The 120,002-nt window shown below is 30.7% G+C and overlaps 2 protein-coding genes across 4 annotated transcripts; both read right to left on the reverse strand.

Moving 5' to 3' along the window:
- Window positions 1-8,728: 8,728 nt before the first annotated feature.
- LOC107445439 (actin nucleation-promoting factor WASL) lies at window positions 8,729-42,064 on the reverse strand. 3 transcript variants are annotated; one of them, XM_016059826.4, is made up of 14 exons: window positions 41,944-42,064; window positions 38,584-38,703; window positions 31,427-31,567; window positions 31,167-31,253; window positions 29,328-29,427; window positions 20,529-20,591; window positions 20,301-20,412; window positions 19,620-19,662; window positions 19,300-19,453; window positions 15,999-16,381; window positions 14,343-14,438; window positions 13,825-13,930; window positions 11,427-11,490; window positions 8,729-8,991 (listed from the first exon to the last, which is right to left on the reverse strand). In XM_016059826.4, exons 2-13 carry the CDS (start codon window positions 38,692-38,694, stop codon window positions 11,444-11,446), a joined length of 1,443 nt encoding a protein of 480 aa, XP_015915312.1. In that variant the 5' UTR covers window positions 38,695-38,703; window positions 41,944-42,064; the 3' UTR covers window positions 8,729-8,991; window positions 11,427-11,443. The 3 variants fall into 3 exon arrangements, with proteins under 3 accessions (XP_015915312.1, XP_015915313.1, XP_015915314.1); XM_016059827.4 differs by having other exon boundaries at window positions 41,934-42,038; XM_016059828.4 differs by lacking the exon at window positions 41,944-42,064 and adding an exon at window positions 41,505-41,813.
- A 5,919-nt stretch (window positions 42,065-47,983) lies between these two features.
- On the reverse strand, window positions 47,984-117,865 carry LOC122270012 (1-phosphatidylinositol 4,5-bisphosphate phosphodiesterase). Its single transcript, XM_087159387.1, has 30 exons — window positions 117,686-117,865; window positions 108,886-108,972; window positions 107,645-107,704; window positions 106,096-106,233; window positions 104,581-104,660; window positions 102,285-102,338; window positions 101,794-101,875; window positions 101,590-101,690; window positions 99,298-99,355; window positions 97,733-97,841; window positions 94,968-95,178; window positions 91,122-91,215; window positions 89,739-89,818; window positions 84,268-84,352; window positions 83,108-83,198; window positions 82,130-82,234; window positions 80,175-80,179; window positions 78,538-78,670; window positions 75,615-75,699; window positions 74,939-75,011; window positions 74,732-74,835; window positions 72,043-72,310; window positions 70,406-70,505; window positions 67,229-67,333; window positions 63,773-63,934; window positions 59,485-59,662; window positions 56,835-57,035; window positions 55,552-55,653; window positions 53,882-54,026; window positions 47,984-48,214 (listed from the first exon to the last, which is right to left on the reverse strand). The coding sequence occupies exons 1-30, from the start codon at window positions 117,767-117,769 to the stop codon at window positions 48,146-48,148; spliced, it is 3,249 nt and encodes a 1,082-aa protein (XP_087015513.1). The 5' UTR covers window positions 117,770-117,865; the 3' UTR covers window positions 47,984-48,145.
- Window positions 117,866-120,002: the final 2,137 nt, after the last annotated feature.

Raw genomic sequence — 120,002 nt, forward strand, 5'->3', positions numbered from 1 at the left:
ATGTTTGATATTGTTCAATCTAAAATGAATTCCTGTTTTCAATATGAATAGTGGAAAATGTTCCACTTACCTTTAGACCGCCAATTTGATGATTCATAAACCTTTATTGGTTTTAATTACAAATAGATGAAGATGAATTTACATGAAATGGTAAATGATGATTATAAAGTGATGAAAACATTTAGTTAGGTATTAGCGCTGCATGGCGCGTCTCTAGTTACATTACATCTACTTCTACTGTTTTTAAGTTTTAGAAAAAATAAAAAGTTAATACTTCTGATGCGCCAGTGGCGCCATCTGGGGATAGTTTTCTGGTATGAGGGGGATGAGGGCTCGTTACATCCTCCCACCTTGAGTTTTGGACGACAAATGTCATGACGAAACTCAATTAGTCAATTCAAGTCTATAAAGTTTTCGACATGGTCGTAAGTATGATCCATGCCGAGTTTTTACGCGCACCACTCTTGTTTTTCCATCTTTGCCGGGGTAAAGAGCTTCTATTTTGCCCAAAAGCCAATTGATGCGTTTGTGGTTATCGTCTCCTACGAGAACGATTTCTCCTTCTTTAACTTGAGAGTCTTTCTTTTTACGGGCAAAATCCTTAAGTTGTCCTAAGTATTCAATTCGGAAACGTTTTCTTAAGTCCTCTCGAATTTTTTGACGATAGGCAAATCGTTTTTTCATCCTGGTGGCATCAATTAGATCAATATCTGGTACTCCAGATTCTTTAAGTTCGTGCAAAAACATGGCAGGTGTTAATGGTATCATGTCCTCTAGATCTTCTGAGATGTACGTAAGTGGTCTGGAATTTATGATGCTTTCAACATCACAAATTACTGTGTATAGCTCTTCATAGAGAAGGTTTGCTCTTCCAAGGACTTTCCGTAAAATTGATTTTAGCATTCCAATCATTCTTTCAAAAAATCCACCCCACCAGGGTGCAGAGGGAGGATTGAACTTCCAGTGAATCTTTTTCGAAGTAGCAAACTCTTTTAGTTTTTCGAAGTCTACTGATTTCAGATCTGCAGCCGCTCGAGCCAGATTTGTGCCGTTGTCAGAGAAAACCGTTGCGGGTCTTCCTCGTCGTGATATAAACCTTCTAAATGCCAACAGAAAGCTATCCGTGGAAAGTGAAGTTACTAACTCAACATGAATGGCTCGGAAAACCGCACAGGTGAACAGCACGATCCAACTCTTGCTTCCATCCTTCAAAAAGAGTGGTCCGCACAAATCCAGTCCAATGACCTCAAAAATCAATGCTTCTCGTACACGATCTTCAGGTAGAGGACCACTTAGCACTTCTGTAGGACGAGCACTGAATCTTTTGCAAGTGACACATTTTTTAATCACTCGTTGAACAGTTTTTCTGCATCTGAGGATCCAATACTGTTCTCTTAGAACTGACATTACAATTTGAGTTCCGGCATGTTTTAGTTCTTTGTGTTTATCACGTATAAGGCAGTGAGTGACATTATGGTCAGATGGTAGAACAATAGGATACTTAAATGTTCTCAAATCCTGCCTCATGGCTATTCTTGTTCTGACTCGTATAAGGCCTTCATCATCCGTTATAGTTTGTAAAGAAGTATAGCAAGGCTTGGTTTCTTCTGCTAGGCATCTGTTCTGCACGTACTTCATAATAACCATTTCAGCGTCTTTCATTTCTTCAATAGTCAGCTGTTTTTCGAGGTTTCGTTCATCCGCAGCACTCATGATGTTTCGATAGAATCTGTAAATCCAAGCAGTTACTCTTATCATTTTTCGATATGATGTTAAAGTATCATATAACAGAATTTGTCCTTTGAATAAATTTGTTGAAGTCACTATCGTTTTTCTTCTTTCAGCGTTGATAATGTCCAAATCTGGATCGATAATATCTTTTGGCCAGAGCTGTGGTGGATCTTTCAACCATATAGGGCCCTCCCACCATTTAGATTGCTTAAGATGCTCTGCAGAACATCCTCGTGAGGGAAGATCAGCTGGATTAAGAGTTCCGGGAACATAATTCCATTCTTCTGGCAAACTGAGAGATCTGATTTCTTGGACTCTGTTGTAAACAAAAGGGGCCCAATTTTCATTCCTTTTTATCCAAAAGAGGGCATTTACTGAATCTGACCAGAAAAATGTTGGAATAGTTTCAAGTCTTAAGTCTGACTTAACTCCATGTGCCAGTCTAGCTCCAATTGTACAGGATAAAAGTTCAAGTCTGGGTATTGTGACGGGTTTTAGAGGAGCTACTCGAGATCGAGCTTGAATGAGCTGACATGATGTCGAGTCTTCGTTTTGGCTTCTCAGGAATATGCATGTAGCATAAGCTACCTTGCTCGCATCACAAAAAATATGTAAACTTAATTTTCTCGAACCTTCAGGATTGTCCAAGAGACATCTCGGAATCGTTATATCCTTCAATTGACTTAGTTGTTTTTGCCATTTTTCAAACGTTTTTCTAATAGAAGATGGTAATTCTGCATCCCAAGTGCATTTTAGCTTCCAGCACTCCTGAAGCATGATCTTCGGTCTTAATGTTACTGGACACGTGTAACCAATTGGGTCGAATACTTTGTGAACTTCAGACAGAATTTTTCTTTTGGTTAAAGTCTCAGAGGCCTGCGATGTTTCCTTTAAGTCCAAAGTCAATGAATCAGTACTTAACTTCCAAATCAGTCCCAAAACTGGTACTTTTCTTTCTTCTTTAGGGATGGCTACTTCTTGTGAATTTAGGATACTATGCTCCCACCCTCTTAGATCGAATTGAGCTCTCTTCAATATATACTGCGATTCAGTCATAAATTTGTGCAAATGTTCTCTATCTTCAACACTGGTTAAGCAATTATCTACATAAAATGATTCTTCTAATTTAACTGCAGTATCCAGCATTGATTCTGGCGCTTTTTTCAAATGGTACCGTAGAGTGGCTCCTAATAAATATGGACTGCAAGTCAAGCCAAACACCACTCTTCTATGTTGGTAAATTTTGATCTTCGAAAGGTCTCCATTTTCACACCATAGAAATCTTAAGAAAGGTCTATCAGCTTCACTCAGTTGGATCTGTAAGAAAGCTTTTCGAATATCTGTAATGACTCCAATCTTATTTAATCTAAATCTGTTGATCACTGAAGGAATGAGCTCCACAAGATTAGGTCCTTTTTCAAGACAATTATTGATAGAGGGGAAATTTTTTATTTTGGTCGAACCATCAAAAACGGGTCTGATCTTGGTAGTAGAATTTTCTTTTATCACAGCTCGGTGTGGCAAAAAATGTTCATTGGTGGCTGTATCGTCTGGGCTAACCTCTTCGATAATTCCCTCTTGCAACCATTCTTTAAATACCGCTTCATAATCTTCTAATATTTCTGATTTCTTTAAGGACTCAACGCAGTTCTTCAATCTTCTTTCAGCAACACTTCTATAATTAGGCAAAGTAGGGTGATTTAAGATCCATGGAAGGCTCACTTCATATCTCCCATCTTCAAGTACCTTTATGTTGCGATTAAAATGGTCTTCGGTAGCTTTTGCAATTTCTTCTCTAGATTCTTTTTCACCTGGGTCTAATATCCCTAACGTATCTAGTTTCCAGAGATCCGAAATTTTAGCCTGAGCCACATGAAGGGACAAAACTATGTTGGTACTATTACTGTTTTCTGGCTGACGAGTTTTACCCATAAGTGTCCAACCTAATCGCGTTTCGAATGCAACTAAATTTTCTGAAACCGATTTAATAATACCTGTGAAAAGTTTACCGCAAACGTCGGCTCCGATAAGTAAATCTATTTCTTTAGTTTCCGAATTCACCCCTCCCATGTTTTTATAATCGCAAAATTTAATTCCTATCTTATTCGCTTCTTTTATCCACAAGCCGTCTCTTATTTTAGGAATTTCTGTACAAATTTTTTCCTGATCATAAACTTCAAAGTTACAAAAATAATCCCGATTTAAATCGCTCAAAAAAATTCTGTATTTATTATGCTGATTAGTTCTTTGTAATCCACCGAAAAGACTATGATTTAAGTTTTCTTGCCCTATTGGTTTGTAACCTACTTTATTTATTGTTTCTTTTAAAAGATACGACTTTTGGGACCCCGTGTCTATCAATCCGCGTATTACTATATCTTTTTTTCCGTTTATTAAGCGAATTGTTAACGTTTGCATTAATACTTCCGGATTACAAGTTTCATTTGATAAAACCGTACTTTCCACTTTACTATCTGTTTTCTTTTCCGGACACATAAATGTATAATGACGTCTAAAACAAATATCGCATTTTACAAAACTCCTGCATTTTTTAGCCGTATGGCCAAAGCGAAAACAAATAAAGCAACAACCGCTTCTCTTTAAAATATCCCTTTTCTCATTCATTTCTTTCATTTTAAATTCATTACAATCCCATAAATTATGTCTATCGTTACCGCAAGAAATACATTTTTCTTATTACTCGATTCATTCAATAAACCAGACGCCGTTGATATGAGATTCTTATTTTGTTTATTCGAATTCTCGTCTCCACTGCTACGCTTTGAGGAGGGGAAGGGGAAACATTCTGAAACTCGTGTTATAGACGAACTCAAGGCCGTGGCTTTTTCTCGGCTAATTACTTCTGTTTTTAAAATATCGAGGATCTCTGATACTTTCCACTCATCATCATTGCTATATTTTTTGGTTATTTCTAACACTATATCTGAGGGAAGTAATTTAATAAGTATAGGACAGAGTAAAGCCCCGTAATTTTCCTGATTAATTCCCAAAGATTCTAAATTTCTTATTTCAGTTTGACAAGAATCAAAAAGTTTTCTTAATGAAAAAATATCTGTTGATTTTTCTACTGGGGTTAAACTCAACAATTTATTCAAATGAGAGTTAATTATCAACGTTTTCTTGCCAAAGCGTTCTTTTAATGTTTCAATTGCTGATACATAATTATTATTTGTTAAACTGAATCCTTTAATCGCATCTGAAGCCGATCCCACTAAATATGTTTTCAAGTAATTAAACTTTTCAACATTCGACAAATCAGTGTTTTTATCTATGGCAGATTCGAACTGATCGTAAAATCTTTGCCAATCTGAAGGATCACCAGAAAATTTCTCTATAGTTAAAAGAGGCAGTTTCACAGAAGTTTCATTTATTCTTATATTGGTGTTTATCTTCGGTTCGGAAATGTTCGAATTTAACTCAGGTGACACTACCGAAGTCGACAGTTTTTCTATTTTTCTTTTTAATCTGCTTTTACTTCGTACAATATTTGTCAAATATTCATCACACTTTATAATTTCTGTATCGATTTCATTTACATCCGTAATACCCTGCTGAATTTCGAGATCAATTTCTTTCAATTGTTCTTGTTTTAACATTAATTCAGACATTAACTCATCCAATTCATCTATTGTAACCTTATCGTCTTGATAAATGTTTTCGATTTTAGTTAATAACTTAGTTGTTAATGACCTTATCGTAGTACGCTTTTGTTTGGATTTCTCCATCTTAATTTATAAGCGAACTATTTATACACTTAAAGTCACTATTCTATGAAACTAAATTTCTAATCGAAAATAAACAAGAAATCTCTTAATGGCGGTCCCTGTTCGGGCGCCAGAAAATGTTCAATCTAAAATGAATTCCTGTTTTCAATATGAATAGTGGAAAATGTTCCACTTACCTTTAGACCGCCAATTTGATGATTCATAAACCTTTATTGGTTTTAATTACAAATAGATGAAGATGAATTTACATGAAATGGTAAATGATGATTATAAAGTGATGAAAACATTTAGTTAGGTATTAGCGCTGCATGGCGCGTCTCTAGTTACATTACATCTACTTCTACTGTTTTTAAGTTTTAGAAAAAATAAAAAGTTAATGCTTCTGATGCGCCAGTGGCGCCATCTGGGGATAGTTTTCTGGTATGAGGGGGATGAGGGCTCGTTACAGATATTATAATCGCGTGAATAAGAATACGGATATTAGCAGAATCTGGCGCAGTTGCAAATATTCAAATTGGCGAAAATCCACGAAATCAAAATAATCTAATTGGTGGGAGAATCACATGTATGTTGTTATAGTAGTTCATTTACGTCAGACTAGAGCTGCACAATGGGTTATTGGTGACGGTCTGGGAAACATCCCTGAGGATGATCCGAAGACATGCCATTCCGAAGATGTTTTAATATGGCAACATTAGTAGCCCACAAAATATACATACCTTCATGAATATTTAAGCTAGATTTACAAAATTTTGTGCTGTTATTGCATATAATAACCAAATTGACAGAAGTTCCACGTTTATCGCTTTAATTTTTGGCATAGGGTGTTCAAAATCATAATTTTTCATTTGTAATTTATTGTTGGTCCCTCAAAACTCTTAAAGCTTTAAACTTTACTGATATGTATGAGCAAACGCACGACATTAACACTTATAAAGTTTTAAAATAATTCTCTAAACATTTCAGGAGAAATATAACAAAAATGAATTAGTATAGAAGTGTTTCCATAATTTGTCCAACCTTTGTATATTAAATCTATAATACAATTTCTTCTTAAAACAGGATGGGATGATATTGGTTACAATTTTTTAATTGGAGGTGATGGGAAAGTATATGTTGGGCGAGGATGGAACAGAGTAGGTGCCCATACCTATGGATACAACAGAAACGCAGTAGCTTTAAGTCTCATGGGTGATTTCTCTAACAAGGAACCATCAAGTGTGATGTTGAATACAACAAAAAGTCTAATCCACCATGCGATGTCTGAGGTAATTTAAAATCCTAACTAAGAGTGTTTTTTTTTATTGAATAAGTACATGCAAGATAATTTGCTAGTAAATAAGCAGAAGTATAGTTAGAAAAAGAGACTAATTGGGCAGCATTTTCACCTGAAATTATCAGAACAGAGTAAACAAGTATAATGAAAACATTTCACTATTCTTAAGAACAAACACTTTGGAAAAGGAAAAAAAGAAATAATAAACAAATAAATTAAGTAAAGCAGAAAAAAAGGAAATCCAAAGATGTTCTGTGCAAAAACACTTTTTAAATAATTGAAAAAATACCTGAAATTTGAGCAAGAATAAAGTGTATGTTGGAAGCATTTTTCCAAACAACGTTATCATAGTTTTAATAAGTAAAAAAAAATATGTGAGATTTAATTTATTTATTTGAATTATGTGAAAATGGAATCTCAAAGTGTGGTTCTTAAATCACACGAAAATGGATCGCGATATTTAATTTTAAAATAGTGTGAATAATAATATAGATGTTTTTAAAATCGCGTGTAAGCAGACAATTTTTTCAGTCCTGGGAGTGTCCGATTAACAAAGGTTTCACTTCACTGAACAAATATGCCTTTTAAATAAACATTTAGTTCCTACAAAATAAGTATTATTTTTATATTTTCTTTTCAGAATTACGTAATGGAAAACTTCAAACTTCATGGACATAGAGATGCTGGACCAACAGAATGTCCCGGTACTGCTCTTTACAACATTATTAAGCAGTGGCCTCACTTTCAAGGTGGACCTCTAGCTAACTACCGTAGAGTCTGACATAATGCTGGAATTCACTATTCTTTGGTTCCTAATATACCCTATTTTTATAAAATTAGCTGTTCTTTGCTACCTAATAAACCCCATTTTTGTAAAATACACTGTTAAATTTATTATTGTATAAACCATTTTTGTAAAATACTTTGTAAAACTTTGTTATTGAATAAACAATTTTTGTAAAATATACTGTTTAAACTATGTTATCCAATAAACCATGTTTGCAAAAATATGTTTATCATATTTACATTATGTCATGAGTGAAACTGGTTAACTGATGCCAGATCTGAAACGGTACTTAAGAAAAGTTTGTATGGATCTTTTTATTTCTTAACATGGAGAAAATTAACACAATTTCAAAATCTCATAAAATGCAAAACACTTAACATAAATAAAATTAATTAATTTTATTCGCTAAATGGCATAAATGAGTCAAGGCAAAAACAACTGACTTATGTGCTGCACTGGTTCGTATTGGTGAATAGGCTTTGCATAAGTTCGTTTTATTGCTCATACAAATGGTGAATCGGATTATCTTAATTTATTATATTAATTTAATCTTTTTTTCTTTAATATTAATTTTAAATTAATTTTATTCATAAAATTAATCTTAATTTAATAATTTTATTTGGGAGTTTTAAAATTATATTTGAATAACAAAGCATACTCATCGCCCCCCTACCGCCCAAAACATACCAACTGCCCCCCTACTACACAAAAACAGTTCACAGCCACCGTTGAAAAACAATAATTTAAAACAATGTAAAAAGTGATTTAAAAACATTTTTTAAAAATTATAGAGTCATGGTGAATTTAACATTAAAGGTACATAAGTTTTGACAGTCCTCCTGACAAAACAATAGACACTGTATTTTCTAGATTGTGGCTACTCAATATTTTGAAAGTATGTTTTGTTGGGTACCACATTTTGAGGGTCAGAAACTTAATTCATTCGCAGGAGGAAAAAATAAAATTAATCAGGAAAATTAATTTTTTGCACCTGATTTCTTAACTTTAAGTATCATCAGCACAAATTAAGGTTAGTCCTTTAATAAATAATACCTAAAAAAATTGCAACAAAGCTAAAAATTTAATTGAATTACCATAAGTCAAAAATCATATCTGAAAAGAAAACTAACTATTAAATCCTTCATAAAAGAAAACAATTGCTACTTACAAAAATAATAAATAAGAAAATGGTAATTATGTACAATTTATTATTTTTAAAAAATATACATATTATTCCCATTTCCTATTACATTGAACAAATCATTTACATAAAGTAATTAACACTAAAAGCAAACTTTATATGAAAAATACAAGATAGAATTTACAATAAATATATTTTTACAGATAACATAACAACTCATGTATTTTTAATACTGTATCTTCATTTATATATTTACGATCACAGGTTTGACTAAAAAGCTCTTCAAAATCTCGATGCATACAAGATAATCCTAAAACAAAATTAAACAGTATAAAAATCTTATATTCTTTATTAAAAATACATACTATTCGTTTTTATTAAGGATACATCATTGAAATTATTAGTTCTGAAAAAAATGTTCTTTTTTGTCCAATACCAACAAAACTTATGGAGCAAAACTGCCTTCCGGGGCATACATCGGTGGAGGTGGGTATGACTCATGGGCTCTGTTGTTTGCAGAGACAACTGTTAGGAGTATTGTGGAAACTAATACAATGAACAAGCTCACCCAAACAATCATGATCTGTGGTGAGATGGAACTGGGTACAGCTTCATAATATGGATCTTTTTGGATGTCTGAACTTTCTATTATCTTTTCAACTAACAAAGGTAACCAACTCATAACTAAAGATTTAACTTTCCAGTGCTTGACTTTTATTTTATTTGTAGCATTAATTTATGGCTTTTATTCATTAGTTGTTTGGAATGCAATTTTACAGAGTTGTAAGAGAGCACCTTAATTACAGCACTTTTAGGATCTTTCCTTTTTTTTTTTTGCAAAAAAATTAGATTGCTTGTTCCCTAATAAGTCACAACCACCAGGTTACTACCCTGAGTCTGATTAATTCATTGTTATAAAAATGCTGAAACGGAGGCTAACATTACAGATAAGGCAATCAAATATTATCCCTTTCCTTCAAGCTGTCTTTACCTTCCCAGGTATAAGTTTCAAGTGAAATATTGGTGCATGTTAAAAACAGCTTAATAGAAATTTTTTAAAGAAACTTGGGAGTCTGAAGATAAAAGTGAAATAGTAAAAATGAATAGCAAAGACAGTTATAAATAATGACTGCTATAAGTAATAATAATTAAAATTGAAATAAACTGATGTCAGTCATACATGTGACTGCCTTATTTGAATATTATATCAACTTCACTGATTAAAAATATAAATTCATCCTCATTTTCACATGCATGGAAGTTTTTCCAAGCTTGTTTTAAAGCAAGTACACTTCCAGCTCATTTTTGCTTCAAAACAAATCATACAAGATACAAAAAAAAAAAATCTTTAAATCTTAATGTTTTTTTTTTCAAAATAAACTGGGGGGGGGGGTAGAATACTATTGAGTAAAACCATCATATAATCCCTTTTTTAAACCAAGGTGATCACAAATACTCATGACCTTGGTTCACCTGATTTTATTGAATTTTCATTATTAATTTCTCAGCCATGCTTCATTTTTAAAAATAAAATATATTACAAAACACTTATAATTGCTATTCCAAGTTAAAAAGGTTTCTTTTTTTAGAAAAAAAGCAATTTTTTTTTTAAAAAAAAATTAGATTTTTGGTTCTAAAAAGTACTTTAAACTCAAATTAATTAACTCTTCCTGACGTTTTGGGTGTTTTAAATAAATTCCTTGACATTTCCCTGATTTTTCCAGATTGATAAAATTCCCTGACTTTTATCTGATTTCCCTGTTCTGCGTCCTCCTTGCAAACGCACCACAACCAAAATGTACAAAGCTATATAAGTTCAGAAAAAACATGCCTCTCTCATTGGACAGTAAAAAAAACATATAGTAAATGAGTACAGTTTAAAAAAAAAATGGGGAAATCATGGGGAAAGAAATTATGAATTGAACAAATAATTAAAAAATACCTATTTTTATTAGTAAGCAAGGAAAATAAATTAATATACAACAAAATTAATTAGGGGAACCCCAAACTGTTGTTAAGTCTTCAGAAGTGAGCTAACCATTGATGTTGGAGTTGATTAGATCCTATCTGACAGCTGAGGTTCTATTCAGCACCTTTCTAAATGGTATGAAGTGGGTGATAGTACAGGAAGGGTAATTATTAACACATTGGAACATCTTTCATTCTTTCGTGAGGTGCACTTCCAATGGATACCATCCCACATTGATATACATGGTAATGAGATGGCAGATATTTTGGTTAAAGAGGGTGCTGGTAAAGCGTTGGACACACCTGATTCACTAACTTATTTGGAGCAGTTCTTAAGATCTAATAAAGCTGAAAAGTCTTGGACCACCCCTTCTGTTCACCAATGGTACCAGGGGTGTTTCATCACTCAAGTTTCGTAGGCGGGACCAGACGGCCATCACCAGGCTTATCAGTGGACATTTGAGTTCTCTGTCTTACTCAAATGGAAAAAAGGTTGTTCAAACTTGTGTAAAGTGTGCTGACCACCAGGCCACCTCAGACCATATACTAGATTGTCTGAAGCAAGATCTTTTCCAAAACCCAATTCTAGTATTATACTTTCTTAGAGGGACAGATTTCACAAATTTATGCAACAATATGAACAACATGAGATATGCAACAACATGAAAATAAATTAAAATATAAATAATGAATACTTTATAATATAAATAAATGAGTCCGGAAGATTAAAAAAAATTAACAGTTCACTTAATATGTTAAGAGAAGGATAAAGTTTACCTTTAAAACCAGGATTTCTAATCCCACTCATCATCATCTTCATCACTACTACTGCCACTCTCATCTAAACAAATATTCATCAATACAAATGAATAATCATAAATCATCAAAGACAAATTAATAATCATAATAAAAATATTAATTTATTGCACAATAAGAGGAATAAAAATGGTCAATCATTTTATGCATTGCATTTAAAATGTATGTTTGACAAATATTATCCAGCCTCATTTATTTTTAACAATAAACATACCAACACTTTACAATACAACACACTATAACCGGTCTTTAGACCAGTTATGGTATGCTCAATGTCACTGAAACAAACACAAAAGCATCTAGTTCTAAGAACACTTTGTGGCCAGACATTTTTTTAAACTTTTAAAGTATGGGAGTTTTGTGAGTTGAAATTGAAAATTATTCAAATTTCGGCTAGGAATTGAAAATATTATTAGTATCATTACTTATACCAGCTTTGAGCTAAACTAGCTGCAGAAAGTATCTTCTCACAAATAACTCTGACAATAATAAACCTTTATAAAATACAATTCCAAAAATTATTTCAGCACAATTTTTGCAATTCTTTTTATTAGGGGTGCACTATTGTTTTCAGAAGAGGATTACAGAAAAGAAATTTTAATTTTTGGAGGCCACAATGATTTCAGTTTTCTATGCCAATTATTAACATCTTTAATATTTAAAAAAAAATCTTAAGTTATAATCATTTTAAGCATGCTTTAATCACAGAAAAAACCTCAAAATGTTAAACAATTTAAATCTTTTAACCCATTGAATAAGTATAGACCTTGTAGTGGGCAAGTAGAAAATATGAGAGAACAGTTTTCGAAAAAGAAAGACAAAAATCGCCACATTTTTTGGAACAATATACAAATAACATTTTACTTTTAAAGTTGCTCTATTTAAGTAAAAAACAGCAAATTTAATCACAAAAAGAATAATGAAATAATTTCAATTTTAGAATTATTTTATTTAGAAAAGAAAGTTTTAACAGCTTCTAAAATAGTTTTACTAATGGAGCACTTACCAACTAATAATAGTTTGAGACAATATGTAAAAAATATTTATAGAACCATTGTAGTAAAAAAAAAGTAGTATCAATTAGGTAGTTAATACTCTTTCAAACCAATATTTCATTAAAAATTTTAATTAAGTTAAAAAATTTCAGTAGTAACCAAGTTCAGTTGGGTTGTATTAATCTCAAAATGAAAATTAAGTGAATATGCCACTTTTATTGCACAAAAGTAATTTAGTCGATAATCCCTCAATTTAATATTTAAGGTTATAGTTCAAGAAACTGTGTCAGAACCTGCAGAAGTGCTAAGTAATACCCATGAAGATGGTGAAACAGAATCATTACCGGTGCAAACATTTGCAGAAGGCTTTGAAACAATAAACAACATTCTGTATACCCAGGAGTGTACAGAAAATGAACAGCAATCTGTTATAAATGTCAAAAAAACATTTCGTGCATTGAAAAAAAAAGAGCCTATTAAAACCATAATTTTCAAATATTTTAAATAAATAAAAATGTTCATTCTTTAGCACTATAAGAAGTTTTACAATATGAAGATAATCTTTTCAATCAGAATATTTTATACTTCAGCTTATTAATTTTCATGCCCATTACTTCTTTATTACTTATGCATTTTCAAGTCATTTTTTTATGTTGACCTGCATTAATTATTTTCTCTTATTTATCACTTCCAATGATAATCCCATGAGAAACAATCAATCAAGGTTTTACTGTATTTTAAAACTTGCCCTTGTATTAGTAGAAAATGGGATGTTCTGCTCATGAATACAAATTCATGTCAATGTAAAAAGCTGAAAATCAAGACAAATGAGGGCAAAATACTTTTTAATAGAAAAATCAAGAACATCAAGACAACTAGTTAATACCAGAAATTTTGATTTTATAATAAAAAAAAGCAATCCAGCAACAGCCTGTTGTGGAACAGGGGGGTCATGGAGGATAGAGCTCCACAATTTCATGATCAACGGCATGATTGTGGCAATGTGGTCAGCACTGTGCACAAGCCGCCTCTACTTCCCAGACAAGCTGATACCCATCGATCTGAAGCCGGGTGGACTTCTTGCCACCACTAGAGATTGAAGCCCAGTTCTGCACAATGACAGCCCAGTGACTTCACCACTGAACCATTGTGGCTTTTAATTTTATAATTTTGGTGCTTTTTAAAAAGTGTATTAAAATTAGTTTGAAAGGCTATTGTTAAATTTCCCATGCTAGTTTTGTAGTTTTTTTATGGCCATGATTTATTTAATTTTTGTTAGGAAGAGAAAATGCCACACATTTATCATTTGGAGGCTACATTTGGCCCCTGATTGCATACAGGTTAATCTATCTACTATTTATTACCTGTATGGTGAATGGCTCGATTTCTTTCCTGTAGAGCTCGAGCTAAAGCACCTGCCAAACCATCCATTGGTGCAGCACATGGAGCCGGACGAGAATCTTCAGAAACCTACAAAATGCATAAACTCTCAAATACCTCAAAAATTATTTACAGCTTTTTTTTAAGGAATAAAGAAAAGAAAAATTATACAGCAAAGTTTCAAATAAATCCTTGAAAAAAATAATAAAAGGAAACATTTAATTATATGAAAAGCACCAATAATGAAACAAGATAATAATAGAAAGCATGGATAAAATACTTTGATTGTCGAGTTTAATATTAAGAACATAAGATTTAAAAGGTTTTTTTGAATGAAAATCATGTTTGTTTGTTTTTTTTTGCAATAAAATATCTAAAACTCAGCTGAAGTGAAGCGAGACAACATTGGTTGCTGTTCATACCTAATTTAAGAGTGATTAGCGTAAAAATAAAAAAAAACTTTTTTAAAATAATGTACAAGTAAAGTTGTTCTTATACTTACGGCTTTTAAAACAACTCCTTGCCTAATTTGATTTAAAAGAGCTCCACGACCATCATTTACTTCTTTGGGAGCATCATTACCATTGATTTCAACATGCTGAAAAATAGCCACACAATATATTACTACTAAATTATTACACTATTAACCAGTAAACAAATTACAATAAAACTATTGTACAAAACAAACATTCCAATTTTTCCTGAGACGTAGTAGATAAGTATAAAAATAGTTTAGTGTCTAGCAGAGTAAACACATTTTATATTTCTGCACTCCTGCTTATATGTGCCTGAATATTTCCAATAAATCATGACTCTAATATGTTCCCTGATTAGTGAACTAATTATAATTTACAAAAAAGATAAATGTTTGTTCAAGAGAGTAAATAATTTTTTCAATCAACCACAATTCAAGAGTTTAACTAAATTACTATTATTTAGTACAGTTATTAAAATAAACTGCCTAGCTACATGTTATTTTATTCTTATAGTATTAGTACGTCTACATTCTTGTCTATGCTGCTCAGTATTAATAGAAAGAATAGTTTTGAATTTCCATCTTATTCATACAAAACTGAAAAATTAACTTGGAGTACAGAGAGCTTCAAAATTGTTTTTTTGTAACCGCATGCTTCAGGGAAAGGAGGGGTCAAAATGGGAGTAAATAAAAATTGATTTTACATAGAATGTATAACATGATTGCTGAGTGTTCTTCTTTTATTAAGCTGATTGTTTTTCGATTTTGATTTTCAATAATTTAACAAATTAATGGTTCAGATAAATTGCAAATTTTCTACACCAGAATTTAGGTTTTTGGTAGTAATTGTCAAAACATAAGTTTAACGTGACGTAACATAAATATGAGTTTAAAGTCAAAATAATTCAAAAACATAATTAATCAATCACTTGTAATTTTATATGCATGTTTATAAGTACTTCATATTTCTAATAGCTAATAATAATCCTTACACCAAAATTTTGAATTTTTGACACTTGTCGAAAAGGGTTTTTTGACATGACAGATAAAAACATGGTTAAAATTGTATAAAATTGTCAATTGTCAAAAACTTGCAAACCTTGGATGTAACATGAGGCAGCTCTTATAATTTTGAACATAGATATTTATAGCAGAACTTCAATAATCTGTAGCTCATTTATCCTAATACTCTTGGTTAATCAAAGTAAATTCCAGAGAGGTTTTTTTTCTTTTTTGTCTTTTTTTTAAATTTTAATACCGAAAGTGACAAATAAAAAAATTATTTTTTGAAGTGGTTTCACTTAGATTTGCAGCTATTTTCAATGTTTCATTCCCCTTTTCATTACAACTAGAATATTTCAGTTTCATCATTATGGCTACCAATTCTGCTTACAGAAAGTGTGTTATACTACATGTGCAAGAGAAAATAATATTGTAATGCAACTAAAATGTCAGGAGAAAGCCATGCAAAGTATCCAAAGGAATATAAATAAATGAACAGAAAGTGTGTTATACTGCATGTGCAAGAGAAAATAATATTGTAATGCAACTAAAAAGTCAGGAGAAAGCCATGCAAAGTATCCAAAGGAATATAAATAAATGAAGCCAACTTTGGAAGTCAATGAAGTCAGGTAATGATTCAGAATCTATGCTTGTAACAAATTATCAAAAACAAATACTTACGTGAAGTTCCTTGCCTTTTTTAATCTGATCTAACAAAGCTGATCTGTTGTCGATTGGTGGAGCCTGCTGCTTCGTAAAAGCAGGATTGGATGCAGGTTTGGCTTCTGGCATAACATTTGGCGGAGGGGGAGGGGGTGGAGGAGGTACACATCCACCTAATGGGGCAGGAGGAGGTGGCGGGGGTGGTGGTGGAGGAGGAGCAGGACTGGCTTCTGCTCCACCTCGGACAGATCGATGAGAAACGGGATTAGACGATTGCTGAAAAACAGGAGGCACAGAAGGTGGAGGAGGCGGGGGTGGAGGTGCAGCAGATCTTGTTTGTGTATTCCGTGGGGTACGAGGCGTATGAGGTACTTCTCTAGTGGGGACTGGTGGAGGAGTACCTGAAGGAAAAAAATTTGATACAAAAATAATAAATCATAAAAGACTATTAACTATTTCAGAATATTAAAATACAAACATTAATTCATGTATGGTATGCACAAATGTCTAACTTCAAGAACATACTTTCAACCCTCTTGTTATATCTTAAGATATTACACAAATATATATTACAGTAAAAAATACAGCACTTCATTATAGATCATTTCATATTTTTACTTTTTAACATTAGCTATGTGTTTTAATGACATTAGTCAGATGCATTAATTTGTTATTATTTTTCAACTTTTTAGCATTATTCAAATTTTATGAAAAAGATTCAAGTAATTTGTTTTTTGAAAGTGTAAATGTCTAATATTTCTTTTAAAATCTAAGCTTTTAAGTTGGACTTATTTCAAACAGCATCAATGTTTTTCAATTTAAGGGGTCACAGTACCTTTGCAACAATTTTTTAAAATAAAGGTATAATCATTCATTTTGAGGATGCTTTACATGCTCATTTAAGTTATAATCAATAATTTATCTTCAAAAAATGATTAAAGTGTTTAATTGTTTGTAAATTTTAAAAAAAGTTGAAAAAATTGTAAATTTTTAAATCCCTAAGGCTTTTTTATTTTAGCATATTTTCAAAAAAAGTTTTTTTCATAGTGCTTGCATTATATACTTAACAATTTTGTGCATTCATTTGTTGATATATCAATTAGAATATTTTTTATAGATTATTTTGTAAAAAAGTAGAAAAAAAAGAGTAAAAATTCCTGTTAGGTATATATAACAAGCCGTAAAAATTGTAATACTTCATAAAATGCTTATTCCATGCACAGTTTAAATAAGTGTATTATACTCAAGATAAAAAAGTTTACTTCAAAGCTTTATCTTAAATAGAAAAAAATCCTTAGGGATTTAATTAAGATTAAGACACAAAATTATCATCTATGCGAAAAAGCACTTTAAAGTCAGACTGCTGGGCAAGTTTCTGTATTAGAACAATTTAAAATCATTCATAACTTTTTAAGAAATGTAGATAGGGAGATGAATTTTTTTCTGTACATTTGAAATACTTTGAAGTTTTATTATAAGCAATAAAAAAAAATTTGGTATTTTTGTCATTTTTTGGGTACTGTGACCCCTTAAAATTAAACTAAAAAATTTGCAAAACAAAATCATCAATAGCAAACTGCATATTTAATTTTTTTAATTAAACATAAGAAGAAAAGATATAAAAATAAATAATATAAGAACATGTCAACTGCTTATTTTAAACGTTTTTATTTTAACAAAAATGAGTGATGTGAGTTCTTGTTCACAATTTCACGCTCCCCTTTAAATGTAACATCTATAGATTTTATGCTGTATGAATGTTAAAATGACATTAAATATTGCCCAATTAAACTGTACAAATATTGTCTTATTAAAAATCAACACTTTGAGAAATCAGTATCAAATGCATAAAACCATTGATGAGTGGTTTTTGGTTTCTTTTAGAAACAAAACTTGAGTAGGCTAGGCACATAATCATTAAGAATGTAATTTATAATATTGCTCTTAAAACCAATCTAAAATGACTGATTTTTATTAAAGGATTACAAAGAGCGGAGGTTTCCAAATGGTGTTTCGCAGAACCTTAGGATTTCATATATGAGTCTCAGGGGTTCCGAGAGATAGGACGTTTTAAATCAGTTATAATTTTCAAAACCTGTTATTAAATTTATACCTAAATAGTTATCTCTTATTTATTTAATATTTCTGGTATTTTTAAAAAATTATTATTTAAATAAAATACTTCTGCAAAAATAAAGTAAAATTTTAAAAAATCTATATTCTAGTAAGACTATATTGAATGAATAATGAATGCATAAATAAGAAATTGCAGTAGTATTTTGCAACAAATAAAAATTACAATGAAGTATGTTTTGCTGATAGCCATTTCCTGATAATTATTTTTGCTAATTTTCATTTTTATTTCAACAAAAACCATATTTCAGATAATTTATTTTCAGTTTATGCATGCAGTAAATTCAAATATATGCTAAATTAGATGTCGCTCCAGACCAGTAAATTCAAGTTTCAGACATAAAACTAAGTTCAAAGACTAGTATTGATAGAAAGAAAGAATGAAAAACTTTCATATTTCATCCATTCATTAAATATTCAAGTCCATCTTTGAATAATATATTTACAATTACTAATGAAATGTATTCATTAAGCTTGAAGTTTTTGTTCTAAGAAGGTTGATAATTTATAGTTCCATAGTAAAAAAAATATTTGGGAACCGCTGATGTAAAAAAATTTTGCCAGCAAATTAAATAAATAAATAAGAGAAAAAAATTGCACATTCAGGGAACATTTTATTAACATTTAATTAATACTTTTATTTATTTCTTATCCAATTCATTACCCCAGCAATTAATAAAATTATTTAATTTTAGACTAATATGAAAAGTTTATTTAGAGTGTCACTTTATGAGTAAAAAAATTTCATAATCCTGAAACATCTATAGCAAAAAATAAAGCAACATGATAACGGCATAAGAGTATTACTCTCTTTTCCATAACATAATTATTGAAAATATTCATCTTATTCGTCTCTAGTATCCAAATATAGCACTTTTTGTATCTAAATATACTAAAAATCTTTTAAACTAACAGCAACTACAATGATAAAACATCAATTAAAAAAAATGAAGATATAGAAAAATTTTAGACTTTTCTGAAAAATCACATCATATTCTTTTTGAAAAGGTGGGACATTTTTTCAAAAAACAAAACTAAAAAGAGAAAAGTATTCATATAAAAATTTAGCTACGAGGTGCATTCATTTTCTTATCCCTGCAATTTCAGTGTAACATTTTTACTGTAAAATTTTATAAACAGAGCTTCGAGTTGAATTTTTATATTTATTTATTTGAAAAAGACTTACATTTTTCAGCAATTTCCTGTTTAGCTTTCTCAACACCGCCATGATTTTCTAAAAAGTCATAGATAAAATTTCGAGTTTCAAGGTCATTTAATTCTTTATCTGACACTCCAGCTAGTGTGAAGAATACTTTTAAATCTTCATCCACATTTTCGATCTGTTTAAAAAAAAAATTTGTACATTATATTAATATTAAAAAAAACTACAGTATATTATAAAAACAATTTAGTGTAGAAGTTAACTGAGAAAATGACTTTATACATTTATATGAAATATACATTTGAAATATACATTTTATAAAAATAAAAAACTTATTGACTTACATCAAAGCCTTTTTTAGGATCCCATCCAACGTGTTGCACATGCCTAAAAAAAGTTTGAAAAAAGTTAATATATTTAGAGTAATAACAATTATCGCTTAATAACAAAAACTTTTCCATTTTAAATAACTAAGTTAATATTTTAATATCAATGGGAAAATGTAACATTACATGAAATGTTTAATACTATATATATATACAATGATTGAAAACTGTTGCTTATGGAAATTTCTCTATTTTAGAAAATGGGAATTAACTACATTTATTAAGTTAATAGCAACATCAATTATGAAATGAAGGAGAAAGGATAAACACCTTTTACTATTTAGTATATGTTTTTTACTGTGTGAAATGAATTTATTTATAAACCGTCTCATAAGTGATAGGGAGGAAAAAAGTTGTTTTTGAATAATTAGTGAAAAAAAGCTAATTTAAAAAATATTTTTATCAATTTAAAAAAAATCTTAAGTATGTCATCTGTGTCATAAATTCATTTATTCGAAATTTATATCCCTCAAAATATTTCGATTTTTTTTTCTTTTATAAAACAAAATATGAGTAATTGGTTATAATTAAATTAAAAAGGAAATAAACATTTGTTTTAGACAAACCATAAAGTGCAAGTTATATATCGTATTAAAGTTTTGTACTTTAAGATACTACTTTTACAAACAAAAAACTCACATAAAATTTGTTGGAGTACTTATATCATCCTTTGTTAACTTTTTCTTTTTCTTCTTGTCCTTTTTTGTATCTTTACCATTAGCAAGCGATTGAGTCGATTGTGATTTCGCTTCTGTAATTTCAGGAAATATTTAAGCAATCTTATTATAATATATAAAAGTAAGCTTTTTATGGTGCAGAAAAAAAAACAGTTTTTAAAATGTTCCAAAAACAACAATGCAAACTCACTAGCAGCGATATTAATCCCAGCATTTGAAGGTTGAAGACTGTTTTGTTGCACACGTTTTCTTTCTATAAGGAAATATGCAAATTAAATAGTAATGGTGAAAATCACATTAAATAAACATTTATGACATAATGTAACTGAATAGGTATTTGAGAAGTCTACATAAATTAAAACATTTATAAGAATAACATGTTCAGTAATTTTAAAACATACAAAACAATGTATAAGAATAAATTGTTATTTAAAAAAATCTTAGCACGTTGCATAATTTATGATTATAGGAAGAAAACAATAAGAGTACTTTAAAACATAATAAATAAATCCTCATTTAAAATTCACAATTAATTTACAGAAGCTAAGATGGCTTAACCCCTTTCAGTCGGTTAATTTTCAAGAAAACGGTCATAAAAGTGCCTTTTTTTTTACACACACACACATATATTATACACGTATTTGATTAGTGCTGACATCTAGTTTAAAATAAACTAACTATCTACAATTACCTTAAAAATATCCTGGTACTGCCATCTGGTGTGTAAAATGAGAAATAAAATGTTTTCCGGGCAAAAGAAATGAATTAGTTTTATTCTTATTGGCACGTTACTACTGAACACTCCAGTCCGGGAATATCACGGGAGTGAGAAATAGAGGACGAAACCTCACCTCGTCATTTTCACGGGAGCGAGAAGGAAGGGTGTGGCAACTCAAGCCACGAATAAGGTTAAATCCCCACAAAAGGGATTTCTACTAGGCGTCTTCCCTAACCGAGGGAGAATTCAATTAGAATGAAACTTGAACTGGCGAGATAAACATCTCGTGGAATCGGAAAAATCCGATTTGAATATATAATGCATAATCAGGAAAATTTTATGTTTATTTGTGTTTATGTTTAGTGTTCCTATTGTTATGTTTAAATAAATATATAAAAAAAGGAAAATTTGGAAAATTATTACGGAAATACGGACATGCTATCACGATTGAATGGCGCAACCTAAAGGCTTGATAAAATAAATATTACAATTTGGTGACCAACGGACGTTATCTAGTATGGAATTAGGAAATTGTGGTGATTTAGGAATTACGAATCTATGAAACTATTACGAGAAATCTATGAATCACGAACATTCATTAATTGGCACGGAATAAACATAGTCGATGAAAATATCTTCAGATAGTGAAACGCTGAGATTTGAGGTAGGTCCATTTTTCTTTGTTCCAATTTATTGATATATAAAATGGATTTAGAACGAATTAAGGAAGAACGAAAAAGGTTAAGAATTTCATTTAGTAAGCATTTAACTAAGATAGAAAATACGATAGGAATTGAAATTTCGAATGAATATACGAAAGAAAGGAAAGTGAATGAGCTTTTGAGCTTAAAATCTCAGCTCACAGAAAAATTAAATGATTTAATTAAAGCTGATGATGAAGTGCAGTTAAAAATTGAAATAGAGGATATGGCAGCTGAAATAGATTTAAGTGAAGAATATAAAGATAAGGGTATTGAAGCGAAATCGAAAATAGAAAGGAATTTAGAAAATTTAATTGTTAAACCACAAGGTGTAATTCAGATAAGCGAGACAAATGTCGCGGCAAATGTAAATAACTCTGTTCAGTTTGTACCACATAACGTGCAAAATACTTCTAACGTTCCAAACGAAACTAAAAATATTGTCAAACTCCTGAAACTAAATATTCAAACTTTTTACGGTGATTGTAGTTATTTTTTAGATTTTTGGAATTCTTTTGAAGTTGCAATACACAATAATGCTTCATTATCGAAAATAGAAAAGTTTACATATCTAAAATCCTATCTAGGAGGAGTTGCATTAAGTGCAGTATCGGGATTTTCACTTACGGATCAAAATTATGACGCGTCAATACAATTGCTGAAAGATAGATTTGGGCGAACTGATATTATAATGTCAACACATATGCATAAACTGTTATTAATAGATCCTGTTAAATCTTGTAATAATATTGTTGGATTAAGAAAAATGTATGACGCAATAGAAATCCAAATTAGATCTTTACAATCACTAGGAGTAGCTGCAGGAACTTATAGTAATCTCCTATGCCCAGTAATTCTACAAAAATTACCCGAGGAATTGAATTTAAATTTTAATCGGCAACGTAAAACAGGTGAATTATTCGATATTTCTTTGTTGCTTCAATTTATTAAAGATGAGGTAAATTGCAGAGAAGCAGCATTATTATTAGCGAATCCTAAAAATGCAACTGTTAGAGATTATTCACTTAAAAATAAAACAGATCAAAGTTACCCTAATAGGCCTCATTATTCGAACGCTAAAAGGAATGATTATTTGGGCAATAAATCTAGCGCCGCAGTTTTAGCTACACACGTTGAAGAACGATATTCACACCCTCATAAATTTGACTCTTACGCGAAAACAAATTACAATTCAAAGCGAAACTTTAATACTTCCTATTCTGATAGACATGTGAATAATTTAAAATGCATTTTCTGTTCTAAAAATCATATGAGTCACGATTGCTTGTTAAATGTGTTTGAGAAGAAAAAAGCTTTAATGTCTAAGGGCTTATGTTTTATATGTTTTCAAAATCATTTAAGTAAATTTTGTGATAGGAATTATCAAAAATGCAAACAGTGTAATTCTTCTTCTCATAACTCTCTAATTTGTAATGGGAACGAACATAATGAAAGAAAAAATGTTTCGGCGTCAGCGGTTGACGCCGTGCAAGGGGGGAAAGGGGGAATCCCTGAAACTCAAAATGCTATATCGTCTATGATTTCTCTTTCTTCTAAACAAAATAAAACAAAGAGGAGCGCTTGTAATTCGATCTTATTGCAAACTTTTTCGGCGGAAAGCAAAACAAAACAAGGAGTTAATATTCAATTGCGTTGCATGTTAGACGGAGGGGCGAATAAATCTTTCGTTTTAAGAGAAATAGCTGAGTCATTAAATTTAGAAGTGATTAATAAAGAATCACTAATTATTTATACATTTGGAAATGAAATCGCAGAAAAGCGCACATATGATGTGGTCGAATTAACATTACAAAGTATAAAAAATTCAAATCGAAAAATAAAAATACAAACGGTGGTAATCGACTCGATTACTTCGGCACAAATTAACATTCCGTCACAATGGGTTAGAAATATTGCTATAGAAATGGGGATTGAATTAGCTGATGTTAGTACCTCCAATAAAATACATGTTTTAATTGGTTCGGATTACATATCACAAATTTTAGGTGAAAGGAACATAAGAATTAGTAAAAGATTGATCGCAGTGGATAGTATTTTTGGAGCTTTACTACAAGGACAGGATAAGGAATCCAATTCACCGGAGGTGCCAGTCAATCATTTATTTGTTGAAAATGAAGAATTAAATTGTGATGGGATTAAGAATTTGTGGTCATTGGAAGCAATCGGGATAAATGCAGATAAAGAACTGTCTCCGTCAGATAAAGAAATTTTGGAATCGTTTGAACAAAATACGACATATTCAAATAAAAGATACGAAACTCGATTATTATGGAGGGCGGATAATAGAGAATTGAATAGTAATTATGAAATTGCAAAACGTCGTTTATTTAGTTTAAACAAAACATTCGAGAGGAATAAGGGATTATATTTAAAATACGATGAGATCATAAATGAGCACGTACGGGAAGGAATTGTTGAAAGGGTAGAAATGGATTTAGATAAAAGTATAAATACAGGTTATTTTCTCCCACATCACGCTGTAGTACGCGAACAAAAGGACAGTACAAAGGTTAGGGTAGTCTTCGATGGATCTTCAAAGGGTAAAGGGGAATTGTCATTAAACGATTGTTTAGATTGCGGTCCAAACTTAAACCCGGATTTACTAAAAATTATTTTGAGGTTCAGATTGCACAAAATTGCAATTTGCGCTGACATTCAGCGTGCATATTTGGAAGTAGGGATCGCAGAACAAGATAGAGAATTTTTAAAATTTTTGTGGATAAAAGAAAAGGGTCCTAATCTCGATCTCAGCAATCACAATATCCAAACACTTCGATACAAAAGGGTTACATTTGGAGTTAAGTGTAGTTCATTTTTGTTGTCAGCAACAATAAGATCACACATAGAAAAATATCGCAAAGACTATGGTGAAGCGTGTGAAATGCTCCATGAACTCTATGTAGATGATATGATCGACGGAACTTCTGAGGTGCAGGATGCCTTTCGTTTGAGTAAGGAGATGATATTTATTCTTGGACAAGCTAGCATGAATCTACGTAGATGGACAACAAATTCTCCGATTCTTAGCGAAGCATGGAAACAAGCTTTTATAGATTGCCGAGAAACATCTCAAGAACTAGGCGTACCTTTAAAGATTTTGGGACTTATCTGGAACAATGTTGAGGACAACATTAGATTCGACATTCAACAGTTTGAAAAGCTGAGATTGCGCAAAGCGATAACTAAACGAATTATCTTGGCAGCAGGCGGTATGCTTTTTGATCCCATTGGACTAATGAACCCCTTCAGCATCAGAATAAAGCTTTTGTTACAACAGATTTGGGAAAAAGGCATTTCATGGGATGAGTGTATTCCCACTGAAATAAAGGACACATTTATTGATTGGTATAACGAATTAAAGATAATTCGAAACTTGGAAATACCTAGGCGATATTTCGAAGAACTGGATTGGGAGTCATTAGAGATTCATATTTTTTCGGATGCAAGTCCTAAATGTTATGGAGCTGTAGCTTATTTCCGGATGAAGAATATTACGAGCTTTATAATGTCTAAATCTCGCCTAGCCCCTTTAAAGAAGCTTACTTTACCGAGGTTAGAGCTGATGGGAGCATTAATTTCCGCAAGAATTGGAAGTTATCTTAAAGACACTTTCTCTAAGTTAAATGAGAAAAGAATATTTTACTGGACAGATTCTACAATTTGCCTACACTGGATCAAGGGACAATCCGATGATTGGAAGCAGTTTGTTAGAAACAGAGTGATAGAAATAAAGGAAAAAACCAATCCGGATCATTGGCATCATTGTAGCGGAAAAGATAACCCTGCAGATAAACTTACACGAGGAATGAATGCACAAGCTCTTTTAAACAATACTGTTTGGTTATCGGGACCTCCATGGCTAAAAGAAAGGAATATCACATACGATGAAAGTGCCTCTTGTCCTGACTTGCATAACGTTGTAGGAGAGAGGCGAAAAGTTGTAACTTTACATTTAAAAACTGTATCTATTCAGCCGTTACTGAATCTTGATAATTATATTGACCTAAACAAAGTTTTCAGAATTACAGGGTACATATTTCGTTTCATTCATAACTGTAAGGCAGCGCACGAAAAGAGAATAGGAGCAATCACAGCGAGTGAACTAACCAACGCGGAAACTTACTGGATTAAAGTTGTGCAACGAATTGAATTTGAAAAGGAATACCTGGATTTGAAAAACAATAGTCCCATACATCCAAATTCGAAATTATACGATTTAAATCCAATTTTGTCAGCTGATGATTTAATAGCTTTAAAAGGAAGGTTACAAAATTCAGATTTCGATGTTCAATCAAAGCACCCAATTATCATCCCAAATAAGACAAAATTTACAGAACTCTTAATATTTAAAGAACATAAAAACTTGTGTCACTCTGGTGTTTCGGATACACTTACACAATTGAGAGAACGATTTTGGATAATCCGAGGCAGGCAAGCTGCAAAAACTTGTTTGAATAAGTGCTTTAAGTGTAGACGATTTAAAGTTAAACATGGAATTCAGGTAGTTGCTCCATTACCTGCAAATAGAACTTGTGAAGCCAACCCATTTGAAATTGTAGGCATCGACTTTGCTGGTCCTGTGTACTCAAAGGACCATGATAAAATTTACATCGCATTATTTACATGTGCTGTAACGCGAGCAGTACACCTAGAAGTTGTGTCGAGTTTAAGTACAGAACATTTTCTTTTGTCATTCAGACGATTTATCTCCAGAAGAGGCATTTGCCGGATTGTAAACTCTGATAATGCTTTAACTTTTAAAAGTGCTGACATTGAACTCAAGAGACTATACATGAACATTAATGAACTCGAAGTTCAGAACTATTTTAGCAAAAGGGGTATAGAGTGGCAGTACATCGTTGAACGTGCTGCATGGTGGGGAGGATACTGGGAGAGAATGGTTCGAATAACAAAATCGCATTAAAGAAAATTTTAGGGAAATCATTTGTTTCATTTGAAGAATTGCAAACTATTTTGGCAGAAATTGAAGCTATAATTAATTCGCGTCCATTAACGTATGTTTATAATGAACCTAATGAACCATTCCCTCTCACTCCTGCTAACTTTTTAACTGGAAGAAGATTAACAGCCTTACCTAATTGGTCAGGTAATGCAAATTTTGAATTATTTAAAGGTAAAAGGGATTTGATAAAAAGATTTTTGTATAGGGAAAAGATTCTAAATAATTTTTGGAAAAGATGGAAAAAGGAATATCTTCTTCTGTTAAAAGGTGCAAATTTCAACAAATATGTAAATGTAAACATTGAATTTAATGTAAATGATATAGTTTTAATAGGTGACGAGAAAATACCAAGACAACTTTGGAAGTTAGGAAGAATTCTTGAATGCCACAAGGGTCGAGATGGCATGGTAAGATCAGTCTCTGTGAAAACGTCTTCAGGGGTCATAAAACGCCCAGTACAGTTATTGTATAATTTAGAAATTGCATCAAATGAGTGAGTAACAAATAACAAGTTGATTATGAATAAGTGACTGTTTTTATTCTAATTCGAATTTATGTTTTTTTTGCTGATATTGTTTTCATAAATTTTTGTATGATTCATTATTTATGTCGTGAAGTAATGTAGAATTTTGTTTGGTAGTAATGTAGAATTAGTATTAGTATAATTTTAAATTCTTTTTGTAAATTGTTTTTGAACTCTCTTTCGGGGCGGGAGGATGTGGCAACTCAAGCCACGAATAAGGTTAAATCCCCACAAAAGGGATTTCTACTAGGCGTCTTCCCTAACCGAGGGAGAATTCAATTAGAATGAAACTTGAACTGGCGAGATAAACATCTCGTGGAATCGGAAAAATCCGATTTGAATATATAATGCATAATCAGGAAAATTTTATGTTTATTTGTGTTTATGTTTAGTGTTCCTATTGTTATGTTTAAATAAATATATAAAAAAAGGAAAATTTGGAAAATTATTACGGAAATACGGACATGCTATCACGATTGAATGGCGCAACCTAAAGGCTTGATAAAATAAATATTACAAAGGGGTTACAGAATCATAAAGTGTTTACTTCTAATTGGGCTACTACTTATCCAGAAAAAGTAAATGAAAAGTCAATGGTTTTAAAGACGAGTAACTGCTTATTCAGAATATAATTGAATGGTAGAAAGGACAGTTCATTTCTAGAAACTATCATTGTTTATTAACATTTTCATTACATAAATGTTATTTGTGAATTCTCAGTCACTATCCATCAATGACTAAGCACCTAACCCTGTTTCTCATCACTCTATCTGTTAAAAGCCATTACACATAATTTTGATCCCTGTCAGTCAACTGCCCACAGAACCTGATAACCCCTCCCTACAAACTTCCACACACAACCAAAGTGAGGTCTTTCTGCATATACATGCAGGTTGTTTAATAGAGTGCCAGAACCAAACTTCCAATCTTGGTTCTCCACCAAGAGAGTGAACAATATCTTTACTACTGGAGTTATCAACATTCACATGCCAAAATAAACATTATAACTGTTAATAGGTAATAATAGCCACAGATTAGCTTTTCCCATAAAAACATAACCTCTCGCTAAAAGTTCTTTAACATTTCTGGATAAAAAGTAGTCCTATCTGAATTCTGCCAATGGCTGATTGGCTCACATAATGCTCCCAGTTTACACCAACCATAGTATTCAAAGAAAGTACTCCCCAATATTAGAGTGATTAGAGGTTTGAAATCTATAATAGACAAGTTAACCAGGAAAGTGTTTTGTTAACTTTATTCTCGGTGACACATAAAAAGTCAGCTAGGAATGTGATCCTGATAATTGATATAGGAGTTACATTGTCTTCTAAGTCAAGTTTAATATTGCAACATTATACAATTGAACATTTAGGGTTGCACATTTAATATATGAATCAGTTGTTTAGGATATTAATAAAATAAACTTATTTGAAAACTACACTGAAGAAAAACAAGTTAAGACAATGGTAGTCATAAGAATAAAGAGTATAAAAGCAAAAAAATTTTAATTCTAACTTTCAAAGGACCTTGGAATAAGATTTGTTTGTTTTTTGCTTATCAAACTACTTATTTGGTGAAATTCAATAAAGAAACCCTGCTCAAGCTTAAAAAGAGAATATTTTAGTAGAAACATACAAATTAAGTTTTTAAAACAGAAATAGACATCTTAAAAATATCAAACAAAAAAAATTTGATCACAGATATGATTCAATTAATGAATTTCCTATTTATTGTTTACTTTATCAGATATTGATTGAATGACATCACGAGTAATAAACTCTTATATTTCAGTAACTCAAAAGTTTAAGTGTGTATCTTAATTACACCATGAATTTAATATTTCAGCTTAATAAGACATTTAACTTAGAAGCTTAAGATTTTCTGAAAGTTTACAAGATATAATAGAAAGATATCAAATCAACTTATTGAAAATTACTGTAATAAAATAAAAAAACAGTATTGTACAAATTTATACAGCAAGTGTTTACAATTGTTAAACTAGCAAATACAGTTCAAATGTCATATTTCTTGATACTAATAAACATTATTTCTAAATTATGTACCTCTCTTCCTTTCATCTCTCATTTGAAGTTTCTTTTGAACAGCTGATTTGAAATTCATAGCTTCATCATTGTCAGCAAAATTTAAACCAGCCATACAATTCTGTGGGTAAACAAAGTATGAATTCAGTGAATAAAGTAGCAAAAATTATAAGTAGATTAAAAATAAAAAAAGTAACAGAAGGTCATTTTTATTATATATATTTCTTAAATTTATTTTATAAGATAAAGGTGCTTTTTTTAACATCATTCAGGGTGCATAGCCAAATTATTCAACAAAAAATAAGCACCTTTTAAGCACTTTTCAAGCACTCAAAAAATATTTTTAAGCACTTTAAAAAAATATTAATCAGGCTGGGTTGGGAAGTTCTTGACAATTGACGGTTTTATCTTGTTTTAACCGTCATGTCAAAAAAAAATCTATTGGCATTGTTTTTGACAATTGTCAAAAATCATGAGATTTTGAATCATGTAAAACAAAATGGCATTTTCATACGCTACGGACTGACAATACGTCGAAATAGATTGGGGTTGAATTAATTGTGAAAACATTGAATAGAACAATGTGAACTTTGACTTTTAGCATAATTCGAAGTGAAAATCAACATAGCAAAGGAAAAATCTCATTTTGAAAAAGGGAAAGTTAAGCACTTTTTAAAAAACGCCCAATGAAAAAAGCACCTTTAAGGGCTTTTAAAAAATGAAAATCAAAAATAAGCACCTTTAAGCACTTTTTAAAAACGCTATGCACCCTGTCATTAGTACTGAATATTTTACCTTAATTATGCAATATGGCAGAACTCAAAAGGAATACTTTGTTAATTTAAAAACTGGCTGAATTATTTAAAAATATTAAAACAAAAATCAATTTTGAAAGATTTAAAATTAAAATTTATTTACAGCATTTTATAAGGAAAGATACTAAATATGCTATTCAATATAATATCTTAAAGAATTAAATGATTGGTATGATGTCATTTTATATATTTTGAGTAAATAAGTTCCATCACACTTATTAAAACTTAAACCCAAAAAACCCTTTAAAAAATGATAAATTTCAATTAAATTTAAGCCTTCATTATTATATGCATTTAAAAAGCTTACATAAAATTTTATTTTCAAATTATTATTTATATATGTCTTTGAAAAGTGTATTGGCTTCTGAGAAAAAGTTTAAAATATTTTTAAGACACTGGAAATGAATATTAACATAGTTTCAGTACTTTAAAGATATATGTAATAAATTTTACTAAAACTTTCATCCAAATTTACTACTGAAATAAAAAGTTGTAATGAATAATTTTAAAAAAGACATCAAACTAAGCATTATGACAAATTCATTTCAAACAAATCAATGAAACAAAAGATTGAGATTAAAAACAAAGAATTTTTTTTTTTTTTAATTCATACATTAATACCCATTATATAGCATAAGACTTTGATACATGAACTGTTTTGATTAATATAGTATTAAATAACAAATTATAACTTTCTTGAAATAGTATTTTAAGTTTTTATTTTCTTATACTTTTATAAGCCTAACAAAACTAAGTTCTATTCTAAGATTAATAGCCATAAATGTCTGGAAAGAAATTATTTTATGACAACTTTATATTTAATCATTATTTTCATGTTAATGTAAAAAAATATATATATATTAAAGCATGAGAATTTTATGAAATTATGAATGAAAAAATTAATATAATTTTTTTGAAATAAAAATAATTTATTTAAAATGCTAGTTTGAATAGTATCTAGTTTAAAAGATTAACACTAAAACTAACTCTATGTATTTAAAAAAAAAATAAACTTATTTAAATTATTAGGCAGAATTAAACTTACATCAGCTTCAAAAACATGGAAGAATGTACAAGTTGGTTTGTATACAAAGGGTGTATATAACTCTTGCTCCCAAATCCAGGCTGATTTCTGAAAAAAAAAGTTATGAACTTTCACTTTTGATATTTAACAAAAAGAAATATTTATTATAATATGCATTTTACAATAATAAAAAGCATAAAATGAAACAACTACAAGTAAATTCACACAGTATTTACAATCACATAATAATTAAAGATAAATTTAAGTCTAATCTAACTTACATCCATATCAAACAATTTTATGAAGTAAGCACGACGCTCATTATCCTTCACAAAGCATATAACTCCACAACATTTTTTACACCATGCTGAATGATGAGGTTCTTCGGTCAAATACAGTTGAACAACAGTTGTTGCAAGAGTCTAAAGAAAACAAATGTTGTCTAAAATAAGGCATGTACAAGGCGCCTCAAAATTCAAACACAAAGTAATTTATGTAGAAAAGAAGATTGAGAATTTTCAACTGATTCATTAAGTATCTAGCATTAGGTTATTTATAGAACAGCATTGCAAAAAGTGACTTAGCTGCGATGTACACACTCTTATGTCTTTAATTCAACAAATATGCATTAAACAAATATGACAGTTTTGAATGAGTTTGAGTGATATCAACAAAATTTCACTAATCTCATTCTTCAAATGGTGAGAGATTTTGTGCTTATTCTCATAAACTCTAGACTTCTAGCCTTAAACTGTATAATCTGGGCAGACAATCCTGCTCACCAAAATGCAAAAACCGTTAGAGAATGTCAAAACTATACTCAAAATATTATTCAATAATAAAAATCTGTTGTTGTTTTTTTTTCATAGAACTTTATTTTTAATAACTCTGAACTGTCAGCTGTTTTTGGTGCAGAAGTTATTGTTTTAATTTTGCACAAATAGAACAAAAATTAAAATTTGGCCTGAATTTCCAAACTCACTTTAATAAACAAACGTAAGATACAAAACAATTAAGATTTCAATAAATAAAATCACTCAATGATAATAACTTTCAATAGAAAAAAAGCTTTACATTTTAAGAATCCTCCTCAGTCTTCACTTATTATCCTGAATTTTAGAAGTTAATACACTTTAATAAACAAACGTAAGATACAAAACAATTAAGATTTCAATAAACAAAATAAAATCACTCAATGATAATAACTTTCAAAAGAAAAAAAGCTTTACATTTTAAGAATCCTCCTCAGTCTTTACTTATTATCCTAAATTTTAAAAGTTAAATGTTTTTGATTTTGTTTTATCATTTCTTTAAGTTCTTAATAAGCTTTTGACTATAGTGTATTATTGCTGCACAGTGCTGTTAAAAAAAAACTTGGGAAATAAGGGCTTCAATTTATAAAATCTAGAGTAACGGCATTGGACAACTTTTAAAAATTGTCCAATACCAGTTAAGGAGTTTTTCTCAAAAATTTAAAGTAAAGAAATTATACAGTTGATAATTTTAGATCAGAAATTTATGATTTTAATTGTTAAAAATAATTGCAATCTGATATATAAACATGTTTGAGAATGAAACAATTTTAAACAAAATCATAAAATAATGCCAATCTTCAAAAAGTTAGTAAAGAATATTGTAACAGGTCTAATACATGAACAATTTTAATGATGACTGCCTGTGATGCCAGAATTGGCATACACATATTTATTTTCTATCTTTTAAAATATCCTTCATTACTTAAGCTTATTTTTATTAATAGAATTACTTTTAAAATAAATCAAAAACTTAATCTTTTTAAACGAACATAAAATATTTATTTCTTCTCTTCCAGATCAATGTAACGGATACTTTCTTTTTTATTTCATTATTATGCAGACATATAAATTCACTGTCGCCTCTAATCGAAAACAAAAATATATTTATAACTTTTTATTTTAATTTTCCAACGGCTAAATGTTTCGGTTGCATGGTTATAATAATTCACATAAATTTGTTGGCGACTCGTGATCGCCAAGGTGTTCTTTTTAACCCATGTGGATATGCTAGTTGGCTTTGTTTTTGGCTATGATATATTATGATAAATCGCCAAATTTTGGATCTCCTACCCATACTCTTTCTCTGTCCGTTGAGAATAAATATATTCACTTTGAATTTCTAAATTGGAAAGGCTGGGACCCCTTCGGGGGACTCCCAGTCTTAATTTTCTAACGGTCAGAAATGTTGTTCTGCCTTTATGATCTCTCAATAGAGAGTATTATTCTTTTTTTCATCCCTTTAAGGGATTTCCTATTTTATTGATGAAGTGGCCACTATAGAAATCTTAAGTTATGATTAATAAAACCTAAATTTACATTCAATGATTTGCACATTATTTCCTGGAAACTCAACGTTATTGTTTTTATTCATTCAATATTGGCCAAAATGAACATTCATACATTCCACTATCAACGATACGGTTAATGAAGGAAGCAGCTAAGACTTTCTTCATTACAAAAGTGGTGCCGTGACCAGGATAATGACGGGGAAACGTATCCTGTAAGAATATTTACGTCCATCATGTATCATTCCTATTTGCATCCTGTTTGAAACTACAGCCGATGTCAAAATCTTCAAGATCCTGATAAAAATTTCCGAATGTCATCAGCAGCATACCAGTGCGTTTGAAAAACGAGTCTTCTGTGCTTCTCATAATATGCTTCCAAAAGATTGAAATCAATTTCTACGGTGTTCCTTACCTGTTTAAGAGTGTTCGGGTCTGTTTCAAAAGAATTACAGCAAATGTGTCTGTTTCAAAAGAATTTCAAGAAAGTGTTTCTCACTTTGAAAAGATGAAAGTCAACTGTGTGTGTGTCTCTCAACAGTGAATTTTTTTTCTCTCTCTCTTTCATCAAAATCGGAGAGAAATTTTTTTACACAAACTGCAGTGCTTTTTTTTTTTGCAGTAAATTTTTTTTAAAAATTACACAATTATAAGATAATTGCATTTAGTGCTTTTCAATTTCTAACTGACTATTTTACAGATTCAGTACTTAATATTTTCAATGCATAAAATTTTTTGTAACATGGGGGGAGATCCAAAAAAAAAAAAAAAAAAAAAAAAAAATATATATATGTATATATATTTTTTTTTCTGTGTCCAGCGGGGATATATGTGATGCCAGAATTGGCATACACATATTTATTTTCTATCTTTTAAAATATCCTTCATTACTTAAGCTTATTTTTATTAATAGAATTACTTTTAAAATAAATCAAAAACTTAATCTTTTTAAACGAACATAAAATATTTATTTCTTCTCTTCCAGATCAATGTAACGGATACTTTCTTTTTTATTTCATTATTATGCAGACATATAAATTCACTGTCGCCTCTAATCGAAAACAAAAATATATTTATAACTTTTTATTTTAATTTTCCAACGGCTAAATGTTTCGGTTGCATGGTTATAATAATTCACATAAATTTGTTGGCGACTCGTGATCGCCAAGGTGTTCTTTTTAACCCATGTGGATATGCTAGTTGGCTTTGTTTTTGGCTATGATATATTATGATAAATCGCCAAATTTTGGATCTCCTACCCATACTCTTTCTCTGTCCGTTGAGAATAAATATATTCACTTTGAATTTCTAAATTGGAAAGGCTGGGACCCCTTCGGGGGACTCCCAGTCTTAATTTTCTAACGGTCAGAAATGTTGTTCTGCCTTTATGATCTCTCAATAGAGAGTATTATTCTTTTTTTCATCCCTTTAAGGGATTTCCTATTTTATTGATGAAGTGGCCACTATAGAAATCTTAAGTTATGATTAATAAAACCTAAATTTACATTCAATGATTTGCACATTATTTCCTGGAAACTCAACGTTATTGTTTTTATTCATTCAATATTGGCCAAAATGAACATTCATACATTCCACTATCAACGATACGGTTAATGAAGGAAGCAGCTAAGACTTTCTTCATTACAAAAGTGGTGCCGTGACCAGGATAATGACGGGGAAACGTATCCTGTAAGAATATTTACGTCCATCATGTATCATTCCTATTTGCATCCTGTTTGAAACTACAGCCGATGTCAAAATCTTCAAGATCCTGATAAAAATTTCCGAATGTCATCAGCAGCATACCAGTGCGTTTGAAAAACGAGTCTTCTGTGCTTCTCATAATATGCTTCCAAAAGATTGAAATCAATTTCTACGGTGTTCCTTACCTGTTTAAAAGTGTTCGGGTCTGTTTCAAAAGAATTACAGCAAATGTGTCTGTTTCAAAAGAATTTCAAGAAAGTGTTTCTCACTTTGAAAAGATGAAAGTCAACTGTGTGTGTGTCTCTCAACAGTGAATTTTTTTTCTCTCTCTCTTTCATCAAAATCGGAGAGAAATTTTTTTACACAAACTGCAGTGCTTTTTTTTTTGCAGTAAATTTTTTTTAAAAATTACACAATTATAAGATAATTGCATTTAGTGCTTTTCAATTTCTAACTGACTATTTTACAGATTCAGTACTTAATATTTTCAATGCATAAAATTTTTTGTAACATGGGGGGAGATCCAAAAAAAAAAAAAAAAAAAAAAAAAAAAAAAAAAAAAAAAAAAAAATATATGTATATATATTTTTTTTTCTGTGTCCAGCGGGGATATATGTGATGCCAGAATTGGCATACACATATTTATTTTCTATCTTTTAAAATATCCTTCATTACTTAAGCTTATTTTTATTAATAGAATTACTTTTAAAATAAATCAAAAACTTAATCTTTTTAAACGAACATAAAATATTTATTTCTTCTCTTCCAGATCAATGTAACGGATACTTTCTTTTTTATTTCATTATTATGCAGACATATAAATTCACTGTCGCCTCTAATCGAAAACAAAAATATATTTATAACTTTTTATTTTAATTTTCCAACGGCTAAATGTTTCGGTTGCATGGTTATAATAATTCACATAAATTTGTTGGCGACTCGTGATCGCCAAGGTGTTCTTTTTAACCCATGTGGATATGCTAGTTGGCTTTGTTTTTGGCTATGATATATTATGATAAATCGCCAAATTTTGGATCTCCTACCCATACTCTTTCTCTGTCCGTTGAGAATAAATATATTCACTTTGAATTTCTAAATTGGAAAGGCTGGGACCCCTTCGGGGGACTCCCAGTCTTAATTTTCTAACGGTCAGAAATGTTGTTCTGCCTTTATGATCTCTCAATAGAGAGTATTATTCTTTTTTTCATCCCTTTAAGGGATTTCCTATTTTATTGATGAAGTGGCCACTATAGAAATCTTAAGTTATGATTAATAAAACCTAAATTTACATTCAATGATTTGCACATTATTTCCTGGAAACTCAACGTTATTGTTTTTATTCATTCAATATTGGCCAAAATGAACATTCATACATTCCACTATCAACGATACGGTTAATGAAGGAAGCAGCTAAGACTTTCTTCATTACAAAAGTGGTGCCGTGACCAGGATAATGACGGGGAAACGTATCCTGTAAGAATATTTACGTCCATCATGTATCATTCCTATTTGCATCCTGTTTGAAACTATAGCCGATGTCAAAATCTTCAAGATCCTGATAAAAATTTCCGAATGTCATCAGCAGCATACCAGTGCGTTTGAAAAACGAGTCTTCTGTGCTTCTCATAATATGCTTCCAAAAGATTGAAATCAATTTCTACGGTGTTCCTTACCTGTTTAAGAGTGTTCGGGTCTGTTTCAAAAGAATTACAGCAAATGTGTCTGTTTCAAAAGAATTTCAAGAAAGTGTTTCTCACTTTGAAAAGATGAAAGTCAACTGTGTGTGTGTCTCTCAACAGTGAATTTTTTTTCTCTCTCTCTTTCATCAAAATCGGAGAGAAATTTTTTTACACAAACTGCAGTGCTTTTTTTTTTTGCAGTAAATTTTTTTTAAAAATTACACAATTATAAGATAATTGCATTTAGTGCTTTTCAATTTCTAACTGACTATTTTACAGATTCAGTACTTAATATTTTCAATGCATAAAATTTTTTGTAACATGGGGGGAGATCCAAAAAAAAAAAAAAAAAAAAAAAAAAAAAAAATATATGTATATATATTTTTTTTTCTGTGTCCAGCGGGGATATATGTGATGCCAGAATTGGCATACACATATTTATTTTCTATCTTTTAAAATATCCTTCATTACTTAAGCTTATTTTTATTAATAGAATTACTTTTAAAATAAATCAAAAACTTAATCTTTTTAAACGAACATAAAATATTTATTTCTTCTCTTCCAGATCAATGTAACGGATACTTTCTTTTTTATTTCATTATTATGCAGACATATAAATTCACTGTCGCCTCTAATCGAAAACAAAAATATATTTATAACTTTTTATTTTAATTTTCCAACGGCTAAATGTTTCGGTTGCATGGTTATAATAATTCACATAAATTTGTTGGCGACTCGTGATCGCCAAGGTGTTCTTTTTAACCCATGTGGATATGCTAGTTGGCTTTGTTTTTGGCTATGATATATTATGATAAATCGCCAAATTTTGGATCTCCTACCCATACTCTTTCTCTGTCCGTTGAGAATAAATATATTCACTTTGAATTTCTAAATTGGAAAGGCTGGGACCCCTTCGGGGGACTCCCAGTCTTAATTTTCTAACGGTCAGAAATGTTGTTCTGCCTTTATGATCTCTCAATAGAGAGTATTATTCTTTTTTTCATCCCTTTAAGGGATTTCTTATTTTATTGATGAAGTGGCCACTATAGAAATCTTAAGTTATGATTAATAAAACCTAAATTTACATTCAATGATTTGCACATTATTTCCTGGAAACTCAACGTTATTGTTTTTATTCATTCAATATTGGTCAAAATGAACATTCATACATTCCACTATCAACGATACGGTTAATGAAGGAAGCAGCTAAGACTTTCTTCATTACACTGCCAAAAAAGAAAGACATGTATAAAATTATTGGGAAAAAAATCTACAAACATGTACTACACAGATTATTGCATATTTTTTTTTTTTTTAACAATTCAGATTGCTTAAGCTTAACATTGTTGCTTGGAAAATATTTTATTCAATTACCTGGGTTTTTAAATTATATAATTGTTCAATTATAAATTATGTTTTTCAGATGTTATCTTCAATTATGTTATTGTTATTATATGTTATGTTATTAATATGTATCTCCTTCAATTATGTTATTCAGCTGTATATTAAAGGAACATAAAATAAACAGCAGCAATTTTAAAAACATAACATTTTTTAAACAATTTAATCACATATGATTAGATAGTGTAAAACATAACTATAGGGTTAAGAATGTAATAAGAAAATTTAAAATTAACATGCTAAACAGAAATAAATCTAATAAAATGAAATCTTTAAAATCAAAAAAGAAATCACATAAAAAAATTTATTTAAAAAAGTTGAAACTATACTTTACCGTGCACTGTTTTCCCAAACTGTAAAATATTTTTTGATTCTCCTCAGGACTCAAAAGATTACTTGGAAAATTTTGCACTTTTTTAGATTCTGATGTCATTTTTGGTTTCATCAGGAGAACCTAAAGTTTTCAAACAAAATCAATTAAATGTAAAAACTAAATTCAATCAAATTAAGCTTCAAATTTTTTTGTTCATCCAAGGTTTGAGTGAAAAATAAGAAAACTTTGTTTAATGCAACAGGAAAATGTAGCTCTTTAAAAAGCCTTTTACCTACATGTGATTTCTACTTATTTTAAATATTTTAAAGAAAATACTGACTTTTAACAGCTAAATAAATAGATTATAATTTTAAAAAAACTCTGATATTTAAATCTTACAAAAAAATTATTAACTTTACAATGCATCATTAATTTTATAACTTTGTTACAGCTACTTATTTTTTTTCTTAATCAAAAGCTCAGAAATTTAAAATGCTTAATGGACAGATTCTAAAGAATATAAATTAATCTGAAAAATTTTATTTAATTATTTTCGTCTTATGGATGTGAGATGATAAAGATCATTACCAAGGGTATTACAATGCAGCTATTCTTGCCAACTGAAATAATCAAGATTGAAGCTTAGCATATGGGTTTTTTTTCTCCTCTGCTTGGAATAAATTTTTTAAAAAATACATCGTAGCTTCATTCAATTTACGTTTATCATGTATATTTACTGCTTCAGTTTCTTGAGAATATTTATTTATGAATAGTAGCTTAGTCATACTTTTTTTTTTAGTTCTTATCAAAAATTGAAATCATATCAACATAGATACAAAAATCTAAATCTCCTCTCTTTTCCAAATTGATTCCCATTTTTTTAATATAATTTTTAAGATTCAGTTAATATTAGGGTTGGCATAAATCACTTGATTATTTAAAAATATTATTAATTCTAATCAGCTATTTTTTTAAATCAATGATTTAAGTAGAAAATATTTTTACACAATATATTTTAAAAACATATTTTTTAAATTGTGATTATTTATTTATTTTAAAGTTTGATAACATTCATCTCCAGAGATAAGTTAAGTAAAAAACAAAAAAAATAAGAATAGAAATTCAACTATGTTATGAGTAGACCACATTTAAATAATGATACAATTATACCTGAAAAAGCATGCAAAAAAAAAGAATATAAGTACCTATATATACCCTATATATACCATCAATATACCCATAGATTATTATCAACTTTTTAATAAGAAATATTGATACATGAATTTGGTTAAACGTGTAAAAACGATTCTCAATGTCTGATTTTTTTACTTGAGGAATACTAATCCAGATGTGCAATTAAATAACCTTGTGGAGCCAGGCATGGTGCGTAGTCGCCAAAGGAATCAGCTGGATGACGTACACAGGATCGGTAACTTTGTACCTTTTTTCAGTATTTAAGAAGCTTCGAACATTGCTGAGCACACTCACACTTAACTTTTTTCTGTTTTTTATCTTATTGTTATGTTTCAGTTGGTAATAAATGTTTGTTTGATTTTGTCATAGTTGTCCTCAACTTAATATGAGAGGGTTCCTCTCCTTCAACCTGAATATGAATCATGAAGTATAATTTTAAATTTCTTGAATACGAATCGCAATATGTAATTTCAAATCATGTAAATTATTATAATGATGTGTGATTTTAAATAATTTGTATGCAATTTTAAATTCCATTTTCACAGGTAAGCAAAAGCATGAAAAATTATGTTTTATTCAAGACTTCAAAAAAGTAGAATTGCTCGAAAGCAGAGTATTTCTTCATATAAAATAGAAAAAAAATCTGAATTCCCCTAAATAGCAGAAAAACTCAGTCCTGAATGAAGGTTTAAACCAGAGAAATAATTAGAGGAAATTAACATAAATTATTATTGAACATTCAAAATTAATTAATGAAAAAGGACTATATGTTGGAAAAAGTGACATGGAACTGCAAAATTAGAATTTTCCATTAGTTGTATGTAGGTATATAATTTACTTACTGTTAAACAAACACATTTCAATCACAACCGTTTAATTTTATGAACATTTAAAACTTATGAAATAAATAGTTCCTGCAAATAATTTGAAGAAGAAATTTTTTATTTATTTTTTATATTTCCATATTGAAATAATTCATTCTTCACTTGTAAACTAACTCAAATATTTAAAAACTTTGTAAATTCATGAGATTGTTCCCCAAGCATAAAAGAATGACGATATTATTTATTCAGTGATTAATTTGCAATAATTTAATATTTATTTTAATCACTTTAGTTAGAAAATTTAATATCTTAGCTATTCATGCGGTATTCATCAAAAAAAATATTTGCAGTTAAAAACTTAAGGAACCTACCAACATAAATTTAAAATAAAAGTTTAACTCAATTTGCCATAAGCATATCAAATCTTATAAATAAATAGAAATGAATTAGTCATGATTCCAGCAACATTATTGATACATGTTTGTAAATAAATATATTTGCATGATCCTACTATGTTTTAAGTCATTAAAACATCTTATTCCCACAACAGACAATGAAAACAAATTTATCGACAAGACAAGAAAACCTTTATAAAATTCGTCATTTATTTTAATAGATTCATTAGACAAAAAATCATCTAGAACAATTATACTTTTAATTGATAACTGATTTCTTAAGTTTAATAAATTATGCCAAGTAAGCTTAAAAGAAAAATAGTTGGCATAATTTAATAAGTTATTACAACAGATCTCATATTTCAGCACATCGATTCTCACGTCATTGAAAAATGACACTTAAATCAAATCTGAAACATTTCAAAAGCATTTTTTCTACACGACAGAAAACACGAAAAATTCTAAATGATTTCAACTAAAATCATTGAGCATTTATAAAGCAATAAATATGCTTGTGATTTTTATTTACCTTTTATTACTTGTTTACTCTAACATTACAGTACAAATTATAATTTTAACTATAAAAGGAGCATTTAACTATTTGTATATAACCATGAGTAATATATTTCAGGCGGTTAGGAATTTTGATAAATCGTATGAGTTATTACAATTTCAAGATTGCAACAGCAATAAATTAGGTATTTTTTAAAGTTCAGAATAACTTTGCTGTATTGATGATATGAAATAGTATTAACATATAAATATAATTCGTAAATAAAAGTAATTTATCAAAACCAAACCAAACGCCCACATCCCGTCCAGAAAACCGAATCAAATTATTGATACATATTAGTTAAAATAGATTTTAAAAAAATGTCTATACGAAGGGGCAAAATTATACAAATCAATGTCTGAGAAATTATCGAATTTTTAGAGCTTGAATCAAAAAATTACTAACGTTATCTTACTTTAATATCAAGGCAAGATTTTAAGTGCCAAACACTAATTCAGGTCAAAAAATAAACAAACAATGAGGAGAAAACTATCTTCATTTCACTTGTTTTCATTTTTTATGTCATGATGGCCGAGAGAATAAGGAAAATTGATATGGATCGCATGAAGCTAAGCGCAGATGGCACTAGGGGTTAAAATTCGTCAAAAAACTTCAAAAAACGCACCATCCAATATTATTATATTATACTTGTAGTGTTTATCAATATAACGCGTTTTTTCAATATAACTTTCAGCAAAACAAACAATAAATTAATTCCGCAAGCCTGCTTTAATGCTGTTCAAAAAATAACAAACGGTGCTATTTTACTCAAATATAGCCAAATTAGGGATAACACTAGAAAAAAATATGGCTAATCTTACACTTTTTTAAACCTGTGATATTAATTTTGTTGAAATTGGTTAGGTTCACGACCTTTTAGAATATATCAACTACAGGAAAACTCTTATGAATGGTAAAATTGCACTTAAATTATAGTGCAAATCACAATAAAACTTCCTATAATATTAAGCCTGTTCACACATCACCTCGTAAGCATAACATAAAGCGGAGGAGTACAACGGAAGTTTTCCAAATTTTTTCTGGTTTTATAAGCTTGTTATTGTTTACATTTAGTCAAGCATTGTGACTGTCTCAAGATAGAATATTTACATTGTATACGATTCACATTTGGGAGAACTTGTGGGGGGTGGAGTTACAGACCATGTCAACCGTCATCTATGAAAAGGTACCCCGACATAGAGTCGAGTTAACATGTCTTATATACTAGTGAATTATAGTTGTAATTTTGTAGTGGTAGATATGCTACAGTACTCCCCCACCAGAATTATAGCTATGATAGAATTCGATGAATGAATGCCACTAGTTGATTCATTGCTGTTTTGTGCGAAGCCGGGAGAGCTGTATTAAGATCACCGTATTTTTTTTTTGAGTGCTGAATGTGAGAGGTGTATTAACTTCACGGTTGTAGTCGCTCCTGTGTTGCCGTTAGCAGTCGAGTGTATGCAAGCCAACGTTGTGTGTGATCGAGATGAGACTGAGTAGCAACAGCGTGAGGAGGTGGATAATGATGCAGTCACAAGTAGCAAGTAAACTGTTCAATGTGGACCATCCAACGAAGTAGGCGTTACTACCGATGTAGGCGTATCCAGATCAAAGTGGGCGTTTTTGCCAAGGTAGGCGTGTTCACATCACGTCCGGGTCACCAGGTGTGGCGACCGCCATCTATCGTTAAATACTTTCACTGCGCTGAAACCGTCTACCAGTTGTCGCGTGCAATCATTATCTAGCCACGCGCTTGCTTTTTATAAAAAAAAACATTATCGTTCTTTTTCTTGCCATTTTTTACAGATCTGTTATATTTAATAATAAAATTTGATAAGTTTGTTTGTTATGTGAATTCGTGATTATTGATAAATTAATTCACCATCTGATCTATACTTACCACGAACTACACGAATTTACAAACTCTTAACATCATTTTCTACGATTATAAAGACAGTGGTCCCTGTAGCGAAGCGTACAATACTCTGATGGCATATATGGACACTAATTTTGGTAAGTTGGTTGCTCCTGAACGAAAAATTCTTAAGTTTTTGTATGAATGGTGTTTTCAATAGAAATGTAAACAATAACAATCTACCTACTCTAGTTCCGGTTAAAAAGTTTGCAGCTGCTCGCTACATGTTATTCTGATAGGCGATGTTTTCAAACGGATAATTTTGTTTTCAATAAAAGAAATCAATTAGATGATTTCAGAGCTCAAATCTGCCGTATTTCATAAGATATTAATGTTATTATGTAATTCTGGGGAGTTTGGAGTGAAAATTTATTTTAGTTATTTTGTTATTTATTATTAAAAAAGGTGACATGGTTGCTAGATTTTGAATAACTCGCTTTTTTGGCAGTCTTGATTTGGCCTCTTTCCATTTGCTTATTACTGTTTGTTCGTGTTGCAAGCTGTGCAACATCTTACGTTAGTGTTAACACTTTTAGTATTGTAAACACAAGTATTGTGAGCATTGTAAATATAAGTAATAAATAATCAAATACATTGTTTGCAAGAATCTCAAAACACAATGATGCCAAATGGCTTTAAAATACAACGGAAACAGTAATCAGGAAATTTAGGCAGTCCCGAGCTTGCAGCGTTCCCTAGTGTAGAAAACACCATCCATTCACTTTGAAAATTATAGACTTATATGGCGATCGAAATGAGCTGCAGGTGGCGTTGAGCAGAACTCTCTACCTATGGCAACTCTTCACATGCTTTTCCCATTAGCGTGCGGAGAGTCATAGGAGAAGGAAGTAGGTTAGTTTTTCTCTTGATTTTCATACAGATTAAAATCTTTTAAGTTGGAACACTATATGGAACTGAAAACTACATTAAGCATATAGTTCTAAAGAAAAGCATCACGGAAATTTTAAAAAATATTTTTTTTTTTTTTTTTTGTAAAAAGGAAGAACATTAAAAAAAGGGAAAATATCATAGTACATTCCTATACAACTGAAAAAAGGAGGAGAGGGAAATAGAAGGGCTAAAGACATGAAACCGGTTTCTCCCCAGATGGCGTATTCGATTGTTGCGATCGCCAATAAGTGCTTAAGGTTATAAAAATATAATAAATTTTGAAGCGAGAAAACTTTTAGATAAAATAATAAAACATTTTTAAATTAAAGATTATTTCAATTAGCTTGAATCGCACTGAACAACATAAAACAAAATAATTATATATGATTTCTTCACTCAAAAATTGAAATAAAATTTAAATAGATATTATGTGACAAGATGAAACAGATGGTATTCTTATTTTCTCTTCTTATTATTGTACGGAAAGCTCGGCGATGTTTACTGCTAAGAATCATATTGTTTAATTTAAATTTTCGTTAATGTTTTATTCTTACTTCATTCGTGATTTGCGGTAATTTTCAGCGATTCGTGAATTTCAGTTTGCTTTTTGAAAAGGATTCTTAATTCAAAAGCTTCTTCAATTTAATGCTGCGAAATTTGAATGAAATATTTCGTGAATACTAAGCAGCTGATGGTTCAATGGAGGAAAAAATAAATTTTTCAACAAATGGGAGCTGGCCAATACTGATAGCATAGCACTATTTATTCAGGCATACCACTTTTTATGTTAGGTATTTTTAGCTTTTAGGATTAAAATGTATTTCAGAGAGTTGCAGGTATGCGATCGTCGGTGTTGAACAGCACGATGCGGTTATGCTAAGCGAGTCCTCACTTACTGGCTTTGACTTGAGTACTTCAACTATTGTCATTCGCTCATCGACCGGGATTCATGGACCTTGCATTCAAGATTTCGGACCATTTCATGCTGACTGCTGATCGACCATTTTCCTTTTCGAGTGAGTAATACGTATTTCATTCTCTTGCAATTATGTTTGGATGTAGCAAAGGAGGTAAAGTTTTGATTTGACCATTTCATTCTAATTACTGCAAAAATGCTATCTCGGCGCTGCGGACGTGGCGGCAAGATTACTCACACGCTCATCAAGAGAATTGTAATACCGGTGATATATCCCAACTACATAAAGCCAGATGCTAAGCCCGGTGAAATTTTTGAAGATGAATATGGACACTTCCATTGCTGGTCCAAAAGAGGAAGTTATTGCACGCTCAGCGATTTTAAAGTGCCCGAAGGAGCTATAAGACCATATTATTCGGCCAATCCAATTCCGGTACCTCAACAAATTACGCCTGAAACGCCGACTACTTCAGCTGACGCCCCAGCTATGGAAATCAACGACGGAGACCAGTATACGGAACAGACCTCTGACTCAGAAAGTATTTACAAAAACAACACAGAACCTCCTACAAAGAAAAGGAAAAAGAAGAAAAAGCCAGCTGATGTCAAAAAAGCTGAAGATAATTACGCAATCACGACTACAAATAGCTGCTCTTCTTCACTGCTAGAGACCTCCACTATCTTAGCACCATCAGAATCCAAAGAGTATTTCAACAAAGCTCCAGATCCACCCACAACTTCAGTGAAAGTTCTACATAACAAGTTTACAAAAGTTTTAATCCGTGGACTACCACTTGACTTCAAAACAGAGGATATTTCCATTGAATTAGGGAAATTAAACATCGAAACCCACAACGTAATACAGTTTAAAAGAAGAGTGGGCGGGACCTACAGGCTCCTCCCACTTTTTCTCACAATCCTTAGAGTAACGGAGAATCACCGGCAAATTTTCACCATCACAGACATGCAGCGGATTCCAGTCCGAGTAGAACGTTTTCGTGGCGGTCGGGGACCACTGCAGTGTTTTAATTGTCAGGAATATGGCCACGCTCAACGGACATGCAATGCACCTCCCAGATGCGTGAAATGCGCTGATAACCACCGATCCTTCGATTGTCGTAAGGATAGACTCACACCTCCAAAGTGCTGCAACTGTGGAGAAATTCACACCGCAAACTACACGGGATGCAAAGCCCACCCCAGCAGGAAGGGCCCTTGTGCTGTTCCTTCCACACCAGCTAAATTGGCTCACAGACTTGTATCACTAGTGAAAGAGCTGAAAGACCTACTAAAAAATGAAGAAGTGATTCGTCTTTTGCAAAGGATCCTAGGGTAGACCGCTCCAGTTCAGTGACATTTTATTTCTCATTTCCGGATTTTTCATTCAACATTGAACTCTAAATTCTAGACTTTCAATATATATCTTAATTAAACGTGTGCCAGCTAAATGTAGAAATTTAATATTTATCAATTTCTGTTTATACTTATTCATGTCAACCTATGTATATGTAATACAAATTATGTTTAGATTTAAATATGTCAACAGGTGTCAATTTAGATTCGATATTCAAATGCTATATTTACTATATTTATTTATGTCAACCTACGTATATATATTTCCAATTATGTTTATATTTATATGTGTCAATTTAGATCCGATATTCAAATGTTATATCAATTATATTTATCTATGTCAACCTATATATATATACATATATATATATATTTCAAATCATGTTTATATTTATATGTGTTAATTTTAGTTTCGATATTCAAATGTTTATTTACCCAAGCAAAGTGCTTGTAATTTTGTATTAGCTACCACATCGACTGCTAAATTCAAAATGTTATCACTTTAAACTTATGTATATTTCTAGATGTATGGGATAGGGGGCGCTGCGCGGCCCAGGTGCCCAATTTTTTTATAAATAAAGTAAAGTAAGCAGAGAGTTGCAGAGAATAAGTCTTATAAAAGATCTCACTGATAACCGAGTTTGTTTGGTGTTGATATTAAAGCAAGGAATACTTTTGCAGAGATTTAAATACTCTTAAAAAAATACTCCTCTTACTTTCTTTCATTTGTAAGTGCTACAGAAGCCAGACTGGTCAATAGGAAGCAGCGAAGAGGTGAGTTCGTATAAGGTGCAGGTAATTATAAAGAGGGAGGGGCAAAGCGGCGAGTCCATGCATGGCTTTATTTTCATCCCTTTAATTTGTTTCTAAAATACCAATGCCATAGAATCTGAGCAGTACTACAGCATGTAGCAGAATCAATGAGGGACAGCGAAGTGGTGACTCTGTGAAAGTAGAAAATAATATGGGATCACAAAGCGGTGAGTTCGTGTCGACGAACCAGCTGGTCGCTGCAGGTGACTAGTTTTTAGCAAAAACGTTTAAAATAAAATAAAAAGTGTCCACCTATCTTAAAAGATTAATACTTATTTATTTTGAAGTCTGATAATTTTTTCGAGACTAAGCATTTTAAGAGAGTAGAAACTTCTCCGATCTTCCTCTCTGACGGCTGGGTCTTCAAGAAATTTATACGCAGAAAACGACTCATATTAAAAAAAAGGAAAAATAATAAAAATTATAAATCTTAAATATAATAAAAATATAATTCTTCTGTAATAAAAAATTTTATCGCATAAAAATAACAAGAATTATTGCAGGAAATAGAAAGAAAAAAATTACTCAAACAAATAAAACAGAACAAAAAAATAAATATCAAAATATGATAAGCAACTGTTTTATTAAACATTTTTAGCACAATATTTAATACTTTGTTTCTCTCTTGCATATTCCCATATTAATGTGTCTATTAATCTTGTAACAGTTGTACACCAATCTGGTTTCAATCTAGTTCAATGTATAACTTTTTCTAAGTTCTGTTTTTTATACGACAAATACTTTCTTCGCAGCTATTTTTTGTTCCACTTCAGCATTAGTGTAGATTCCAACTTCCTACAATAAATAAACAAATAAATAATGATAAACATCATTTGAAAATAAACAAATAATTATGACATATAGTGTGGTGATGAGTTTCGAATTATTCATTAAATGCCCGGAATCGCAATTATAGATTAAGCAAAAGAATATGTTTTTATTTTAAATATAATTGATAAGAAGGAACAAAAATTGAGTTTTTCCGTTTTATTTTAGATGCCAGATGCCATTAAAATTGATATTCAGAATCATATATGCAAAATATGATATGTTTGGAGGTTGCTATCGAGACATTAAAAATCGGCATGCACACCGTGTGTAACCTTTAATGTGCATATATTTTTTTTTTTTTAACTTTTGAAAACAATTCTGTAAATGTGTATTAAGGACGGTAGTTACGGAACACTATATATGCTGTTAAACTTTAGGTAAATCGACTTAAAATTGAATGAGATGTTTCAATTGCTTGCATGAAAAAAATTTGCTTTAAGAAAATGCCATTCAAAGTTCTCCAAAGATTATTTTATTTTATCTATATTCGCGCATCAATGCGAAAATCATTGTATTTTTTTTTTTTTTTCATTTATATGACTTAATACTCTTAATTAATTCCAGGAGAAATTTCTTTAATATGCTTGCTATTTAACTTTTAAAAGAAATATTTCTTAGTGGTGTGCCCATTAAAAGTCTACAGGCTAAAAGGATGCGAGTTAGCATTAACAAAGTTGTAGTTTAGTTTATAATATTTTTCCTTTAGAAATACTTTGTGGCGAAATCATCGTACTTGATTCTAAAAGTTCATGCTCTGGCGAACCTAAAATATGCAATCTACGCTCAAAGTAATTTTTGTTATCTATTTGAACTGAACTGAAGTTCAAGAAAGAAATCGTGATCATCTCAAACTTCGTTACCATCGAAACCATTTTGCGATACTTTGTTCTTTTTCTCTACTTTTCTTTACTTTACTTATCTCTTTTTTCGGTAACCTGTCTTACGTTTTTCTTCAGCTTTTACTTGTTCAATTATTCTTCTATGGTTTTAATTTTGTTAAGTTTTAATTAAAATTATGTTTAAATTTAGCATTTCTCCAAATTATTTATCTTTGGTGACAGACTCAACTGAACACGCAGACTCATAAATAACGCAGCCGTTTTCTCGCCAAAGATAAGTGGTGACCCGGTTTTTTTGTGGATTTATCGCCTCTATTCCAGTTTGTGGATTGAATTCTTCTCATATGCAATTGTACAACATTAACATTTTCCATTGAAATTTCCAGAATACTGTAAAATATGCCATTGCCGGAAGATAATAGTTCAGAAGCAGTACCAGTGTCGGAAATATCACGAATAGCAGTCAAACCTCCACCTTTTTGGAAGAATAATCCTAAATTGTGGTTTGCCCAAATCGAAGCCCAATTTGAAATTTCTGGCATTACAAGAGAAGACACAAAATTTAATCATGTCGTTGCCGCCGTTGAATCTCATATTTTGGATTCCATTCAAGACTTGATTATCAGTCCACCTGGAAGTAATCAATATTCCGTTTTGAAGACACGACTCATAGAAATCTATGCTGAAACCGAAACTTCAAAATTACGAACTTTATTACAAGGTGTTGAACTTGGCGACCAGCGCCCATCTTTACTGTTAAAAAGAATGCGAGATTTAGCAGGAAAGCATTTCAGCGATGATTTACTAAAATCACTGTGGCTTGATAGACTACCAGCTAATATAAAATTAGTGTTGGTTGCTTCTAGTGAACAGTTAAATAACTTGGCAACTATGGCTGACAGAATTCTAGAGTTTGTTCCTCAAACTTCAGTCAACTCTGCTACAGCGCCAGACCTTACACCGAAACATCCAAGTTTGGAACATCAAATTTCAGAGTTGTCTAAACAAGTTGCTAACTTGATGGAAATAGTACATAATCGTCAAAATTTTCATAGGTCTAGAAGTCCATCTTTTAATCGCCAAATGTCACGCAACGGACGTTCTCCTTTCAGACGCCAATATGTTGAACCTGTTAATGAATTTTGTTTCTACCACACTAATTTCGGAGCCTCAGCAAGAAAATGCAAGAGTCCATGCAAATTTCGAACTGTAACCAAGGACGGAACTAAAAATTCGGAAAACTAAAAAGGCGGTTGCCTAACGGCCGAAACAATCGCCAGATTGACAGAATTCTACTGGCCGATCGTAAGACTAATATCAAATTCCTAGTCGATACAGGTGCTGATGTCAGCGTTATTCCAAAACATAAGTTGTGTTGTAAGGCTGACCCTACACTTAACCTGTATGCTGCTAATGGTACAGAAATTCATACGTATGGAACAAAGTTATTAGATTTAGATTTGAACTTAAGACGCCAATTCCGATGGAAATTTATTGTTGCTGACGTTAAGCAACCTATAATTGGTATAGACTTTTTAACAAATTTCAATTTATTGGTCGATGCTCGACACAACTGTTTGATTGATGCCAATACGAAACTTTCGTCATCTGGGTTCCGAGTTCTAAACCAAGACTTTACTTTTAATTTAACTACCTTGTCTGAGCCTTTGACAGAATATAAGAAAATTTTAGCGGAGTTTCCAACGTTGACAAATTCTTGCTGTTTAGGTAAACAGAAACAAAATGCTCTAGTTTCACACTTCATTGAGACTACAGGCCCTCCTGTGTTTGCCAGACCTAGAAGATTGCGGCCGGAACTTCTGAAAGCAGCTAAAAAAGAATTTTCTTATCTAATGTCATTGGGAATTATACGCCCGTCTAAAAGTCCATGGTCTAGTCCTTTACATATGGTCCGAAAAGCGAATGGTGACTGGCGACCATGTGGAGACTATCGCCGATTGAATGCAGTTACTATTCCCGACAGATATCCCGTACCCTACATTCAGGACTGTACTCAAATGCTGGAAGGTAAGAAGATATTTTCTAGTTTAGATTTATGTAGAGCGTATCATCAAATTCCAGTTAACCCTGAGGATATACCAAAGACAGCAATTACAACCCCATTTGGTTTATTCGAATATGTATTTATGCCATTTGGACTACGAAATGCCGGCCAAACTTTCCAGCGCTTTATAAATCAAGTATTATCAGGTTTAAATTTCTGTATACCCTATTTTGATGACATTCTAATTGCCTCCACAGATGAACAAGAGCACAAAGTACACCTTAAACTCGTATTTCAAAGATTGGCCGAACACGGTTTAACTTTAAACGCTTCTAAATGTATCTTAGGCCAAGACTCTGTTTCTTTTCTGGGATGCTTAATCACACCTGAAGGGGTTAAAGCACTCCCGGCTAAAGTTGAGACTATTTTAAACCTGCCAAAACCTAAAACAATATCCGACTTAAGAAGATTCTTGGCAATGCTTAATTTTTATCGCCGTTTCATTCCTAATGCTGCACAAACCCAAGCTGTACTTCATGATTTTCTTAAAAATTCTAAGAAAAATGATAATAGATTGGTAAATTGGACTGATGAAGCTATATCTGCGTACGAAAAGTGTAAGCATGACCTCGCCAATTCAGCCACATTGGCATATTTTCCTTCAGCTCATCCAATCTCCATTACAGTCGATGCTTCAGAAGTTTCCTTAGGCGCAGTCTTACAAGTGCACACACCAGATGGTTCACGACCTATTGCTTTCTTTTCACGGAAATTAACTCCAGCTGAGAAGAAGTATAGTACCTACGATAGGGAATTATTAGCCATCTACTCTGCCATACGACACTTCAGAGATTCAGTCGAAGGAAAATCTTTTTCTATCTTCACAGATCACCGTCCACTGGTATACGCTTTTCGGAAAAAGCATGATACATGTTCACCAAGACAATCACGACAACTCGACTACATTTCCCAATACACCACAGACATTAAGCATGTTTCTGGAGCTGACAATGTGGTAGCTGATACCCTGTCTAGGATAAACGATATTTGCCTAGCTAATGCAAATCTGGAAGATATTGCTAAAGCTCAACAGGATGACCAGGAACTACAGAACCTATTGACAAATTCATCTTCATCACTTCAGTTACAGAAAATGGAAGTTCAGCCAAACGTTTTCCTCTACTGCGACGTGTTCAACGACCTTGTGCGACCGTACGTGCCTGTCAATCATCGAAAGATTATTTTTGACAGTTTGCATGGCCTTTCACACCCAGGTATCAATAGCACTAAATTACTGATCAAGCAGAGATTCATCTGGCCGTCAATAAACCGAGATATTGCACACTGGACACGTTCTTGCATAGACTGTCAAAAATCGAAGGTTCAAAGACATACTAACAGTCCTTTGCAGAGTTTCAAGTTACCTGATCATAGGTTCGAACACATCCATATTGATTTGGTTGGACCTCTCCCACCTTCAGAAGGCTATCGTTATTTACTAACCTGCATTGATCGCTATACTCGATGGCCTGAAGTCATACCCATCTCTGATATCTCTGCTGAAACTGTTGCAAAATGTTTCGTTACCAATTGGATTTCCCGGTTTGGAGTGCCAGCTGTAATAACAAGTGATCAAGGCCGACAATTCATGTCAAAATTGTTTGCCAATCTATCGTCCATGCTGGGAATAAAAAGAATACGTACCACTCCGTATCATGCTATGGCAAATGGTATGATCGAACGCCTGCATAGAACCTTAAAGCAAGGTATTATGTGCCACAACAAACTTCGATGGACCGAGACTCTTCCTATCGTTTTACTAGGAATCAGATCAGCATTTAAAGATGACTTGAAAGGTTCCTGTTCTGAAATGGTTTACGGCACAGGTTTACGCCTACCTGGCCAATTTTTTAACCCTTCCACAAAACCCATTGAAGAGTCTACTTTCATTGAACACTTGAGGGAGACAATGGAAAAGCTTACACCCGTTCCTGCTTCTGATCATTCTCGTCAAACCTGTTTCGTACATCCTGCCTTAAAAGATTCTACTCACGTTTTCATCCGAAAAGATTGGGTAAAACCTCCGTTGACCCCTCCATACGACGGACCTTTCCAGGTACTCTCTCGACAAGGTAAACATTTCACTCTGAAAATTGGATCCCGCACAACTACAATAAGTATAGATCGTCTCAAGCCTGCCTTTTTAGAAACTTCCATTCCTTTGAATTGTTCAAAATCAGAATCTCAACCTCAAGTGTTCACCAGGAGTGGTAGACGTGTGAAATTCAGAATTCCCTAGCTCCATACCTCCGGTATTTGGAGGGGGAGTTTCTGTGGCGAAATCATCGTACTTGTTTCTAAAAGTTCATGCTCTGGCGAACCTAAAATATGCAATCTACGCTCAAAGAAATTTTTGTTATCTATTTGAACTGAACTGAAGTTCAAGAAAGAAATCGTGATCATCTCAAACTTCGTTACCATCGAAACCATTTTGCGATACTTTGTTCTTTTTCTCTACTTTTCTTTACTTTACTTATCTCTTTTTTCGGTAACCTGTCTTACGTTTTTCTTCAGCTTTTACTTGTTCAATTATTCTTCTATGGTTTTAATTTTGTTAAGTTTTAATTAAAATTATGTTTAAATTTAGCATTTCTCCAAATTATTTATCTTTGGTGACAGACTCAACTGAACACGCGGACTCATAAATAACGCAGCCGTTTTCTCGCCAAAACTTCAAAAATTTAACCAATATTGTAGCTGTATCAATTTGTTTTTTAAAAAAATTACATCTTGGGTATGTTTGACAAGATCTGAATGTTGTTTGTCGTGAGACTTGGAAAGTTTGCTTCGTTCTTTTTCTTGCTTCATGGCCGTTGCTTTTCTTTCATCGATGAACTTTTTCGTGTTGTTACTGTTCTTTTCCCTTAAACGCCTGAAAAAATAAATAAATAAAAATTAAAATAGATAATGTTAAGTTTGAAATAAAATTGCATTATCAAGTAACAAAGTTTGAAGTCAGTGCTTAATCTATTGACATTAAAGATTATATTTAAGATTTATATGTTTTTCTGTTAGTATGCTTTTATAAAGTTGTTGTCTATTTCAAAATGTAATTGGTTTTAACTTTAAAAACAATCAAAAACCATTCAAAAATAATAAATTTGATTTAACGTTTCGTGCAGCTTTATATCATATAAATACCTTATTATTTCTTCGTCGTCGAATATCATATCATAACCAAAATGCGAAGAAAAAGACTTTAAAAAATGTCCTACAATATCTTTAAAAAAATGCTAAAAGTTAAAAATTATTAGTTTTCCTTAATAATTAAAAATAATTTTGAAAAATTAATTAAGTTTAATGAATTGCTTCTTAAAAGAAAAATTTCGCATTCATTTTACAAACTTCTGAGTTATGAATATTTTCTAAATCAAAACTACTTTTTCTGTTTTTATTTAAAACTCGGCACTCAGGAAGTGGAAACAGTGATTAGAAAAGTGCGACTATAAAAAAGTTTATGTGGTACATTTTTTAAGCATCTTTTTCGGACTAGTAATTTTTATTTAAAAAAAATTTTTTTTTTTTTTACTTCAATGAATCTGAGATACTCCCCGTGTAGTAAATGGTGACTGATACACGTTAAATCTGTCGAGTCTCAAAGTCCTCCATGTTCCCACAACAAATCAATACCTCTGGGGGTACTGATCCAGGAGTTTCTTTGTCTTCTGGATTGGTTCAAAATTACAAGGCTACGGAGTTGAACGTAAGTAGTCGTAAACCCATGAAATTGGGTCGGCTGTTCAACGACGGTTTGAAACATTTGAACATAAATCACAACATTCGAAAAATAAATCTTATACATATCAGCTTTCGTTTTTGCAATATACCGGATGTTCCTCTTGCTTTTATAGAATTTATACTAAAAACGAAGTATAACCTCATACTCATTGCATATTTAAGAGAGAGAAATTATACAAAAACGTTATCGAAATTTAACGAATCGTTACTGTAAGCATAATGGTAACGATTCGTAAAATTTAGGTAGCATTAAGTTTAGAGAGGAGTAAATGAAAACATGAAAATCTTAACTCGTAAATTTGTTTTTGCTCGAGATTCTATTCAGGCTCAGTATTTGCTATCTTCAAGATGTTTACAGAGAGTGATTGTGCTTCTCGTTCCTATGCCGCAGGTCCGGGGATCTATTCTCGAAACCAGGCAAGGTAGCTTCAGCCTTACCCTTTCAGTGGGTAGATAAAATGAGCACCAAGCATGCTTGGGTCAAGACGCTGGAGGTTCCGCGTTCGGCTAACCACCCAACCGGACTATCTGATATTGAACCCCCAGAATCCAAAGTCAAGAAAACTAAGATAGACACAGTAGGCTCTGGCCCTCAATGGGTTGTTGCACCACAGAGTTTAGTTCTTTTTTTTCAAGTAGTTTAAATTCCAATAACATACCTTTCTCGTTCAGCTTTATTTCTCAACGTTCGATCATTTGCCACTTCTTTAGCTGTTTCTACCGATATTTTAGCTTGTCTGGTTTTCATTTCCTTGTTGTCACTAAAATTAAGAATATTTTATTACTAAACCACTTAATTTATTTGAAATGTATGTTTTTATGCATGTTTTTAATCAGCATTTTAAGGGTTTGCATGAATAAGATTTATTGCTAAAGAAAACTTTAATTTTAAAATTACTTTCATATGAAAATAAACTAAGTCTTTCAGAGTATACTTTAAAATGCATATTATTTTCAAAAAGAAAATTAAAAGCGGTCGAGTTGTTTCTCAGAAAAATATCGTCAATGCTAGCCTTTATGAACCCTCTAACTCAAAATAAAAGCTGTTGCTCTTTTCGAATTCGAAAAACCTATTAGAATTTGTAAAGAAATCATATGGGGTAGTGTAACTTACTTCAATCTTTTTTAGTGTGCAGTTTATATAGTAAATGTTTAGTAAACAGTAAATTTTTAATAAATGCATACTTATGTTTTACCTTGTAAAAGTCTCTCAAATGTGATTATTAGAATTTTAAAACGTTAAAGTGTCTATTTTTCTGACAATATTTTTAAGTATTCTACATTTACTTTCTTAAAAGTTAGTTTGTCTTCAATAAAAATTTTATAACGCCCCGGAAACATTTCAAATGCTTTCAGTTCAAATATTTGTCAGAAATATTGACCTAAACTGAAGTTCAAACTCAACTCAAAACATACCGATTATACCGCGTTACAATTAAAGGTCAGAAACAATTATAACGTTCTCAGCACATAGGATATATTTTATTACCAATCTCATCGTTAATATTTAACCCAAAATTAATGACATTTGGCAATAATCATTTCAAAAACGTAAGGCTGGCTTGATTTAAGAAGCGAACGCGTAGGCAAGGCGAATTCCCATACTTTCGCATTTAGTATGACCAGGAATGATGCGAATATCAATATTTATTGTAGAAAAATAATATTAAAGAATCAATATTGAATATATGATTGCAATATCAATATTGAATATACAATTGAAATATTAAAGTATTATTATTTGTTATGGAAAAATACACACTCAAATGTTTTAGGAAGTAAAATATATTTTTTAGATAAGTGAAGTGTTTTTTCTCTGTATAATAATCACTTTGCAAACCGATTTTGACAACCGGGCTGTTTACCATCTAGTTACGCCACAGTTACTTTACCAAGTTTCGTTCGAGATGATAAAATTAACAGTTTAAAGATGTTAACTAACTTGTCAAATTTTTGCTCCAACTGTCTCATCTGTTTCATCTGTTCGACTGTCATGAGTTTATCTAAAATTTCACCTTGCTGATTTGCATGAACCTTCATCATCTCCCATTCCTCCTTTTTAAGTCTTTCATCCAATTCGGTCCACTGCTTCACTTGACTCAGCACAAGCTCTCTCAAAGCAGCATCCTTTGTTACTTCTACTCTAAAATTGAAACACTGTGATAAATGACTAAGATTGAACAAAAGCACATAAATTCCAATGTGATTTATCGGTTTTTTGCATCTATCATGGCTCAAATTCAAGAGTGTTCTTAATCAACGCCCTTAATAATGCAAAGAATATAGGTAGGGGAAGAAGACTAGTTTCCATGGACGTAATGTAAACCGGTCCCAAAGGTTTAGTGTAGTCACTGAGTATAGAGGAAAAAGCAATATTTAGAGACACGGCAGCAAAGGTTCTTGACACGGGCTTACAACCACCTCTCCCCCGACCCCTGCTATAGTTGGGGGGTAGAAGGAATGTTTTTTCTTCTTATTATGGCTCAGTTGTTGCTGCATTTTTGCGCTATTTATTAATGGCACTGAACTATTTATTAAAGTATTTCTTTTAAAATTCATTTATATAATTCTAGTTAATTATATCTGCCAGCATATTTTGAAATAGCACAAAAGAATAAAATCACGGAAGGCAGTGCCCCCAACCTACAACCGGTTCTGGTGATCTATTTCCTGACTGTCACTTTGCTTTTTATGCACACGCCCTGAATACACATGATGCTCTGCTAAATCTAAATATTTTGCTCTCACTGTAATTTGCGATTCTAATACAGCATTTCATATAGTTCAGAACAGATCTCCGTGTTAGATATGTATTAGGAGAGCTGAACTTCTTGTTCTTTCTATATTCTTTGCTTAATGTATATTTTAAAGATTCTTGTCAAAAATGAAATCAAAAAGCATACATTTTAGAGTGTGCATTATTAATAGAGTGCCGAAGAAACAGAAACTCAGTGGAAAAAGGAAAAAGAAAGAGAGGAGAAGAGTTTGATTTCTTGATGAAACTTAAGTATTTCTAACAGTCGTCTTTAACTTTTCCTTGTTCTTCCTGGCAATCAAATAGGTTTTAATGTTTTCAATCCTGCCATCTTCAATATTGATTCGTCAGATTTCGGCATCGTTTTTGCTTTTAGTCGTTTAATGTTAATGTTCGACACTTATTAAGTATATTTAACCTCATTTTTGACAAGTATTCTGAAAATATATATTGTGTGGACACCACAGAAATGTCCTAATAAATAATAATGACTAATTATGTTTGAACGGAAACTATTTTTATAGTCAGAGAAGCAAATTAAAAGGAACAAATGTCTAATAGATATGTTGACTTATATTAAGATAGTTATATTTGTAAAAACAAGTATTAACAAAAGAAATTAATCAATCGATAAATAAAATTAATGTTATATTGACGGATAAAGAAGTAATTGTTTATTAACATTATATTTCAGAATTCGAGCGTTGTCAGGTTTTATGCATATTATATAAATGTTCGAAATTACTCAGTTATTAATAAAAACATAAAAAAATTAATGTAATATTATCGAATAACATATGTTAATGGATTCCGATACTGAAATAAACACAAAATATAAATTATATACAATACTGAAAAAATATTTTTTTCCCTCAGCCAGCCACAGCATGTATTAAAAAAAATGTGGTTTGTTAATTTTAGATCCAAATATATTTTTATATAATCAATTTATTGCTGCGGTCACGAATATCCTACTGTATTGAAATATGAAATAACATAAAGTTTACTTCAACTGAAAATGCTAAATAAAATAATTCTGCCATCACTTATTTTTTTCCTGCGCTAAGAAGTAAAATCGATTCAGCACACATATATGATAACATGGAGTCAAGATTTAAATTTTGCTTTTTTACAGTGTAAGACTACATAAAACTACATAGTTAGATTTATTTATCAGCCATACAAAGCAAGAGATCTGTTGGAATGGAAAAATTACAGAAACAAATGCTAAAATACGAAGTGAAATCAGGATCGTTATTTAAAAAAATTCATAATACAGCATACAAAATAACCTTTAGAATAATATTTTTTCTATGTACTTTTGTCTTAAGTTCATAAATCTGTAATTTTTTTTCTCCTTTTATCACACATGATTTTCCTAAAAATCCACATTTTAGTTTGGCGACTTTACATATTTTAACAGCCTATAGGGAAAAGAAAGGTTTCTCCCATTGGCAGTGGTGACCGTTCTAATAATTTAAGCAACTTTGGTGAGATTTTTAGCAACAAAAGCTTTATCAACCTTTCCGAAGTTTCATAGCTTTAAATACATTTAGAAGCAAGAAATTTTAAAAATTTAGAAGAAACTTGGAAAAATTTTCCATACCAAAATGAACAGTACATGATGGTCCATTTTGGTTTTCACTCATGATTCAAAAATCTTTTGTTTGGACCGAATCACATAATTTCATCCAATGGACAGAAAGGAAGTTAACATTGTGAATGCGTATGAAAATTTATTCCGAATTAGTTGAAAATATTTCACATTTTTTGTAGGATGAAATGAATAATCTTTTTGCGTTTTATTATTATTATTATTTTATTTTTTTTTACTTACTGTTTGTTGCTTTTCAAGTATTTATCAATAGCATTACATTGAAACTTTTGAATAGACCCTTTTTCCTTCTGCTGTCGTTTGACTAAACTGCTGAGATCTTTCATCTGCTTTCTTCTCAATTTTTGGAAGGGTTTTAGAGCTTTTAATGAATCTTGAGTGATGACTTCTATTTTTTCTTCTATGAAAAAAAAATTACCTTTATTTACTTTATAAAAAAAGTCATTATAAACCAAAGTTCAACACATTTTAATTTCACTTACAAAAACAAAACAATTTTTGCAAAATTTATGCCTTATTTCATTGTTAACTTCATAAACTTGATTGTAAAGGATTTGACCACCACCACCGCACTTAAATCGCTCTACACTGTTAGATATTTCTCGAAAAATATGGTTGAAAATTTTTTTTAATTGTTATTTTACCACATTCAAACAAAGCAGTCAAATAACATTAAATGAGATGATATTCAAACTGTTAACTGTGAGAAAAACCGTTTATTAATTGCTCTCATCTAATACAGTTAAACAACTAGAATTTTTTCACACCAACCAAGCCCACCTATTGAGGACATTTAGTTCCTTGCAGCTATGCACGATTCCCAGCGTGTGTACCACAATATTTTTTCCATTCCCTTCAACCCTTTGTCCTGCACTCCCCAATTTGTGACTCTGGGCTATTATAAAAAAAGTCCATTCCACCTTAAGTTGGCACTGGAGAGAAAGGTAGGAAATGTAATGCTCCGCCTTTGAAAAGTAGTTCTTCGCTATTTTGGAATTAATTGCAGTTTAAATGTGCGTACAAATATAAATAAAAGTTGCATAGTAAGAAAAGTATATCTTGAAACATTCATTAGAAGTTTTTCTCGTTAAAATGCATTTAACTTATAAATACCTTCTCAGTAAAGCGAATGTACAAAGAAGAAGGAGGTGTTTTAGTTTGGCGCTGAATTAGTTTTCAAGGACAAGGAATTGGCTCATTGGCTATGTTTCTACACTGGTCAGTCAGCTTTTCCATTCGCCTTGGCTTTGCTTAAGTGTCCTATCTCTTGTGCAGTTCTTATTTCGTTTTTTTTTTTGTATTTGATTATTTAATTTTCTAAATATTAACCTCATCTGTACAATATTTAATGAAAAATTCTTTCCCCTCAGAATAAATGGAAAAAAAAACACCCCAATTGCCCCAATAGACAGGTGAATATTATTAAACTGATGACAGTTGAGCATATTTGCTGTGTAGCTAATTCAACATGTGATTTTATTATTATTTTTTTACGACAAAAGAAAAAATTGTTTTCGCTTTATTCGATCTCTATAAAGATTCAAATTTTGCGTCTTTTGCGCCATGTTTAGTTCTGAAGTACAATTCGCTTTTTATAGGAACTTAAATAATGTAAAAATTTAAGATTTTTAGTTTGTTCAATCAAAGGGACTTTTAAATATTATCTGAAATACAATTTCAATAATAGAAGTGTTAATCCGTTAGTTATAAACTAATAAAATGTATAGGAATTGAAATAATTTCAAAAAAGACGCAAAATTTGAATCATTAATTTTTTTAAACATCAAAAGGTTAATTTAAACTAATCAATATTTTAATAATTATTTTTGAAATACAAAGCTCGAAAAGCTGAGAAATCCTTTCTCTTATGTAGAAAGTATTAAGATATTTCAGTATCTGACAAAATATTTCGAGACTAACTAATTCTACTGTACTTAAATAACAAATTATACGGATTTTTCTCTTAAGCCTCCTATCACCTGCAAAGGTTCTGAAAAGTAAAGTAAAGTTCTGATATTTCAAAATATGTATTTTCTTTTAAGGAAATGCGCCTACCCATCCAAGTAGAATTTCGCCTGATGAGAAATTGTGGATTGAATTCAATTCAGGGTTACCACACAAAGAGTTTGTAGAAGGAACTGTCAACTGTTAAAATATTAAATGAATAACATGATAACCACCAGAATAGGTGGTTATTGTGTTATTCAAAGAGTTCCTGTTGAGTCTAAGAGGGTGGGATATGGCAGCTGAAAACATGGGGGGGGGGCGAACAAACAGTACGCAACCCCCCAAATGGATAATACTAAATATTTTTTTCAAGTAAGTTCTTTTGTCTCTTAGAAGCAAATATATTTCAGAAAAAAAAATAATTTTATAGTATAAAAAAAAAAACTCTTCTGAAAAAAAATTTTTAATTTATAAAAAAAAAGAACAGTAAATATTAAAAAAACATAGGTATGATATTTTTCATGATCAATGATTTCCTGCCTATGTTGACTTTTTCTTCCCCAACAAAACACCAATGAGGAATAAATTAATGTACTTTAATCTACAAAAAATAAGCACATAAAAATAAATATTTAAAACAAAGTATTTATGCGCATCTATGCATTTCGGTTTTTTTTACTTAGATTCAGCAAAAAAGAATCTTTTTAAATATATTTTTTTTTTGCTTAAAATTAGTTTCGTTTAATTAAAAAATTATAATAAGAAAAAAAAATAGTAAGTATTATAAAACATAAGTATGATCTTTTTCATGATCCATAATTTCCAGCCTATGCTGACTTTTCCTTCCCCAACAAATCACCAATGTGGGATAAATTAATGTACATTAATCTACAAAAAATAAGAATAAGAATATAAAAATAAATATTTAAAACAAAGTATTTTTGCGCATCTATGCATTGATTTTTTTATTTACTTAGATTTCAGCAAAAAAGAATATTTTTAAATATATATATTTTTTTCTGTTTAAAATTAGTTTCGTTTAGTTAAAAAATCATAATAAGAAAATCTGCTTTTTAAATACTAATTAGGAAATCAGCTTACAACTAGTATCTTAAAACAATAATTATGAGAAATGCTTTAAAAAATCGTGCTCTTTTCCGTATTCTGTACAAAATTTTAGTACGATTCTTGGTTTTAAAAAAAAAATCGGCGTTTTGCTTTCTTAAACGCCAATACTGGCCACTTTCTCTCCCTTTGTTGCTACCTCATCCCCGTTCTGACTTAAAGAGTAACCCAGTTTCCATGTAATCCGGTCTACCTACCTTTCTCTCCAGTGCCAACTTAAGGTGGAATGGACTATAGAATCTGATACTCTCATTCACGCATAGATGACAGCCCCACAAAACTGCTAAACTATCACCAATATCCAGTTTAGTTTCTTTTTTACGGTTTTGATATCATGCTACTTGTAAACAGTTTCAAAACCGTAAAAGTAAAAATATTCTTTACCGTAAGCTTTACAGTTAATTGGATGGACAGACTGCTGCCACTTATTTTAACATGATTTTAGAATGAAAATTCCAACAGTGTATATTAAAATAGCGTAAAGACCGCCGTCGCTGTTTTGGGAGTTAAATTTTCTGCGCACAAACTATAAGACATAAGAAGTTGTAATTACGAAGTTTTGTAGAAAAATGTATAGGGAGTACGATGAAAAATGTGTTAAAAAATTTATATTCAGTTATTACTTTGAAAATTATTAACTGTTAAACTTGACGTAAAAACCATACCATACGGGTTAAATATTGATCAGTTTTGTTTATAAACTTAACACGCTTCCTTTTTTTGTCTTTTTTTTCCGAAGTTATTGCAATTTGAAGTGCTTTTTTCGCGAAATTTTCTCGTTTTTTTCCCTTTACATTAAATTTTGTTTTGCTTCGCAATGACTAAGATATAAACATTCGAAATTACTAGCTACTATCACTTGACTGTTGACCAGGAGGTACGATGGAGTAAAAAAAAAGTATCATTCGGCAATAAATTTGAGAATTATTAACTGTTCAACTTTTAAAGGGGAAAAATATCATGTTTGGTCAATCTGAAGCCCACTGAAATGTAACTACACAGTAAAAAATTAGCACGCTGGAAAAGCCATTTTTAATTGTAAACAGAACGCAAATTTTGTTTCGAAATTCCAATTGGTTCGAAATTTGTTGTAAATGTAAGTGCTTTTTCCAGATTTTTTTTTCTTTTTTTTTTTGGTATAAATATTGTCCATCGACTGTTGCAAAAAGCTTATTTTACACTCATGAAATGCTTATTTTTATTTTATCAGCTCGCCTGCCTGCTATATATTGTAATTTTAGAGAATATATATATATATATATATATATATATATATATATATATATATATATATATATATATATATATATATATATATATATATATATATATATATATATATATATATATATATATATATATATATATATATATATATATATATATATCTGTTGCAAATGTATTCTGTAAATGCAACAACATTTAAAATAGAATATACCTTTCTTATCGTCATCTTTTTTACCACCAACTTTTACGCTGCCCAACTTTAAATCACTTGTTTGAACATCGGCTTCTTCTATGCCCATAGCTTTCATTTGCGCTACTCGTTTTTCCTGGGCTGAGAGAAATGCTCTAGGGTCTGACAATGCATCCATCAAATCTAATGAAATAAAATTCCAAGACTTAAATTCATAGATAATGAAAAACATGTTACATAAAATACCCTAAAAATACCTTGAGGTAAATAAAGAAAAAATAGCATTGATTTGCAGGGAATTATAAGCTAATGCCCTTCCCCTTTTTTCTACTTAAAAATAAATTTCTCTGAGTCTCGAAACATTTTATAACAATTTACGGTTTTAGACTATAATTATTACTTTGTATAAACTAACTGACTTTGAATATATGGTAAACAAATAGGTTTTTTTTTAAAAAAAATGGTAGTAAATATTTTCTAGTGTGTATAATTTCGGCTGTAACTAAATCTAATAAATAAGTAATCAGAGATAGCCAGTTCATGTTAAAATAACACATTAAGTTTTAAGATTTTTCCTCATTTTAGAAACTACTACATTTGGAATGGAATATAGATCATAGTGATACAAACATCGAAATAAGCTACAATGCTTCCTCAACTCAAAAATATAAACTTTACGTAAGGCGAAAATTAATAAAACGATATTATAAAGCAGTGGTTCCAAACTTTTTTTAACCCATGGACCAATTTTTATAGTCAAAACTTGAGTCCATGGACCCCCAAGTTTAAAAGCTGCATAAATGTATAGTATAAAAATTACAAATTTAAAAAAGAAACATTTAGTTGAAGAAGTATTTATTGAAATTATAATATTGCTTCAAGTAAAATATTTTTAAAAAAAATATGATTTGAATGAACGTGATGAGATTTTATGAGTGTATTTAAGTCCGGCTCAATGTTTGTGAGTAGCAACCGCAAATCCCCACAAACACTAATTTCTCGATGTTTCTCTTGGGGGGGGGGGGAGATGAGGTTCATTACGGCACTGAATCCACGTTCTACCATATAGGAAGATAGGAAAGTGATCTACAACTTTTGTACAATAACCCATAATGCGGGATACAAAATTTGGATCTGTTTTTGTAACCATAATTTGTGGTATCATTGTTCAAACAGTGGTTCAAGTTCCTCATTAATGAATATTTCATTAAGCTCCTGTATTAATCTGTGTTTGGGACCTGAATTTGTCCATGCGCAAAAGGGTTCATCACCCAGTCGGGAATATCAAGTACAGACTGTCTTCAAATCTTTGGTTTAGGTCTGCATGAAGGGTCGTTAAGTGTCAACAGTAAGCAAGCAAATCTCCCTCTCTATTTTGCAATTGCGAAGGATTTGGAAACTGAGAACATTCTCCTTTTCCCAAATTTTATTTGTGCAGAAAAAGTTTCGCAACAAACGCGAATATTACGCTTCAGCTCTTGATTAAATTTAAGTGGTCACCGTGTAGTTTTAAATTAGTTTCGTTAAAGACAAATAAACCAGTCATGTAGGCTATGTCATTTTTTTGAGTTTATTAAATTGTGTCACAAATTATTGTCTTTGCTTTCCATGAATTCCAACACTGAATCAAAGAGAGCATAAAATCGATTTAACATGCACTTTTAGATAGCCAACGTACTTCTGTGTGAAGTAGTAAACGATTATACTGCAATGCAATTAAAAAATTAGCGTAAACGCCAAAAAATTCGAAATTGATATGGTATTGTATGGTTAGCAGAAAGCCTCGGTATCTGTCTACTATTACCGGAACACGGTCAGTAGCAACATAAATGATATTATTCAAGGGTATTGCTTCAACTCATTGAAATCTTTTTAATTCAGTAAATAACGTTTCACCTTTCGTATCAGTTTCCAAACACTTAGCAACTAACAATTCTTGACAAATTTTTTCTTCCTTTACAAATCTTACATAAGCTAAAATCAAAGCTTCGTTTCTTTGTAAAGTGGACACGTCAAGTTGTATAAAAAATTCAAATGTTTTTAAGTACTCACATAAAGAATTTCTTTCTCATTGAACCATTTCGTCAATCCTTCTTTGTATTGTATTATTACTCAGTGGAATTCGTTTTATAATGTCCAAAACTGGTATGTGCAATACAGTACGTATTACCTTACTTACAGCTAGTAAAATAAGTTCTTCACCAATAGTGTGTCACTTTCCAGACTTTTTAATCCACAAGAAAATGTTTAAAGAAGCACGCAGTCCATCGTCATCTCGTTTAGATGTCCCAGTTGTTGCAGTGTTGGTGTTTTCAAATATTTTTCTTTGACTGTTTAAAAAAATGTTAAATCCTTATCTTTTTTATCACTGGATTTTAATTAAATGTTTCTTAAGCTTAGAAGGTTGCATTGAATCGTTTGACATAGTTTTATTACATCGAAGACATATAAGTAAAGTACTACTAAATTACGTATAAGTAATATTAAATTAAGTAAAGGCTCTCGTAACTGCCCGCTGTGGACCAAGGCTGCCATGAAGGTTAAGGCTGCACAATTTCGCGACTAACGGCATGAGCTTGATTATGGTTATCTGGTCAGCATGACACACAGGAAGCCTTTGCTTCCCGGACAAGCTGATTTGCATCCGTCTAAAGCTGGATGGGCTTCAAGCCTCAGCTGAGGAACTCCAGTCCCTTCACAATGATAACTTTGATCATTGAGCTAACGCGACTCCTTTTTTTTTAAACATATTCTTTGAAACTGAGATTTCATATATTTTCTCCGTGTATTCTTATTGTTAAATTTTTTATTGAAATTCCTGATATTACTTTTGTATCCTTATATAATCAGTGAAGGTTTTTATGATTTATCAAATCCTAAAGGAAGGGAACCGAGCTTCAAGTGGGAAAGTTTTACCGTGATTTCAACATTAAAAAAGTATTTAGAAATTTCTCCAAACAATTAACTGATTCCATTTATCTTTCTTCTCAAAAACCTTATTTTATAAACCTTTTTTTAAAATCTCCTGTTGTAACCTTTGGTCTGATTTATTTTATTTTAGTTATTGCTTCACATACAAGTGCAAGTATTTGTACTCAGTACTAAGTAGGGCTCATAAGCCCTTGTCAACCTGAGGAACACGTACCACATACAAGAGAGGAACATCACCAGGATATATTCAGTGTTGCCGTAGTGTTATTCAGCCGACTACGAATACTACAGAGCGTTTGGCTGACATGACCGCTGGAAAAGAAGACATTTGGTTTTATATTAAACCTTGGTCTTTTTTATATTTTAAAAAAAAAATTACTTTCAAAATCTCATAAAGTGGGTGAAAGGATAAGGTTGAAATGCTGAATTAAAAATAATATTTTTTAGAATAATCACAAGACTTTCTTTCACATTTTATAACACACTATCCAAAAATATGAAGTAATTGATATGTAAAGTATGAGAACCACACGTAAGAAAGCTTACCTCCCAATCCATCAGGTATATATATTTTCAGTTCTACGCATATAAAGAGCATGGACAAAGACAAGGGAAAGTTTCCATCTGTCCTCAGAGAGACGTGCCGATAACCTTCAAAAAAATGAATGAACTAATCTAAACATTTATTTAAAAACATTAAATTAAAAATATTAAATTTCAAACGAATTTGCTTAATTTCTTCGGCACTTTTAAAACATATACGTTGTTCAAATTGCGTACATTTTGAGGCGGCCAGAATGAATTTTATTCTCATTTATTAGGGCAAGAATATTCCGATTGAAGCAGGAGGTTTCCTGCCAATGGAAATAATACTTAACAAAACGCATAAAAGTTGGTAGTTATCGTTCTGATAAAAAATGAAAACTAGTGGCAGATCAGGAAAAAGCTTTCACCAGGAAAATAACATTTATTAAAGAAAGTTAGTGTTGTTGTTGACGTGTGCCTGTTTAGGCAGACTGGGTGCGATTGTTCTTGTTTTCCAGTGGCGCCATCTATGGCCAAGAATTCGAGTTCTGCCACACCATACGTCGCACCCGTTTATAGGGTTGACCCACTTATACATCCATTCATTCATCCACAGATCGTAATTTTGACCTGAATCAGAGAACGATCGATCTCCAATCTAGAACCCCCAGAGATATTGAATTGTTATGGGAACAAGGAGGACTTTTGCGACTCGACAGATTTAACGTGCATCAGTCACTTTACTAGACGGGGAGTCTCCGACCGGCGGGGTAAAGTTCGTGTTATAATTGTAATAAAAAATTGCAATTTTCTCTTTTTAGCTAGCTTTTGCTTTGAAATTATATCTTTAAAATAGCTTTCACTAGCTAGCTTTTAAAATTATACCTCAGATTTCTTAAGTAAATTTATTTTTTTGGAGTTGTTAAAATGCTATGATAAACAAAATACAATGCAAAATAAAAAAGGAAAAGGACACCGTGGTTAATTTTTGATCTAATGATCGGATCTTCATGTTCTAGGACTCAATCTTCATGGTTCGAGAAGGTCATCTCAAATATGCTAATTAATTAGTGAAGAGAACATTTAAATTACGAAATCGAAAACAAAAACGTACTTTCTCTGAATAAACACACCTTTTTTTGACGGATTCTGATTTTTGACCCAAATATAAGGGTAGCCGCAATTTGTGCAAGGTCCCAATAGTTAGGTCAGGAGAGGGGTCCAAAGTTTAGACCCCTTAATGTAAGTTTTAATTTTTACGTATTTCACCATATCTCGACAACTTTTTAAACGAATTAAAAAAAATTTGCTCAAAATTTTAAATTTCGTTTATCCAAAGATATTTCCGAGCAAAAAAATAACTTTAAGTAAATATTTATTATTATTTATTATTTTATTTAATAACAGTCGAAGAAATTTTGAACTTATGGTAGGTTGTTACATATGGCTTTATTGGAAATATTAATCCATATACAATGTTCAACTTTAAGTGGACTTAAACATGGAGTAAAAAGGAACAAAATTACAATAACAAACAAAGAAAACACATGACAAACACATATTAATACAAAAAGAACACATGGAAAGAAAAAAATGTAAATACAGTGAAGAATGAGGAGTAGTCTTTACAGAGAGTTCATGTGATCTCTGGCATCCCAGTAAAGTTTACACAGATCACCCCGCTCTTGGGATTGTTTGTCCAATAAAGGGCATACAAGCAAGTGGTCTGAGTTCATCGTTCCCGAATTTCAGATTTGGCATTCGCTAGATGGAAGGATACCTATTCTGTTGAGGTGCTCTGCCAAGCAGTCATGGCCTGTTGAGAGTCTGAAGTTTGCCACAGCCTTCATACGAGGACTGTGACAAAATTTCTTCCAACTGTTTTGGATGTTAGCCCAGGGTTTTCCAGTGGATTTTACTGCTTGGTTGAGCTTTAGGTTGGTCTTAAGTTTCTCGGAAAATCTTTTTTTGAGGGAGTCTGGTGGAATCGATTTATTACATTGTGGTTCGAGTGTCCCTTTCTTGGCTAGTTGGTCTGCCTTTTCATTGCCATTGATTCCTACATGCGAAGGGATCCACTGGAACATAATAATTTTGTTGGCATTCTGGAGAAAAATCAAATTATCTCTAATATCTGAAATAGTCTGAGTGTCTGAATTATGGTTTATGGCAATTGCCTGGATAGCTGCCTTAGAGTCGACAAGAATTACTGCTTTAGTGAAGTAATTGATCTTATTCTTAAGGTTTTCCAGGGCTATCAATATAGCGAAGATCTCTGCTTCAAAATTTGACATATAGTATCCCACAGGGGCGCTGTGAGAAAAGAGCTTACTGTGTACTCCTGCTCCGGTGCTGTCTTGTATTTTTGAACCGTCAGCGTACACTCTCGTCCTTATGGTATAAAATGTTTACATTCATTTAAAAAAAAAACGATTTATGATGGCAAAAATTACATTAGAGTAAAATCGGTCGAATAGTTCTTGAAAAATAGAATTCTTAAAATACGACTTTTTTAAAATTGGATTTTCTGTTGACCGAACTATTGGGACCCTATTCCCCAAAATGAGACTATCCCCTGTTTTAGAGACCAGAAACCTGAATCTATCAAAAAATAAATGTGTTTTTTTCGAAAGATAATACGTTTTCATATCTGATTTCGTAACTTAAAATATTGTATGTACTAATTACTTAGCATATTTGAGATCACCCTTTTAAACCATGAAGATTGAGTCCTAGAACATGAGAATCCAATCATTAGATATAAGTTATTCATGGTGGTCCTTTTCCTCTTCTTTTTTTTTTTTTGCACACTATACATAAAAATTACAACCAATCTTTTTAGAGTTGCTACCATTAGTTTTTTTTTTAGTTTTTTAACCGTAAGTTTAAACAGCTGTTTATAAATTTCTGAAACAAATTTTATGTTCGTGACGACTCACACCTAATAATAGCTTAAAAAACGCATTCAAGCTAAATATTTATTTCCTATGGTTTTATGGAAAAATATATTAGTCACTAAACAAAAATTTGAACTTATTTTTTATGTTAGTAGTGCGCTAATTTTTTATGTACAGGAAAAGAATATTCGGCAAATATTTTTATATCGGTAAAAAAGAAATTTCCCTACATTCCATTAATACAAACATTTTATAAAGCTAACAGTTACCTATTAAGTAGAATTTTGAACTAAAAATTTACCTGCTTGTAATCCATCTAATGGTAAAATCCGCTGTCCAAGCATTTTCCCATTCTCATCAAAAACAGCTATTCTTAAGACAGCTAGGTCTGGTAGAACTACCTAAAAAAAAGATATTATTTTCTAACTTTCTTTTATTCAGAAATTAGTAAATGTTTGTATTTCTAATTCGTCAAAAGTGGATATTTTTGCATTTTTTAATAAGGGCTATGGTAGCCTAGTGGTTATAACATCGAACTTCGGTCCAGAGGTGCTGGTGTTCGATCTCAAAGCCGATATACAAGCTCGTAAAATCTGAGAAATTGAAAGTCCTGGGGTCGGTCGCTGAACAGTACTGTGGATACAGGGATCTAGAGAAAATTTCATTCCTCTTTAGATATAAGTTCAAATTGTGGTAGTGGCCTCAAAAATTAATGGTGCTGCCCTCTATCCGGAGAGTTCTGAGCTAAGGCACACTTTCACCCTAGCGGTGCTCTTTCGTCAATTGAAATGAATGATCATTCCTGACTTAATTCGCAAGTCCAATGGCTAACGAGCTTGGCTTGTCCAAGTGTCATTAGAAACAGCAACATATTTTCGAATAATTTATACTCAGATAAAAATCTAATACGGGGAAAAAATCGGATATTCTATTCGGATTACCTAAAGCGCATTTATTGAAAGATATAATGGCTAAATGAATTCATTATCGATCTGTTTATGACTATCATTCATGTATGAACATTTGAAAAAACGCGCTCGTCGATTCGTCGACATGTTTGAACGAAAGTGTCGTAAATTACTAAGGAACATTGATTTTGTGATTTTATTAGCAAATGACTAGTTCAAAAAAGTTAATATAATACAAATTGTGTAATTAAGTATATAACGACGAATAAAGTGAAAGAAAAATAGTTTAATAGGCAGACAACCATTCATACATTGTTGGCACAATTACTGTAGACTCAATTACTCTGACATATTGTACGTTGGTTTGCAAAGAATTATAATTAAATTATTTTAATCGTAGAAGTTGAGATTTATGCTCTTTCTGTGTCTTGGCATTGATTTTAATGCCGCTGTTAATTGTATAACTTTTTATTACTGCTTTATTATTTGATACATTCAAGGTATTCCGTATCACCACCTTCAATATATATTTTCAGAATTATTATCAAAAATGAGACCTAATAATATACACATTATAGGAAACAAATTAATAATTTTGACAAGGAAAAAGAGTAAAAATTACATAAAACTCTGAAAAGTCGTTAACGAGGTAGGAGATATTAAATATATCAAAACCTATTTGATTGCAGAAAGAAACAGAGAAGAAAATGGAGGCAATCTTTAGTGTCTGCTAACTTAGAAACGAATGTCATACAGCAATTAAACACATTCATACAGCAACTAAAGTGGCAATCAAATGAATCCCACCTTCTTCGATAGTGAGTCGACAGATTTCTTTAAACGCTTCTGTTTCTTTCCACATTTAAATACTAACTAGCATCCCCTATGTGCTTATTTTTTCGAATTTATCTTTGACAAGAATTCAAAAAATCTATATTAAAGGAGTGATTACAGAAGACTTTGGTGCATTGATATTATACTCAAACTCAAGGATAAACCTGCTCCCTTTTTATACATATCCTAAACTCACTTTTCTAAAAACAAATGGTTCTTCGTTGTAAACGGGATTCAGACCGTTAGCAGGTACCAATCGTGTTCTGAACTCTTTCCTGATCGTATCTGTAGGTAACCCGTACATATCAACTTCCACATATGTTCCCACTTTTTTATCAGATAGAAATTGACCGGAGATCACTCTAACAGAGCACTCAGCAGCAATCACGCCATCTACAGGAGATTCAGCAAAAGGATCGAAAATCTTATCAACACGTCTCATGAAATCTGGCTTTAGAAGATATCTGAAAAATGTAAACACATAATTAAAATAAATATTAATAAATATAAGGAGAAATTAGAAGAAAAAGTTATAAAGAAATTATTATTATTATTTTGAACACATTTAGTATTTTTTTAAAACAAAAATTTCAGTATTTATCTTAAATTGATACATTACCTAATTTGGATGTATTGGCGATCAAAATGGCAGAGATGCCGAAATTCAACATTCGAATTCAACAAAATATTTTAAAAAGCGGTTGAGAACTATAACTGAAATTTTCAGATTTGTGCTTTTAAAAGGCTTAACACGTCATATTTGTAACAAAATGGCGTATCGCATAAGTCTTTCAATTATTTAAAAGTAGAGGTTAGTAAAAATCCTATAAATCGAATATACTAAATCAAGAATCATACATTAAGGAACTGCCACTACAAAATATTTATCCCATGTCCGGAACAAGTTATCTCTGAAGTGGGATAAAGGTGGCAAATAGCGGAACTCTTTACCTATGACAATGCTAGGCATGCTTTCACCAGCAGCGTATGATAGTCATAGGAGAGGGAAGTAGGTTTGTTTCTGTTTTGATATTCAAACCAATTAAATTATTTTAAGCTTGGAAACTATATGCAACTCAACACTGCTTTAAACATAGTGCTTAATTTAAACGTTATAAAAATTGTGAAATATATATTTGATAATCTAAATGCAAAACATATTAATCGGGACAACGTTAAAATATTCCCAAACATCGGAACAGAGGAGGAGAGGGAAGAAGGGATGCTCTAGACATGGAACCGGTCGTCTTTCCAGATAGCGTATTCGAGTGTTGTGATTGCAAACACTATTTTTTATTAATATTTTTAAAAGTAGTCTTTGTCTATTCTAACCCAATGTCGTGGGGCTAGCGTCCTTTGTTATGGATCTATATCTAGCTCAATATCATTGGTATAATGTGCACAAAATAGTAGTGTTTCATAATTAAGACTAAGTTCAATCTAAGAATTCTGCAGAATTCCTTTATTCTACAAGAATTTTTTTATTTTCAAATTAAAAAATAATATCTAATTAAAAAATCAATATAAATTCAATTGAAAGTTCAAAAATTTTAATTTTTTTGTATTTAAATAGCTAGAATAGAAAAGTAAAAAAAAAAAATCATTGGCAATCTACATCTTATGAGAGATAAGAGTACAAGTTCCGTTCTTAGGAAATAAAAGATAATATATAGATACATATATATACGAAAATTTATGTTTGATATTACAACCGCAAAAACGAATTACGACATTGGATTTTAAGCTCACGGAAATAAGAATCGCAACGGACGCTCATTTTTAAATCTGGTAAATACAAAAATCGATGTTTGATATTAAAATCGCGTAAATAAGAATCGAGATATTTGTAGATTTTGGGCTTGAGATTCCTAAAAGGCTTGTTTGTATTGTTTTTCTTTAGCCATAATAAATAAAAATTTATACGATTAGTGAATGAGCAAATAAATATTTTCACAGCTATTTTTTTTAATTTTTTTATTTATTATTACTTCGTTTGCTTACGCTCTAGCAAACAGGAAGCAGCGACGTCTGAATTACGAAAATACGACTAATAGGTACTATCTGGCGGTCGGGTAAAAATGCGGAAAATCTTATTTTCTGCACGTAAAAGCGGAAAAATTAGCTAAAATAAGTTAAAATGAAGAGGGGTTATCAGCTACGTGGTAGTTTGAATTTTCTGTTTATCTTTGAAAATCAGAAATAAATATAATTATTTTATTTCAATGAATGAATATTCAGAAAAAGAGGAATATTAAAAAAAATTATAATTAAAAAAAAACGAAACTTTTAGAGAATCGAAGTTTTTGATAAAGAGGCTGAAATTCGAGAGACAAAAGCGGAAATCCACTAAAAAGGGGAAAATTCTCATCACTTTGCGTTACATGGATAGGAAAACCACGAAAGCCTCCCGCAGTTAGCTCGACAGCAAGAGGATTCTGACCCATGACCCGTCTACAGCTGAGCATATTTTACGTCAGCTCTGTGGTTGGTGTGAGCTGGGAACGAAATTCGCATCAACCAGCCAACACTGGGGTTCGAACTCGGACCACTTCATTTAGAGGTGAACGCTCTATGTTCTCAGCCACCGCAGGTCTCAACCTTAAATTAAAATAATGCAATCATGAATTATTATACCATGCAAATTTACTACTAAATTGAACCAAGTTTCCGTCCAAATTGTACCGTAGTATCATGCGATCAAGTTCAAAATGGTTTAGCATTGTACGATATCAAAGTTGTAGCGAACTTGAGCGATATAATTGTTTAATACTTTTCAAAATTTCAAGCAGTGCGTGATGGTAAGCATAAATGTCTATTTGAATGTCAGTAAACATTTATTTTGTTTGTAATCCAACACTAAATGCAAGCTTATAGTTTGAACTTACCCGCAGCCCCCATTATATTCAAATTTGCCTTGATTTAATTGCATGGGTAAGTCAGATGTTTGAAAATTCAAAGCAACCATTTGACATCCAGCATTCCAAAAAATCTGTAAAATTCAATTTCGAAATTATATATTTAAAATATTTATTTTAGCAATCAATAACTTAAAAACAATCGCTTTAAGAATCAACAACTTGATTGAAACTTACTTGAGGCATGTAGTTACTGGAGTCAGCTCTGGTACCTTTTGGATAGATTCTGCTCATCTGCCGTTTATTATAACTTGTATATGGTTAATAGAAAAATACTTGCAAACTATCAATTTCATTTCATTCCAGATAAAGAATATAAGTATCTCATTTCGTACACAGAATAACTTGGGCTGCTTTAAAAGTGTGATAGCATTTATCGAAGCGTCAATATTTCGTTTTCATTTAAAACAAAATAAATACTTAGCACATTGAAAATTCAGTTCATTTTCTTTAACTAGTATTGATAGTTCTAGACACAGAACCAGTTGAAATTGTCCTCAAAATAAACCCTTAAAGTTTGAAACTATCTTTTCTAATAATACTAATAAACCCTTAAAGTTTCAGACTCTCGTTTAGAGCAATATAAATACTTAATAGCACATTAAAAATTCAATTCACTTTCGTTAACTTTAATATCTGTAGTTCTAGACACAAAAAGAATCTGAAATTATTTTCAAAATTCTAAAGAGTAGTTAGTTATGACAGGCATTATAAATGTCAAAATACAACTTTTCTTCAACTATCATCAATGTAACAAAAATTCTGAATTTTTAAACATAATTTACAAAGTACTTTTAAATTTATTGCATAAAAAAACTTTCAACATAGGAAATTTACTTTTTGTAAAGGATACTTAACAAATTCAATAGCTTGAGACTTTAGGTATCCCAAAGCAGCTGTTTCAGCAAATGATGACATATTATGATGTATGTTTTTATCTGTAAAACATAAACCACCAAATTTGAATTCTAGAAGTTATCAAGTACTTTTAATAATAAAATAATTAAACTAAATAAGAACCATAATCAAGTGTGTAAATTCACCCCAAAATTTAAAAAACTGGTTGTAAAACTATTTTATAGAAATTAATATTAATACTTAAATCACGCTACCACTAGGAAATATTTAATGGCAGAAGTGGAAAAGTTGTCCGTCCCATCTGGGAAACCGCAACACAAAGTTCAAGAAGATATGATATAAAACAATATATAAAAAGGTAGTATATTGCCTTCATTTCTCAAAACAGGCAAGGATCCTAAACAACTTGCATCATATAGACCGATTACGCTTTTACCTTGTTTGGGAAAATTCTTGGAAAAACTTCTTACAAAGAGAATCAACTTTCATCTGGAAAAGAATAACATCTTATCACATACTCAATTTGGATTCCGCAACGGTAAATCAATAAATCACGCTCTGAATAATTTCTTAGAGAATTTAAACAAATTAAAACAAAAATACAAGCGTGTAGCGGCGGTTTCGCTGGACATAAAAAGTGCCTTTGATAATATTCAGTATAATCTAATCTATAAAGAGCTTTCAAAATCCAATATGCCAATAAATTTATGCCACATCATTGAAAACATCAACACAAATAGAACAGCCATTCTCTCAACCAATCAAGGTTACACATTTAAACAAATCTACAAAGGTTGCCCACAAGGATCATGCTTTGGACCAACAGCCTGGAATTTAGTTATTAATAATCTTCTTATTTCTCTTAACAATAGTCATATAATACAGGCATTTGCTGATGATATAATAGTTCTTACCTACGCGAACTCGAGTAGAGATCTAGAAAATACAACAAACAGCACACTTAATACAATTCATGATTGGTTGATTAATAATAAACTAACGCTTTCAATAGAAAAGTCAGTTTTCATACACTTCAAGAAATCTAACAGAGGCCCCATCTTTAAAATTAACGGACAAAAAATAACACAAAAAAACCATTTCAGATATCTCGGCGTAATTTTGGATAAAAATCTAAACTGGGGTCCCCATATTGAAATTCTTAAAAACAAATCCAATAACCTCTTAAGCTCTTTAGCAAAAATAAATACAAAAACTTGGGGCATCAATCACACCGCAAGAAAATTTATATACAAGACAGTCATACTCCCTTCCCTCTCTCATGGATCCTGTGTTTGGGCAAGCAATATATCCCCAAGAATTATGACAGCACTTGAAACAATCCAACGGAAATTCCTATTAAATATTTCCAGATCCTACCATTCAACTTCCACATCCGCACTTCAAGTTCTTTGTGGTATCCCCCCTCTTTATAAACAGATTGAATTGATCTCCAGCCTGGCATCTCTTACTCAACTTAAAAAGGACATAATGTATGATAATATAACATATTGTTACAATGATTTTGATACTAAGCAACCAATCCCCGCCTTTCATCCTTCAAACTACTTAAAGAATGTAATAAATCTTAAAGAAAACAATAATTATAATCATCTAAATATGCACAATTACTTTACAGATGGCTCTAAAATGGAGACAGGTACAGGCTTTGCTTTTTACAACATAAATTTCTCAAAAAATTTCACTCTTAGCGAAAATAATTCCATCTTCCAAGCTGAATTACTAGCCATTCTTGAATGCATTCTACATATTAAAAAACAAAATGATTTTAACAATACTCAACGGTATACTATTTGGTCAGATTCGAAATCGGCTCTTTTCTCATTGAAAAATTCTTGTACTAATAATAAACTATCGATTAAAATCCAAACACTCTTATCTAACACTAATATACAACTTTCATGGATTAAAGCTCATCAAGACAGACAAGGTAATGAACAAGCAGATGCCCTCGCCAAATTATCCACAACTAATAAACAAAACTATTTCTATCCATATCCTATTTCTTTTCTCAGGAAACAACTCAAAACTTCAATCAATAAAGGCTGGCAAATATATTGGGATAACATCGACAAGGGCCGAAGACTTTATAACATTATTCCCAAAATAAACTACTTTAAATCCATACCTACAAAGCAAGAAATATGGTTCCTTACTGGACATGGTCCCTTCCCTACATATTTCAAATTCCTAAACATAACTGACACTGATCAATGTACATGCGGATAACTGGGCACTCCAGAATATTATCTTACTGAATGTATTTACACTGCCTCTTGGCATACCCGTCCGCCAAATGAATCTAACCTATACAAATAGCAGAAAAACTTCCTAACTAACAAGACTTTAAAAACTAAACTTAAAAACACAATGCATTTTTTATCCATTAATGATAAATTAATAAAATTTTAATGTTAACCTCATTAAGATTATGGTCTGTCTAAAAAAAAATTGTCTTAATATAAAATATTTATATTCATATATTTACAATATTTTTTTTTTTGTCTAACATGATACATTATATTTATGTACACTTTCTTTATTCTTTTTCTTTTTATTTCTCTTTTTTTTAAGTTTTTATGTATATAACAAAATTCATTTTTTTTATTGTTCATGTTCTTTTTTCTTCTTTTTTTTTGCTTCAGTCATTGTTTTTTCTTAAGCAAATGTGTTGCACTTCATTGTCTTCTGCAGGACTTTCAATGTTGTTTTTTTCATTGTAAAAATTTTTATATGTATTTTGTAATATAAATTTTTTTTAAATAAACTCCCCCTGATCAGGCTAGCTCGCCGGGTTGTGGCGAGCTGGACTGGTAGCCAGACGTGGACTATACGGGTAAGGGTTTTGCAAACCTAGGTACGTGTCCGCGTCTGGAGGAAAGGAAAAAAAAGTATATTGCCTTCAGCTATGTCAAATCCTTGGAATTTCACTGGTTGAGCATAGTTGATCATCGCTGACAAATAAGGATGGACATGCGTAGTTGCACCAGTGTATTGGTAATTTGCCATAGCCATCTGTTCCTCCGAAACTTCCTATTAGAAATGAATAATGAGTCATTTTTCAAAAACAAAAAAAAAATATTTAAAATATATCCAGACCTTTAAAATCATTATTTTACTTACGAGTATATAATTCTCCTTGTCTCTAGATATTCAACAAGTTACTGGCTACAACTGTTTTAAGTCTCAACTCATTAACTGCTACATTTTTTTGCAAAAAAATTTAGAAATAAGGCGTATAGAATAGCAGCCTATCTTACCTTATATTTTTTTTAAGAAAAGGAAACTCATACGGATCATCAGCTGCTTTAACAAACAGAGTGAAGATTTGTATGATTCAACTTACTTTCTTTTCTAAAAAAAACAAAGAAAAATAAATTAAACATATTCATAATATCTATTGTTTAGTGATACATTAACAATGAAGAAAAATTTCTGTTTCATAAATATAAAGCAAACGTCTAAAAGCAGGAAAGTATTTTTCTTTTAATTAAAAGGCGATTTTCTTATAGTGAATAAATATATAATTAAATCATATATTGCCCATTCTGGCCCAATACCTTTTGCCATCTTTTTGGCCGATGCATGTTTCTACGTGTATTAAATTTTCTGATTTTAGGATTAATTTATGACAGATCCCAGTGATTTTTGACTTCGTATTTAAAGTAAAGATTTTACTTTTAAAACATTTTGAGTAGATCAGAACATTGTTGTAGACAATCCATTTCTTGTCCCCAGTGATGATGGCTTCAAAATGGATAATTGTCTTGACGCTTGAGAAGCAAATCATGGACATCAACGCGACAGCACAAATTTCTTTCCATAAGGTCATGAGGAACCCATATGCCGATATTTGAGATAAAACCTTTAGTCGAACAGTCGAATTCGATCAATTTCGTCTCTCAGCAATCTCACAAGTTGTTATTCACTTATTTGCATCAATTAATGTCTTCATCATCTTAAACAGGCTTGGTGCATGTTAATTGAAATTCTACTGAATCAAAATTTGCAGACCCGTTTTACCACTGGCGTACTGTTTATACATTTTTTCCATACACATCAGATAGTTTTTTTTTTTCTTGCTTGAACAGTATTTTCGTCTTTTCGATAGTAAAAATGTAAAATATGCCGAAAATTCTGCTTTTCCTTTTCCATATTTGAAAGAGAATGAACCAAAAACTTTTGCGTATAATCAATCGAACTTTTTTTACAAGCAAGAGTTGTTAAATCAGCTCTCAAAATATATAACGATATGCAACTTAAGTGTGAACTAAGCTGTGAAAAAATAAAATTAAGTCCTCCGTTGGGAATAAACGAAATTACTTTTCGAGCAACCCTAATATCAAAATGATGCAATTTTTCAGAACATATAAAACAGTCCTAAAAAAATTGCAAAGCTAGACAACAAAAAAATTTTCATTCGTATCAATACTAAAAAGTAGATTGGTCATAAACTACTTGAAAGTCTTACCTCCCTACTATATTTTAGACGGAAATAAAATAATAATTAAGGTAAACTTAATTTGTTTAATTTTACTGGCCCTTGAAAACTTCATTTTATAATTATTGGGTGTCGGATATATTTGTTTAAATTTCTCTTAACAGTATTGATCAAAATCACAAAAAATGTCCAAATAGTTAAATCAAAAAAAAAAAAAAAAAAAAAAAAAAAAATAAGGCATAAAACTTGTTACCATTTTAAATGTCCAAGAAATATAACCCTCTTAAATAAAAAAAATAATAAATTTGAGCCTGATTAGCTTAAATAACTTTTAGAGCAAAAATCAACTTGCGACTTGTGATATTCTTAATAAGTAATTATTGTTGTCTATAAAGCTTAAAAATGCAATACTATACACTTGCGTTGATACCTTTGTAATTATGTGTATTTATTCAAAGTTCTGTTTTAAGGTATAAAATTCGCAACAGTAAGAAAATTAATAATTGTATCACATAAGAGACAGTAAATTTGTAAGTAACAAAACAGCATCGGTAACGAAAATAAGTTTTTATTGAAATTTCAACCAATCAAAAGATTCAAACATACAGATTTGTATATATACAGAGGCACTGATAGATTCATAAAAATTGTGCGTCAGACTAATGGAAAAGTTTTACGTAAGTCTTCATTGTTAAAATAAGCGTTAATTATACGAGTTAAACAAATGATAAACAGTATATAAAAAAAATCTGTGTATATACATGTTATCCCATGCAATTTTAAGAATTCTTATAAGGAAAGAATTTATTTTAGATGATAATTTCATTTGAGTATTCAAAGACAATTACCTCAAATATTTGCGTTTGAATACTATTAGCTATCTAAATAATAATTGTAGATCTTATAAATGGTGTACTCATTAATATTACTAAAAATAAGATTATAAAAGAAATGGAACATGTGTTCTTCTACGAATTAATCTTATTTCAGTATTATTATTTGTATAATATAATACTTTCATATGGGTCAGTTAAAAAAACTCATTTGGCCCTCATCCGCATATTTTTACATATAGCATTCATAATCTATATTTTCAATATTCTCATTTTTCATATTTTTAAAACATTTTGAGAATATTATCAAAACATTTGATTCCATCTTGACAATCAAATATTTGTAATTTTTTTTTTTCAAATTTAGGAGCAAAATTTTTAATTTAAGGAGGATTTTTTTTTATTTATAAATAAACTAGTACACACTGCTCTAATAAACTAACACACAATGCTGATATTCAACTCAAAATTCGCTTTGTAAAATCTTGAAATCATGTTCAAAAACTCTTTTAAAGTATCAATTATAATACCAAACGTAGTACCATTTCTAAAGTACTTAAATAAATATTTAATTTCGACAATTTAGCAGTCAACAATGTATTTATCAAGACCTTATTGCATTTAACAAGTCAATACATTTTCAGGAAGTGCTTGTTTTTTACACAACTCCCAAGATTCCTAAAGGGCTTTTAAAAAAAATTAAGCAAAAATGGTATCAAATGAAAAGCGAATCTTCTTCATTTAATATAGTGGTGGCTAGCACTACAGATTACTTATCAATTACTATAATTCTGTAAAAAACTTCTGATCTACCATACCTCTAAGTGTTAATGTGGTGTCTTTAAAAAAAAGAAGAGAAATTTTCTATTAGCTGTAAATCTACTATCAATTTTAAGACTAGCAGGAATTCTGAAATAGAATTATCTGGAATTATCTGTACTGCACTGATTATACGGCATAGCTTCGCAATCAAAGTTTTACTCGCATTTGTCTAGATGGCACAAAATATATCGTGTATTACAATATTTACATGTTGCGATATTTGAATAGCTGCTTGTTTTCAGAAAAGCAATTACTCAAATATTGCTTTTAACCGAAAATGAATATTATTTTAAGCAAATTATGAGCTATTACAGTTTTAAGCACTAATATTTAAGAAATAGTACTGTTAAAAATTCAAATATATATTATTTTGCTTCTTGTTTAGAAAAAAAATACCTTCAGAGGGAGTTTGGGCGGTTCCTGTGTTGTTAGTCGCAGCGTCTGTATCGTCATCATCTTCCTCATTTCCCAATTGACCTCTCAAAAACAATTCTAATTCCTCTATTCAGTACGTTTGCAAGGAAAAGAAAACAAATTTTTATATAAAATCATGTTAATACACAAACATAAGTGGAATACGCATTATTTAAACATTTCATAATTTAGAGATCTTTAAGGAGATTAATTGTAGTTATTTTACAACGATAAGAACAATTTTTTAAAATTGAAATATGAGTCAGCATTTCAAACTACAATAGATCGTTATCTCAGAAATATTACATATACTGAATGTCCAAGTTATTGATTAACAGTATATATCTAGTGTTCCCATATCGAGCCATTTGTTAGATGGTTAATTCTTTCTTCTTCCTCTTTAGAGTTAGTTTTCTCTTTTAAAAAAAGATATCTCGCAAACGTTTAATAATTCTAATCACATGATTCTGATTTTTTTTTTATGTTTAAATTTTACTTCCAACTTTTATCATTTTTTTAATCACTTTAATCTTTCTTTTTTTTTTGCAAAAAAAAATTTTAGATTTGCAAGTTGCTTTTTTGTACTAACTAACACATAAAAAAAGCACAGACTAATAAAATTTGAAATAAAGAGCTTGCTCAGTTGAGTCAAGAATCAAGATCAAGGTTTTTTATGACAAACTTCATGTTTCAAGTCACCTCAAGATTTTACACCTAACACTTAAACGAAAGGCTAATCGTTACAATCTTAGCTTCAAAAACTAAATTTCAATGAGATAACACGGAAAACATCTCAAACAAAAATTCTGAAACAAATAGACAACCGAAAGTTAAATACGCCAGAATGAAAGTTCGTTCTAGTTTATTTTTCATCCAATTTAACAAATCAAATTATGTGTTGTTACAAAAAAAAGTAAACTAAAATGTCGATTACTTTAAATGTAATTGTAAAATACTCACGTTTTTCAACTTCTGGCTTCAGTCGCTTATTTTTAATGAGAATTTTTCGTTTCAAATCATTAGGACTTGGAAGTAGCTTTCCAGGTTCTAACTGACAAAAATTAATCACAATATTAATTTAATAAAAACTACTAACAGAAGAAGGAAAATTCAAGAACTGAAATAAGCAAGAGAAAAAAATTTTAATATCGTAATACGACTGTATAAAATAACGAAGGAAAAAAACATGATCTACATTGAAATATCTTATAGATATGAATTGACTAATTAATATGGCGTAGTAATTCTATTTCCCGCAAAAGGGTGGAAATTTATCCTTTTTTTTATCTACGTCAAAGCACTTTTAGAAAACAATTAGGTACTATGACACACGTGCTCTAATTAAACACATATTTTCTAGTAATTGCGACTATTTTAACTTTAAAAAAAATCGCATGCACATGATTTTAGATTAAAAGAATGACATTTATGCTCTGAATATATAATGGTGAATAAGATTTTCTTGTGCCTAAGAAATAAACTCTAAAAATTAAATAATTGATCTACCACCACGAGCGACTTTTTATATTTATCTTTTTAAATAAAAAGCCGCTCAGCTAAATCTCGTAATTTATCCCCAAATTTAAAATAAAAATTACAAAGAAAGTGAAAGTTTAGTACTCTTGTATATATTTTTAATGTACTGGCATATATAACCGCCACTTTTTTGATTTTTGCTGCAGATTTTTCACAGGGATAATGAAAATGTAGAGCAGAAGCACAAAAGTAATTTGCAATTTCTTTAGTCACACCAGCACCTACCAACTCTATTGTACCATTTTCAGGGTTCTTACTTATATTTTTAATTACGTATGTCGTGGTGAATAAAATCATTTGAATCAAATGAAGAATAAAATTTGTTATTTTTTAAACTTTTACATTAAAAAAAAAAACGTAAATGTATTGGAATAAATTCTAAGCGAAAAGTCACGTAACCGTAAGTTGTCCCGTAATCTATATTTGATGGGAAAAAAAACATTTAAAAAATTTTATATTTTCACGTAACATGTTTCACGCTACCTATTGTAACTGCTCTGCTTAGAACATTCGTATGTTAACATGTGGGATGTAAAATGAAATTCCTAAATCTTTCTAATAAGTAAAAATAAAAAGTAACTTACCGGAAAACCAGGTATAGGTTCTTTTAGAAGTAGATCCCCAAATATATCATCGCAATACTTAGCAAGTTTGTATTGTTGTTTTTTGCTACAATAATATATTTCGAAATATTCGTTATATCAACCAAAATATATCAATAATAATATAGATTTATTTTAAATATTTAAAACGGTATTTTTAGGTATATCAAAAACTTGAGGAATAAAACAAGCTCGGAATTCGTGTCCTTCGTGCCAAAAGTAAGTTATATTTCAATATGAATTCTCAATATAAACTATGAGGCAATGCTTTTAATGATTATGTTTATTAAAAATAACTAGTAATTTGGGGATATTTAAGAATTTTTTTATAATTTATTAGGGTTTTTCTACAGAAAAAAATCAGAGTCTGTATTTTTCCCTTCTTTGATCTGACTATCCAGCTACATGAGGAAATCGCGAAACTAATAAATTAAGAACAGAACTAATTAGAATTTATTTTCGTTTTTGAGTCATCTAGTTTTTCTGTTATACTTACGCGAAATATTACTATTGCTGCTAAAAATAGTTTGCTAAAATAAAACGATGGAAAACATTTAAAAATTAATGTTAAATTTATTAAAAAAAATAGTAAAAACTGCTCCAGCTATACTAACTTACCGGTAGGTGAAAAAATTCGCCAAATACCTTGGGGGTAAGTTGAAAATTCTTACTTATTAAAACTTCGGTGAGACCTTAATATTTCATTAAAGAAAAAGAAAATTTTAACTTGAATGGTGCAATTTTAAGAAACATTTTATGTAATATAAAAATACAAACAAAAAAAAGTAACTGCCCTGGTCATCACTGGCGCCGCACTGTGGAACAAAAGTCTTTTTTCGCGGTCAAAAATAAAAAAAATGAAGTTATAAGAAAAAAAAATCTCAATATGGTTTTTTGTAGTAAAATGTCCAAGGAATAAGACGGTGTATTTTATTTTTTTGGTTTATTAATGGAAATAGCATTTAAATGGAAACAAAGTCGAAATAAAAAAAATTAAAGTTTTCAGTTAAATTCTTATTAATATGGTAACTCCTTATAGTAAATAAAAATATTAAAACTATGCATGATTTATACATAAATGTATTTCTAAGATATATATTAATTCATTATTTTATATAAATACTATTAAAATCAGAGCCATTTTCCTATTTCTGCTCTGTACAATGAAATTGCAACTTTAGGGTGCTCTATAAAAAAAGCCTTACGTTGCCGAGGTAAAAAAAAAATTTTGTACATTTGTTTGGTATATATACTCAAGAACTAAAAAAAAATTAGCTGCGAATATTTGCGAATTTGACTGATATATCGATTTTTATAGTTCGCGTCATTTTTATAATAAAGATTTTCTTATATCTACTTGGCTGAACAATCTTGTCATTTTTTTTAAATTGCTGCTTAAATCAAACCTTATGACAATGGTGCCAGCACTACATATTTTGTAATTATATTTAGTCTCAAAATGTAAAGGAACAATCTACAATTTCGGATTTAAAAATTATTCATTTTTCGTCAAGGTCAGTGGAGTGCTTTCAATATTTTCACATTCATTGTGTTTCGACTATCATTTTTCATTCTAAACGGAGTGAATTTCAAGTTATGCTAGTGATTTGCGGTAGGCATTTTTATATTTCTTATATTAAATATCAAAATTAAATGCTCTGTAATGAAATAGCAACTTATTCTCTGAAATATTTATTATTTTTTTTAAGATGGCATCAAAAATATATAAACGCCAAATTTTCGAATTTCTCATTGAAAGTAATGCTAATTGGACCCAACAACGATACGAAAATGCTGATAAGTCGGTTGCAGTGTTGTTTAATATTGAAAGTTTGAATGGCCAGCAAAAATCAGAATTAAGAAAAATATATGCAACTATTAAAAATAAGTGGCAAAAATGCACTCGCAAGAAAGATTTATTTCTCCAGAAAAATAAAGATTGGCTTGACACGGAATTGAAATTGTACACATTCCAATACAAAGGTAAATTATCTATGATTTGTAAAATTTTTATTACTTATATAAAATATGTGAGTAAATTATTGTTCTTATTTTTATTTCATTTATTTATTTTTTGTTGTTGATAGAAACTGTTTCAAATTCAACATCAATTCCTGTAAAACGTGGTAGGCCGCAAAAAGATTATGCATCAAGTAATGAACGCACTAAAAGACGCAAACTTCGAAAATTGTGTGAAGAAGCAGAACCACAATTAATTTTCGATGCGAGCAAAAGACACCTTCGATCTAAAGGCAATGCAGAAACCGTAAAATTTATTGGAGAAATAAAATTAAATAACTCCAATTTGATACAAAAAACTTCCAATGTTAACGCTTACTCACCAGATGAAGCATTAGCTTTAATCGTTCAAACAGGATTAACGAGAAACGCATATCAAAATATTCGAAATAGTGCCTTGGAACGTGAAATAAATGTCTATCCACCCTATTACAAAGTACGAGAAGCTAAATCACATTGTTATCCATCGAAAGTCTCTATCTGCATAAGTGAAGTGAAAGCTGAAATTAATCTTCAAGACTTACTAGATCTGACAACACAACGCATCTTAAAAGTTCAATCAGATGTTTTTGCTTACACTTCTGCAGACAAAATGCAAAACATAACTTTGATTTCTAAATGGGGTTGCGATGGCAGTAGTGGTCATTCCCTGTATAAGCAAATTTTTCAAGATTCCTCAAATTCAGATGCTAGTCTTTTTATGACTTGCTTAGTGCCTCTACAACTTTACGGTACTTGCAACGGAGATCCTAAAAAAAAAATAATATTGTGGCAAAATCCCAGACCTTCTTCCACAAGATATTGCAGAGCAGTAAAACTTGAGTTCAAAAATGAAACTACTGATGCTATTCAACAAGAGAAGTTGATGATGGACATTAAAATTAAAAACCTGGTCCCTACAGCTGTGAATTTACATAATTCTCAATCTTTTGTTGTTAAGCATATTTTAGGTATGACAATGATTGACGGAAAAACGTGCAATGCGATTACTGAAACAAAGTCTGCTCAGACATGCAATATATGCAGAGCTACACCAAAAGAGATGAACGACTTGACGAAACTAATGACCAAGAAGATAAATACAGATTTTTATGAATACGGTTTATCAACACTGCACGCTTATATTCGTTTTTTTGAGTGGTTATATCATGTTTCTGTACGACTTGAAGTGAAGTGTTGGCAGAAAAGAAAAGATGTGAAAGAAAAAGTGGAAATCCGAGAAGAAAATATAAAGAAAAAGTTTCACAGAGAGATGGGTTTACCTGTAGGTATAATTATACAAGGAAAGGGTACCACGCACGACGGAAATCTGGCTCGTCGTTTTTTCGAAAACTCGAAAAAGTCTGCTGAAATTACAGGACTTAATGAAAATCTGATTTCAATGTGTAATACCATTTTGAAAGCATTATCAAGTGGATATGCAGTTGATTCCTCTAAATTTTACAATTATTCATTGGAACTTGCAAATTTTTATGTAAATGAGTATTCGTGGTATCCAATGCCAGCTAGCGTTCATAAGATATTGATTCACGGACATGATATTTTAAAATCAGCTTTATTACCTATAGGTATGATGAGTGAAGAAGCCCAAGAGGCTAGGAATAAAGATTTTAGAAATTACCGTGAAAAGTTCACAAGAAAGATATCTAGAGTACACACGAATGAAGACATATTACATATGTTTCTAATTTCGTCAGATCCAGTAATAAGTTCTCTTCGAAAATTGCCTAGTAGGAAAAGTGGTAGCATGCCTCAAGCCGTTATCGATTTATTGGAAGATCCTTCAGCAAGTTCATGTTTTATAGAAATGAAAAATTAATAGTGCCAAAGTAGTTTGTTTATATTAAATATAAATAAAAAACGTTGTTTCATAAAAATAATACTTCATGTACAAAAAAAATTATAAAAATAAACTTGAGATTATTATTTTTGTTATAACATTTTCAAAATTTTTTATATCTAGCAAAATAGATTCATTATTTTTCTTAAATTCGATAATCGAATTTGTAATTAACAATCTTAAATATTTTGATTCAATTTATTTAGTTTAAATTTGTTTTGATAAATATTTGCGATTTTACATCCATTACTTTATTTATTAAAATTATTAACCACAAATTTGTAATCAAAGATCTCAAAAACTACTATTAAATAATTTTTATTTATTTATTTGCAATTTTTTCAATTATCATCCGCCATTTTGTTTTTTTGAAATTTTGACTTCATATTTGAAATCAGTGACCAAAAAAACCTATAGGTGATCAATTTCTAGAACATTGAAGTTAATTTTCTAATTTTGACCGCATTTTTCTGATTTTGTCCCACTGTGCGCCGTCGCCAAAAACTTCAGACATGATGGATGAAACAATATAAATGCGACGGATGAGGAGGAAACTGTATAAATGCGCTTCTAAAGAAAGGTTTATATAACATTCTGATTTAAAATGTTGATGTGGTCATTAATGTTTTAGTTATTTTATGGACAAAATTGAAGATCTTTCCTACACAATGTAATTCAGTTAAATGAAATTTGTTCGCTGGGGAATTATAATTTTTTAGATCACCAGACTTCTTAGGTCTGGAAATGAATAGGACGTCTCATTTTGTTTTATATTTCGATTTAGATTTTGAGTATTTAAATAGTTTGTATTGAGAAGTTTTGGATTTTTTAATGTAAAGGGAACACAGTTTTCAGTTTATTTTTCTTCTTTTTTTTGCGGCTACGTATTCTTATAACTGACGATTAAAAAAAATTCGCTTTCTTTAAAAAAAATTTATAGTTTTTTAAGAGAACTGTAAAGCTTTAGAGGTTTTTTTTCTCCATAAAACGCAAAGAAGCTAAGAAAAAATTCGATTTTTTTTCCATCTTTTGAAAAGAATCATAGCCAAATATTCTCCTTTCACTTAAAGAGGAAGTGTTAGGGATTATTTTAATGAGAAAGCTCAATGAAAACAAGCGTAAGGCGTAACCTCTAAAATAATTTAAATAAACTATAAAATATTTTAAAGTATAAAAACGTCTGTCTTAAATAAGATTAAGGATAAAAGAATTAGCGAAGCAATCTGAAATAAAGTACACTTTTGAAGTTTGACGAGCGATAGCAAGCAGGTGCCCTAAAGGTTGAAAAAAAATAAAACTGTTACGAGTAAAAAATAAATTGTTGATTATTCTCTGAAAGAAAATTGGAATTTAAAAAGTTTTATAAGACTTTACACAGATGCAATTATGTCTATTAGCTAGAATTCCAAACTGCTTCAACACTATTTCATCAAATATCATTAGGTACTTGAGTTCATATTAATAATTTTAAACTACTTAAAAACTCTGTTCAGTTAGAGATATATACAATTTTATCGTCTGTGAACTATATTCTAATGATGTCTATATTGTAAACGTAAATATTTTAACAAAAATTCGACAAAAATGCACTTACCAGCAATGGTTTTCAAAAGACAAAATAATTGGATATTCAGAAGTAACAAAAGCACAGTCCCTTATAGCGTAAATTACATCCTATGAATTAAAAGAGAGAATTTTGTCCAGTGCTATAATTATATGCTATAATTCAATGCTATAATTATTTTATTTTTTACTCTGACGCATCGATCAGAACCATGCTTCAAACCTTCTTTTTTATCCATATGTTGTTCTGCTGTCAAATTAAAAAATTTCTTTTTTATTTGACATTTCCGATTTTCTCCCCACCAGACACTTACTTAATCCCGAACACTGACATCAATCTAGCTACTAATTAATTAAAGTATTTTTCTTAATCAGTGATATCTGATGTTTTTATTTTGTACTTAAGAATGAAAAAAAAATTATCTCTAAATAAAGAATTTGCTATATTTTAATCTTTAGAAGTCCATTTATAACTTACGCTATTTTTTTATTTCCAATGCCTACTTGTGTTAACATTTCGTCAATTCAGGCATTTACAGGGCAGACTTGTTGGCAACTCTTTCAGAGGCACCATTTTAAGTGGGCCAACGTTGCTACCACAGTAAGGACAGATAGTACAGAGAATGAAAGAGCATCCATGTCTTGCCGGGGATTCGAACCCTGAACCTTTCTGATGCAAAGCCAGTTCCCTGCCCTTTACACAGTCCTATCGGTCATAATTTACAATATAAAAACTACAAAATTCAAGGTAAATAACTAATACTAATTAAGACTGATTGTAATTTGTGATACAAAAGTGAGCAGAAACACTTCAGAATTCAAGATTATTTAACATCCAGGAAAAGTTTAACGAAACAAAAAACTCTTGTCAGTGAAAGATACAACTCAAGTGAGAAAACTTCCTTTTGTTGACCAAGACTCAATGAAGCCTTACAAAAATATTCTGAAATAATTGATTGAATTGTTCCGTTTTGAAAGCTACGTCTTACACATACAAAGTCTCTTTAAACATAGAGTTATATAGAATGAGTTATTGAAACTGTTGTTGATACAAATGTGTTTGTATTTTTATGTCCCTAATTTACTTGCATGTCACTTTTTTTTAAAAAAATACGCATATATCATGTAACATTATAACAGGAATTAAAATGAAAATTGAATTTAATATCATTAGACCAGGTACAGGCTACATTCGCTAAACGCAAATGACATTACATAACTCCAGCTCATCTAATCTAAAAATATTGTAAACTAAATCTGATAGAAAAACAAATTATAAGATCACTGAAACAACTCGAAATTGTGAGTTCCGTGGCTATGAAAAGATGGCATATATATTGTATCATAATTTCAAAATCTACATATTTCATTATCGAAAATGTATGGTAAAAGTTTAATTAATACAAATTAATACCTTGAAGAGAATGTCTGTACACATAGCTTTACCATGGGTAATTATAGGTTCTTCGTCTTCTCCTTTACCATCCCAACAATCCAATTCTAAACACCTACAGAAATAATCACGTGATTACGCTAGGATGACTTATCGTTCTCAGTTTCAAAAAATACAAATAAAAAATATTTATAATAGAGTTTTAATGCGATTTATAGTTCATTTAGCTTTTTCTTTTCTTTCTTCTTGTAACTCATTCTACTTTTACAGGAAAGTAAGCAATTTTTTTGATCGAAAACGTTTCTATAAATTAGTTTTAACTTTTTCTTATCCATTCTCAGTAGATGAAATTTACTGTCAGAAATTAAAAAAATGTTATAAGAGAATTACGCAATTATTCATCAATTTTGGGGTAAACTACGATAGATTGATTACTTAACACATTAACTACTTCAATTATTACAATTAGTTCCAAAATCGGACGATCGTGTTGTTGTTAAAATAGAGTGAAAGTTAAAAATTCAATATTTTGATAAAGTATCTCTCAATTGGCTTCCACTTTTTAATTTTCGATAAACACTGCAGTTTATTGCTTTTGTCTGTTACTGTTCTGTATTTGAGCAATTTTCCTGAAAGACAAAAAGTAATGAAAGACAATTTGATTTAAGAAATGAAGTGTACATGTTTTTAATCGAAAAGAAACATAGATTGGTAAGTTATTATATCAATGAAGTTTGGCTAGGGAAGCTGAGCTATTTAGTTGATATTTTCGAAAAACTTAACGACTTAAATTTGAGCTTGCAGGGTGAGAATTCAACTATCATAACTGCAGCCAGTAAAATTCAAGCTTTTAAGAATAAGCTTAGTCTCTGGCAAACTGAACTGAATAAAAACAACACCATGTTCCCTTGCTTTAACGATTTTATCAAGGAAAATAATATAGATATATTTACATTTAAAAACATCATTTCCAATCACATTGAAAAGTTAAAGAAAAATTTTTCGAGAAGATTCGAGGATTTCCCTGAAAATCATGGTTGGATTCGTGATCCATTTTCCTTTGACATATTCTTCCTTTGACAACTCTTCAAATTAGTGAGAACTACTGAGTCGAAATCAATTTAAGACTCAGCCTTGACAAAAAATTTTGTCTATCCGGGGAAAAACAATATCCCATTTTATGCAGGAATGCCATCAAAGTGTTGATACAATTTGCATCAACGTATTTATGTGAAACTGGATTTAGCAAACTAGTTTCAATAAAAACAAAATACCGCTCGCGTTTAAACCCTGAAGATGATATGCGAATTGCAATTAGCAACATACATCCAAACATCGATGAGATAATTAGAAACTTGCAGCCACATACATCTCATTAAAGGGCAATTTACTGATTTTTGTGTTATACAAAAAGTATTTTCTTAAAATTATAAATAAAATTAATATGAGTCAAATATGATGATGTTTTTATTCGATGAAACGAAAGAAATGCGCGAAATATACATCTTATTTGTGAACATTTATCACTAGGGGTCGCCAAAAATTTTCTCTCTACAAAAGGGGTCGCAGTCGAAAAAAGTTTGCGCACCACTGCTCTAAACCATGATCCATCTACCGCTGAGGATATTTTATGTCAGCACTGTGGTCGGTGCAAGCCGAGTACGGAATTCGTATCGACCAGCCGTCGCTGATATTCGAACCCGGTTCACTTCACGCTCTATCCCCTGATCCAACACGGCTCAACCTCTAAGTTTTATTTTATTTTATAACCTCCGATCAACAGCCGACCTAATTTTTGGGTTTTCGACTACTAATGATCAACTCCGTAGGCTTGTAATATTGAACGCAATCCAGAAGACAAGTAAACTCCTGGATCAGTGCCCACAAAGGTATGATTTGTTATGGAAACATGGAGTACTTTGTGACCCGAAAATTAACCTTTGGTTGGAGGGGATCGAACGCACGAGCTGTTTGACATACGTCCAGTGCCCTACCAGCCAGGCTATCCCGGCCTCCAACCATTAAGTTTGAAGAAAAAAAATGGCATAAATATAATAATTTTTGAGTGACTAAATCTTTTTTTTTTCAAACACTAGGTTTTTTTTTAATTTTATTTTATGTCCGTCATTGCACAGCCGACCCAATTTTGGGCTTACGACTACTAATGTTCAACTCTGTAGCCTTGTAATTTTGGACCAATGCAAAAGACAAGGAAACTCCTGCATCAGTACCCCCAGAGGTATTGATTTGCTATGGGAACATGGAGGACTTTGCGACTCGACAGATGTAACGTGCATCAGTCATCATTTACTACGTCTTCGGCCGGCCTAGGAACGAACACGCGAACTCTTGAACATGGACCCAGTGCCCTACCAAATAGGCTATCCCGGCCCAACCACGAAGTTTGAAAAAATTGCAGTCACCGTGAAATCATTATATTTATGCCATTGAGTAATGGGGAAATCAAACCCTTTGCTGATATTTCCAATGAGCCTGTCAAATTAAAAAAGAAGTCTCCATTATTTTCTAATCAGCCGAACAAGTTTTAGACTAACTGTTCCTAGACTACATTTTCGGATGAATGTCATCGGGCATCTTTTTTGGGCTCATAGTTATGAACCAAGAAAGTTTTAAGCTAGTAAGAAAACCTATCACTCACTCAATCAGCCTGTTTAATTTCAGGTCATTCACTATTACCTCAAATAATTTCTAACTAATGAGAAAACATATCATTCATTGCTGAGTTAGTATGATTCACTATACGTCTTACTTCAAAATGGGGACATTAAAACAATGCTCCTAGTAATATGCCTCAACTAATTCAGGCCGATTGTATAAATCTTGGTATATTTTTAATAATTCCGAAAGCAAATATGGGTTAATTATAAAAATCTTGAATACCATCAGATAGAGAAAATAGTGATTACTTTTTTTATCAGCCTTGTACATTGACGAATTCGTGGCTATATTTGCAAGCAACCAATGAGCCCAATTGGGTATACTATAGCCTACGTCACAGGTTGTGTTATTCCTACTAAATTTAACCCATGAACGGCATTTTCTGCAAGCCTAACTTCAAGCCACAAATAAACAAACGAAGTGTTTGATCGTTTAAATAGCTGCTCGCCAGATTTTATTGCATTATAAAGAAAAGTAATTGATATTCGATTTTTGATTAATAATTGATTTATGTGGATAGTGGCATTTATGTGGATAGTGGCATAGAATTTAGCATTGCGTCATGGTAAATGTTATTCCTACTAAGTGGAAGTAGTTGTGTTTTTTTTATATTATACCCAATTCCCAGCGATGCCTGGACGATACGAATTCTACTCCCAACTCATGGCAACCACAGAGCTGAAGTAAAATAACCTCAGCGGATCATGATCCTTTGCCCAGAGGAGGTTGGCGTGGTTTTTCTCTACTTGTCACACATACGAGGGTTAGTTCCATCAAAAAACCTTCCACGAAGGATATTTTATCTTAATGGTTGATCCAAATGTTTCCTAGTCTTCTAGGTTGGGTTTAAATTTATAGGATTATGGAATTAAACATGATAGTCGTAATTCTAAAACTGTTCCACACTGGTTATGAAATGAAAAGAACAAAAAATTAGCTTACAGCTTTATATTATTAATATTTTATAGTGGCCATGAAGATTATAAAGATGTCTTATGAGATAAGTTGGGATAAAACAAGTTTCCTAAATATTGACATGGCGTTCATTTCAAAAACTATGCATTTCATGACTACGGAATACTTGTTTTGAATAGAGACATTCTTAGAGAGTTAGATGTATTCTCCAATTTTTACAAACGAAAATAAATAATGTTATAATTATAAATAAAAAAAGGGGGTGAATTTTACCTGCAACCGGCTAAAAGAACTTGGCGATACATTTCAACAGAAGATTTCCCGCCAAATTGTCGTCCTGAGAGATAAGTATTGTGAGAGGAATTAATGTAATAATGGGCAAGAGGTTGATCCATCTCCATGTAAATGTCTAATCTATCTAAAAATACTGGGGCGTTTTCATCGGACATTAGATAACGAACAAAACCATCTTTGCTCATTTTTCCTACCGAAAATAAGAGAAAAATTATAACAATTAAGTACATTATTAAAAAAATATTATGCATACAATTATTCAATAATTGATCACGTTGATCTTCTCATTTACTAACGAAGTAAAATTAACCTCATGTGATTTTGAAAACAATTAGTTTCAGAACTTGACGTTACTGTAACATGAATCTTAAAACACAGCGTATTATCACTGACACTTCTTCTGACTTGAGCAAAATAAAAAACGGATTCCCCTAAATAACTTTATATCCAATGATCAATTCTTCAAAAATCGTATTTGAAAGGTACGACTTTTTTTAAAATTCGATTTCTCAGGAACTATTCGACCGATTTCGTTCAAATTTCGTATTTTACAGAATTTTTTATTCGGAGAAAGTACATTTTTGTGTCTGCTTTCGTAACTTAAAATATCGTCTAATCTTACTAATTAGCAAATTTCTGAACACCCCTTCAAACCATTAAGATTGAAATCCGATCAATTAATCAAAGGTTAATCAGTCAGGGTAATTAGTTTATTTTTTTATTATTATTATTATTTTTATTCATCCACTGTACATTCAATCTAACACAAAATATATTTCATGAGGGATTAAATAAGGAGTTGCTTGAGTTACATTAATTCCTTGAATTATCCCAGCCCCAGTTCTTAATACTTAGAAATATTATGCTTTATCATGTTTTTATTAAAACAAAATATTGATGTTATGGAAAAGCATAATTTTGTAGTAAAAAATAAATCAATCGTACTTGAAATAAAAATTAAATTCAATGCTACAGTTACTTTAAGCGGAACTATAAATTACCGAACTTAACGGTGAACTTCAAAATTTTCAAATCATTGTTTTTTATCTTCTTTTTTTTAAAAAAAATTATGTGATAGTATTAACGGAGCATCTCAATAACTTTTAATCTAATAATCGAATTATCACGCACTCAGACACAATCTTAATAGTTCAATGGGTTAATGGTTAGAGCAGACGACATTTTGAGTTAAGAAGTTTTACACAAAAATGTATTTTCACGAAATAAACACATTTTTTCGATGAATTTGGATAGTGACACTCTATAAATGGAAGAAAGCCGAAATCTGGAAAAAAGCTTCCCGATACCTAGCAAGATAAACTGTTGAAAGTTTGCAGCCCATAATGCTAAGATCATTTTTATATATGTCGCCACATCTTAACCGAATCTCAAAGTTTTTACATACAATTGTAAAACTTGTTCATCCAAAAAAAATTCCACATGCAATGTAATATTTTTTTTTTTAAATATATTTTTTTTTCATTTTATTAATAGATAAAAAAAAATTCTATTTTTAACAAATTATAATAAATAAAATTAAATTGTAAATAAATTTTGTACCATTTTAACTTATGTAATTTTAAATGCACTTCTTCAAGATGGTGAAAGATGAGGAAAATGAAATTAACTTTAAGCATGCAAAACTTTTAACCACTCTAATCACCAATCCATTGGGACCATATTTTTAAGTTTGCGGCCTCTCTCCATACTTAAAGAGTCGAATCCCTTAAAAAAAAAAAAAAAAAAAAAAAAAAAAAAAAAAAAGGGCACGTTTAATCAAAAACAGCAAGTTTTTGAATCTCAAAACATCCTCATCACAAAATAATTAGCATATTTTAGATTAGACTCGAATGATTAGAAATGCAACTTAGTGCACGTCAATCCGATCACCAGTTCCAAAGTAATTAAGATGAGTAAGTATTGATGTGTTTGGCTGATAAGATTATGTAAAGATATAAACTATCACCTTTCAAAACAACTTTTTTCAAATCCTTTAGTTTTCATTCGGATTCATTTAAAATTTAAAACTAAATAACATACAAGTAACTATTATAGTTTTCAAAAGCGCAAAGGATTTTTTTTTAATCAATATCTTTGATTTGCTGTTATTGTTGTTGCAAATGCTGCTTGCCAATCAGCAAGCCTACTTGGAAAGGCATAGGGTGCATTTCTCGTTTTTCCAGTGGCGCCATCTATGGCCAAGAATACGACTTCAACCACGCTCCATTTATCATACTCCATTTATTCATCCACAGACCATTTTTGACCTGAACAAGGGAAACGATCAATCACCGATTCAAGTCCCCCAGAGGTATTGATTTGTTATGGGAAATTGGATGACTTTGTAACGCCGAGAGTTTTTAACGTGCACCAGACACCATTTAATACACGGGGATTCTTCGAGATTCGAACTTCCGTTCTCACGTCCCACGAGCCCAACGTCTTATCAACCGGGCTATCCAGGCCAAGCATTTTTTTATTATTTAAATGTTAAACACAGACTTTTGCAAAAACTATAAAAGTATATATTAATTTTATAAGAAGTCTATATTATAAATATTTATGAAAAATCTCTTAGAAAAGTTTACAAAATGCTTAAAGCTTAATTAATTAAAAATAAATTTCCCATGGAAACTAGTTGACAAACGCTATTACTAAGTTTTAATTAAATCAGATGAAGACTACCGAATGAAATTATAAAAATTTTCTCAATTAAAATACTCATATATAGTAGGTAATGGCACCTTCTTTAACTAACTGTTCATCTTGCTCATAAACTCCAAGAATTTCACCAGCTCGCTTTTCATTATATTTCGGACATAAAATTTCATTCAATCGAGGATCTCTTTGACGCTAGAAGACATAAATAATTCATAGTAAAACTCAAATCACAACTACATAAATTTTAAAAAAATTCCGCTTTAAATAATTTAATAAATATTGAATATTGATTTTATAAATAATTACTGTTAAACAACATTTTACTAATTTTTAATTGTGAAATTATATTATATATATTAGAAAATATAAGCATAAAGAATTTATTTAACATAAAGAAACACCCAGAGATGAATATCTATTTTTATCTATATTTCTTATGCGGCACCTTAAATTCAGGTATTTCTCTATGTTTTGCAACTTAGTAATAATTCCTTTTGTTTAGTTGTCTTAATAATAGTAATAGTTTAAGTAGTGTTAAAAAAATCGGTTATACGTTAAGTATTTATTTAGATTCATTTTGTTAAGGAATGTCCCAAGCTCATATTTACGATGGTTTAAAAGACTGCCTGATAGATTGAAAATTATTACTAAAATTCATCGAACTGATATTTACGATGGTTTGTCTGATTTAATGACTGCCGGACATATTTTAAATGTCTACTAAAATTCGATACGTAGATGAACTTTGACAATATCATGGGCATCTCTTGAAAATAGTTAAAGTTGCGCAATAGCATTTCTTCCACGAGGGCAAAGCTTCCGGCCGTAGCTAGACGGTGAAAGAATTTAGTTGATATATTGTTTAAAACTAATTAAGGTCTTACAGATTACTTGGGGGAGTGGTTGAAGAACTAGAATATTCAAATTCAATTGTGCTGCGCATGCGGGTTGGTAAACATTAAATTTTATAATTTGTACAAGATAATTATAAAAGGTGACCCAGCTGGTCACCCGAAGCAGCTAGTTTAACATAATTATATTAAATAAAATGCCGGCCAGGTTGTCGTGCGGTTAGCGTGCCTGACTGCGGAGCCAGTGGCTGCGGGTTCGAATTCAGCTCTGGACATGGATGTTTCTTTCTTTCTCTTTGTGTTCTTTGTTCTTTCTCTTTTGTGTGTGTGATTGTGTGAGTGTAACCCGCCCTATAGACAGGTTTGTGGTTGTGTGACGTGGGCGACGCTGCTCCACCCCCGTGGCTTCGCCACAGATGTCCACTAGGTAACGAGAAGAGGGTAGCAGTTCGGGCACTTTCTGAGGCCAATGGACAATAGTTCCAAGTGCCCGCCATTAAAAATATATATATATATATATTAAATAAAATTACATAATTAAATCAAATTATAAAAAAAGTAAACATTTAATATTATATATATTTTTTTTAATAATTTAAATTTCGATTATAGAATTTTTTAACCACTTAAATGTGACATCACTAAGTGTTTAATTTTTATACAATATCTGAAACACCTGAAATAAGACATTATCGATATCAGTTGAAGGTTATTTCGTTTTTAAAAATATAACCTTAGAAGTAACTTATGATCGTTAAGCAATGAATTGTTAGGCAATGAATTGTTAAAATACTTACATCATTTAAAAATGTGACTAGTTGCTGAATGTTGATTGTTTCAACTTTTCCCTGAGTTCTAAGTGAGAGAATATAAAATTAATTTTTGCCTACATTCCACAAACGCTGTTTATTTTTCAGAATCATATATTTTTAATTTTTTTCTACTTCACTTTAAAATTAAAACAAAATATTTTTCTCGGCTAGAGAATGTTTTTATTGAAGATAATTTTTAAAAAACAAAAACAAATATCCCCTATATTTTTTACTTAAAGGACTTTTGTTTAAAAAAACTTATAAATAAAAACAAAACGCAAGAATATTATTGTAGTCGTTATAAACATTGAAGATACTTTTATATTATTTTTATCATTAGAAGATATTTTCTTATTATTACACTGTTTCAATTTTCATTTTGAAATTATGGTGAAATGACCGGCAGCAGTTTGTTCATCCAATTAACCATAAAGTTTATGGTAAGAAATTTTTTTTAAATCGCTTAAAACTGTTACGGTTGAAAAACCGGGAATACCTATCCGTAAACCCTGAACGGTCTTGTATCCGCTTACAAATACAGTTTCTAAAGCGAAATTTAAACGGACATTAGAGCTCTGTGGGCTCTGCGCCATTTTTGGGCGAATGATTGTTTCGTTTCTAATAGTCTAGGGCCTAGACTATTAGAAACGAAACAATCATTCGCCCAAAAATGGCGCAGAGCCCAGGGCAGTGATTCTCAACCATTGTGCCGCGGCACTTTTGTGTGCCGCCAAATTCTTAAAATGTGCCGCCAAATATTAGAAACGAGGCAATAAAAATTATAATACTTTTTTTTTATTACGAGTTAAGTTTAAATTGAAGAAAAGTGTATATATATATATATATATATATATATATATAGTATTATATATACAGGGTTTTTCATAATTCCTTCCGGGCAGGAACTGGACTATCGCATTGATGTATGCCGTGTGACCAAGGGCTCACACATATAACACCTGTAATGTATGTAAGTAAAACTTGAATAGTTTCGGAATAATTTCATATGTTTTTTTTTTTTTTTTTTTCATACTCGTCTTCTTTTTTTTACTATAACGCTTCGAAACCCCGGAGGGAATTATAAATAATCCTGCATATATATACATTTTATAATTTTTCCACGCTTTAACCGCGTGAACATCTTTGTCGGTAATTGTCTTGTCTCTGACAATCTTAAAATGAGAAGGAAGTGTTTAAATTGTCTTTGACAATTTTAAAAAATATTGAAATAAGTAGGAAATTTAATGACTATTAAAATTACAACATAAACAAAGGAAAGCAAGCTAAATATTAACTTTCAAATGGAAATAAAAGCTAATCATTAAAGTAAGCTATGCAATTAATAGTTATAAAAACTAATTAACAAAGGATAACTAACAGAAAAATAAACTAAAAATTAATAATCACCAAAAATACTAGTTAACAAGAAATCACAAAAAAATAATAGTCAATAGCTATAGAAAACAAGCTAACAATTAATAACTAGCAAAAAAAATGAATAACTGTTACTAACTAGTAAAAAATTAGTCGAAAGAAATAATTAATCCCTTAATAAGCGTTCTTTTGCAGTACACATTATTTCATTTCACATTCGAAATTATTATCGCAAACTATTTAACACAGTGTATTATCGGTAAGTGAACAACTTTTAATCTAATTTTTTTCATTGTGTGCTCTCAAATTTCGAAATCGTTAAAAGTGTGCCGCCCCCCAAAAAAGGTTGAGAATCACAGGGTAACTGATTGTTCAATGGCGCCATTGAACAGCCGACCCAATTTAGGGTAACTGATTGAAGAGTACATGACGCTAAAAACTTTTCATGTATTGATTTAACTGTTTGAATATCATTTTTTACGGTCATTTAACAGTTTTGGTGGAATATGGTAAAATAACAATTAACAAAATTGCTATTTAACACCTTTTATCGAAAGCATTTTAATAGCGTGTAATTTGAAAATATTTTCATTTTATTAATATTTTTAGAATATATTTTTATTTTATTAATATTAGTAGAAAATATTTTAATAAAATTTTTCTTATAAGAAGATATTTACAAATAGTTTTTACCCTTAAAATATATTTTAATATTATCATCATAAAATGATATTTTCATATTGATCGATTATATTTTATATCACTGATTCCTCGTTTTCACAAGACTAAAATGTAAGTATACCAACGCATCAATGATAATTTCGCAACAAAGATGCATTTTCTCCGACTTATGTCAATATACTATAATTAATATAATGTTATACTAACGCTAATATTGCTTACATTGATTGAAATAGCTCTTCAATGTCATTCCTTGGGCAAATTTTATGATAGATCTGATTAAATTTCTCTGCTGTAAAGTCTCCTGGCTCAATAACATCACTCTGAAATATATTATTTCATAATATAGTATATTTACAAGATATATTATAAAATAAAAGATTCGCTTGTGATTGGAAGTCGAGAAATGATTTTATTTTCGCTTACTTTTCCACTTGGCAACCCAACATCAGCTAGACATTGATATACCAATTTTTCTGTTTTGCCTGATGCAAATGTCTGTGCTATTCTGAAATAGAGAAGCGAGGTAAAAATAATAGTGCAGTGAATATAAATTTCAAAGTCATATCAGCAATTGTACAGAAAAATATGAAACCATGCGGTGAACATGTGTGTTTTTATTGCCAGAGTACGTGAACTCTCGTCAATTTCATTACATTTATTTTTCAGATGATAATTTTATGTGTTATTCCGTTAAACTATTACTAAAAAAATGTAAAAGGATGAGCTTTGTAAAGGAAATTGCTTCAAAAATGTTAAATATATAATAAATAAGTGAATATTATAAAAAGTATGTTATTTCGTTGTTAATCTGATAATGTGCGTAAGCAAAATAAAAATTCAAATGTAATTCAATGTGTTTCTTGTAGTTTTTTATGAGTAAAATAATTGAGTAATTTACAACAAAAAGAATTTACCTTCGAACTGGTATTTTTCCGTTAGGATCTACCATAAAGCAAAGTTTCATCCAACTAAAAAAAGGAAGAAGAAAAAATATGAATTTGAATTATGTAAATATATTTTTTTATGAATATATATGTACATGAATCTGAATTATGTAAAAATATGAATTTGACTGAAGTATTTAAAACAAAATTAAGGATCAATTTTAATGACTTACTTTACTTCGATCTCATTAAATTAATTGTATTGATAAAAACAATTTAATAAGAGCTTATTTTAGTATGTCATTTTTCGTCTTTAAGGAGTTAAATCCATTTTATGGGAAAACTAAGCTAGAGTATATTGAGTTTAGGCTCCTGTAGCAACATAAAAACGGTACCAAATTTATTACAAAGCAACTGAAAATTTTTTAGAATTAACTTACCTTTACGCAGAGATACCAACTGCTCCGTACACGCCAAAATAATTAAAAAAAACGTTAAATAACTACAAATTAAATTTTGCAAATATTTGACTATTTTTGCTTGCTTTTTAAAAGGTATAGCATGACATAAGTACTATAAAACTTTGAATTATATAAGCCTACGAATTATTTAGAAATAGTGGTGGATAAAAATCTACTAAATTGAATTTATTAAGCCAAGAATCACAATTGATAAACTAGCACTTTAAAATATACATTAAATTAAAATATACAAGTTGGCATCTCTGTTTACGTATTAACTTATACTTCAGTATTATAGAATTGAAAATTGGTATTCTCAAACTTCAAAATATAAACACTTCAGGCTTTAAAACTCATTAACAGTAAAAGTTCTTACAGCTATGGTTTTTTGAAAAGCAAAGTGAAAGCTAACAGTGCAAATTTTGTAATATTCTTAATTCAGAATGTCCATTGATAACAACTCTAAACTATTTCATTTCCAATTCCAAAATATAAATAATAATAATAATTATATATATATATATATATATATATATATATATATATATATATATATATATATATATATATATATATATATATATATATATATATATATATATATATATATATATATATATATATATATATATATATATATACACTGAAGAGCCAAAAAAACTGGTATACCTGCCTAATATCGTGTAGGGTCCCCGCGAGCACGCAGAAGTGCCGCAACACGACGTGGAATGGATTCGATCAATGTGTGAAGTAGTGCTGGAGATAATTCACACCATGAATCCCGCAGGGCTGTCCATAAACCAGTGGGAGTAAGAGGGGGTGGGGATATCTTCTGAACATCACGTTGCAAGGCATCCCAAATATGTTCAATAATGTCCATGTCTGGGAGTGGATCCAATAACACTCTTCTGAATTTAGACACTTCCGCTGGCCACCAAAATCCCCAGACATGAACGTTATTGAACACATTTGGCTCTTCAGTGTATATATATAAATATTGCTTTTTTTCTTCTTTTTAACTTTTGATGCTGAATTTCTCGTTGTATGCCTCGGAAGATACCGGATGTCGCTCATTTAACTTTACCCGGTGGGTACCTGTGAACTTCAGTCACGGAGGCGAGCAACGTTGCCCTCACCGCAAATGCAATTCATAGGATGGGCTACATTCACACATCTCAGGGCAACATACAGAGAGAAACCTCCATGTCCTGAGCGGGAATCGGACCCAAAACCACTCGCTTCACAGTCAAGCACGCTGACCGCTCGGCCACCTAGCCGGCATAGAAGAAATTATAAAACGTTTGCGACATCAGCATATTCGGGTAATCCAAAACATATTTTAAGTAAATTATATGTGTTAATGAATAAAATTACACTGATATCTAGACTTATAAAAAGCAGTGAGAAGGTAATTCTGTACTTTAACGACGCTCTTAAATAAAAGTTTAACATCATTTACTCAGTACAGATTTTACGCTATCAAACAGTAGCGAGTACGGGTGGAGTCCTTTATAAATAATATTTGCTTTCTATTTAAGTCACTAAATAAACATCCCAAGTCAATGTTTCAGAAAAGATTTATTTATCGGCAAAATTTATTTATTAGCATGTTAATTAGAAACGGAAATTCTCCTTCAAACAAAAAGGGCAATTTAAGCCATTTCACATTTGAGTAATTGAAGCAATACTGGGAGTAAAGGTAGGAACGTGTGATCTTCTACGTTTTTTTACTTCTGCCATAGCGTAGAAAGATTCTAACAAGTTAACTAAAACATTATTTTATTTCTTTTAAAATGATGATTTCTCAATTAAAGATGAAGTCTTAACGAAATGTATACGCTGATTGAGTTTTGAAATCGACTTACTGTTTTTTAAGACACGTAGCTGGACAAACATTGTTCGCTTTTATGTTATTCGTCACAGCTCTTAGCCCACTTTGCCATGCCTGCAGTAAAAAGAGAAGTCAGTATATTAAAAAAATAATTGCTGTTAAAGTTAGATAACCAAATCATCAATATTCAGTCATATTATTAAGATTCATTATTAAGTCTTGAGGAGTTATGCAAATTTCAATAGTACAGCTTTAAAAGTTACTGTGAAAAATATATGAAACTTAAACACTTTCCAATGGAAGAAAATGATGATTTATCAAAACCACCAGGAGAGAGAACCGACATAAAGTACGACACAGTAGTGCCAGGGGTGTCCACCTCCATACAGAGAACAACAACAGAATGCCAAATTTTATAAAAGTCAGGGGATTTCAAAAAGAGCCAGGCATATTTACAATCCAGAAAACAATATGTACAAATAGTTCAACAAACTTACACTTGACAAACGATGGCAAAAAACCATCAATTAATTGTAAGGTACATCACTATGAAATAACTAAATATGTAAATAGGAAGATTTGGTAAAAGAAAAGCAAAGATAAACTTAAAATCAATACAAATATATTGAAGTTGATAAAATTAAGATAATCGAAATAAAACATATTGTATTTATATTATTTTTATTTTAAAAGGAGGTTTAAAAATAGTGGTAGTTTAAATTACTGGTATTAAAACTATATAGGACAAAATTAACACTTGTCACTGGCCACAGAGCAACTAACTATATTACATTACGATTAAAAAATTGGCTACGCATAGCAACTACGTCGCCACTTCTTTCGTTCGTCGCAAATGCATTATATGCATCTTTTATTATTTTTCAATGAACATGGAATTATTATGATTATTTCATGACATTCTGAAAACTTCTTTCTTTCCGTTTTTTTTCTTTTTTTTTTACAACCGTCATTGAACAGCCAACCTAACTTTTGGGTTTACGACTACCAATGATCAACTCCGTAGCCTTGTAATTTTAAACCCAATCCAGAAGACAAGGAAACTCCTGGATCAAGTATACGGAGAAATTGCCTTCGTGGAGAACTTTTTTATGGAACTAACCAGCATTTGCGTTACATGGAGACTAAGACCACGAGGACCTCCCATAGTTAGCCTGACGGCAAGGGGACCCTAACCCATGATCCGTCTACCACTGAGGATATTTCACGTCAGCACTGTGGTTGGTGCAAGCCTGGATGCGGATTCGTATCGACCAGCCATCGCCGGGGTTCGAACCCGGTCACCTCATTGGAAGGTGAACGCTCTGTCCCCTGAGCCATCACGGCTCACGCCTCTTACTTAAAAACTTTTTTTAAACTTTTTTTTGAAATATTCGTTTTTGGAAAACAGAGACGCCACTGTTAAAAACACTACTACTGGCCACTGGCAAACAAAAAAATGTTTTAATTTTGCCCAATATAAAAATAACAGCAATAGAATATGCACTTATAAGACTCATAAGACTCAAAAATAGTAATGATGCATAATTACCTGAGCTGTATCAGGATCAGGACAGACAACGTGAGTGTAGTTAATACTGACCATATCGGTGCCACTACAAATGGTAAGGGATACATCATCCAGGTTATACTTATTTCGAGACATTAATTCTGTCATAAATTTAGAATCCTAAATACATGAAAAAAGTACATATAACATCCAATAAGCATTTAAAATATTTTCAAATGACAATAAGAATTTTTTTAAAGCTTCAGAAAAAAATTCAGCTTTTTATCACAAGTAATTAATTGGGTAAACCGGGATTAGTTGTCATTTTTAATTGATACTATTATTTAGGTTCTGACTCGTTAAAATGTACTGCAATGCTGAAACATAATAATTTATTTTAATTTATCATTTATTCTAATATGTAATTATTTTTACATTACGTTCCCAAATTTAACTTAAATTTTTTTTTCATAAAAAAATACGTAATGATTATTCTTACCCATATAATCATAAAAAATGGGCATTTTCTGTTAAAACGAGTAAAATTACAAGATTTTTTTTATTTTATACAAACGTAAAGGATGATTATTAGCATTTGTTATGAAAATGAAATCATTGAAATTTTAAGTGCAAGAACTCATTTAATAACATAATATCCGTACAATATTGGGTCCATAAAATGTAAAACATCATGTCATTACTCAATTTACGTACTTCGTATATACATCATCCAAATCATTATAAGTATCAAATAGCATTCTAATAGTCTTTAGACACTACATGCTATACCTGGGTATTCTATGAAAAAAAACTATTTAAACCGAAATAGTAAATAAAAGGTAATAGAAAGTGTATATGATAGTGCAATGTTGATATGTGATAGAACGAAATTTATTTAGAAATGTAATTAAAAAAACAATTAAAAATCAAGCATTATCGCAATCACACTCTCAGAAATAAAATTCTTACTTTTGACGATTCAGCTCCTTAAGCTGTATTTCGTTAATTTTTATAATCATTTCGTCATGAAGTCACGTGGTTTGTGACGAATGGCGAACTCTAAAATGAATGACGAAAATGTTTCCCCAACTCGAAACCTCATCGAAGTGAGTTGTGGGAAATTGTTAACTGGAGATACAAAACAAGAAAGAAGACAAGCCGACTTGGCTGTATGGTGGTCAAGGAAACTGCCTCGTGCCAGGGAAATCGCAGGTTCGAATACCACTTCACGCATAGGCACAATTTACTTGACGTTGATCCACCTATATAGTGCCTATAATAAAATGATAGTTAAAGAAGTTGAAGGCTTTTTTTCGTTTCCTTGAAGAAGTGACAAAAGTTATTTTGCCACTTTGACGGCATTTTTTCTTGGAGTATATACCAGGAATGGTTTCGTCAAAAACGAAGAAAGTATCGTGAAAATTTGATTTTCTATTTTTTACAGTGTTGCTACAAGAAGCAAATAAATAGTCCTGCGAGTCAATAGGAAGGGTTTTTTTTCTATCATGTTGGTCTTGTATCTAAGTTTATTATTATAGCTTATTATTAAGCTCTAAGTTTATTATTATAGCTTTTAATTCAGTCAAAATACCTTCGGCAAGCCTCCTCTTCTGATATCATTTACGTGAGAAAGCTCCAATACTCGACCATACTAAAAAATTAAAGAAACATAAAAATTTTTGATAATTAAACAGTAATTTAATTTTAAAAAATGGCACAATTTGTAATAAAAATGAGTAAAATTGTTATGTTCTTTAAAAAATGTATGATTCGGAAAATCCTTTAATAATGATTTAAAAATAAACGGGAAAAAATCATTTACCGTTCTTTCCAAGTAATAAATGGATAATTTTTGGCACTTTATCTTAAGCGAAATTTTAGAGATCGACACTTACATATGGATCCAACCTGTCAACAGAAATGTATCAAAGCGTGCACTGAAATAAAAAATAACACGAACACATTATTAAACTCCTCTTTAGTAGCCACAGAAATTTAACGTAAACTAGGAGCTTACGGAAAAAAGATGTGTGAAAAATACCCCGAAATTTCTTGACCTACATTGTAAAAATTTAAGTATTATAACTATCAAAAAATAAAAACATTGTCTACTATTTTGCAATTATTATTTTACAAAAGGTATAAAAATTATGTCATATCGAAGAACTCAGGGGAGAAAAGACTTAAGTGACGTTTATAAGAGTTTAAGAGAATAAATCAGCTTTTAAGTAAACGATGTTTTTTTTTTTTCTTTGTTACATTACTGAATCTCTGTGTTTTTCGCATATTTGCAAAAATAGAGCTCACAAAATGTTTTATGGATATTGATATGATCCTAACTCATAAATAAAGAAAAGAATTTTAAGGAAATTTTTTTTTTTAATTTTTACCCTTTACGTAAAGTTTATTTTTTAGCGTGAAATTTTATTTAATCTATAGTTGGCGCAATTAAATTTGCCGACCAGAATAATTTCCCTTATAATGCTCAGAATTTCATCGCATAGTGCGTATTATAGAATGAAGCACTTATAATAAGACCTTTACACGAAAAAAACTATATATATTTTTTTAAATATTTTATTCGTAATGAATATATAAATCAAAATATTCTATACTTCTACTAACCTCTTCTTACAGAAGTTAGCATTATTATTTGAATTTTGGCTGAAATTAGGAAAAATTAAAACATATTCGCTGCTAAAACACAGATGACTTATGTTCCGAAAGTTACAGTATTTAATATCGTGAGCAATTGTCCATAAAAATACAAACAAGGACACAAAATATTACTTGAACAATATACGGAACAAACAATGATAACAATACACTTACATTTCTAACGCTTTTCCAATAGATGAAAAATCCTAACTCATCCACACGAAATAAAGATTCCGGTTCATAATTGATCTCTTCTTTATCCTAAAAAAGTTAACTTTCATAAGTAACATGCACTTGTAGCACAAAATTATCTTTTCATTATCATTCATTTTCATAAGATTCGTATAATCCCTCAGAAAATAAAGGAAAGTGAATTAATAGAACTATCATTAATATTAATTTATAAAAATTCTTATTTAAATCCGTTAAAAATCAAAACTAAACTATGTACTTAAATTTCAAAACTAAATTTTGTAATTATAATCATTGGTTAATAGTCCTGTTTGTATTTGGGATAGCAAAGCTTCAATATGCCCTCTAGAGGGGAGGATATTGTCAGGCTTTTATTTATTAAGTTTTCATTTAGTTCTATCGAAATAATTGGTAGAAAAAAAACGCTTTTTTTCAGCAGCAAATAGGAAGCAAAATTTCGCTAAGAAAAACGCAGAAGAACTTGAAGAAACGATCCAGAATATTGGTAAATCATTCGGAAACAGAACGCGCCCAACATTTGAAGAACAATTTTTCATAATTTTTTCCTTTCCATTATCAACAAATTTGCAACCGATAACTTCCGATTTCGTGATCGCAAATTGTTAAAGATGTGTGTATTAAGGTAAAACATTAGGTACATTTGTTTTATCTTCAATTCATTATAAATTAAATATTAATTAATACATTTTTATCGTTTTCTTGGTCAATATTTTTTTAATTTTGAGTTCTTAATTTCAGCTGGAATTCGGCCATTCTGTTTTTAAATTACATAAGCTTATTGCTTTTAAGTTATTGAAATTCATATTGAGATCTTACAATTATAAAATTTTATTGTGTGGTATGTAATTTTAAAGTAATGAAGAGATAATTTATGTATATGTTACCGGCAAAGTTTGAAATCCGGCATTCTATAGAATGCCTAGACATTGTATATAATGCTTAAAATTAGCCGGCAATGTAAGAAACGATTTATATTTCACACATTTCCTAGGCATTCTACAGAATGCCAAATGAGAAACCGGCAAAGTATAAAATACATCTCCGATTCGTCAAAATGTCATTCAAAAATGACAAATTCAAAACGTCATTCAAGCCTGCCATGTTGCAACAAGTAGGTTAATTTCTTATTTTTTAGATGAAAATTTTGTTTCCCTTAATAAGAAAGACATAAATTATATTTTACACAACTTTTTATTTTTCTTTACACATTCTGAATAAATGTCTTTTAATGGCACTCTCAGTATTTTTTCAGAATAACATCTTTATTTTTGAGAAATGCATGTTACTGTGAAGGACCGAAATCTGGAGAATGTCGACTTTCACCCGTGAATGTCAACAATCACATTGTGGCATGGCCAATATTCGAAATATTTATTACATCCGACTTGATATTAATTTATTCGGGGATATAATTACATTTATTCGCTATTTTAATACTTACTGACTATAGATTACATTTATTCGATATTTTAATACTTACTGACGATAGATTAGAAGAAACATCAGTGTTTGGAGTATTGGGCAAATACATACCGGGCAATGGCACTTGACCTTAAAAAAGTATCAGTGTTTGATTTATCGGGCAATTGTATACCGGGCAGGGGCACTTAACTAGACCTAGTATATATTTCGGACATTTACCAAAGGTCTAGTCATACTAGGTCTAGTTAAGTGCCACTGCCCGGTATACATTTGACCGGTATATCCTACACTGATATTTTTTTAAGATCAAGAGCCATTGCCCGTTATATATTTGCCCGATTCTCCAAACACTGATGTTTCTTCTAATCTATCGTCAGTAAGTATTATATAAGATATCGAATAAATTTAATTATATCCACGAATAAATTAATATCAAATCGGCTGTAATAAATATTTCGGACATTCACCAAAGCGACTATGTGATTGTCAACATTCACCGGTGAAAGTCAACAACCACCGATTTCAACCACAGTAACATGCACATCATTTACATAATAACCTCTTCAGGACATTTTTTTTCTTCTCATATTTTGCCTAAATAGCATTTGTCATTCTATAGAATGCCTAAGTATTATATACAATGCCTAGGGAAAGTATGCAATACTTCTCATATTTCATACCTTGCCTAAAATCATCCGGCATTATATACAATGCCTAGGCATTCTATAGAGATTATTTGAGAATAAAATTTTCAAACGAAGAACATTTCACTTTGAAATTCTCCGGATTTATAAAGCAGGTAAGTGTTATGACTTTTATAATAAAGAAATTACTTGTAAATAATTTTTGTTCTAATTTCATCATAATTCTCTACAGAATGATTTTCTACATCTGATTACGAACTTGAAGACTTAAAAAAAAAGGAAAAAAAACTGAATAAGAAAATTTTGTATTTCGAATTAGTGGAAAACAATCTTTATTTTACGTTTTTAACTTATAAATGATGATTTTCTATTGAAACTTTTTATTGAAAATTAATTGCTGTCAAAAAGCTTTTGTCAGGTATTAGGTTTTCATTCTAATATGAAGATAAAAAACATATTTTTTTCTGTTTATTTACAAATATTTCTCCCATGTGTTTTGGATGTTCCTTCTCCAAAAAAAGCGATTCCATTTTGTATTTGCTTGCATAAGAAAGAATATCAAACATCTTTCGTTTTCAAATTTAAAAAGCCACAATAAAGACGGAACGTTATCATGCTACATTGAAGAAATCTCCTGTGCAATTGATGATCCTGTTGTTCTGCTTTAGCAGTCATTCGTCTCAAATAACAATGCCCCCTATCGATCGTTGCGTTCGCGAGCTTATATGAAAACGAGAAATTACCTCCAACGTTTTAAGATTAAAGTTTAATTTTAAAAAAAAGTCTGACAAAATTTGTTAATTTGTAAAATTTTCTTAAACCGTCTCTTGTAACATTAAAATGTTACCCATTTTCATCAAAAACTTTTTCAAAAAACATCCAGATTTGAATTGGGTATAATATAGCCTACGTCACAGGTTGTGTTGTTCCTACTAAATTTAACCCATGAACGGCATTTTCTGCGAGCCTAACTTCAAGCCACAAATAAACAAACGAAGTGTTTGATCGTTTAAATAGCTGCTCGCCAGATTTTATTGCATTACTAGCCGCTAAAGGCGGCCAGCTGTCCGCCACGCTAACGGTTTTCACAAATAAAGCTTTTTAAAACATAGCAGGAAATCTGAAAATTAGTGGACAATTAAAGTGTTCCTGTCCTGCAATTTCATATCCAGTTCTGTTGCAGATGTGTTATAGCTCTTGAGGATGTTTGAAGATGTAACTTTGGTATGGTAACATAAGGCCTATGGTAACCTAAGGCCTATGGTAATCTAACCTATAATATAAATATCAGGTGGAGACTTGATTTTTTTAAATTTTTTTTTAAAAAGGCCTCAGAAATTGTAAAAGCATAATACAAAAGTTGCTTTCGAAATCATCATTAGGTGAAAACCTCTTCTAATCTTTGACGTTTCTCTGATACTTCTTGGGCTCTAGAATTGCTTGTCGAAATTCGGTCATGTTCCATCCTTCTTCGACGTTCCACAGATGTTTCTTGGGCCCTTCTTCTTCTTTGAGAATCTCTTAATATCCTTTTCTTTGACAAAATACAAAGTTTTTTGGAAGGCGATTCTGCCATGTCATGTCAGTAATCGGGTTTTTAAGAAGTCAACGAATACTTTAGAACATACTATGAAAGCAAATCATGAAACTTCAGTATTAAAATCTAAGTGCTTACCTGCAAACTGAAACTTTCTGAAATAACTAATTACATTTAATAAAAACTGTTAAAATAAAGAATAGAAAAACCAAAGAGATCCAAGGTAAGTGTGATCGTTCCTTCAAAAACAATTAAATTCCTATTTTATATATTATATGGCTACAACGCTCAAGAAAAAAAACTAAAATGCTAAATACATGAAAAGAACACAAAAACGGGGGGAAATATACTTGAGGGTGCCCCTTGGCGAAATCGGCGACTTATGTTTGGCGTCTTACTTGGTTGCCAGAACTCCGTGGTAACAGGAATAGCGGCCAAAACATAGTGATATTTCAATGAAACAATTGAAAATTCAAGCAAAGCTTTTTAAAATTGCAGTGAACAGAATAGAATCAAAATTAATAAACCCACTATAATGCATTTTGAATCGAAACAAAAATTAATGGAGTAAGCACAGAAAGAAAAAGAGAAAAATAACTCACTTCTTCATTAAGCTTGAATATCTTCAGATTTTGGTGCACAGAATTCTCTAATTGCAGTTAGGTACTGTCTAAACTACGATCCCTTTCTAATAGATCTTTTTATGTTGGGAGCATTTGAACCTTTCACACGACCCATTCAAATCCATCTGATCAATCTTTACGTTCAACCAGAGACATCTTTCCCACAAACAGGACATTTATATCTATTACTAATTAAACCTTCATTCATACACCAGTCAATCACTACTTTTTTTCCTTTGTTATTCAAATCGTACAGAAACTTAAGATTTGTCTTATTGACAGTATTCATTTTTAGTACCAGAAGCAAAAGTAACCTTACCAGCCAGTATCCAAAGTAGAACTAACGGATCTCTGAAATTACATTTAAAAACAACGCTAAATTCTTAACCAATCAGAATCACGATTAAAATCTAAACCAATCAGAATAACGATTGGTTTTCAACATCGCCCAGCTTGGCGATCAACCTCGATCACAACTTGGCGGGGGCACCCTCAAATATAGTCTACCCCAAAAACGAATTAATTTTTTATGATATCAATTTCTATTTCTATATAATTTTTTATGGTATCAATTTCTATTTCTACATTGCTACAAAAATTATCGTCTTCGCTTAAGAAAAAAAAATAGAGCGTGGAAAGAAGAAGAAAAACTTATAATAACAATTATGAACATCGACAAATAAATCAAAGCAAAGCGTTCTATTTACGTATGGAATGTGTTGCCACATTTTTAATACAAAAGTTAAACTTTTCTCCACTTTGATAAATGTAAACAAATGCGAACCTTACAATTAAATTATTAATTCCTTCGTATATTATTGGTTTAAGTTGTCGAAATTTAATATTTCAATTGTAAGGCTCGCATTAGCATACATTTATAAGAGATATGCATTTTTTAATAGTTTTTTTAATATGGCTCTTATTTGAAGACGAAAAAGCATAGATTTTCTTACAAAATGACTGATAACTAAAAAACTAATCCAAATTTTTGAAAAAGAAAAAAAATACTTCTTCATTATGTCAAAACACAATTTTGTGTCAAGTTTCGTGCCTGGGCGAGGCTTCTGGGGCGATATATTGTGATTACAGACAGACACACAGCCGCTTTTATTATTATGTATAAAGTGTTCCTGTCCTGCAATTTTGTCTTCATATCCAGTTCTGCTGCAGATGTGTTATAGCTCTTGAGGATGTTTGAAATTATATAGCTACAACGCTTAAGAAATAAAAAACTAAAATGCTAAATACATGAAAAGAACACGAAAACGAATAAATTTTTTATGGTATCAATTTCTATTTCTATATAATTTTTTATGGTATCAAATTCTATTTCTATATCTGTTACGTCAAGCACTCAGGTATTATAATTTGATCTAGTTGTGCTTGTATAATTTTGATCTAGTTGCGCTTTCTACGTCATTTTGTTAACATCGTTTGGTTTGTTATTTAACATCGTTTGGTTTGTTATTTCTAAGTTAACTTTCAAAAAATTGGCTGGCATCAGCATTTTTATTCTTTAAGTTGCTTATTTTTTCTTTTGGAATTCGTTCCTTTTTAGCAAAATGTTTTTCAACCTAATCGAATTCTTTGCCGACTGTTCTCTGTATATATAAAGAAAATAAAGTAAATATTTTTAAAGTGTTGTGAAAAGAATTTTTAGTTGTACAAAGTACTACAATATCGCTACAAAAATTATCGTCTTCGCTTAAGAAAAAAAAAAATAGAGAGTGGAAAGAAGAAGAAAAACTTATTATAACAATTATGAACAGCGACAAATATATCAAAGCGAAGCGTTCTATTTACGTATCGAATATGTTGCCACATTTTTAATACAAAAGTTAAACTTTTCTCCACTTTAATAAATGTAAACTAATGCGAACTTTACAATTAAATTATTAATTCCTTCGTATATCATTGGTTTAAGTTGTCGAAAATTAATATTTCAATTGTAAGGTTCGCATTAGCATGCATTTATAAGAGTGGGGAAAAGTATATGCATTTTTTAATAGTTTTTTGAATATGGCTCTTTGAAGACGAAAAAGCAGACGAAAAGCATAGACTTACAAAATGACTGATAACTAAATAACTAATCAAAATTTTTGAAAAAGAAAAAAAATACTTCTTCATTATGTCAAAACACAATTATGTGCCGAGTTTCGTGCCTTGGCGAGGCTTCTGGGGCGATATATTGTGATTACAGACAGACAGACACACACACAGCCGCTTTTATTATTATGTATAGATGTATAGATAAAGAAAAGTTATTGAAACTAAATACAACTAAATAAACAACAACAACTAAAACAAATAACAACAACTACTAATAACAATAACTAAGTAAACAACAACTAAATTCCATTCGTTTAGCATTGCGTCATATGTTGTTCCTACTAAATCGAAGTAGTTGTGTTTTTTTCATATTATACCCAATTAAAGCTTGATTTTAAAATATGACATCGTTTTAACCATGGAGTTTAAATAGAATAGAGCTCACTCATTTTCGTCCTCACAATGAAACCACGTGACTGTTGGATGAATCAAGAAAAATTATTTTCTACTCCGTTTCCAAGCTGAAATTATAAAGCCGAAAATCGTTAAATATAATGTCTTATTGCTGTAGAAAAACATTTTTTAAAGGAGGTTCTTATTTCTTATGTAAGATAATTCATCACTTTTTAGAATAGCAATGCTTTTATGAACTTTTAGAATGTTCTTCTTTTCTTTAAACATTATATTAATCCCGATTATTCCATTTTATTTATTCTAAAATCCAAACTTATGATTTTAAATCTATCTGACAAGTGAATATAAACAAATAAGATCACAACCAAACCATAAAATATTGATTGTATAGAATTATTCATTATTAATACATAATTATTTTAATTTTACCGCCAAAATGTTAATATTTGCTTCTTTGAATTAAAACTAAAACTACTTTTTTCAACCAAAAAACTTAAGATAAATTCTAAAATTGAAACATACTTTATTATTATGTACCACAAAGGTAATTAAAAAATAGTAATTAATTTTAAAAAATAAAACAAATTTGACTTAATTGTAGTTTCTTTCTTTAAATATTTAAAACAATCGTGGATGGAATTATTATTAAAATAAATTTTAACAAAGGCAACGAATTGTTAATTAATTGGGAAGTAGTCTTTGAGCAATTTTGAAGTTTAATAGGAAAAAACTTAGATTTTTAACTACAATTATAAATATGGACATTTATGTGACTGTGTAAATTATATAAAATATTGTATAATTTCTAACCATTTTTTGAATTAACCATAGGTAGTTATCACAAGATAGATTTTTACCGTTTTTAAAAAAAATTAAAAAATTGAAATTTTCATATTTTGTAAAAATATAAACAATGCTGTGCAGTTTATACATGTTAAAAAATCTGAATTCCAAAAAAATTTTTAAATTAACAAAATCATGTCAAATCATGTTAGATTGTGGTGTCTAAAGATTCAGTGCTAGTAAAAAATAAATAAATAGAAAATTTTTAAAAAACTTGAGATTCAACAACTGTCGTTACCAGAAAAAACTTTTTTTCAAAACCAACGTATATACGATACCATTTCACAGAATGATTTCAAAATGAATATTTGTAATTGAAAAATGTAGATTTCGCAGTATCTGTATATAATGAAACTGTAGTTGAAGGAATTTAAAGAGTAAAAAGATTTAGAAGTAAAATTTGAAAAACTAAATATTGTTGTCCAAAATTTGCAAAACAAATCCCAAACTTGTTTCTGTGTTATTACATTAAATCATAGCTATATCATAATATGAAACTTTTGAATAGATTGCCTTTTCTAGAAAAAATTAAAACTCTAACGTAAAGCGCATGGCAGCACTACAGAGTACGACTTTTTTAGAAAACATTTACATTTAAAAAATGTTGGTCATTAAGAAAATATGCGAGATTCGAAATGTAATGATAACTTATAGAACGTTACTTGTTGCTCGCGAGATAGCGTTATCTAATTCCGTGATTCTTTTTCATTTGAACAGGATTAATTTAATTTGAAATTCTTATACACGCTCAATAATAATATTTTATTTTTAGTTCAGATTACTTACTTTTCTTTTTTATTTTATTTAATTCAACTAGAAGTAACTCAATAAGAAGTCTATAGAATAGAAATGCTACGAAAGAACAGTATGGGTGTTGAGAAAGGGTCTAAATTATAGTCTTTATGTAACTAAATTGCATTGTTCTTGTCTTAAATCTACACTATTTCAAATGTAGTTAATGGAAAGTAAAATTTCAAATGTAGTAAATGGAATTTAGTAAAAATGAATAGTTTTATTTAATAATGATTAAATATACTTAATGTTATATTTTTGTAAGAGTGACATCGACATTACAATATTACAAATGAAATTGCAATAACATTGCTTCAATGGAATAGCAACTGGGACTTAATTCATAGATCGTTATAATAGAATGGTCAATGCAATGGGGTAGTTCTAAATGATTTAGATCATGTTTAGAAAAACAAGTTATTTTTTAAAAGAAATACCTCTTCCCACATATCAAAAACGCATCCTTTCAATAGAGCTTCGGGAATTGAAACTTGCCAGTTAAACTCGTAGGCTTTCGTCATAATGAAGAAGAAAAACAATTAATCTAGTTAACTTTTAATGTTAGTTACACCGCACGATCCTTTTGTCGATCTCGATAGCCGGATTCTCCGATCAAAAGTGAAGTGAACACACGAGAGTGAATATCAGAATTGACAGAAGCCATATTAATGTCTGATCTACCAAACGAAAAAAAGCTAATGAAGCTCTTTCTGATAACTTAAAAGAGCTACAATACGAACAAAAGATAAAAGTACGAGTTTATGTGTTGTGCAATTGTTTTTGTGATATTCAAACAAAGTATTATTTTGGCATTTCAAGTAAAGCCATGAATAAATGAGAAAAAGTTTCTCTAGGAAGACTCGATTTTGTGAGAAAAAAAATTTTTTTGATCTGGAACACGAAGTAGAATATATGCATCAAATTTTTATATTAAAAGTTTGTGAGAAACACGTATATGTCCTTTAAATAGCGTAATTTCCTTTTATTAATGAAAAACAAACGCCGTGAAAATAAAATGAACTATTTCTTAAACGTTTCGAAAAAAACACGTATAAAATCACTGTCATAAATAGAAATGGTGATTTCAGATTGTCCAATTTCCACACTGCAGTTGCATTTCAGAAGGTAGTAGATCAGCCTATATGGTATTTTTAACAAGTTTAACAGTTGATAGTTCTCGAGCTAACAATCTATTATAAAAAATTTTTTCATTTATCCATACTTTTTGTACATTTTTCAACAAACCTTCATAATCTCTAAGTTTTGTAGTTTTTTCGCAGTAAAACAAGAGCAAAGCAAAAAAAGTGAGAAAAAATCCAAGAAAAAAGCAGTTAAAATTGCAATAAAACTGCATTCCTTCAGCCTGCAGAACAGCCCTCGTGGTATTTTTGTTGCGCTGTTTAAGTGCTAATAATTCTCGAATTAATTATCAAATGTTAAACTTTTTTCAACCATAGTATTTTTTTTTCTATTTCTCTACACTCTTTAATAATTTCAAAATTTTATGCCCTATACTTTAGCGCATCAAAATAAAATATAAGGTTGAGTAGAAAACCCCAAAACAACAACATTAAATTCAAAGTCAACAATGTAATGTTAAGTTGAAAACCTAAAAAGTTAAATTATTGAGGATAATTTTCAACAAAAAAGACTTTTAATTATATTTATTTTTTCTCAACATATATAAGTTAGATCACCTTCATGCGTTATATTTCAAAGAAAATATTATTATATGAGAACTGTGCTTCACACAACCTTTAACCGTTTAAGAGGTAGACTAAAAAAGAAAATTGCTTTTAACAGTGACTGTGATGCCAGAATTGGCATACACATATTTATTTTCTATCTTTTAAAATATCCTTCATTACTTAAGCTTATTTTTATTAATAGAATTACTTTTAAAATAAATCAAAAACTTAATCTTTTTAAGCGAACATAAAATATTTATTTCTTCTCTTCCAGATCAATGTAACGGATACTTTCTTTTTATTTCATTATTATGCAGACATATAAATTTACTGTCGCCTCTAATCGAAAACAAAAATCTATTTATAACTTTTTATTTTAATTTTCCAACGGCTAAATGTTTCGGTTGCATGGTTATAATAATTCACTTAAATTTGTTGGCGACTCGTGATCGCCAAGGTGTTCTTTTTAACCCATGTGGACATGCTAGTTGGCTTTGTTTTTGGCTATGATATATTATGATAAATCGCCAAATTTTGGATCTCCTACCCATACTCTTTCTCTGTCCGTTGAGAATAAATATATTCACTTTGAATTTCTAAATTGGAAAGGCTGGGACCCCTTCGGGGACTCCCAGTCTTAATTTTCTAACGGTCAGAAATGTTGTTCTGCCTTTATGATCTCTCAATAGAGAGTATTATTCTTTTTTCATCCCTTTAAGGGATTTCTTATTTTATTGATGAAGTGGCCACTATAGAAATCTTAAGTTATGATTAATAAAACCTAAATTTACATTCAATGATTTGCACATTATTTCCTGGAAACTCAACGTTATTGTTTTTATTCAATTCAATATTGGCCAAAATGAACATTCATACATTCCACTATCAACGATACGGTTAATGAAGGAAGCAGCAAAGCTTTCATCATTACAGTGACGTAAATTCATTACCTCTAAAAGACTCAGATTTAATAATGACTCCTCCACACTAGCCCCGCGTAGTCAATCATTAGTTCTTTCTACCTCATTATCCGTTAATTAATTAATGACATGTCTTAAAACGAAGC

Source organism: Parasteatoda tepidariorum, chromosome 3 (assembly GCF_982258835.1).
Source record: "Parasteatoda tepidariorum strain Cologne lab strain chromosome 3, Ptep-v5.0, whole genome shotgun sequence".
NCBI lineage: Eukaryota > Metazoa > Arthropoda > Arachnida > Araneae > Theridiidae > Parasteatoda > Parasteatoda tepidariorum.

What these genes read in the sequence shown, in the direction of transcription:
- LOC107445439 (XM_016059826.4), bottom strand. Translation starts at nt 38,694, where the DNA reads ATGAAACCAAAAATGACATCAGAATCTAAAAAAGTGCAAAATTTTCCA. An exon ending in ATCCTAAAAAAGGCTTTGAT is followed by an intron (nt 19,454 to 19,619) that starts GTAAGTCAATAA and finishes TTTTTTAAACAG; the next exon opens with ATCGAAAATGTGGATGAAGA. An exon ending in AAGGAGTTGTTTTAAAAGCC is followed by an intron (nt 13,931 to 14,342) that starts GTAAGTATAAGA and finishes TGCATTTTGTAG; the next exon opens with GTTTCTGAAGATTCTCGTCC.
- LOC122270012 (XM_087159387.1), bottom strand. Translation starts at nt 117,769, where the DNA reads ATGACGAAAGCCTACGAGTTTAACTGGCAAGTTTCAATTCCCGAAGCT. An exon ending in ATTGGAAAAGCGTTAGAAAT is followed by an intron (nt 107,705 to 108,885) that starts GTAAGTGTATTG and finishes TTAATTTTTTAG; the next exon opens with TATGGTCGAGTATTGGAGCT. An exon ending in GAAGCCAGAAGTTGAAAAAC is followed by an intron (nt 82,235 to 83,107) that starts GTGAGTATTTTA and finishes CGTACTGAATAG; the next exon opens with AGGAATTAGAATTGTTTTTG.